Source organism: Culex pipiens, chromosome 3 (genome assembly GCF_016801865.2).
Source record: "Culex pipiens pallens isolate TS chromosome 3, TS_CPP_V2, whole genome shotgun sequence".
NCBI lineage: Eukaryota > Metazoa > Arthropoda > Insecta > Diptera > Culicidae > Culex > Culex pipiens.
The window spans coordinates 7,270,962-7,414,333 of record NC_068939.1 but is presented as its reverse complement, the minus strand read 5'-3'; the positions used below and the strand labels follow the sequence as shown (position 1 = coordinate 7,414,333).

The 143,372-nt window shown below is 35.6% G+C and overlaps 8 protein-coding genes across 20 annotated transcripts; 5 read left to right on the top strand and 3 right to left on the bottom strand.

Moving 5' to 3' along the window:
* The first annotated feature begins 28,351 nt into the window (after positions 1–28,351).
* LOC120419770 (uncharacterized) lies at positions 28,352–40,503 on the top strand. Of its 6 annotated transcripts, none has more exons than XM_039582598.2 (6): positions 28,352–30,903; positions 35,032–35,657; positions 38,855–39,029; positions 39,100–39,248; positions 39,389–39,542; positions 39,706–40,503. In XM_039582598.2, the coding sequence occupies exons 1-6, from the start codon at positions 28,708–28,710 to the stop codon at positions 39,889–39,891; spliced, it is 3,486 nt and encodes a 1,161-aa protein (XP_039438532.1). In that variant the 5' UTR covers positions 28,352–28,707; the 3' UTR covers positions 39,892–40,503. The 6 variants fall into 6 exon arrangements, with proteins under 6 accessions (XP_039438532.1, XP_052566489.1, XP_039438531.1 ...); XM_052710529.1 differs by having other exon boundaries at positions 39,386–39,542; XM_039582597.2 differs by having other exon boundaries at positions 38,855–39,035.
* A 3,292-nt stretch (positions 40,504–43,795) lies between these two features.
* Positions 43,796–50,974, top strand: LOC120419737 (cytosolic non-specific dipeptidase-like). The gene is made up of 4 exons (XM_039582538.2): positions 43,796–43,957; positions 44,021–44,255; positions 49,687–50,805; positions 50,862–50,974. The coding sequence occupies exons 1-4, from the start codon at positions 43,917–43,919 to the stop codon at positions 50,907–50,909; spliced, it is 1,443 nt and encodes a 480-aa protein (XP_039438472.1). The 5' UTR covers positions 43,796–43,916; the 3' UTR covers positions 50,910–50,974.
* A 42-nt stretch (positions 50,975–51,016) lies between these two features.
* On the bottom strand, positions 51,017–61,435 carry LOC120419738 (OCIA domain-containing protein 1-like). The gene is made up of 5 exons (XM_039582540.2): positions 61,289–61,435; positions 61,090–61,224; positions 51,694–51,872; positions 51,475–51,638; positions 51,017–51,354 (listed from the first exon to the last, which is right to left on the bottom strand). The coding sequence occupies exons 1-5, from the start codon at positions 61,346–61,348 to the stop codon at positions 51,113–51,115; spliced, it is 780 nt and encodes a 259-aa protein (XP_039438474.1). The 5' UTR covers positions 61,349–61,435; the 3' UTR covers positions 51,017–51,112.
* LOC120419736 (protein vav-like) lies at positions 52,105–55,119 on the bottom strand. Its single transcript, XM_039582537.2, has one exon. The coding sequence runs from the start codon at positions 54,502–54,504 to the stop codon at positions 52,192–52,194; it is 2,313 nt and encodes a 770-aa protein (XP_039438471.1). The 5' UTR covers positions 54,505–55,119; the 3' UTR covers positions 52,105–52,191.
* Positions 61,436–61,551: 116 nt separating the features above from the next.
* Positions 61,552–73,306, top strand: LOC120419763 (bromodomain-containing protein homolog). 2 transcript variants are annotated; one of them, XM_039582590.2, is made up of 5 exons: positions 61,552–62,609; positions 65,668–67,352; positions 72,005–72,153; positions 72,214–72,636; positions 72,699–73,306. In XM_039582590.2, the coding sequence occupies exons 1-5, from the start codon at positions 61,682–61,684 to the stop codon at positions 73,156–73,158; spliced, it is 3,645 nt and encodes a 1,214-aa protein (XP_039438524.1). In that variant the 5' UTR covers positions 61,552–61,681; the 3' UTR covers positions 73,159–73,306. The 2 variants fall into 2 exon arrangements, with proteins under 2 accessions (XP_039438524.1, XP_039438525.1); XM_039582591.2 differs by having other exon boundaries at positions 72,702–73,304.
* Positions 73,307–78,138: 4,832 nt separating this feature from the next.
* Positions 78,139–99,038, top strand: LOC120419759 (dnaJ homolog subfamily C member 5 homolog). 4 transcript variants are annotated; one of them, XM_039582583.2, is made up of 8 exons: positions 78,139–78,493; positions 89,730–89,868; positions 89,927–90,079; positions 90,143–90,274; positions 96,056–96,127; positions 97,305–97,512; positions 97,687–97,740; positions 97,957–99,038. In XM_039582583.2, exons 1-7 carry the CDS (start codon positions 78,474–78,476, stop codon positions 97,692–97,694), a joined length of 732 nt encoding a protein of 243 aa, XP_039438517.1. In that variant the 5' UTR covers positions 78,139–78,473; the 3' UTR covers positions 97,695–97,740; positions 97,957–99,038. The 4 variants fall into 4 exon arrangements, with proteins under 4 accessions (XP_039438517.1, XP_039438516.1, XP_039438519.1 ...); XM_039582582.2 differs by lacking the exon at positions 97,687–97,740; XM_039582585.2 differs by lacking the exons at positions 96,056–96,127; positions 97,687–97,740 and having other exon boundaries at positions 78,143–78,493.
* A 2,900-nt stretch (positions 99,039–101,938) lies between these two features.
* On the top strand, positions 101,939–112,055 carry LOC120419752 (protein FAM91A1). The gene is made up of 9 exons (XM_039582570.2): positions 101,939–102,293; positions 102,362–102,446; positions 102,552–102,692; positions 107,715–109,388; positions 109,483–109,577; positions 111,168–111,392; positions 111,455–111,558; positions 111,613–111,682; positions 111,740–112,055. Exons 1-9 carry the CDS (start codon positions 102,204–102,206, stop codon positions 111,848–111,850), a joined length of 2,595 nt encoding a protein of 864 aa, XP_039438504.1. The 5' UTR covers positions 101,939–102,203; the 3' UTR covers positions 111,851–112,055.
* A 742-nt stretch (positions 112,056–112,797) lies between these two features.
* LOC120419753 (glycine receptor subunit alpha-4-like) lies at positions 112,798–142,711 on the bottom strand. 4 transcript variants are annotated; one of them, XM_039582572.2, is made up of 10 exons: positions 142,167–142,711; positions 133,629–133,732; positions 120,381–120,448; positions 120,081–120,319; positions 119,932–120,014; positions 114,115–114,282; positions 113,810–114,048; positions 113,511–113,747; positions 113,216–113,445; positions 112,798–113,153 (listed from the first exon to the last, which is right to left on the bottom strand). In XM_039582572.2, exons 1-10 carry the CDS (start codon positions 142,187–142,189, stop codon positions 112,988–112,990), a joined length of 1,557 nt encoding a protein of 518 aa, XP_039438506.1. In that variant the 5' UTR covers positions 142,190–142,711; the 3' UTR covers positions 112,798–112,987. The 4 variants fall into 4 exon arrangements, with proteins under 4 accessions (XP_039438506.1, XP_039438507.1, XP_039438508.1 ...); XM_039582573.2 differs by having other exon boundaries at positions 112,798–113,144; XM_039582574.2 differs by having other exon boundaries at positions 114,130–114,282.
* Between the last annotated feature and the right edge of the window lie 661 nt (positions 142,712–143,372).

The window sequence follows — 143,372 nt, the reverse complement described above, 5'->3', positions numbered from 1 at the left end:
TGTCAGGTTGAAGTGAAAACATCATCTTAATAAAGAGAAGCAAAGCGAAAAAATCAAGTGTGGAAAATCCGGGAAGAAATCAAATCGAGGAAAAATCTTCTGAGTGAAAACGAGAGAAAAGAGTGAACGATCGCGATCGCGATCAAGAGTGAGAGTGAGAATTCTTCTTTTCCTCAAATGATGCTGCCGCCGCGGTGAATGTTTTGTGGTTGTATTTATGCAAATTAGGGAGTTTTATTCCCCATCCCACCCCGACATCGGCTAGTTTCCCAACATTGTGGTGACCGAAAGTGAAAGAAACATAACACAAACGACAGCTGAGAAGAAAGAAGAGAAAAAAAAGAAGCAGAAGGGATGCTGAGAAGAGAACGCGAGAGATCAACGACGACGACGATCTTGAAGTAAAAGTGAAACTCGAGTGAAGGAATTTTCGAGTTGAGACGAAGTCGTAACAGCAGCCGCAACAACAACAAAAAGCTCAAAGAGGAGAGCGCAAAAAGGAGCTTTTTTTTGAGTTTTGGGAAGAGAACAGGTACGGCGCGCGCAGCTTGCTCAAATGAAAACGAGGCAAATTTATGATTATTTATAGGTCAGAAAACGTGCCGCAGCCAAGTGCCAGTGCGCATTTATCATTATTTGTGAAAACGAGCTTTTTATCGCCATGATTGTGGCGAGGTGGTTTTCAAGTTGTTCATTTGAGGGAATGCTCTCGCGCTGAAGGAGTTGCGCAGCGTGAAAAACCTACGGAACGACTTCAAAAGCTCGAGTCCGAAGTGTGAAGAAAACTTGTGGCACATTTGTTGTGTTTACAGTGGTGTTGGTATTGTGAGACATGTAATAGGGAAAAACTATCAATCTTTGGGAGGTTAAAAGGAATAAGTAAAAAAAATTATGGGTAGGAATTGAAAATCTGTCAGTTGTACAAAATTTTCCTTTTTATTAAGAATCAAGAAACATAAAAAATGGGAATTAAAATTTAAATTTCTTTTTGTATTTATAAACAAATTTTAATAATGTTTGAAATATAATTTAAAATATACAATCTCAAAAGCATTAAATATAAAAAAAACATGGTACATCGTTTATAATTCATTATTTAAAATAACTCCAAATTGTATTTTTCCAATCCTCTAATCAAATTTTTATTTTGAAATCTAAAACATTTAACTATGTTTGGCTGATGGGTTTTGATCAAAAGTGTCCTTTCCATGGAAAATATCATTTAAAAAAAAAAAACATTACAAACTAGCATTTTAAAATACTAGGGGTAACATAATTCTTCTTCAACATTTTCAAGAAATCTTTAGCAATATTATTATTATTCATTCAATTTAATGAATTTCTGTAAGTTACCGCAATTTATCATAAAACCTGTACGGTTGAGTTCAAGATATAACAAGTTCAATTTGAAAAAAAATGTTCCAGCAGTAAGTCATCTTCAACTTAGCTGAAGGATTTTTTTCGAAACACTAAACTGATAAATTAAACTTTGGACATGTTTCATTTAAAAAAATCAGGGATAAAGTACGATTTATTCATTTTTTTTTTGTATTTGATACCAAAAATACTAGAAAGATAAATAGACATGAAGTCCGTAAACGTTTTGTAGTTGATAAGATTGTCGAACAATTCATGCATAAAAATAATAATATTCGATAAATTTTAATTGTTTTCCTTGTTGTATGGAAAAGATTTCTTGGAGATTTTTTGCATTACTTTCTAGTAAAATGTGTGAAACTAAATTCGATTTTTGTTATTTATCTTTGTATTCTACAGTTTCCATTATCTTCCCAATTGAAAAAAGAATAAAAACAGTTCTATGATAGTGAGAATGCAAAAAAAAACAATATTACAAAAATAAAAAAATAAAACTATTTTTTAACCTAATTTTAAGACAAAAAATAAGTAAAATTATATCAAATTGAAGCCCCGATTATCCAAACTTCGATTTCAGTCATTTCAGTCAAATGGTGGAATGGTTGATTGCAAGTTGATTGTCTTAAAAAAACGACTAAATGCATTTTTGCAATATTTCATCACCGCCATTCTGGTCGCCATCTTGGATTCAAAATTCTAAATCACTTAAGAGTAGTTAAGTGTGTGTGTGGTTTATGGGAATGTTCATGAATCACGTAATGAACGAAATTGATGATTTTTTGACTTTCAAAAAAATAAATTGATTTATGACAAAAAAAAATATTTGCATTAAAAATAATTTATCATGAGTAATAACTTATAAATTTTAGTTTTGGAAGAATAACAAGACCAAAAATATTAAATAAATTTTGGTGTTGACAAAATCGAGAATATTTGAAGAAATTGTTGCCAAAAACAAGACAGCACTTTAATAATGAATTAATAAAAAATATTGGTGTTCCTTGAATTTCGCGCCTTTTTTCCGAACTGTGGTCTCGAAATTAAAAATTTTGTAAAAAGTTCAAAACACCTTGAAAATCGTCATTAAACGTTATGCATTGTGTTTTAAATAGTTAACAATAACTTTTACAATTTTTTTTCAATAACTAAAATGTTTAAGCTTTTTTTTTTTTTGCTCTCATTGAACAAAAACTTAAAATAAAATTGGCATTGGCCTTATCTGAATAATAAAAATATTTTATCTGAAAAAATTGAAAATGTATTTTTTTTGGCTTAAATTTTTTTTTTGAGTTATACAGCTAATATTGGTCCAATCATCAATATTTTGAAGCAAATTAATGGATATTTTCGGAACTCTACGAAATATATTTATATATATTTTTAAAAAATCAATTTAAATAAAAAAATTTAAGTCAATTTGTTTCGCCTTTGTAATGAGATTTTGAAAAAATCACATGAGGCCAGTGTGGGAGTTCCGGAAGACAGCTCTTGATCCGGGGGTTATCAGAGCAGTAAAAGTAAATTTAGTAGTTACAAAAAGTTTATTTCTATTTTTCAAAAACATCGAAATATCAAAATAAAAAAATAGTTTCAAAATCAAATTATTCGCTCTACAGCATTGCCTTGGCGTTCTCGATTGCGAGATTCATACTCGAAACTAGGTGTCCGAAGGCTTGATTGTTGAGGCAATTGCAAACCTCTTTTCACACCTTAGCTTCCATCCACCCTGGGATTCGAACTGACGACTTTTGGATTGTTAGTCCAACTGCCTATCAGCGACTCCACCGAGACAGGACCCAGGGAGACGACTCCTACACCTGGACTGAGCTAACGACCTAACCTTTTGGTTAGTCCGGGGCCAACATTTACTTTCCGTCCGACGGAAGGCGTGATCAGACAAATCTCGTCTCGAAAAATGCCACCGGGACCGTCTGGGATCGAACCCAGGCCGACTGGGTGAGATGCAATCACGCTTACCCCTACACCACGGTCCCGATTTACATTGCTCAATTTGATTCTTTTGTGTGTAAAAACTGAAATGAAAAAACAGGTATTTTTTCTGACTGCCCCTCACCACTAGTGTTCCAAGATCCTCTACGAAGGTGGGGCAACAATATGAGCGTTTTTAATAAAAATCGTCGCTTATGGACACCGCCAGACCAATTTTAGAACAAATTTCAGATGATGGTGGGGCAATTGCAGCATGTTGCCCTATTCTGTGCACATACATACATCACATACATACCAACATCTTTGGCGGAGACATCAAATCGATCTGAAAATTGGTTTTATTTAACTACAAAAGGTTTAAATAATTTTTATATAACGTTTAAAATTGTGTACACTAGGATATAACAAAAACGACTTATTGGTGGTCATTCAGTAGCATAAAAAATAAGAGTATACAAATTTAAATAACAAGCGAAAAAAAAAAATAACAAGCCTTGATTTCAATATTTCAATAAAAAATAGTGTTTTATAATGCATTATACACCTGTCCTATTGTTTGTGATGCTGTGATGCCGAAAATTCAAAATATTGTGTAATGAGCTCAAAAATGCTAAATAATTTATAAATGCAAACAAAATAATCTTAGATTGTTTTCAGTTCATTAGACTTCTATTTCATGAAAAAAAAAGAAGTTTTAAAAAAAATCCCCCTGATTATCAGACCAAATTTGAAGCGAGGAGGAGAATTTGAGGGGAAAACATAAAATTTGAAAATATTTGCAACTGCCTTATTGTTTAAGGGGTTACATACATGTAAAAAATCTCAAAAAATCATATTTCCGATTATTTATTAGATCCTTTCAAAAGATTATTTCCAATCACTCCTGAAAGTTTCATTAAGATATTACTTGATTTAAGTGAGTCGAAGACGATTTAAGTTTAAAGTTTTGCCATGCGCAAATCGAACCGTCAAACTTTGTGAGCGTTTTTCTCAAAACACCGAGTTGATTTGCGGGTGCCACGATATCTCTAGATGGGATGGACCAAATTAGCTGAAAGTGAGGACTCTCAAGACATATCCCGTGTGCATGACGAAGCCTGATTTTGAAATTTAGGTTTTTTAAAAATTACAAAAATCAAAAACTGTTATTTTTATCTTTTTTTAAAATAAACTTTTTGAGAATCGGCCTTCGTCATGCACACGGGACCCATTTAGTGAGTCTTCACCAAAATTTTGAGCCGATTTGGTAAACGCAGTATTGAGATATCGTGGCACCCGTTTTTTGAAACTGCTAACTTAAAATAGCTATATCTAGGCAATGGTACATCCAAATGTCTTCATATTTATTTTGTTAATAGATAAAATAGTAGTTTATGCAACAAGTTGCAAAAAGAGGATTTTTTCAGCACGAGTCGTACATTTATCCAACGAGGTTCACCGAGTTGGATAAATACGACGAGTGCTGAAAAAATCATGTTTTGCAACGAGTTCCATACAACATTTTTTGCAATTTCGAAAAACACCCATTGAGTGAAATTTTAAGTCGAATTTTCATGTATTTTGTCAATAAATCGTTTAAATCAAAAAAATGTTGAAAAGTGTTACTTTTCGAAACAAGTGCTGAAAAGTTCAACTTTTAAGCACCCATTTCAGTGCTGAAAAGTGTTACTTTTCAGCATTTATTTTGAAAAGTGTTGCTATTCGATTCTGTTATTTTTGGTACAGAAAAGTATGCTATTTCGTCGTTCAAGAATGACAGGAAAAGTAAGTAGTTTCACGACGGAATTGCAAAAATGTATATTTTAATGCCCTGAAAACAAATTAAAAAAAAATTGTGTGTGCTCATACCAACCCTTGACATTTTTGCCAATTTACATGTATGTAACCCCTTAATCAAAAAAATAATATAAATAATTGGAAATAGTTAAGACAACACTTATGGATTCGATGTTATTTTTTATGATATATTTCAGAATACTCATGATTTTCTAATTCAATTTGTTTTTAATTTTTCTTAAAAAAAATGAATTATGAAGCTTTTCCATTTGGGTAATTCTCCGCCAACTCACACAGCAGTTGCCCCGACCCCTCTTCGATTTGTGTGAAACTTTGTCGTAAGGGGTAACTTTTGTCCCTGATCACGAATCCGAGGTCCGTTTTTTGATATCTCGTGACGGAGGGGCAGTACGACCCCTTCCATTTTTGAACATGCGAAAAAAGAGGTGTTTTTCAATAATTTGCAGCCTGAAACGGTGATGAGATAGAAATTTGGTGTCAAAGGGACTTTTATGCAAAATTAGACGCCCGATTTGATGGCGTACTCAGAATTCCGAAAAAACGTATTTTTCATCGAAAAAAACACTAAAAAAGTTTTAAAAATTCTCCCATTTTCCGTTACTCGACTGTAAAAAATTTTGGAACATGTCATTTTATGGGAAATTTAATGTACTTTTCGAATCTACATTGTCCCAGAAGGGTCATTTTTTCATTTAGAACAAAATTTTTCATTTTAAAATTTCGTGTTTTTTCTAACTTTGAAGGGTTATTTTTTAGAGTGTAACAATGTTCTACAAAGTTGTAGAGCAGACAATTACAAAAATTTTGATATGTAGACATAAGGGGTTTGCTTATAAACATCACGAGTTATCGCGATTTTACGAAAAAAAGTTTTGAAGAAGTTGGTCGTCATCGATCATGGCCGTTCATGGTCACCCGCGACAGACACGGACGACGAAACAAAGAGAAACGCAAAAAGTAACTTCTTCAAAACTTTTTTTCGTAAAATCGCGATAACTCGTGATGTTTATAAGCAAACCCCTTATGTCTACATATCAAAATTTTTGTAATTGTCTGCTCTACAACTTTGTAGAACATTGTTACACTCTAAAAAATAACCCTTCAAAGTTAGAAAAAACACGAAATTTTAAAATGAAAAATTTTGTTCTAAATGAAAAAATGACCCTTCTGGGACAATGTAGATTCGAAAAGTACATTAAATTTCCCATAAAATGACATGTTCCAAAATTTTTTACAGTCGAGTAACGGAAAATGGGAGAATTTTTAAAACTTTTTTAGTGTTTTTTTCGATGAAAAATACGTTTTTTCGGAATTCTGAGTACGCCATCAAATCGGGCGTCTAATTTTACATAAAAGTCCCTTTGACACCAAATTTCTATCTCATCACCGTTTCAGGCTGCAAATTATTGAAAAACACCTCTTTTTTCGCATGTTCAAAAATGGAAGGGGTCGTACCGCCCCTCCGTCACAAGATATCAAAAAACGGACCTCGGATTCGTGATCAGGGACAAAAGTTACCCCTTAGGACAAAGTTTCACGCAAATCGAAGCGGGGTCGGGGCAACTTTTCCCGATTTCGTGTGAGTTGGTAGAGAATTACCCATTTAAATTAGACAAGATTTGTGGATATTAATTTGGGTTAAGGTAATGATTTGGTAAATCTTCTAAAAGTAAATCAAATTAAAACTGTGCAAATGCTAATTACTTTTTTAGTTGAATGACACAATCAAGGTAACAATTTTTGTGGTAATTATTTTGATTAATTAAATAACAACATTTTATTAACACACGATTTAAATCCCCCTCCAAAGTCACAAAACATAACACTGACTGTACCTCATCCACAACTGCATGCAAACCCATACCCGGTCCGGTACCGTAATCTCGCGAGCCAGCGAAAGCAAAAACAGTAAGGCACATTTTCCACCAGCCTAGGCCCGCCTGACCGTGGCCATGGCCTGTGTCCAAGTCCAGCTCAGTGGCCAGTTATCACTTTATCGTTTTGACCACGAATCACTCTTCTTCTTCGTCGTCGTTTTTCGTCATCACCAACCGTCATCTTCTATCCAGCGAGGCGAGCCGTTTTCTATGCCAGTCAAAAAACCCAACCGCGAAAAATCGCAAACCAGCATCACCGGGCTTAGAGACTCTTGCTGTAACCAGCTGGAGATTGCGCCACCTCGCTGGGGGTGATGACGATTACCACCGTGCCACGCCAAGACCGTCAGGTTATCCGAAAATGTCGAAAAGTGAAAGGCCTCTTCTTCTGGTGGAGCAGCACTTTTTTTTTTTTGCTCAGCTGCGTTTTTTTTTCACCATGTGCTGTGTTGATGGTGTGGTGGGTCAACAACGCTCGATTGACTCGATGTTTAACAAAAGAAAAACAAAAAACGGGGAAAATTATGAAGAATGGTCGAGGCACAAGAACCACGTGGGGGCCATTTTCCATCATTCGAAAAAAAAAGAGTAACAAATGGACCGTTGATTGATATGCAAATTTTTGGGACCGTTTTCGACTGGGTGAGAATCGATCGATGATAAATCTAACGGATTTGAGCGAATCATTGCCGGAGTTGTTGATTTATTGGCAAGTTTCAGAGTTTGGTCACGTTTTGCAAATGATGAGTAATGGTGATTTGTTTTGATTGCCATTTATAGCGATTTGCATAATTTGGAAACAATTTATTTAACTGGTTATGCTAACGATTTCAATTTCAATTGCATTTGATAACAGAACAGAACGAATTCAGGCATATACCGGTTTTAATTTAGTTTAAGCGATATTTTGATTTCTGAATAAAAATATTAGGCTGGATCACTTGTTCAGATATTTATTAATTAAAAATAATAAAACACAAAACCAAAACAATGATTACTCAATCCTGTAGGCAACTTCCACAACCAAAAATCATTCAATTGTGCGTGACAAACCATTACCCGCATCATCGTCACCGTAAAATTGTTCGTCACACACACACGTCATTCAGGTATTAACTTATCGATGTGTGCAAGTGGCAAACATTTTGGCAGCCCCCAACCCATTGTCACATCCATTCGCGTAGGAGCAATTAAACCGTCACAATGAAAGAGCAACTCACACCAACAACGAAAAAACAGAATAGGTGTACGAAACGTGAGCCACGTGACATTGTGGCGCGCAATGGGTTATGGTTGTGTAACGAAATTCGGCTGAAAATAACCATTTGACAGCGACAGGCAGGAAGGGCAACAACAATAGTCATCGCAGCAAGCTGGGATGTTCCCAATTAGGATTGGTTTTTTTTTCGTGTGCGGATGTGCAAAATGTGGGCCAATTGTGATGAAAATAAGCTTTTTGCAATTCCGTCGTGAAACTACTTACTTTTCCTGCCATTCTTGAACGACGAAATAGCCTACTTTTCTGTACCAAAAATAACAGAATCGAATAGCAACACTTTTCAAAATAAATGCTGAAAAGTTCTACTTTTCAGCACTGAAATGGGTGCTGAAAAGTTGAACTTTTCAGCACTTGTTTTGAAAAGTAACACTTTTCAACATTTTTTTGATTTAAACGATTTATTGACAAAATACATGAAAATTCGACTTAAAATTTCACTCAATGGGTGTTTTTCGAAATTGCAAAAAATGTTGTATGGAACTCGTTGCAAAACTTGATTTTTTCAGCACTCGTCGTATTTATCCAACTCGGTGAACCTCGTTGGATAAATGTATGACTCGTGCTGAAAAAATCCTCTTTTTGCAACTTGTTGCATAAACTGCTATTTTGCAATTCCATTGTGAAACTGTCAACTTTTCCAGTCCTTCTGGAGAAACGAAACGGCCTACTTTTCCCTACCAAAAATAACAGAATGGAAAATTAATACCTTTCAATAACAGTGCTGAAAACTAGAACTGAAATGGGTGCTGAAAAGATGCACTTTTCAACACTAGTATTGAAAAGTAAAATTTTTCAATATTTTTTTCTGTTTTGAACTGTGAATTCACTAAACACATGAAAGTTTGAAATAAAATTCTATTCAAGAAGCGTTTTTCGGAATTGCAAATAATGTTATAAGCAACTCGTTGCAAAACTTGATTTCGGTAAACCTCGTTGAATAAATGTACAACTCGTGATGAAAAAATAAACTTGTTGCATAAACTACTAGTGTGATTTCTGATTTCCAAAATTTCAATGGTGTGTTGAGCTGCAACATTATTAGTTCTAAAAATGTTCAATCTGTGACAAAGATTATTTGAAATTTAAAAAAAATCACGCTTTTGCGTTAATTGATAACACAGTTCAACAAAAAATCAAATGTTTCTTGTCTCTGAGACGAGAATATGTGTTCCTAGTAGATTTTTGCCTGCTGAATCCGAATCCGGGTCCAGAATTGCTCCAAATGGTCCCAATTTTGAGATACGCCCGTTTGAAATGTTAGTTTAGGCCAAAATTAGCTACTTTGTCGACTATTTTACAAAAGAACTATTGAATAAACAACTAAACCAATACATGTATCTTAAAGTTCACGTTTACCCCTTTCTGAAACACCCCTGGTTTTTTTTTTAAATTTGATTGTTCTACGCATATTTAAAGCCATTTTAATATTAGAGCAATTCTCTACAAAACCGGCCGATTTCGACCATTTTTATTTTTTGTATTTTTTGATTTGGCTCAAACTTTGTGGGGGCCTTCCCTATGACCAAAGAAGCCATTTTGCATCATTAGTTTGTCCATATAAATTTCCATACAAATTTGGCAGCTGTTCATACAAAAATGGTACGTAAATATTCGAAAATCTGTAACTTTTGAAGGAATTTTTTGATCAATTTGGTGTCTTCGGCAAAGTTGTAGGTATTGTTAAGGACTATTTAGAAAAAATTAGGTACACGGAAAAAAAAATTTCCCGATTTTTTTATTAACTTTTTTTTCACAAAAACTCAAATTCCCAAAATACGTATTTTTTGATTTTCGAGATTTTTTGATATGTTTTAGGGGACAAAAATCCGCAACTTTTGAGCTATAGAGAAACATGGTCAAAAAATCTGCCGCCGAGTTATGATTTTTTGAAAAACTGGTGATTTTTGGGAAAAATCGAAATTTTATACATAAAATTTTTTTGACCTCATTTTTTTATGCAAAATTGAATTTGCAATCGAAAATTACTTTACAGATTTTTCGATAAAGGGCTCCGTTTTCAAGATATAGCCACCGAAAGTTTGATTTCAGCGAAATATTTGCAGTTTTTCGATTTTTAAAAATAGTGACCATGAGTGACCATTTCTAAAAATATTTTTTTTGAAAAGTTCAGAAAATTTACTATAAAATTGTCTAAGAGACATTGAAGATTGGACCTCTGGTTGTTGAGATACAGCGGCTTAAAGAAAAAGAAACACGAAAATTGAAGTTTTCTAAGTCTCACCCAAACAGCCCACCATTTTCTAATGACGATATCTCAGCAATTAATGGTCCGATTTTCAATGTTAATACATGAAACATTCGTGAAATTTTCCGATCTTTTCGAAAAAAATATTTTGAAAAAAATTAAATCAAGACTAACATTTTAAAAGGGCCAAACATTGAATATTATCCCCATTAAAAATGCTAGTATTGATTTAATTTTTTTCAAAATATTTTTTTCGAAAAGATCGGATAATTTCACGAATGTTTCATGTATTAACATTGGAAATCGGACCATTAATTGCTGAGATATCGTCATTAGAAAATTGTGGGCTGTTTGGGTGAGGCTTAGAAAACTTCAATTTTCGTGTTTCTCTTTCTTTAAGCCGCTGTATCTCAGCAACCAGAGGTCCAATCTTCAATGTCTCTTAGACAATTTTATAGCAAATTTTCTGAACTTTTCAAAAAAAATATTTTTAGAAATGGTCACTCATGGTCACTATTTTTAAAAATTGAAAAACTGCAAATATTTCGCTGAAATCAAACTTTCGGTGGCTATATCTTGAAAACGGGGCCCTTTATCGAAAAATCTGTAAAGTAATTTTCGATTGCAAATTCAATTTTGCATTAAAAAATAATGTCAAAAAAATTTTATGTATGAAATTTCGATTTTTTCCAAAAATCACCAGTTTTTCAAAAAATCATAACTCGGCGGCAGATTTTTTGACCATGTTTCTCTATAGCTCAAAAGTTGCGGATTTTTGTCCCCTAAAACATATCAAAAAATCTCGAAAATCAAAAAATACGTATTTTGGGAATTTGAGTTTTTGTGAAAAAAAAGTTAATAAAAAAATCGGGAAATTTTTTTTTCCGTGTACCTATTTTTTTTCTAAATAGTCCTTAACAATACCTACAACTTTGCCGAAGACACCAAATTGATCAAAAAATTCCTTCAAAAGTTACAGATTTTCGAATATATACGTACCATTTTTGTATGAACAGCTGCCAAATTTGTATGGAAATTTATATGGACAAACTAATGATGCAAAATGGCTTCTTTGGTCATAGGGAAGGCCCCCACAAAGTTTGAGCCAAATCAAAAAATACAAATAAAATCCATTTCCGGTTTTGGTAGAGAATTGCTCATTAGAATTTGACTAGCATGCAAGTTGGAAAAACTTGAATGAGAACCAACTGAAAATATAATTTTCAGATGGCTATAAATATGCGTAGAAACGATCAAATTTAAAAAATCAGGGGTGTTTCAGAATGGGAAAAACGTGAACTTTAAGATACATGTATTGGTTTAGTTGTTTATTCAATAGTTCTTTTGTAAAATAGTCAACAAAGTAGCTAGTTTTGGCCTAAACTAACATTTCAAACGGGTGTATCTCAAAATTGGGACCATTTGGAGCAATTCTGGACCCGGATTTGGATTCAGCAGGCAAAATTCTACTAAGAACACATATACTCGTCTCAGAGACAAAATCTTGTTGGACTGTGTAATTAAACAAGTTTTAATATATTTGCATTTTTGAAAAATTAAGATAATTTTACGATTTTTTTTAATTAAAAGTCAAATCATAAGTTTTTCCAAATTAAAATAAAGTAAAAGAGTACCGTAATCTGAAGTGAATCGGGACTACAGTCTGAATAGGGACAGCAGTTTCTAGAGCACTTAAAGCTTTTAAATTTGGAAATGGATGTACACATTTTGTTGGCCTGAGTCTGCTCTAACCGAAACCAACCAGAAAAATCAATATATTGTGCTCCAACATGGTTAAAACTGCTGTCCCAATTCGCCCCATGCGTACCAATTGACCCCAGTTTGCGGAAGTTCGATTGGTGTGTTGTGCAATGGTGTAGGATATGATTAGGAACTTTTTATAAAACAGGGTACACGGAAAAGGTATTATCTTACTTAACTTTTTATAGCTAAAGGTTCAATTCTCAAAATACTTATTTGATATGTTTTACATTTGTTTAAAAATAAAATTATTTACCGTTTCCAAGTTATAGCTTCTTTTTAGTATAAATTTTCGATTTCCTTTCGTTTTTTTTTTTGCATTTTTAAATACTTGTGGAAAGCAATGCTGAGAAATTTGGCTACAATTTACTCTCCTGGATCTTTATAAATCGGGCACTTAGTTTCTAAGATACAAACATTTCGAATCGATGAAAATTATTTTTGCTCAGTGTCACCTTATAAGCCTGGTATTTTTAACTGTCGATGATATCTCGGAAACTATTGGCCGGATTTTTTATATTAAAATAAAACCTATGAAAATTTTAATATTTCAAAAAATATATAATTTGGCAATCAAAACATAATACGATTCTTCCATTGCCCAAATCTAAAACAAAACATTCCGTTTGACGTATTTTCGTCGCAAATTCATTGCGCCATTTCTCTTCAACCCTCACCAGCCTCAATAACTTTACTCTGACTCAACTTTCCGTCATCGGCCACGGTCAGCGTTATATAAGATCCGTCTCTTGGGCAAGCACGGCCTTCCCCGGGCCAGCAGCAGCAGGATGTGGGACAGTCAGTCCATTCTTCTGTACTCTGCCGAGTCCAATCGCCGCCCCCAAACACTCTGGCCCACAGTACTGCTGGCCCATCAGCATCGATTTGTTCGTGGCCACCGCGTGGATGAGTCATGGTTTGGACAAAAAAAAAACGTCTGAAAGTAAACCTTCCCATAGCGAATTCATTCTCTCTTTTTTTTTTTGGTTGCGTTTCCTAAAATTGCAAGGTACTACTCCCTCCTCTCAGGTGGGCAGCAAAAAGCGCTAACACAATTACCCTCCCTTCTCCCCTTTTAAAACACCTCTTTGCTGGTTTTATTCTAAAGTGAGTTATATAAGCTCCACTTTCTTTTACTCCCGAGGGTATTGGAATCATTCTCCCCCAGTCCAAAACCTGGAAGTCTTTCCGTTCCGTTCCTCCAAGATTCCCGGTAGTGTAAACTCGGGAGCTGCCCTCCCCCTTCTACCCCTCCCCCTCCTCAAATCTCCAATCGATCGATTCTGTGCTTTTGTTTTGCTTTCTCCTTAAGTTACGGTATCTCAAGTTTTGTGTTTTCTGCGCTACTTTAAGCGTTCAAGGAACGCCGATTGGATTGGATTCTTGGTTTCTAGATGGCTCGCTGCTCTCCTGCTTGTTCAACACGTTGCCACTTTGGTTGTTAACTCGAGTAGGGCTCTTTTTGCTACGCGATGCGATGCGATGTGAGGAGTTTTGGCAAAAGGGGAAAGGAATTAGAAACGAAATGTCTGGGGAATTATGAAGGTGTAAATTGGTTTATGATGGTTTACGGAAGTCGCACATCATCTATTAGTGGAAGATTGGATCATTAATGATTTATTAGGATTAATTTGAGGAAAATTTGCATATTTGCCTTTAAAAAGACGGAAAATTATTCTTTAAGCAGATTTAAAAAAATACCAATTTAAGAAGAAGAAGAAAAGATAAAATTTTAAATCTTACCAGAATTTTATTGCAAAATTTCTAAGATTTTACCAATCTGTAATCCAAAGTTTAACTGGTTCAGTCAAGTTTGACCAAAATAGTGATTTCAGGTAATTTTGTTCTCAGAAAAATGTGAGCTTTTCGCTAGCTTTAGCGAACTTTATTGCGTTTTGGCGATGTATCCCATTTCCACATTTCTTTTCATGATTTTTGTGATAATCATTCATTTTTTTTTAATTCTAGCTTCGATAAAACTATAGGCAGGTCATAGACAAAATTTAAACTCGAAATATTTTAACGAATAGGGGAAGGTGGGGCAAGACGATCATATGGGGCAAGACGATCATATGGGGCAAGAGGAACAATCGCTCGTACGGCCGTAATTTTTACAATTTTGATTATTTCCAGTATGAGGAATTGTTGCTAGCAATGCAATTAGCTGATTCTACTACCACATAACCGCCAAAACGCCACGCGGAAACGCCACGGGGCATGAGATTTAATGATTTTTTTTTCAAAACCTTTGTTTTCTTATAATATTTGGAAATAAAAAATAAGGCTTAAGGTTCGTTTTCAGGCTCATTTTATCAAAATGCTATTTTTCCTAGATTAGTAGTGTCCCTACCAATGACTTGCACCTATCATAAAGTATGATTTAACTTTTGGTTATTTTTGCTGAGAGCTTTTAAAAAACCTTGTTCAGGTGGGGCAAGTGTACCATATGGATTTTTAGTATGGGAAAAAAATCGAATTGCTGCAACAACATATTTTATTGGGAAATAAATACATAAAAGTACTTGAAACTGATAAACAATTGTTAAAAAAATTGTCCATGCAAAATATTGTGATATTTTGAAAATTTCCTTTTTTTCATCTAAGTAATGATTTGTTTTTGTATAAACGATAAAATTTTTAGTAAAATATTATTATTGAATCTAAAAATGAAAGAAACTTTTCAAATACATTCTAATCTGATGTATCTAAGTGATAACAGTTCAATTGTTAGCAAATTAACATGTTGTTTCATGCATTGTCCCTCTTGCCCCAACGGGTTGTTCGTCTTGCCCCACTAGTTGAGAAGAACGTACGGAAAATCAAAATTTTTAAAATCAATTTCTTACATTAAAAACAGGATTTTGAAAAACTTGTTTTATCAAAGTCTTAGTCAAGACCTGGAATAAGATGATTATAAAAAAATCCGACAGATTTTTTAACGTTTTTAATGGGTTATAACGAGCATTTCCTTAGCTTGTTACACTTGCCCCACTTTCCCCTATTATTTCAAAAAAAATATATATATATATCCTGTTAGTTTTTTATATGCACAAAAACTCAAATGGGACAGTTATGCTTTGCTGGGAAGTAAAATAATACTGGAACCAATTTGTTGCTGATAAAAGCGTTTAATGACTAAACGGGAGTCACTAGATGAGTATTTTTTTTAAATAAAGCTTGTAGGATTAAAAATATATGTGAAAAGTGCATTTGTACAAACTTTTTTTTATTTATAAAACAAATATCATGCGTTTTTAAGTACCTGAATCATTACAAATAACGTTTACTGTACGGGAACCGTGGTGTAAGGGTAAGCGTGATTGCCTCTCACCCAGTCGGTCTGGGTTCGATCCCAGACGGTCCCGGTGGCATTTTTCGAGACGAGATTTGTCTGATCACGCCTTCCGTCGGACGGGAAGTAAATGTTGGCCCCGGTCTAACCTAGAGGTTAGGTCGTTAGCTCAATCCAGGTGTTGGAGTCGTCTCCCTGGGTCCTGTCTCGGTAGAGTCGCCTGTAGGCAGTTGGACTAACAATCCAAAGGTCATCAGTTCGAATCCCGGGGTAGATGGAAGCTAAGGTGTAAAAAGAGGTTTGCAATTGCCTCAACAATCAAGCCTTAGAACACCTAGTTTCGAGTATGAATCTCGTAATCGAGAACGCCAAGGCAATGCTGTAGAGCGAATAATTTGATTTAGATTTTTTTTTGTACTATTTTAAAGCAAATAAAAAAATATTTAAAAAAATAAGTACCTTAAACCGGGTGACATTCATAGGATTTCAATTTATTTTAGGAATATTTTTCAACTGATAAGGTTTTTCTCAAGATTATTATTTTTAAACATGTACTGGGGTAAGCCACATAAAGTCTATGCATTATTTAAAAAAAAAATCAATTGTGTTTAAAAAAATTGTTGCGATGAAAATTCTTATTTTGAATTCTGGGGTGACTTTGATAGTCATTGTTTTTCTTCTGAAAATTAGATTTAAGGTATTCTAACTTTATTTTTACGTCAAATTAACCATTACTAAGGTTGCTGATAGTTTTTAAGAAAAAACTCAATGTTTATATAACTGAATTCGAAACACGAATCAAAAGTTTTCACATTTAGATGAAATTTGTTCATGCCTAGAAATTTGGAGATTTTTTTGAAATTATGTTCCAAATACACATATTATTAATTATTTACAAACTTATTTTACCTTCTCCTGGTGTCACAAGATAGCACACAAGCGACGAAATGAAGCCAATGTGCATAAATGATTTGCCTTCATACAAATTTAGCAACAATTTGTAAGGTTAATCTAAAAAAAAAGATTATTATTTTTTAACACAGTGTTAATAAAGTCCAATTATGAAAAAAAATCAAATAGCTGAGCTTTTTAGCAGTTTTTAACAGCAATCTGCAACATTTTTTTTTTCAAAATAAATAACATGAACATTATCAAAAACTAGAAACACATTAAATGGATGTTTCGAGAAAAATAAAATTGTAGGGCTTAGTTTTTTTTTTTTTTTGAAAAGCATAACAAATTTTTAATTATTTAATTTCCATTGCATTTCCTTCTAAGAATGGCCAAATTCTCTCCCAGAGGGAAATCCCTTGAGCAATAGAATTTTAAACTCCATTCTGGAGCTTAGGATGTTAACTAATTTTTAATCATATTTAATGAAACTGTTATTGAAAAAAAATACTGTAATCTTTCTTAATTTATAGCCGTTTAATTAAGTTTTCATCAACAAAACATTAAAACCGCTCATAGATAGGCAATACCCATAAACTGTTAAACCCAGCATAAATTAAAAAGAACTTTGAACTCGTTCGTCCAATCAATAAAATTCAACAGCTTCCGGTTGAACCACCATTCACAACCCGCGCCAATATAGTAATACTTAACTCTCACCATTTCGCACACTACTGCGCCACAGCATCAGCAGGAGTTATCAAGCGACTGTAATCACACCGCCCGTTGCCTCACGGTGCAACAGTGAGTGATTAATAGAAAAAAAAAACTTATTTTTTACTTTTCTTTTTTTTTTCAAAACTCACCACCACAGCAGCACTTTTTTTCTCGTGCGCGGGCGACTTTGAAAAACAAAAATTATCTCACATTTATAAGAGTTGGAGTGTGTTTGTGTAGATTGAAAAAGACAGACAGACAGACAAACGAATGGTAGAAAGTTTTTTTGCCTCTCTCCTTTTTCGCTTCTTTCTTCGTCCAGTCCATTGAACGCGCGAGTTGTACGGAGAAGGTGGTCATCATTCATCACCTTGAAGTTGGAATCGTTGCAGAGATTGACAGTCGTAACTCACTCTGAAGATGAAAATTATTTTTAAAAATATTGGAAATTTTTTTGAATTTTTGTTTTAATGTAACGAATTATTTTAAAACCAAAATTTTTTTGTTTAACTTAGAAAAACCCTTCAAAACATTTTAAATTGAAAAAAAAACTTCAGATCTGTGCACCAAATTTGATTTGATGTCTTGCCTGGCGAGACGCTCGAATACACCATCACTCACTCACTCGTTCGCCGATGCAATTTGCTGCGCTTTGGAATGGAACAACGTGGAACGTTCGATCGCGTACACACACACACACGCACACACCAAAATGTGAAAGTGATGCAATTTTGGAGGGCGAAACCGCGTGTGCAGCCGAGACGTTAGATTTTTCAAGCAAGATTAACGGGGCCACGTGTGAAACAATGGGTTTTGTACCAAGTGCATTTGTGAGTTTTTCCCGGAAGTGTTGTGAGGAGAAAAATTGAGCCATTTCAGGTAATTTTGCGGGGAAATTGTGTGAAATTGAAAATCGACGACAAACATTGCAGAACTACACATTTTTCAGACAATTATTTAAACATCTAGAGTTTTTTTTTTATAGGTCCTATGAACATATAAAAGACAATAGCTTATAGGACCCTTCAAAAAAGAAACTCTGGAACTATACAAAAAAAGTTAAAATAAATTTAAAACTTTCACACTTTTTACAGATTTCAATTCTATTTCATAATAATCCATCTAATTTTTTTATATATTTTATCACTTTTTCAAATATTGTTTCTCATGTGAAAAAGATTTTCGCTCCTGGTTCAAAATACTATATAGATTGAAAATTATTTTCAGAGTGTGTTACGCAAATGACGACTTCTTGCCTAGTTTTCACTGGGAGCGCATAATTAAACATATGTGTTGACCTCACCATCGTGTTCCTAAGAAAACTTTATACAAGAACCACTTTTAATCACAATGTTTTCCATTTGATTTAATTTATATTTAACAAGCCTTACCCGACAAACTTCGTTCTGCCTTTTTTCGTTTGTTGACGTTTTTAACTTTTTTGCTAATGCAGTCTCCTGTGATCAAAATTTAATTTTACGTTACTTTTCCCATACAATCTGCAGATTTTCCGGAATCGGCTCCAGAGTGTCCAAAGTTGTCACTTTTTGGTGTAAGAACCTTCCCTGGACTTATACGAAGCCAACGCAAAAAAGAACACCTCGATCCGACGTTCCGTGTTGAATTGATTCGCGTTCGAACAAAACCGTCGAAATTTTTTATATATATACAAGCCTTACCCGAAAAACTTCGTCTTTTCCTTTTTTCGTTTGTTGACGTTTTTAGCTTTTTCCTTGTTCAGCCTCCTATGATCAAAATTTGATTTTACGCAACTTGTTCCATACAATCTGCAGATTTTCCGGAATCGGTTCCAGAGTGGCCAAAGTTGCCATTTTTTGGCGTAAGAACCTTCCTTGGGCTTATACGAACCCAACGCAACAAAGAGCACCTCGATCCGACGCTCTGTATTGAACTGATTCGCGTTCGAACAAAACCATCGAAATTTTTTATATATATAGATAAGAAGATTTAGGAAGCGCAGGGTTTACGTATAATTTACATATTTTTAGGTTATTACAAACTCCCAACCTTCAAAATTCAATAGCTCATTAACTTAAAAGAAAACCATTAGATAAACAGTGATTCTTGTATAGACTTTTCTCAGGAACACGACTGTAAGATAAAAATTATTTTCAAACATGCGCTCCCAGTGAAAATTAAACAATGTCTTTGTTTCTTTAAAATGAGTCCTGGATCAACCTACTGCGATTCGTGTGTCCCGAGATATAGCAAATTTTGGTTTTCACAATTTTCACGATGAAGGAGAAATTTTAGGGTGGTTCCAAAAAGATTTTGATGAAAATCGAGGTTCTTGGTATTTGTACCAAAATACTGAAAAAAATAATATTTTCATTAAAAAAACTCTTAAATCGTTTGTTTGCAATTTACTTTGCGAAACGTTTGGTTTAGGAAACAGCTGGTGAAAATTTTATTTAAGGTTTTTGCGCAAAAAACTGAAAAACAAAAATTTTAAATGTAAGCCTTGAAAAAACCATTTATTTATTTTGGAACAAAAACCCACAATACACTTTGTAGATCATTTTCATTATATTTATGACACTATCAAAAAATTGTCGAACAAATTAATTGTATGTAAATTGACTGAAAAATCAATATTTTATTTAAAATGCACACAAAATTTCCTAAATAAATTATTTTAATCGATTTAATAATTTTTATCAATAAAACATTCTCATCTCACCCTGTTTTTTTCAACGTAGCGATTGAGCAAAAGTTGAAGAGAAAAGTGATGATTGTAATTTGTTTGTAATGTTGGCCGCTGTATCTGAACCCCAAATTGAAAAAAAAACTGATTTTGTACTGAGATAACATTTTGTGTCTTCAACAAAGTTGCTTGAATTGGCAAGCTCAACAACTTTCTTGAAGACAAAAAATCCAATAATATTATAACCGTGAACCACCTTAATTTTCAACAAAACCAAAAGTTGTCCCTTTCCATTTGTAACAACTCTTCTGTAGACACCAAAACTCGACAATTTGTCGGAAAATCTATTTTTCACTTAATTTTGCGAACAAAATAATTGTGCAATGTTAGTCAATAATTTTTATTATTACACCCTATTTTATTGGAAAACATATTGAAGGGGGGGGGGGGGGGCAAATTTTTTTTGGACCTAAAAATCGTGAGGAAAAAATTGTATTTTCATATTTAATTGATATTTGCAAATTTGTAACAGTAAAAATTAAAGCAATTTGTTAAATTTTTAATTAAAAAAAATATTTTACAGGTTTAATGATAACAATGTTGACACAAAATACAAAAAAATGCAAAAAATTGCTTTATCAAGTGAAATAGAAAATAATTAAAATAAATTATCAAAATCAACAAAATCAAACCATCCACATTAACGACCCCCGGGTCTTTTGTGGTCTCTATTGCAAGTTTCTGCTCGAACCTAGGAGTCCGAAGGCTTGAATGGGGAGGGCACCCAAACCTCTTTCTACTTCAAGGAACCTTCCACCCCAGTGTTTGAACTGACGACCTTTGGATTGAGAGTCCAACCGCCGCCAGCGATTCCACCGGAGTAGGCTTGGTTTGGTGTGTTGTTTGTACTTATGGCATGGAGACGACTCCTACACCTGGAATGACTTAACGGCCTAACAACCAAGGCCGGGACCGACATTTTACTTCCTCATCCGATGGAAGGTTGCAGCAGATGGGAATCGAACCCAGAATCATCCGCTTACAAAGCGGACAGCGTAACCATTCGGCCACGCACTGCCAAAATAAATTATCATTGAAAATAAATAAACAGCTCATCTGAAAGTACATATACTTGGTTTGTGAATAAATTGAGTGAATGAAGTTTAAGGCCGTTGCAAATATTTGTTGAAGTTTATGTCCCTCGACTCTGACCAAAGTGGGATCTAAAGATAAAAACTCCATATTGTTATCCAATAAGACTTCCAGCCATATAGGTATGTTTTTGTCTGAATTCTGGGTTTTAGTTTAATTTTTCAATCTAGTTTAAGTTTAATTAATATTTCGTTAAATTTGAAATATTTTCACAAACTCAAATATGAAACAAATAAAGAAAATGCATTTTAGATAGTTTTCAGTCAATTATTATTTTCATAAAAAAATAAAGTTTTTTGAAAAAAAATCTGGGCTACGTAACATTGAAAAGTGTTTGCACCGCCCTAAACAACTAAAAAAATCAAACGTTAAAAAAATCAAAGTAATTTTCAAGATAAAATAACATGTTTTGAGCTGTAGCTCGATTTTGAAAAAGCAGATTTTTAACTAAATCTTTTCTATAACTACAGATCTAAAGATAAAAACTCCATATTGTTATCCAATAAGACTTGCAGTCAGTCTGAATTAGATGAAACCCTTATTCAGGGGTTTAGTTTAATTTTTCAATCTTGTTTTATATTTCGTTAAATTTGAAATATTTTCACTCTCAAAAATGAAACAAATACTAAAATTCAACCTTTAAGTGTTTTCTCGAGGGTAAAATTTATGGAGTGAAATTTAATGTATTTTCTGGAAAATTTAATAGAAATTATCAAAAGTCCTTCATCAACCGAGGAAACTCTTTGAAACAAAGATCAGAATCAGTAAATCTGGTACTGGCTAAATCTTCATACTGAAACGGAAAAATCGACACAGTTTGAATTTTTTTATGCCTTTCACGAAAATGCTGAATTTCCATTCAAGAAACCACTTATTTCCCTTTGCATCTCATCAAACAATTTAAAATGCCCCAAATATGTTATCCAACAATCTAAATGTTTGAAAATTGCTCTAAACAACACTAACTCTATTGCCAATCAACACATCGAAATCAAACTCAAACTCAAAACTAATAAACCAAAATCACCTGTCGATCGATTGGCAGTGATTGTGCTTCATCATCATCACCCAACTAAGTACCAGCTCGTCCAAAACCTCGATTTGTACCATCAACAGATTATTACGGCACCAACCCACCAACCAAACTAGCTATTGTTGATTAGGGGAAGCCCCCCATCCCTCCCCGCTCCCCCCCCCCCTCTGATCCAATCCCGATCCCGACCGCGTCTAAATTTGCCCTATTTTTCCACCTGGCGCTGAAACCGACTTACCCACTTATTTCGCTGCTGGCAGGCGCAAGTTGCTGCTGCTGATCTGATAAGAAAAGCCTCAAACCGACACGAAACTAAAAAACAGCAAAACCGGGAGCCAGAGCAAAAATGTGGAAATTCTAACGGTGGAATCCTCCCGGGGTCTAGGCCAAGTCTCTCTCTCTCTTGCTGGTTGAAGATCTGGTTATTGGATCTTGTTTTTATTTTTGCGCTAACCTCCAGGTTTTGCGCACAAAATAAGTAGCACTTTAGCGGTGCACTGTCAGCGGCAGAAGAGAGATGCGTTCGAACGCGTGTGCTTAACCCTTGGGTGCCGGTTTGAACAAATTTTGCAGAATTTTAACTAATCTTAAATTCTTTTGTTGCATCAAAAAGTCATTGAAATTTGGTCAAAATTATCCATGGTAGTTTAAGGGTTAACCCCTCCAAGTTTGGTGTCATGTTACTGGTCGCCGCGTCGTTTTGCCTAGCCGTAAACTTGCACATGTTTGGCCCCTTTTTCTCTCCTCAGTCAAGCTCCGTATGTGCAAGCAACTGCAATTGCAATTCGAGAAGATGTTTAACTGCAAGCAAAAGGAAAGAAGCAGAAGAAGAACAGGATGCACAGTTGTGCAAAAAGTAGGACCAACTAGACAAACAGACCTAGTTTTCTCAAGGTGGTCAACGGGAGGTGTTGATATCTTCAAGAGCCGGTTTGACGCTCGGAGAGAAAGGAAATGTGGTTATTTGATTACAGGGTGGAATTTTCACACAGGCTGTCTATGAGTGACAGGTTTTATGCATGCACGCACTCGTTTGTTTATTAGTTATCGATGAATTAATAGGGTCGGTCTCAGATCGGTTGGGAAGTGCAGTAATTGAGATAGGAAGCGTTCGTCGCTTGGACGTTGAAGTCTCCGGGAGGAAATTGTTTATCAACGGTTGTTTATGATTTATGTATGGAAAAATATGTCAAGATGAGCAGATGAACAGATGAACGCTGTTTTGAGTTGAGATGACAAGATTTAGTTTTAATGTTTTAGATTTAAATAAAAATAAAATAAAAACGAAATCTTTCAGTTAGAAAATCACATTGAAAATTGAAAAAAGTGTAAATTTGGTGTAGTTTTGCTAAGAATCGGTCAAATAAAATGGCTAAAATCGAAAGAAGCCAAAAAATCCCGCTGTATTTAGGTATTTTTTAACTTCTGTGTACCATAACCAAACATAAATCATCGTCCTTTTTTTTAAATAATTTCTTGAAAGTTTTAAATTCAAAATAATGATTCTAACGAAAAACTGTTGTTTTATATTTAGACATTTTCTGACATTTATTTTTCAAATTTCAATTTAATTCGGGTACCATTTTGAGAAGGACTAGTAATTTTGGCAATATGACAGAAACCGTGAAATCCATGAAACCTGGTCTGAAGGAAATTGGGTTAATCCATCAACAAACTATATTCAATTTGTGTGTTCTCTGCCCTGGTCAAGGAAGCCTTATTAATAAAATTCATGAAGCAAAAAAAATCACAAAATGCATTATTTACTTGTCACTGTCTAATAATTTTCAAAGCATATTTTTTGAAATATTTAATATTTCAGATATAATAGTATATTTATAGTTTTAAGAGATTCTCTCTCTATTAAAATATATTTATTGTGAAGTGTCTGCTAAAAAAGCGATGATATCGAGATTGAAATTGGAAATTGGAGAATTTGAAATTTTAATCCATACTATTGAAAAGAGAAGATTTTTTTTTATTTGGCATTGCAAATCAAACCAATAGTTTCCGAGATACCGCTAGGTGAAAAATAAGGCCTGTTCCACTGACTCTGAAAAAAACTATTCAAATTTTAGAAAATGTTCTTAGGTTTTCATAAATATTTTTCCACATAAAAAAAATCCGGTAACGGATTTGGCACCATCCCTAACTCTATAAAAAAAAACCCTTTTTTGTGTCCTAAAACCTTTGAAAAAAATTAAAAAATACTTATTTTCAGAATTCAACTGTAAATATTGATACGTCAAATAAAAGAAATCGAGATTTTTTCCTTGTGCTTTTTTCTGCTACTTTTTCTATTTATTTCTACAACTTTGCCGAAGACACCAAATCGATCTGAAATTTATGAAGTTGAATTTTCATGCCCATTTTGTATGACCAGCCGCAAAATTGTATGGAGCTTTGTATTTCAACTTAAAATTAATATGCAATCAGGCCGTTGAAAATATTTTCCAAGGTTTATGTCACCCCCCCCCCCTCCCGGCTTAAAAAAACATATTTTTTCGAAAAACTTCAAAATTTTAATAAAATTTAAAGTTTAATCAACTGAAAACCAGTTTAAATTCATATTTCCTACGTTTATAATCATATTTAGCCTGTTTGAACTCGTTTGAAAACATTTTAAATTTTCATTAACACTCAAACGCTCGGGTAGTCATTTGACCCCTATTTTTTTTCTTAAAAATCTCATAACTTTTGATAGAATTGACCAATTTGGATGCTTCCGGGTGCAAAAGATCCAGATTTGTCTATATTTTCAACTGTCAGACGGAGGACAAATGTGGTCCATTTTTACCGGAGATATTCCGGATTCTGTTGGGGTACCTCGGCCCTCCTAAATGGATATTTGGCCAATATAATAAAAACTTTTCAACAGAATAAAATCGGAAATGATGCAAAACTTCAAGGAATCATCCTAAAACATCATCCTGCATAGATACATGACATGCTGAAGACCTTCGGGCACCGGAACAGGTTCTATCCGGAAACGGTTCACTGAGCTGATGTCAATTGTTGCCCAACTGGAACCGGCTCCGCTGCCCCGTAGGACTTAACCATGCCAATTATTTTTGCAGGATGATGTATTAGGATGATGCCTTGTAGTTTTGCATCATTTCCGAAATTTTTCTGTTGAAAAGTTTTTATTATATTGGCCAAATACCCATATAGGAGGGCCGAGGTACCCCAACAGAATCCGGAATATCTCCGGTAAAAATGGACCACATTTGTCCCCCATCTGGCAGTTCAAAATATAGACAAATCTGGATCTTTTGCAACCGAAAGCATCCAAATTGGTCAATTCTATCAAAAGTTATGGGATTTCTAAGCAAAAAAATAGGGGTCAAATGACTACCCGAGCGTTTGAGTGTTAAACATCTACGTACAGTCCCACAAAAAGTTTTTTTTTTCGCGAAAAAAAAATTTCATCATTACATCGATATTTTTAAAACTAATTATTGGAAACCAACTGGACGCGTGTAAAATGCATTTTATAGTACTTTTTTCATCCAAATGTTGAAACCCAGGCTTGTAATTGAAATTTTTATATATTTTGTTTTTGTCCCCTTTGGTCAGAACCGTTTTTCCTTGAGTCTAAAAAAAAAAGTTTTAAAACATTAAAGAACTCAAATAAAATTTTTAAAAAAATCAATCAACGAACCTTTTTTAGATTGTAATGTTTGATAGAAAAACTGAAATGCGACAAAATGTATGACTTTTTTTGAGAATATGGTTAACTTTCTCGAAAAAGAATATTCTCCTTAAAAATAAACTTTTTAATAAATCGTCGTAGAGCTACCTTTATATATACCTTGCATTCAAGTCTCATGTTATGATTAGAAATTTATAAAATTGTTCAAAATTTATATTTAAAGAGTTTTTAAGTTAAAAAAAATGGATCTGTGGGGAAGGCACCAACTACATAGTTAAGCTAATTTTTTAAACATTCTATAATCAAACTGAACAATCAATATTATTGTCAAGGCGTATGAAAAATAAAAAAAAATATATTAGGAAAAAACATGATTTGTTTGAATAACAAAATGCAAAGCATAAGGGCACCTCAAATCTAAAAGTTATTAAAAAGAAAATTAAAATCAACCGATGACGAAACAATGCACTCACAAATTAAGTGAAAGACACATCCGCAAACGAGCCATTAAAAAACATGTATACATAAAATAGAGGAGGAAAGCCAACGCAGCCCTATCTCTTTTGCTTTGCCGTTTGATCATTCGTTATGGATGCATTTCTAAATTTATGGTCTGCAGCGCTATCAATTTTAATGTCGTGAAAAGAGTTTAGTACAGAAAGCTGAGTTGAAAACGTACTTGACAAAACAATTTGTTCAACGAAAGATTTTTTAAAGAATATTAATTCAAAATTATCACTTTACTTAGAGGTTATTCAAAAATTTGACAACTCGTAACCAATTTTAAGAAAAAATTCCATCACCTGATAAACCTTAAAATGTAACATAACTTTCAATTGCTGCCATTGCCTACAAGATGTCAGATAACATTATATTACCTCACAACTAGCTGCAGCAGCAACAGCTCGATTATCTCCTCCCGAGGCCCCAATCTAGCCCGAATCATCCGATTGTGGCAACACGATTCGCCACAATTTTAAACCGCTCGAGACTTGCATCCGCCAAGACTCACAATTTGGAGGAAAAACCGCGTGACTAAACGCATTGATGCACGGTGTCGTCGCGACTAAGGTTGTTGTTGCAGTGTTTCGTAACGAGCCCAGGCATGCATTCATCATCAAGACTTTCTGCGCAAAATTGCGAAAAAATAAGTTTGACGAAGGAGGTTGCTGATGCATGAAGTAGGCTTTGGATTGGTGTGAACTGGGAGGTGGTGACTCAGACGCGGTTTGAAGGTCTAATCCGGATCTGAATCAACTAAACAGAAGTCCGGGTTTTGTGGCATTTGGTGTGATGAGCTTGATAAGTTGGTGAAGAAAAAAGTCATGAACAAAACAGCTTCAAATTGGGCCAGTTTCCAACCTTTTTTCCGGAGGGCGTAAGCCAAGTCACGTGCAGCTAATGAGGAAACCTTCACAAATTTCGAATTTTAAATTCTATCACGCAAAAGCTCAATGTCACCCCGACAAAACAATGGCAGTCGCATAAATTTATGTATGAGCAAAACGAGACAACCCCTGGAACAGACTCTTTTCAGGAAGTGGAGTAAAACGCAACAAAGAGAAACCCCCTGGGCAGAAACCTCGGCACGAGGAGAGTGAAATCCGTAATCTGGTTTGAAGAAACTAAATAAAGAGACGAAATAACCCACACCACAAACCTGTGTGCGAGGAGATGTGAGGGTTTGCGTACATGTATTGTAATGTTGTTGTTACAGTTGTTGATACCACCTCTTTGAAAGTTGCACATTCCACACGTCAGCGTCGCGTCGAAATGACTTGGGCAATTTAATGTGTGAACTAATTCCGGTGTCACGCGGTCAAGCGCGGTCGGTTTCCTTTTTTCTTCGGGAACTTTCGGTTTTCATTTTTTTGAAGGGGAAGGTAATCGATCTTTTTTTTAAGATTCACTGCATGGAAGAATGGACAGCTGTGAAATCGGAGGAATTCATGTTTTTTAAAGGGTTGAAGAAAAAAAAAGGTTCGTCGTCTAATGCTGTTTAAGTCTTCTACCAAAGAAACCTAATGTGAGCATTATTGACAGCATAAGATGATGCATAATAAATTTTATTACATATTTTTAAACAGAAATAAACATTTTAAATTTGTATGACAACAGTATCGCAAGATTATCCAAAACAAACACGGAGAAAAATTAGTTCCCGAAATCGTGAACAATCGTTCATGAAATTCTGAAACACGAACAAAGCGTTCAAATGCATGGAACGTATTCCAAAAATTTGAAACTTTGTTCGTGATTCAAAATTTCATAAACACTTGTTCACGATTTTGGGAACCGATTTTTCTCCGTGTTGCAATGATTTGATCACATGAAATCGTTACAGATTGTGTTTAGTTAATCATAATTGCACAATTATAGCTGGGATTTCTTTCAATTCGATGTTCCCATGCTAGAAAAAGAACCATTTGAAGCCATGTTGGTCCAACGATCGAGATAATTGAACCCAAATTATTCGAGAACAATCGAATTAAGCCAGAACTCCTCTTTCATCCCAAGACGAATCCCACCATCGATGGCATTTAGAACAAGTCCTAAACCAGAAATTCAACCACATCAGGACATAATCAGGCATAAAACTGGTCTTCTCGGCCTCTTCTTCCAGCTTCACATCAACGTCCCAGCACCGTCCCAAGTCAAAACCCATTAAACATTCCTGTTTTTTTTTTCTCTGCTTCTCTCCATTCTCCTCTTTCCAGGGAATCACCTGCCTTCGAAATTCATCAGTGTGTGTGCGTTCTGTCGTCGTCCAACTCCACACTCAATGAAGTCCTCGGAAGATGATCATCCGGCATCCTGGACCGCCGGTGCCGCCCAAAAGCAGTTGTCGAACGCGTCGTCATCGTCGACCTCCGCCGCCAGTGATCGGTGAACGTCGCCGCTGAGGACAAAGAGACAAGTCGTGTTTGCGCGAACGTGAGCTCAAAGAGTAAAGATTGCCATCAAGCCAAAAAGATTTATAAGATTGTTTAGTTATTAACTGCGCGCGGTTGAGCGCCAAACGAAAACGAAACTTCGTTGAAAAGTGAAGCAAGCCAGAATGTCATCGAAGCGACGACTTGGCAGTGTGGCGATGAAGATCGCGCGGCAGGCGTACGTGTACGGCCTGATCGGGCTGTTGGCCGCGTCTCAGGTGGCGCAGGCCTGCTGCAGCAACAGCAACTCACAAGACTGTCAGAACAAGTCGAAACGGTCGGCGTCGCCGATTCTGAACGACCCCGGGAAAGGTAAGGACTTTCTGACCTTCGACAGTACGAACGCCGTCGATGTGGACCCGGCGAAGCCGGCGAGTCGGCAACGGAGCGGGAAGGACCTGCTCGACGAGTCGTTCCAGTTCAGCAAGAACCAGGCGATGAACTTGACGGGTCAGTCCCCGAACAACCTGAGTGGTTCCGGGGGTAGGCAGAGCGCCAACCCGGACATTCAGGACATCATCACCGGGATCGTGAAGCTGCTGAATGGTAACGTGAATGTCCACGCGAATACGCAGCCCACGAGAAGACATTCCGCGACGCGGATTAACAATCGGGGTCCACCGAGGATCTCAGAGGCACAACCCGTGCCGAACGAGTTCGAAGGAGAGCTCACACCACCGACTTCGGTGAAACCTCCGTACAATTTTGAACGGCCAGACACCCCGGTACGACCATTCCTAACTGGAGTCCCGATCCCGGAGCAGATCGTGCCCTCGATGCAGCAGAACTACCGGCCAGGGTTCGTGTCCCAAAATCGGCCACCCTGGCAGCGGCCCAAACCACGACCTCCAATATCGCCAAATCGTCGTCCAATGCCACCGTACAAACCATTCCCTACCAACGTAGACTTTGGTCGACCCGACGTCGATCGTCCCGCGACCACGACGACCTCTAGCGAGAGCAACTCGATCAGCGAAACCACCGAAAAGTCATCCCCGATGACGACGACCACCGAAAACGAACCCCACGAAACCACCACGGACACCTCGTACGAAGTCAAGGAGGAGAAACCGATCGTCGATCTCCCGAACCACAAGATGACCGAGGTCCAGTACACGATCGAATCGGCACCAACCGAAACCACGGTTGACCCAACCCCAACCACTTCGGAACCCTTCCACACCGAAGTCCCGAGCGTCTTCGAGATCAACTCGATCGAGTACCTCCCTTCGTCAACTTCGGAACCCCCAACCGCAAGTTACCCACTGGAACCATCCACCAGCGAACAGACGACCTCCCAGGAGACCATCACACCAACCCCTACCAGCACGATCTCAACCACTTCTTCGACCTCGGCCGTAGCCACCAATCACCGACTGGAAGAACCCGTGGTAACGTCAACCCTCTCAACGACCACTTCATCAACACCAACGCCAGCCCTCCCAACCTCAACCACCACCAGCACCGACTACCGGTTCCACCCCCGCCCCGGCCTCGTCCTGGACGACCCCGACTTCAAACCCGGCGGTGGCGGCCCCAAACGCACCCAGAACCTGTACATCTCCAAGCCGGAGATCCACTCCTCAACGGGCGTCAACCTGCCCAACTACGGCGAGATCTTCGACGTGACGCTGTCCGCTATCCAAGGCCCGGCTGGTTCCGGCTCGCAGCAAACCGTCAAACTAAACCCCTACGGACGGCGACCCGCCCCAATTCAAGACCCAGACGACGCCAGCATCATCCTCACTGCCAGCGGCAGCGAAGGCTTCGTCTCGATCGACGGCAAACGCTCGTACATCGACCTGTTTGGTGACTCCAAAACCCAGCCCCCGCAACCCGTGCCAACCACCACCGAACCAATCCAACCGACCAAGGTCCACTCCGCACCCCCGGGCATCATCGGAACCGGCTACGCCGTTGCCGAAACGGAGTCACCACCTCCAAAGCCCCCACAAGCACCCCCCTCCACCGCCCAATCCCCATCCCAACAACAACAACCCCAGCAGCACCGCCCCCCTCAACTCCACCGGCCCAAATACCCCCCACCCCCAGTCCGGATCGACACCTGCATCGTTGGGGACGACTCCACCTGTGATCAGGCCCAGAACGAACGCTGCAAAACCGAGAGCGGAGTGTCGAGTTGTCACTGCAGGCCGGGTTACGCCCGGCGGAAGCACCGCGAACCTTGTCGGAGGATCGTCTCGTTGATGCTGTCGATGCGGGTGGACAAGATCTACGAGCGGAGGATCCAGTGGGACCAGGTGCTCGCCAACCGGGACAGTGAAAAGTACCAGCAGCTGAGCTACGAGGCGGTTAGGGCGGTGAGTAACAATCTCTAAAACCCTCAAAACCTGGATTACTTTTTAAGCAAACCCCATTAATCTAGCCATCGTTAACCCGCGTAATTACTAACCAAAAAAATAGCAAGTGCACCGGGCAAAAAAATAATTGAAATCTACGGGTGGTACGCGGAGAGATATCGCCAAATTGGCATTGGCCGTGGAAAATTTCGAAGTGGCGCAGATAATTGCAAGCGCGCGCGCCGTAGGTGATCTATATATTTTCCATTTGGCGATTTTCACGCAGTTTCAATCTACAGTGCCGGTTGAATGATTTTGCAAATCATGATTGAGAAGCTCAAAATCACTAACATTTGATTTCATCAAATGTTCACTGCCCCTGATCGCATAAATGTCCCATATGCATTTTCATCGATTTCGAGTTATCAATGCAGTTTGGTTCAAAATTGTGTACTCTTTCAAAAGAGCCTATAACATTCAGTACTTTGTTCTAGAAATCAGGAGGAATCCAGTTTTTTCGTGAAAACTTAACACGTAGTCTTATGTATGGGACAAACTTCAAATGCGTTTTTCTCAGCATGCTGTTTTTGCATATGGAACTTTTATACGAACATGGGCAGTTCAGGTTGATTTGAAAATTTTAAAAAACATTAAAACTTCAAAAAATTGACCAGATGGGTCAAATATGACCCAAAAATGAAAATTTCCAAAGCTAGCCTTTAAATTGAATTTGGTCATTAGAATTATTTTCCAATCATTAACTAAAAAAAGGGTTTTTAAAAATTTAAAGATTTTCAAAATCTAGTATATTTTTTTAAAGGTCCTAAAGGCGTCTTTCATATGTTCAAAAAAATAAAATTTCTAAATCATAAATTCTAAAACACAAAAATAATAAAATTTTAAAAACAAGAAAAAATATAAATTAAAAAATACGAAAATTAAAAATCTACACTCGGTGCAAGCTAGTAAAATTTAAATACAGATTTAAATCGATTGTTCGGACTCTCGTCAACATTTCACTTACGAATTATTTTACTTTTTTTTATTTAACAGTCTGGATCCGAAGCCTGATCATCCTGTTACATTCTTATTGGTATTCCATATAAACTATAACGGGGATTGCAGGCACCGGGTCCTGACTTTTAATAAGGCGGCAAAAAATTGCAACATTGTAGAATTACTGAAGTTCATATTTCCGAATTTCTGAATTTCTGAATTTCTGAATTTCTAAATTTCTGAATTTCTGAATTTCTGAAGTTCTGAATTTCTGAATTTCTGAATTTCTGAATTACTGAATTTCTGAATTTCTGAATTTCTGAATTTCTGAATTTCTGAATTTCTGAAGTTCTGAATTTCTGAATTTCTGAATTTCTGAATTTCTGAATTTCTGAATTTCTGAATTTCTGAATTCACCGGGTCCTGACTTTTAATAAGGCGGCAAAAAATTGCAACATTGTAGAATTACTGAAGTTCATATTTCCGAATTTCTGAATTTCTGAATTTCTAAATTTCTGAATTTCTGAAGTTCTGAATTTCTGAATTTCTGAATTTCTGAATTACTGAATTTCTGAATTTCTGAATTTCTGAATTTCTGAATTTCTGAATTTCTGAATTTCTAAATTTCTGAATTTCTGAATTTCTGAATTTCTGAATTTCTGAATTTCTGAATTTCTGAATTTCTGAATTTCTGAATTTCTGAATTTCTGAATTTCTGAATTTCTGAATTTCTGAATTTCTGAATTTCTGAATTTCTGAATTTCTGAATTTCTGAATTTCTGAATTTCTGAATTTCTGAATTTCTGAATTTCTGAATTTCTGAATTTCTGAATTTCTGAATTTCTGAATTTCTGAATTTCTGAATTTCTGAATTTCTGAATTTCTGAATTTCTGAATTTCTGAATTTCTGAATTTCTGAATTTCTGAATTTCTGAATTTCTGAATTTCTGAATTTCTGAATTTCTGAATTTCTGAATTTCTGAATTTCTGAATTTCTGAATTTCTGAATTTCTGAATTTCTGAATTTCTGAATTTCTGAATTTCTGAATTTCTGAATTTCTGAATTTCTGAATTTCTGAATTTCTGAATTTCTGAATTTCTGAATTTCTGAATTTCTGAATTTCTGAATTTCTGAATTTCTGAATTTCTGAATTTCTGAATTTCTGAATTTCTGAATTTCTGAATTTCTGAATTTCTGAATTTCTGAATTTCTGAATTTCTGAATTTCTGAATTTCTGAATTTCTGAATTTCTGAATTTCTGAATTTCTGAATTTCTGAATTTCTGAATTTCTGAATTTCTGAATTTCTGAATTTCTGAATTTCTGAATTTCTGAATTTCTGAATTTCTGAATTTCTGAATTTCTGAATTTCTGAATGTCTGAATTTCTGAAATAAAGAAATTCTGAATTTTTGGAAATTCAGAATTTTAGGAGTTCAGAATTTCCCTATTTTGAATTTCAGAATATCAGAACTTAAGAACTTCAGAATTTCGGAATTCCTGAATTTTAGAATTTCAAAAAATCAAAATTTTGGAATTCCAGAATTGCAGAATTTCAAAATTTAAGAATTTAATAACTTAAGACTTGAGCAATTTCAGAAGCTAAGAAAATAAGATTTGCGACCACATCATAATATGTTAGAGTTAATTTGAAAAATGAAAAAATATTTGAAATAGTGCATATTCAGAGCTTCAAAAATTTAAATATTCAATAATTCAAAGATTTTAAAATTTTAAAAAAGTTTAAAAAAATCATTTAAAAAAAACAAAAATCTCAATTTTAAGAATAAAAAAAAATTAATCAAAAATAGCAGAAAATTTTTATTTCAAAAAAAGAAATCTGAAATACAAAAAAAAGAAACGGGTTTCCAAAAATGCTCATTTTTTTATTTTCTGTCATACAAGATGGCGGCATCAGCGATTTTAGAATTTAAGATTTTTAGTATTTCAAAATTTCAGAATGTCAAAACTTAAGAATTGATTAATTTGAGAATTTCAGTATAAAAGAACATAAAAATTGAGAAATTTAAGAAGGTAAGAAATCCAAGAATTTTTTTAAATCTGTTTAAAATTTTATTTTTTGAATATTCAAAATCTTGATTTATTGTTTTAGAAAAATCAGGAACTTTACTTTTTGGATCTAAGTATTAACAAAAAAAAATCGCTAGAAAAATACTTTTAGCGTCAGTAAAATCGGGATTTCACAAAAATATATTTTTAACAGGTCCAAACATATTAGCAACGCAGGAAAATGCAATTCAATTTGATTTTTCTGGCCGATTTTGTAGGGGGGACATAAATTTTGCAACGGCCTAACTAGAAAAATTTAAAATATTTTTTGTATGTCTTTAATACTGTCAAAAACAAACAATAATAATTTTGAAAGTTGGGGCTGATTATGCATTGAAATTCTTTTTGATCAATTACAAACTATAGTAATCAACTGGTCCACTATTTTCACAACTGAATCTGAATTTCCAAACTAAAATATGTGTTTTTTTTTTATTTCGGTAAATCGGGACAAAATGAAAAAAAAATTAATTTTTGGTTTTGGAATATTTTTGAAAAATTCCGTAATGGCCTCACTGATTCGATAGATCTGAATATTTATCGATAGTTTCATTTTTTGTCGAATAAAAAAATGGATATATTTGTTTAACTTTGGAGTAACTATTATTTCTGAGAAATTCAAAGTAATACCTTATATTTTGCTCAATATTTCGCTATGTGGACTTAATTGTATGAAGAACGTCGTTTTGGTTATAGAAAAATTATATACAAAGTTTCACTCAAATCAAATGATGATTGTTGTCCGAAACATTAAAAAGTTTCATCTAAACCTTTTTCTTGAAATTTGCTTCAACGGTAATTGCATCAAAGAAATAACATACATTGAAACTTGTTAGTTACTTATGCTTGTTGTGACTCGAAACAAGTAATAACCATCTTTCAACCATCAATGTACCCGATCGATACCATATCATTCGAAATCTACCAGCACCAGGCAAGGCAACATCAAAGAGTACCCCCATTTCACGCACTAACTCTCACTCCAACCATGCTGCGCCAGTCCATATCGAGCGAAACCGGAGAAAAAAAAACTATATAAATAATTGTACTTTACTCACTTTTTCCCCCTCTCCCCCTCCCGCAGATGGACTCGGCTATGTCGATGACACCATTTTCGGACGAGTTCATGGAAGCCCGGGTCAACGGAATCTACACCACGAATCCGGCCTCGCAAGGTCTGAAGGGTGTGTTTGTGAACTACACCGTCAGCTTGGACGAAAACGCCGAAACGCTGCGGCCCCAGCTCAAGGGGGACATTCAGCGGCACCTGCTGGGGGTCATCCATCGGCGGAACAACAACATCGGCAACTCGGCCCTGTACGTGGACAGTCCAACGGGAGCGGTTTCCAGTGTGCAGGACGTGGACGAGTGCACCTCGGACGAGCTTAACGACTGCGACAATGAGGCCAACTGTACGAACATGTTCGGGACGTTCCGGTGCGAGTGCGGGTTCGGGTTCCGGGACCCGTGGGCGGACCAGCCGATGCGATCCGGGCGCGAGTGCCTGTCGTGTCCGGATTCGTACTGCAACAACCGGGGAACGTGCCTGTACGACAATGCCAACGGGGGCAAACAGGTGTGCAACTGCATGGGCAGTTATTACGGGACGCAGTGCGAGATCGACGGGGAGGTGCTGGGAGTGGCTGTGGGAGCGTCCGTGGCCGCCGTCGTCATCATCGTGCTGACGTTGATCTGTTTGATTATGTGGAGGTGAGTTTGGTAGATAATAGGAAGGATTTAGTGGTAATTTGACCCAAAAATCACAGTTCTCTAAATAATTTTGGTCTATAATTTTGGAAATTTTCCAAAAAATTCAAAAAATACTTTTTCAAAATTTAGGCCTGAGCAAAAACAAAAATTCAAAAAAAAAACTAACTTAATCCACCTATGTGGTTCATGCCTTCCTCACTTTTTACCAACAATGGGTAATATGAGTGGTTTGGACACATATTTCAGTATCAAACGATCGGGATTTTTTCATACATTTCGATTGTAATAACAACATTTTTTGAAAATACTGAAAATTTTCACAAAACTACGTATTTTTGAAAAACTTCTCAAAATTTGGGTTTTTCAATATGGGTATCAAATAATCGGGATACCTCTTATAAAAAACGGAAATTTGGAATATTTTTCAAAAATACGTAGTTTTGTGAAAATTTTCAGTATTTTCATCTTCTTCTATATATATAAAAAATTTCGACGGTTTTGTTCGCACGCGAATCAGTTCAATACGGAGCGTCGGATCGAGGTGGTCTTTGTTGCGTTGGGTTCGTATAAGCCCAATGAAGGTTCTTACGCCAAAAAGTAACAACTTTGGCCACTCTGGAACCGATTCCGGAAGGTCTGCAGATTGTATGGGAAAAGTTACGTAAAATCAAATTTTGATCACAGGAGGCTGAATTAGCAAACAAGCATTAAACGTCAGGAAAATTAAAAAGGGCAAGACGAAGTTTGCCGGGAAGAGCTTGTTTTTTAATAATTTTCGAAATGTATGAAAAAATCCCGATCGTTTGATACTTACATTGTAAAAACGGAAATTTTGAGTTTTTTTTTTTTTTTGAAAATACGTAGTTTTATGAAAATGTTGAGTATTTTCAAAAAAATATTGTTATAACATTCGAAATGTATGAAAAAATCCCGATCGTTTGATACCCACATTGTAAAAACGGAAATTTTGATATTTTTTTTTCGAAAATACGTAGTTTTGTGAAAATTTGGAGTATTTCCAAAAAATGTTGTAATTACATTCGAAATGTATGAAAAAAAAACCCCGATTACATGATACCCATTAGAGGTGGGCAAAACCGCTCTTTTTTAGGAGCCGCTCATTTTTGTTCGCACATTAAAAAGAGCCGCTCTTTTAAACGGCTCTTCCGCTCTTTATCAATTTTTTTATAAAAAGGTTATTTTTAAGAATGGTGTGATTTTTAAAGTTATTTCACATTGGACTTTTATAAATCAATTGCGTTTATTCTTGCTAAAATTGATCTTATGCTAACATTTTATTTGGAGAAATTATCCTGATTTTTTTTTCTTAATTCTGATTTAATCGAAAAAAAAAAATGATGAAGCCTATAAACGCTGAAGTTTAATCAGGCAAGAGAATTATTTTTTCCATAATCTCTCAGCTATTTAGTAGATTTTTGCTAATATTTTACAAGCTATGCAATTTTAAAGGATCAAATTTGTATTCGGATAATACTTTAATGTACGATCAGTTATGTAAAGAAAAGTTTTTTTCATTTTGTTTAAAAATGATTTACATTTGGAATTTCAAAGAAAAGTAGGAATCTGAAAATGAGTTTTAAACTTTTAAGTGGTGTTTGGCAGCAATGCTATTTTGGGATTAATGTTTATAAGCAATTATTTTTCAATTTAGAATTGCATTTCAAATGCCAAAAACAAATTTTATGATGCAATTTGTTCAAAAATCAATAACTATTTTTAACAAGTTTATAAATCATTCCATCTTGGAACGGTTCTTGCAGAAGACCGGAGTTTAAAAAAGAACCGCGCTTCTTTTGTTGTGAGCCATGGTTCAATCGCTCTTTTTAATGAACCGGCTCTTTGAGCGGCTCGCTCTTTTTTTGCCCACCTCTAGTTTAGAGCAAACCCAATTCAACTGAATTCCAAAAATCTATTTTATTTTTATTTTTTGATTTTGCTAAAACTTTGTGTCATTGGTATGCCCATACAACACTCCATATAATTTTGGCAGTTGTCCATACAAAAATGAAACGTAAATATTTGAGCAAAGTTGTAGGCATTGATGTGGACTATTCTAAGGAAATAGGAAAAAAAATGACGATTCTTATTTAAAAAAAATATATTTTCCAAAATAAGTTCTTTTTAATGTTATTTCTTTATGGGACAAAAATTCGCAACTTTTGAGCCATAGACAAACACAAATTTGTCCTTCGAGTTATGTTTTTTTTTTAAATGATAATTTTTGGTAAAATAGAATTCCTACTAATTTTTTTTTACACCAGTAAACGTACCTTTCAATAACAATGCGCCGTTTTGAGGATTAGCCATTCAAAGTTTGTTTGTAAGTGTCCATTTCTGAAAATATTTCAGTTCAGATAATTTCCTATACATTTTTATAACAAAAATTGAAGAATTGACATCTGTTTGCTGAGATACAATGGATATAAGAAAAAAGGAACAGGAAAATTTAGTTCTCTAAGTCGCACCCAAACTGTCCCCTATTTTATAATTCTAATATCTCAGCAACTAATAGTCCGTCCAATTTTCAATGTTAACAAATGAAACATTTGTAAAAATTTCTTATCTCTTCGAATTTTATTTCAAAATTTCGGAATCAAGACTAACATTTCAAAAGGGCAAAATATTCAATGATTTACAATTTATGTATCGATTAACGATATTATGGAGATATTCTGGAATATCTGATCGTTTTTCCTAAATATGTTTCAAGATGTAAAATCAAATTTTCAATCATAAAGTACTGTACATTTTTATAAAGGCTTTGTTTATAGTTATATCCACTTAGAATCTAGCAAATGATAGAATGTTTGTTTACAGATTCACATTGGCCCATTTACAATGTTTTGCTTGAAATCTTAAATTTTCGTATTTAAAAAAACACTAAGCTAAAAAAAAGCTTTTTAACTTTGTAGATCCGACAACTGTTGGGCTCGCTTAACGTCTTCGAAAATTTCCTAAACTGAATATTTTTTAATCATTTCATTATTAACATTTTTAACTAATTTTGATTTAAATGGGACACTCTGAAACTTTAAAAGATAACTTTTGGATCGCAAATCAGAAAAAAAAATGCACAAAATGTTAGATTATATTTAAAATTAAGTTTGTAATATGCTTTTTTTGCCAAATCAATTAAAAATACCACATTTTAACTATTCTTTAATATTTATTTTCAGCCGCAAGTGGCAACGCGAGCACAAGAACGCCATGGGCAGCCCCGTGTTCGGCTACATGGGCGGCGGCCAGGTCAAAACCCCGGTCATGGGCCAGGCCCCGTACCAGGTGACGCTGGAGGATCGCATGCGGTGGGCCCAGATTGCAGATGTGATGGCTCAGGCAAATCACTATGCGGTAAATGTATCATAATTTCTTAAATTTTCTAAGTGAACTTAAGCATAACTAAACCTTTTCACCCTTTTAGGCTGAACCAATCGCTCCCCCGCGGCCGGCTTCGGCCATGTACGGCTACCCGAATCTCCAGCAACTGGGCAACATGACCACGCTGAGCATGCACGGAACATTGCCACCGATGCATCACACAGGAACGCTGCCGCCGGTTCCACTGCCCAGGTAGGTCGCATGAAAAAATCAACTCAAAAAAAATGCAATATTTCATCTCATTTATTCACCAAATCACACGTCACACGTCATTTATGCATGCGCCACCCACCCCCATCGAACATGTTAACGTGTTGTGATCACGCCAGCAGCGCTTTCTTCAACAGGGGTCTGGGCCTGAACAGGAACGGCATGCGGACGCTGGAGAACAGCAGCTCGAGCGAGGAGGAGGACCGGGCGGACCTGCTCGGACGGAACTTTAACAACGTGCCGCGGCCGAAGAGCCGGAGCAACGCCAGTGTCACGGTGGGTTTTGGTTTATTTATTTTTGAATTTATTTGAAATTCATTTGAAATTCATTTGAAATTCATTTGAAATTCATTTGAAATTCATTTGAAATTCATTTGCAATTCATTTGAAATTCATTTGGATTCATTTAAAATTCGCTATTATTTTAAAATCCCTCCAGTCCGGAATCTACTACGACGTGGACTACGCCCCAACCGGCGCCGAGCAGCAGCTGTACGGCATCACGAGCAGCCTGGCCGGGGGCGCAACGCCGATCCCGACCTCGAAGGCCCAGCAGAGCAACATACCAATGAGCACGTATACGTCCAGTGGCCGGCCCCCGGTCCAGACGACGTACTACAAGTGAGGGGAAGTGAGACAGCAAAAAAAATAACAAGTCGCAAGTGTTCATCAGAAGAAGAAGAAGAAAAGTGAAAAAATGGACTGAATAATTTATTGCAAAAAAAAAATAAAGAAAATTACTAACAAGAATCTCACAAACGGAAAGAGATCGATTTCTTTACTGTCGAGAAAAAAAGGAAAAATAAAACTATTGTAAAAAGAAAGATAAAACAACAAAACATTCCTCTAATGCGTTTTAGTTTTATACGTTGTTGTTGTATAATCACTAAAAATCAACTGAACAAATTTCGGCAAGAAACAAAATTATGAGATTTTTTAAAATGAAAATCAAATGTGAATTGAAAACTAATGCAAAAGAAGTTAAAAAAACTATTGCATCAAACAGAGTGTCAGTGTGAACAATTAGAAGATATAATTAAAAGTGAAGAAGAGAAGCAGGAAAACGTCTTAAAAATGACAAATGTGAAAAAGGAAGAATAAAAATAAAGAATTTTCCCTGAAATTGTATACTAGTAGTGAACGTGCTTTTTTTCCTTAGCGAATAGTGATCGAACAAGATATTGAAGCAAGTATTAATAAATAAAAGTTTAAAACTCGTGTTGAAAATGTAAAAAGATTCGCGGTTTAAAAATTGTTTCATTCTAGAAGAAAGATATCACATCCATTTCGCCAATGATTTCGATGTTTAACCTTATAAAATAGATTTTTGGATTGCCTTAGAATGTAACCTTCGAACACCGAGTTTGGAGTAGGAATCTTGCATAGAGGCCGCCAAAGCCATGCTGAATATTATTTTTTTTAACGAAAAATATACCCCAATTTTGTCAATGTTATCAATTTTGTCAATTTTGTCAATTTTGTCAATTTTGTCAATTTTGTCAATTTTGTCAATTTTGTCAATTTTGTCAATTTTGTCAATTTTGTCAATTTTGTCAATTTTGTCAATTTTGTCAATTTTGTCAATTTTGTCAATTTTGTCAATTTTGTCAATTTTGTCAATTTTGTCAATTTTGTCAATTTTGTCAATTTTGTCAATTTTGTCAATTTTGTCAATTTTGTCAATTTTGTCAATTTTGTCAATTTTATCAATTTTGTCAATTTTGTCAATTTTGTCAATTTTGTCAATTTTGTCAATTTTGTCAATTTTGTCAATTTTGTCAATTTTGTCAATTTTGTCAATTTTGTCAATTTGTCAATTTTGTCAATTTTGTCAATTTTGTCAATTTTGTCAATTTTGTCAATTTTGTCAATTTTGTCAATTTTGTCAATTTTGTCAATTTTGTCAATTTTGTCAATTTTGTCAATTTTGTCAATTTTGTCAATTTTGTCAATTTTGTCAATTTTGTCAATTTTGTCAATTTTGTCAATTTTGTCAATTTTGTCAATTTTGTCAATTTTGTCAATTTTGTCAATTTTGTCAATTTTGTCAATTTTGTCAATTTTGTCAATTTTGTCAATTTTGTCAATTTTGTCAATTTTGTCAATTTTGTCAATTTTGTCAATTTTGTCAATTTTGTCAATTTTGACAATTTTGTCAATTTTGTCAATTTTGTCAATTTTGTCAATTTTGTCAATTTTGTCAATTTTGTCAATTTTGTCAATTTTGTCAATTTTGTCAATTTTGTCAATTTTGTCAATTTTGTCAATTTTGTCAATTTTGTCAATTTTGTCAATTTTGTCAATTTTGTCAATTTTGTCAATTTTGTCAATTTTGTCAATTTTGTCAATTTTGTCAATTTTGTCAATTTTGTCAATTTTGTCAATTTTGTCAATTTTGTCAATTTTGTCAATTTTGTCAATTTTGTCAATTTTGTCAATTTTGTCAATTTTGTCAATTTTGTCAATTTTGTCAATTTTGTCAATTTTGTCAATTTTGTCAATTTTGTCAATTTTGTCAATTTTGTCAATTTTGTCAATTTTGTCAATTTTGTCAATTTTGTCAATTTTGTCAATTTTGTCAATTTTGTCAATTTTGTCAATTTTGTCAATTTTGTCAATTTTGTCAATTTTGTCAATTTTGTCAATTTTGTCAATTTTGTCAATTTTGTCAATTTTGTCAATTTTGTCAATTTTGTCAATTTTGTCAATTTTGTCAATTTTGTCAATTTTGTCAATTTTGTCAATTTTGTCAATTTTGTCAATTTTGTCAATTTTGTCAATTTTGTCAATTTTGTCAATTTTGTCAATTTTGTCAATTTTGTCAATTTTGTCAATTTTGTCAATTTTGTCAATTTTGTCAATTTTGTCAATTTTGTCAATTTTGTCAATTTTGTCAATTTTGTCAATTTTGTCAATTTTGTCAATTTTGTCAATTTTGTCAATTTTGTCAATTTTGTCAATTTTGTCAATTTTGTCAATTTTGTCAATTTTGTCAATTTTGTCAATTTTGTCAATTTTGTCAATTTTGTCAATTTTGTCAATTTTGTCAATTTTGTCAATTTTGTCAATTTTGTCAATTTTGTCAATTTTGTCAATTTTGTCAATTTTGTCAATTTTGTCAATTTTGTCAATTTTGTCAATTTTGTTAATTTTGTCAATTTTGTCAATTTTGTCAATTTTTTCAATTTTTTCAATTTTGTAATTTTTTTTGTTTTGTTATTTTATTATTTTGTTTCATTGCATTTTTCAAATTTTTAGTTTTTTATGTTTTTTTTAAAGATTTTATGATATTAAGTTATTCAGTTATTAAGTTATCAAAGTTTTGACGTTTATTTTTAGGTATTTAGTTTTTTAGTTTTGTAGTTTTTTGTTGTTTTGTTTTTCATTTTTAGTTTCTATTTTTTTTGTTTTTTTATTGTTTAATTTTTTTTTAGTTTATAGTCTTTAGATTTTTTTGTTTTTTTTTTTTTTTTGTTTTTAGTGTATAAAAACTATATGGTTTTCAGAACATCTGAAGTTTTATTCCCAGACAGCAAAAAAAAAGAAAATGTCGGCAGCAACTTATTCCATATCACTATTTGTGGTAGCCGACTCTATTACTGAAGCAACGCACACAAGAAAGGTTTACTTTTCCCACCGCACATACAGATATGGTCTGTTATCGGCGAAGTTGCTCGCCTGCTGCTAGTGTATTGGTTGCGTTTGAACCGCGTTGAACCCATTTCTGTCTTATGTTGATTTATTCGTAATTTACTATATATTTTTTTAATTTGGAGCCTTTACCTTCGGGAAGTCGCGTGTTTTCGCCTTACTTACAAGTGCCCTTACAAAATGTGTACAAAGTACACGTACGCGACCTCCGGTGGGTTAAATGAGTTCCTATAAACATTTTTTTTTCAAAATTAACTTTCATTTAAAAATAGAAATTAAATTTCAATAAATATAAATGTTCAACAATGCAATCTTTTGATAAAAATACACAAGTACAATAAAAACAAGTTATAAAAGTTCATATTTGAAAATTAAAAAAATGGAGAAAACCCAGTAACAAATTGACGATAATTTAAGTAAATAAATTGTGAGAAATAAATAAAAATAAAAGAAAGAAAAACTTCATAAATAATTATGAATAAATACATGTTCAACGATGCATTCTTCAAAAATAATTCACAAGTACAATAAAAACAAGTAATAAAAATATTTAACAAAATAAAAAAATATAAAGAAACAAGTAGATGGATATAAGAGTAAATAAATAGAGAGTAACAAATAAAAAATAAAAAGAAAGATAATAAAAAGTTAAAGCTAATAAATAGAAAAATACGAAAAAGTAGAATCAGAAAATGGATAAAAATTGAAAAAAGAAGTAATAAAAAAAAGGTTAAATTCACAAAAATCTTACAAATGTACAGATAAGACACTCTTCCAACCACAACCGGGTTTGTTTTCTCTATCCCCAAAATCCGGCCCACTCCTTGCGGTCGTCTTTGTATGTCACTGTCATAGCCAGTCGTCCCGAACCGGTCAGTCATCGACGGACCGTGCCCATAGGTGGACCTGCCTTTATCTCGTGTTGCATTTACTAACTTCCAGTAACCGCTTAGACTTATCAAGTGTTTGTGTGATAAACGGCCCGCAAAAGTGTTCAAAATGGCCAGCGAACTTCCAACAGTTCTGAAGACCCTCTTCAGGTAATTTAACATCTCTCTTTGAAAATTGTTCCCCAAATTAACCTAGTTCTTTCCCCGGGGCAGCCACATCGACGCCAACAAGGCCAAATACATCGCGGCCCTGGCGGAGACGGTGGCCATCAAGTCGGTGTCCGCCTGGCCCGAGTCCCGGCCGGAGATCTTCCGCATGGTCAACTGGGTCGCGGACCGGCTACGCACCTTGGGCGCAACCATCGAGCTGGCGGACGTCGGCAAGCAAACGCTGCCGGACGGCCGTGTCATCGATCTGCCCAACGTCATCCTGGGAACGCTCGGCAATGTAAGTTTGTTATCAATTTTTTCGAGGGGGGATTATTCCGATATGGCATACTTTGATTGATTGGGCTATTGAAATGCGATTCGAGTGGATTACGGACTCATCAGATACAAAGGGAGCAAGGGAATCGTAGCAACCCTTGGAGAACTTGTAAAGTTTCAGATGGTCACTATCGCAAATTCAAGGCCTACTTATCTGTATCTGTGGCAAATGGTTAATGGACCATGAAAACCGCATATTTTTACGTTATCACAACCGCACTTCTTGGTACAAAATTAAGTCTGCGGTCACGTTGGTATAGAAATATGAGAAAGTCAGACATTGTTCATTCATTGAGTCATTCAGTCTGTTTACGACCGGGGCTTGCAATTTGATGCGCACTTACTACCGACTTATGGTGTGTTGTTTGTGTGTAACAAAGTGTACGACCAGCATAACTTCGTTCAAGTGCAAGGTTTCTGTGTCGAATTGATCAAATTTCAATTGGACACAACGAGCAACTTTTGGAAATGCGACACTTTGTCCCTTCTTTTGTTTGCACTTTTAATCAGCTGATAGCTTATGCAAAGCGGACAACAAATCCATTTCATTAAACAATGATTCAACACAATTTACAGCTGCGCTTGGACGCAGTTTTGTTTGGACTGCGATATGCCAGCCACCATTCGTCCGAGTCTCGATCGTGTCTCTTTGGGGCGTCATTTTAAGTTGCGGGTTCAGTGAACTCACGTTCGCGCGAAATTTTGGCTTGCACTTTTGTCGCATGTGTTTGTTTGGCTTGCTTGCTTGAGTGGGTGCATTTAAGAGGCGCAAAGAAAGTGGGCAGAAAAATGCGTTTTATTCATTTTTGATAAAATGAGTGTGTGAGCGTGACTCTTCTTGTACATTTTTTGGTTTGTATAATTTTTTATAATTAAATAATTAATAAACATGAACAAGTTTTCATTCACGATGCTCAATATTATCATCATAGATACACGATTACTCAATCGACGGTAATCCACTGAGAATTACTGATTGAAACTAATTGAAAAAATCTCTATAACTATAACAAAAAAAAACTTTTGCTGAAGTCATTTTTTTTTTTTGCTAATGTAGGGCCGTTGCAAATATTTTTTTAAAGTTAATGGCGCCCCCCCCCCCTCCCCCCCCCCTTCAAAATTGGTCTGAAAAATCAGGGGGCAAAAAATTTTTTTCCAAAAAACTTCAAAATTTCCATGAAAATAGAAGTCTAATCAACTGAGCATTTTTCTGCATTGATAATCATATTTAGCATGTTTGGGCTTGTTTAAAAATGTTTTGAATTTAAATGAAATTCCAATGTACAGCACTGCATTTTTTTTATTTTTCGCAAAAAAAAATAAAAAAAAAACACTGTTATTTTATACAGGTCTATTCATCTAGTAATCCGATCATAATATTAACATTTTTTGACCGTAGTAGCGGTGTAGCAATCCATTTGCCAAGATTTTGATTATTTTGTATTTTTTTTTCTCAATTTGGGTGAAAAATTTTGCACCATTAGTTTTTCCGTAAAATTTAAGGTTCCATACAATTTTGCGGGCTTGTAACACAAAATGGGCATTACAGGTCTCTTGGATCAGGAAATCGGGAAAAGTCGTGATTTTGTGATTTTTGTCTGGAATCCGAAGCGTTTGAAAATTATTTTCTTTCTTTTGAATAATTTGAATATTTAAAAAAAAATGTTCAATTTTCAATTTGTTTAGAGCTCTTAACAATAGAGTTAAGGTATCTTTTGGTAAAAGATTAAAATAACGTAACATATTGTTTTTGAATAATTCAGTTTTGAAGATTTGGCCCGCAAGCTTACCTTAGCTTCACAAATGGCCCGCCATTTAAAAACTTTGGATACCCCTGCTCTTAAACTTTTTTATGAGCTTGGAATAAAAAAAATTGAGAATGGTTGATTTTAATTTATCGGTAAAAAACATGAATATCAAATCAAAACCAAACGTTTCTCGTGTTTGGTTCAAAAAACATTTTAAAAAATATTTTTAAAGATGTAAAAAAATATTGAAATTTTAAAATTATAAAATAGATTCAAATAGGCCATTACAAATATGGAGCCTTATATTCTAAAATGACAGTTTACATCAGGTGTGAGAGGGATACACTCTTGTTTACAAAAGTTATGTACCCTAATGAAATGGAAGTCACGATATATTATAGTTTTGTCTCTTGAAAAACTTCGCATAAAATAATATTTAACTGGATTAATGGATTGATAACTGGATTTTTCATTAAAACATAAATGTCGAAATTCAAAAAACTTCAATGGAACTTTTTTTGCATGAACTTATCGATATTTTAATTTTTTAAGGCTTTTCCAGAAAAATATAGTTATAAAATTTTAAACTAAGTTATTTTTAACTTTTTGGTATTCCCTTTTCTTTTCCTATTTAACAAAATATGTTTTTTTGGCAATGCTTGAAATAAACCATAAAATTTCATGTTTTTTAAAGTTTATTTTTTTATTTTTTTATTGTTTTATTTTACTCTAATTGTTAGAAATTTATTCCATGCCTCAAGTACTCCCAAAATTCGGAGTCGAGAGAATCGTTCCCGCAAAATGAATTGAAGGCTCAGTGCCACTGCGCAATGGGTTTTCTGTAGATAGGACCTTTTGAAAAATTGATCGAGATTTCCCGATTTTTATTAATTGGACTTTTATCACTAAAAATTAATTCCAAAAATACGATTTTTTGTTTTTTCTATTTGTTGCCCCATAAATCTTTTTCGCTACATTTCTGGATGCAGGCTGGTACCGCAGCAAAAAAATATTATTGGGAAGATTACAAATTCATATTACTCCAAAACTTCTTTTCCGTTTTCAATGTAAAAATTTAACTTGTGAAATTTTCTGCTCTTTTCAACAAATTATTTTTTTTAATCAAGAGTAACCTTTTAAAAATTTTCAAATACCGGGCTGTAGGGTATTTTAACCATTAGTGGACCCCCTAGTAGAGCCGAAGCACATTTTTCACAAATTTTCAATATTTTAAGCACTTTTTCATAACCTTTTGTACAAAACAATTAAATCTGAAGTCTTTTGAACAATTTTGACTATTTGTTTCATCAGTTACTTGTTTTTGAGCAGAAAAATAGTCATTTGAAAAAAAAATTTTTTTGCCTGTTATGGACCCCCTTTTCCTATAGTGGACCCGGGTCCATAATCCGATTGTGGACCAGGGTCCACTATAGGCAAACTGTTATTTTGATACCAAATTTAACCGATATTTGATGTTTTGATGCATGGTATAGGTCTAATGATAGATATAATGAATAAAAGATGGATTTTGCTCACTTTTCATCATAAACAAATATGTTTTGTTAACAAATTTGGCTTTAAACAACAAAAAAACCTTACAGATATTTAAACACATTTATTTCCGAAAAAGATCAGAGATAACGATTCAAAAACCACTGCAAACATAAAAATAATAAAAAAAGTAATCTTGATGCAAATTTTTCCATATTAATTACATAAATGGTTGACCGAAACTAAACATTAGATTTGTTTACAGTTGCTGATAAAACCACGCATGTTTATTTAAAAAAATGTTTTTTTTTATTGATTTATTATTATAAAATATCATTTCAAACTGCAATTATGATGCTTCAGTTAAGTACAATTAACTATAGTTTTGATTAATTATAAATTCTTACGGCTTCAGCTTTTTTGGTACTATTAACATGAAAACAGCTAGATTTATACTCATAATTGAAAAAATATGCGTTTAGGTTGATAAAAACAAGCATTTATTGTATGTTTCAGAGAAACTTTTGCTTGGATACACAGTTTTCTTCATTTTTGAAAGTTAAATTAACAGGGGTCCACTTTTGGAAAAGTTTGGATTTTAGTTGTCCTATATTGGACCCCCCTAATTTTTGCTCGAAAATGGCAGTTCTTCGCTATATTTTAGTAAAGATCCTTTAACTTACATTATTTCGACTTGCTGAAGTTAAATAATCAGTCAAAAAATGATTGGATGGTTAATTCAATCATAAAATATAAATGCAGTTTTGTTGTGAAAATGCTAGTGGCCATGGCTGATTTCAGATGTCGAACTCAAAACACTTATTTTGGTAAAAAGGACAATTCAATGTCAGTCAACATTGTTTTAAATGATGCTGAACATGCCAAATAAAAGATTTGTAGACAACAACACGCTTAAAATTGTGATTTTATTGAATTTTTCATCAAAAACCCTTCAGAGGGTCCACTATAGGAAAGGGGTCCACTAATGGATAACGTACCCTACTTTAAAATTTTGAAATTATTTTGGTTGGAAATCAGAAAAAAAATGTTTTTAAATCAAATTTCCGAGATATCAAAAGTTTCCGAGATATCGTAATTTGAAAAATGAGACTAATTTGATAAAATTTAAACAAACTAATTGTTTTCTTAGCAACAAAGTTAAAATGAAATGGTTGGAAATTTTTCCAGCTTTCCGAAAAAAAATAGGCGCTTTTCCTTTTCTTCTTTTGTTTCAGTCGAAGCAAAGTTATCAATATAATAGTTTTTTTTCTATGTAAAAAACAGTAAAAAAACACACACAAATTATAAGTTTTAAAAAGAAATGCTCAAATTGTTGTTAATTTGCCATTTGGTTTCTAAGCAAACACACATTCTGATTTTTTTTAATAGTTTTTGATGTTTTTGGTAAAGATATACATTTTTTAACAAAACCTGTTTCAAAATTAAACCCAAAGACTGTTAAAATTTGACAGGCTGATTAAAATTTTAGTTTTTTTTTGTCTGATTTGAGCTCAGTAACCCAAAAGTATCGAGGTTTTTAAGCGAAGATGGCGTTCGAATGGTGAACGTCCGAAATGTCAAAATCGCGCAGTAGCACCAACATTACAAAAAAAAAATAGGGCTGTCATGCCATGGCACACTTTTTCCGTAATGTTGGTACCACTGCGTGATTTTGACATTTCGGGCGTTCACCTTTCGAATGCCATTTTCGCATAAAAACCTGGATAGTTAACAAAAGGTTCAGGGTGTTATGTTACATACATGACCAGTATAACAAAGAGCAACGTTGGATAAAAATTAATTTAAAAAAAAACTGTTGGGTCTGTACAAAGACCCGATCTTTTTAAAAGTTTTATCTATACTTTCATTTGTGATAAGATAGTAAACAGCATGAAAATAATCAACATTTGAATTGTATGAATTCTATATTAGTTTTTGGAATGCTGTCGTCCCCATAAAACCAGTTGAGTGCATTTCAAAACAATGGATTATCTCAACGGCATGCATTCTTATCTTATCAGGCTTCTGCTATGTGAATGTACTTTTGCTTTCAGTTGAACTTGAAACTAAAGCTTGCTCTCTCGAGCTAGCAATTCTTATCGATTGTTTAAATAATGCCATACAAAAATTCTCTATTATGAAACAAAATTGCAGGACCCCGCCAAGAAAACCGTCGTCCTGTACGGCCATCTGGACGTCCAACCGGCCCTGCTCGAGGACGGCTGGGACTCGGAACCGTTTGTGCTGACTGAGCGCGACGGCAAGCTGTACGGGCGCGGTGCCAGCGACGACAAGGGCCCGGTGCTCGGGTGGATCCACGCCATCGAGGCGTTCCAGGCGATCGGGGAGCCGGTGCCGGTGAATCTGAAGTTTGTGTTCGAGGGCATGGAGGAGAGCGGGAGTGAGGGATTGGACGAGTTGCTGTTCAAGCGGAAGGATGACTTCTTGTCGGGGGTTGATTACGTGTGCATTTCGGACAACTACTGGCTGGGGACGGACAAGCCTTGTATTACGTATGGACTGCGGGGAATCTGCTATTTTGACGTGCAGGTTGGATGCGCTGGGAAGGATCTGCACAGTGGCGTGTTTGGAGGAACTGTTTATGAGGCCATGAACGACTTGGTTTATCTGCTGGGGACGCTGGCGGACAAGGAGGGTAAGATCTTGATTCCGAACGTGTACAAGGAGGTCGCTCCGTTGTTGCCGAATGAGCAGGAGATGTACGACGCGATCGACTTTGACGTGGATAGCTATCGGGACCAGTTGGGGGCGACCCAGCTGCAGCACAAGGAGGACAAAACGAAGATCCTGATGCACCGCTGGCGTCAACCGAGTCTGTCCATTCACGGTATTGAGGGTGCGTTCTATGAACCGGGACAGAAGACGGTCATTCCGAAGAAGGTCATCGGCAAGTTCTCGATTCGAATTGTGCCCGATCAAACGCCGGAACTGATTGAGAAGTACGTGAGCGATTACCTTACGGCCAAGTGGGCGGAACGTGGCTCGCCGAATAGTTTCGCCGTGAGAATGGCCCACGGAGGCAAGCCCTGGACGGAGGACCCGAATCATCCGCATTACCAGGCGGCCCGTGATGCTACCAAGCACGTGTACAAAGTCGATCCGGACATGACGCGCGAGGGCGGTTCCATTCCGGTGACGTTGACGCTGCAGCAGACCACGGGCAAGAACGTGCTGCTGTTGCCGATGGGCGCCTCGGACGACGGAGCTCACTCGCAGAACGAGAAGATTGACGTCCGCAATTACATCGAGGGGGTGAGTTTATAAAATTTCGAATAGTTTCTTAATTTTTATATTTGTTTTTTTTACAGACCAAGCTGCTGGGAGCCTACCTGTACGAAGTGGCCAAGATCAACTGAGAGAATAACCTGCTGTGCGGTATAACCATCACGAAATACACATCACCTATTGTTCTAAACAACCACCCCCGGAAGTCATCACTCAATATTAAAAACACTCCGAAAGCATCCCTTCCAAGCACAATCTTTATTTAGGTTAGGAAATTGACCAACAACAACGACTACCGGAGAGAACAGAACAGAAATGGAAAGAGGCCGTCCGTCTATGACCACGAATCGCCGTACTTGTTCTTCATCTGGGGCTGGCTCGGCTGTTGCGGCTGCTCGACCCTTGCTGCTTCGCGCCTGATCTGCGGCGGCGTCTCCTCCTGAACCGGGGGCGCCCGGTACGGCGCCTGCTGCCGGCGGATGTAATCTTCCCGATTCTGGCGGCGCAACTCCTCGTACGACTTGGTCACCGGGGGACTCGGCGGAAGCTGGAGGTCTTCGTCCAGCTGGCGGCTTGCTGGAAGGGGAAATGCGACGGTCAGCATAAGGAGATCGTTTCAGTGGATTGCGGACTGGATTTCGTCATGTTGATGCTCCACTTTTTTAAGGGGATAAGGGAAAATCTCCAAAAACTTACAATCAATCGTTGGCCGCTCGTTGTCGTCCAGTCCGGCGTTCTGCGGCACGTGGACGTCCAGGTTAAAGTCCCGCCGGTAGTGATCCCCGGTGACGGTATCGCTCGGCGTGGTCGGCCCAAACGGAGACAGCATGCTGCCGGCGCCGAGGCTCTGATCGGGAAGCCTAGAAAAAAAAGATCGGTCAAAGACTCTTCACAACTTTCCACCAAAGAACTTACAATCGCTCGACGCCCGCCGCGCCGCCCTGGCGCCGCTGCCGGATGATGTCGGCGAGGCGCGAGTTGGGCAGCCGCATGATCTTGTCGGCGCATTTGCTCTGGTAGCTCAGCTTGCCCAGGAAGTACCCGAACGTGACCCCGATGAAGACCTTCGGACCCGCGCCGAAGCGAGCACCGCCCTGGAATAAAGCGAGGAGGATCTTCTGTTAACGACTTGTTCGGTCCAAGCTGTATGAATGGTTGACAAATTTGTACCTTAAAATCTACCAACATGCTAGATGATCTGCGCTCGTAACCACCAGTATCGACCCGACTAGCTAATGTATGGCTCCAACACTTCCCACGACCGTTACGTTTGAGCGTTATTCTAGGATATTTACGTTTAATAGTTTGCTTGTTCTTCCGCGAGGCTAACCAATAACAACGACAATGCACGGGAAATAGAGATTCATCACAGTTTGTAGTAGTAAATTTGGCAAAGTGACGGTCGTCGTGACGTTATTGCTCGTCCGGGGTCGGCTGGTGCTCGCGGACGTACTCCTTCGGGAAGAATCCCACCTTTTCGAGCGTTTTGCCGCGCCACCAGCCCTTGCTGTCGCCCTCCTTGCCGATGATTACGACGTGACAGCCCTGCTTCAGCGGCAGCTGGTTCGACTCGGTAGGGGAAAAGTCGTACAGCGCCGTGGCGATGACCTCCTTGTACGGCCACTGCAGCGTCTGGTTAAGTCCGGCAAAGTTCTCGCCCAAATCGTTCCGCTCGTAGAACGACACCAACTCCACGATCGTCTTAAAGTGTCTCCGCGTTGATAAATAGTACAGAACCATTAAATTGTCCTGCTTTTTATATATCTTCATGTGCTTTATAACCTTACTATCTGTTTTCAAACTTAACGCATAAATCGTCTCGTACGAGTTCGATGCACCTTGTGGACGGACCCGTAGCAGATACGTGCCACTTTTCTTCTTCTCCAGCTTGTGCGTTGCAGCGTCCCGATCCATCGAGCCCACAAACCAATTGAACTCCGACAGCAACCGATCGCAGACCGGCGGAGGAGACTGGTTCTGCTTGCACCTTCCGGTCGATGAAATGCACCCCTTGTGGACAATTATCTCGCAACACTTGCACCGATATCCCTGGTGGATCTTGCCCTTCAGAAACTTGGAACAGTGCCGGCAAACCACCGGAGTCTCAAAGGTACACACGTAGAACATGTGGTCCGTGTTCCGGCACCCGATCGGATCCAACATCTCCATCGCAATGTCGAATGCCCGCTTCCACTTGTCACGCTCCTCCTCCGTTTTCATGTACAGTGTAAATGCCGTAGATTGCGTCTTCCGTGCCAGCAGTAGCGAGTACTTTAGCCTTCCGTCCCGGCCCAACGTCCGCCTGGAATGACATATCTCGACCCGGTAGTCCTGCAGGTTGTGCGCCTCCCGGAACACGTACTGCCCTTCGCCAATTTTGGTATTCGAGTTCTTCACCAAGATCATAACCTTCTCAAACACGAACGCGTACCGATGCTTCGTTTTCTGATCTTCGTGCGCTTTGATGTTCAGCTCTCCGTCCAGCAGTAGCCGCCCGTACTGCTCCAGATTGTTTCCACTGGGTAAATTCAGATCTAAAATACTTTCCTTAACCTTCTGTATAACGACTAGATGCTCGGAATCTCGTTTGACTTCGTTGGAATATTGTGCAACATCCACCATGGCCTCTTTGGCCCGCTCAAGGCCACGGAAATCTTCATGCGACGGATTCGTTTCCTGGACTAGCTTGTCCAGCAGCAAATGATACTTCAGAATTCGTTGCATTGGCACAGAGAGAATGTCACGTAGCTGCAGTCGCCCGCCGCTGTGCTCTTTTTGGCATTGGTTAACGACCTGTTCAATGTTGCTGGTCTTTTTGCACACATCCCGCAGCGCATCCGTTGCGTTGGTCATGCTGGAACAATAATCACCATATATTAGGAACGGTTCCCGGAACTCCAGAAACACGCTGCTCAGCTTTATCTTGGCGTCCGTCGCCGTTGCCTCGCGCAGCTTGCTCAGGAACGTCTCGTGAATGTCACACAACTCTCGTATGCACGGAAATATAACACGTATCACATCTTTCTGCAACACCCTCTCCAGCGGTTGCATAAACTTATACTTTAGCGCCATTAAAGCCTCTAAATAGTTTGTCTCGGTATCCACCAGCTCTTTTATAACAAAGTCTCGCTGCTCGTAGCTAATGATCGACGAGTGCTGATTCCGGGTAATTTGTATCGAACACAAATCCTGATACACCTCCTCCACCTTGGAATCGTGCTCGTCGTGGCCAGCACACGTCATGTGATTCACCGTCACCACGTGCAAATCCTTGTAAATATCCTCATCTGAGCTACTCTTGTCGGTTTGCGAAACTTCAAAGTTGAAACCAGGAATGTTGGTGAGAGTTTGAGCCTTCCGACACTGGGACAGCTTCGAGAGCGTTACCAGAACGCGGTGAAAGTTGGACAGGTCGTACAGCATCGTCGGCTCGAACAAGTCCGAATCCTTTAGGCCGAAGCTTGACTTACATATCTCCAAAAATAATTTTATATTCTGTACGCACAAAAAGTGTGCCATCTGGGGTTTGCGGTTAAAGTCCCGCATATCGAACGACTGCGGGTCCAGAAAGTTGAGCAGATTGCAGAGCAGCACTCCGTCGCGCAGAATGGCAGCCAGCGTTTTGATCTCCGACTCCGGCTGGTTTGCGATGTGATCCGCCGGAATAATCCCACACCGGGTCAGCCAGGCCGCGCACTCGCGCCACAGTTCGTCCATTAGCGCCATTGTTTGCTGGATTTGAATAGTTTGTGAAGAAATTTGTGCGAAACTCGCCACGTAAGCCAATGCGAAGAAAACGGTCCACCGGAATTCGCTCCCAGGTCACGTACGATGCACCACCTTTGGAGCGCCTGTTGCGTTTTACGTCTTTTTTTTATTCTCGCCAGAATCAGCTGGCCCTAATCGCGCGCACCAGGTGACAGCTCCTCACCACCACAAACAAACGCCTACTCTGCCTACTCCGCGTGTGGGTGTGGGAGCGAGCGAGACAGCAGCTCGAATGTTTATCTCACTGCTGCTCAGCTGTTCTCTCGCACGGGCTCGAGCGGAGGAGGTGGGCCGCCATCTTTGTTCTGCGCTCCAACACTGCGAAAAAAAAGAGTGCCCCCTGCGGATGTTGGCAATTTGGCCTTGGCCGCCAACACTTTGGGACCGTTGTTTTTTGCTTTGCAGAGCGGACGCGGCACGAAAACGGCGCGAAAGTGACGGGTGTGCGTTCCGCTGGGACTTGCGACACTTTTGGGCACCGTTGGCGAGCGATAACGACGGGTAAAAAGCTTTTTTCTTCACAGGAAACTTGAAAGGGCGATTGATTGAGAGTGAAAATGAGCTGACAGTGACGGGTGTGTGCAGGAAAATGTCGGCCGTCCTCCAGCCAGACCAGGGTGTGCAACGGAATGTCAAACCAGTGTGGAACTGACAGGTTGGGTGCAACGACGAGGGGTACGATTGGATTTAAATAAATATCGGAGATATCATTCTTGCTTTTTTCAGATTTTTTTTCCTTTTCAAAAGCCGTGAAAATTTCCCATAATTTTTCATTTATTTCATTTGGTTGCTCAGACTCAGCTGCTGAGATAGTAAACTTTTTTCAAGGTTTTATCAACTATTCAAAAAAAGACTCTAATTATCGAGATAATTATTGTTCCGAATTTCAATGAAAAAAGTTACCAGATGGAGAATTATGATTTGTCTAAAAAAATATTTCAAGAATTGCAAAGATCACGACTTAAATAATCTAAAAAAATTATAGTGATGTTATTTTTTAAGTTGGTTAAAAGATTGTGAATAAACTGTATCCTTGTGTTGATTACGCTACCCAACTTAATTTCCTCAAAAGTTTGACCAGAACTTTTTTTTTAACTACGTTAGAAAATCAACCGTAATCGCGCCCCAGCAGCTGGACAACGAATTTCGGCAGGGGATCACAATAAAGGCTTTCAAAGCCATAACAAAATTTAAAATGCAGAAACTTTAAAGTACTTAAATTTGAAATCGTCATTGGAGTACTTGTAACAAATTCCAGATGTACTACTAATTCAAAAACTAAAAAAAAAAATCATACATTCATAAAACTAAAATTTAGGTCATCAAAAACTACAACTAAAATTTGAATTCAAAAAACGTGGAGTATCATAAAACAAAACAAATCAACCATTACTCTAAGTACGGAGATCGGGTACGTGAACATCCTAAGAAAAATTGACAGTCGGTTTGAGCGCGCGGGACGGTGCGCTTGAGATTCTTGGATGAAAAAAATAAAAGATTAAAATATTCACAAATTCAAAATGCTAAAATAAAAAACAAAAAAAAAGGATTTAAAAATTTTTGGACTCAAAAAATATATTTATTTTAAAAAACAGCGAATGACTACAATTTTCAAATTTTGGAATACATAATTACAAAACCTGAATTCTTAAATTCCCTAATTCCTAAATATTTAAATTTCTAAATTAAAAAATCCTTAAATGCCATAATTTGAATAATCTTGAATTTTTATATTCTTAAATTTTAAAATTGGTAAATTTATAAGTTCTGTAATTCTTAATTTCTTCAACTTATTGTATTCTTCAATGCCGCCATCACATTTACAAATAAAAAAATCAGACAAATTTTGAGAAAGATAAAATTTTCATGATTTGATTTTGACGAGAACTACGGACAATAAAGTTCGAACTGATTAAAATTGATATTAAAATTTTTGAGCTTTTTATATTCATTTTTGATTCGGAGTGATTTTTAAAAAAAAAAGTTAAAATTTTATATTTTATTAGATATTTGAATTTTGAATATTGTAAACTTTGAATTTTTTTTATTTACAATTTTGGAATTTTAAAATGTTTGAATTTTAGATTGTTTAATATTTGAATATTTAGTTTTGAATTTTTTTTAAGGACTTTCAAATTAAAAAAAGGAATTTTTGTTTTGTATTTATGATAAGATTTTCAGATCTTGTTTTGATTTCGTTTTTTAATTAAAAAAAATATTATAAATATGGATATATTTTTTTATTTCTTCATATTTCTGAATTTCTAAATTTTTCAAACTCTTAATTTCAAGATTCTGCTATTCGAGATTCTGCATCATAAGGTAATTCGTAATTTTCAATATTATTAAATCGAATACAAAATTATTGAATCGTTTGTAATTTTCAGTCGCATTCAAATTAGCATATGCAAATTATTGAAACTTTTTATCAAAACATATTGTAAACAAGCAACAAAAAATAAACTTAATTTGAAACATTAAAAAAATCAATTCTAAAAATTCGACAGCACAAAAAAATCAATAGAAAAAATAAAATAAAATGATTTTAGAACATAAAAAATAAATTTAATTAAAATTTTTGGAAAGGTTTTCAAAATATTTGTTTAAAAATTGCAAAATGTTAAAAATATGTTTTTAATTTAAATTCAACAATTTCAAAAGTGAAAATTTGGAAATAAGGAGATTATTTCTAGGCCCAGTGAAAAAAATATAATTTAACCCAAAAATTACGAGCTTCTCATCACAGTGTCCTGATGCAAGCAATGATCAAGTTCGAGTTGTAGCAGCCCTGTGAAATATGTTGGCTGACATATCAAGCGGTCAGTAAAAAAATAGCTAGAAATTGCCTGACAAAAACTTTTGCTAGAAAAAGATAGCAAATCTGATGCAAACTTTGAATGTGTTGGTAAATTTCTGACTAGAAAGCCTTATTTAGATAATTAAAATTTAGGTAAAAAAATGAATTCAAGAACTTGGAGCACAAAAAAATAAAAAAATAAAACTTTTCAGAATTTGAGGAATTCTTAAAATTTTACCTTCGCAATATTTAAAAGATCATCAAAAATTAAAAAAAAATGTACCGTAAACCGGGGTGACTTTGATAGGATTTCAATTTGTTTTTGCAATATTTTCCAACTGGTAAGGTTTTTCTCAAGATTATTATTTTTAAAACATGTACTGGGGTAGGCCACACAAAGTCTATGCACTATTTTGTAAAAAAAGTTTTTTCAATAGTGTTAAGAAAAATAGTTACGTTAAAAATTCTTAGTTTAAATTCCGGGGTGACTTTGATAGTCATAGTTTTTCTTGTTAAAATCACATTTAAGATGTTAAAACTTTATTTGGACGTTAATGTACCATCATAAATGTAGCTGATATAGTTTTTAAGAAAAAAAATATGTTTATATTTAGTTAACTAAGTTTATAAACTTTTTAACAAAATACATATAAATTTTAGGTAAAATTGTTAAAAAGACGGAATTTGGCGTGAAATTTGTTAAAACTGGTTTTGTTTATAAAATTATTGATTTATATTGTATTTTATACTGAATTCGAAGCACGAATCACAAGTTTTCACATTTTACATGAAATTTGTTCAACTGAAATTGCCTATAAATTCGGAGATTTTTTTTAATTGTCTTTCAAAAACACATATTATTTATTATTTACAAACTTATTTACCGTTTTCCTAGTGGAAAATTGTCCAAAGAATCCGAAAATGAATTCCGTTTCCCGATTCGAAATCATGTTCATTGAGAAAATCATGACACTTTGAGAAGTTTAAAATAATGACTTTCATCAACATTTTCTTAACTATGGTTAATGATTCTAAGCCATTTCATACGTATTTTGATTGTACTCTTCATTTTGCGGAAAAATAGCAAACCTATCAAAGTCACCCCGGCTATCAAAGTCACCCCGTTTTACGGTATCTTTCAAAAATATTTCAAAACAGAACTCTTCAGAAATTTTTTTTTTTTTTTTTTTTTTTTTTTTGGGAGGGTAGTCCAGCCGCACATCGTTGATGTTGAAACCTCTAAACTGGGCCCTCGTCCTGTCACGTCCGTCAGTAGTCTTGTCGTACATTACAACTAGAATCAGATCTGCCAATGAATTAGTACACTTCGACCAAATAAACACTGACGCTGTATGGATCTGACTCTAGAATAAATGCACAGTGGTGTGTTATTCATAAGTCCAACTTATTCAATTATTCATTTAAGTCCAAATATTCATTTGCTAACTACTTTGGATTGAAAATCTAAACTTTAATCTAAAATCCTCTAAACTTAATGTTCAAAAGCAAACGTTCCTTTAACTGTTGTAGTACTACTTCTATCAAAAACAATAAAAATTTATGAACTGATATACAAATAGGATAGAAATCAAGATTTGAAAAAGAAATGACCATTTACGTCAAAAGATCCGTAGTTCCTCGATTCGCAACAATGGTCGATACAACCATAATCCGAAAACCGTTAGTTCAACAGATCAACGAATTTTGTCCGATATCATTACATTATTGATTGATCGAGACTCTATGGGCAATTTGACATAAAAGAATGCCTAGTATTCTACATCAATCAAAGTTTATTGACAGCATTACTCTAACTTAACAATTGCAGCTAACTTTAACATCAAATAGATTTGGAAAGGATATAGATTTATATTAAATGCTAATGCTAAGCAACAAATCAATTGTACTATCCTGAAGTCCCAACCTAAATCCCACATTGTGATAGTGAAAAAGTCACAGAAGCAGCGGTGTCTTGTGCAATTGTGATATTTTCACTATCGGAGAACTACCTAGTTCACGAAGACAGCTTATCGGTCAACGCTTAAGCCCTGGGGCTGCGGCAAAGCGAGTTCTCGTAGCATGAAGTGGTGTCCATAGTGCTTATAAAAAAGAATGTATACCCAAATTTTAACTAATGCACTAGGATCAAATCATGCCCCTTGACTTTACAAGGCCCAGGGCAAAACAGAACTCTTCAGAAATTAAAAAAATAAAATCCCACAATTGGAAATAAAAAAAGATTATCAAAAAAAAGCAAAAAAAACATAAAAGAAAAAAAAATACATGATTCTAAAAAAAACTCAAGTTTTTCAATTCCAAAACTTCAGCAATTTAAAAAGTCAAGTAAGATCAACACAAATAAAACACAAATGTACAAAATTAATAAATTTCCAAATTTTTGAACAACAAATTATGAAGTAAATAATAAATTTAAATTAAAAATTTAGAAAAAGCTTTCCTTTTTTTAGAATCCTAAAATTTAAACTGCATAGAATAAAAAAAATAAAAATCCAATTATTTATTTTTTTCTTAGCAATTTTGAAAGAGAAAGTTTGAAAAATCAAATATTTCTTCTGGAGTGTTTTTGAAAATATCGACGCCAACATTTCAAAAAGCATCATGTACAAACCATCCTTTTTGAGAAAAACGCATTTGAATGATGTGCATCCATTTTCAATTCCCATTTTAATATAAAAGCAAAACAAGATGTTCTAATGATAACAAACGATGAAAAACGTTGCTTTTATTGATACTTGATCATCCAAATTCAATAAAACATTATTTCCGTAATTTTATTTGAGAAAAACAAACATAACTTCTTTTGAAATCACCAACGTCTATATCACCCTGCTGTCATTGAGGGGGACGCTTTGTTATGATTCGTTTTTTTTCGCCGAATGTACATGGCGCTTTGTTCATGTTGCTTTTTTTTTCGTCACGAGGTTTATGTAGTCTTTTGTTTGACAGGTTGACAGGGCTATATAAACAGGGACTGCTGATGGCAGAGATTTTGTTTATGTTACTTTATTTAAAATCATGATTAAACAGACTTTACTGAAGTAACTTTTGCTCATTTTTGGTGGAGAGGTAGCTTATTAGGAGTACTTTCAGAATATGCAATAACTCAGAAAGTGTCAAAATGTACATGATGCCATTTGAAATGTTACCGTCGATATATAAAAAAATCATGTTTTGCTAATTGGGTCTTTTTGAAACCGCCTTGAGATAGGGGTATTCAAAAAAAACCAAAAAAACAGCTTATTGGAACTTAAAAAAAACTCTAGGCTTATTTCAAAAAGAAAAAAAAACAGAATTTAAAAAATATAATTATTAAAAAAACTTTATATCATTAAAAGAAATCAGAAAAGAAAATTAAAAAAAATTGATCATCAATTATTTTATAGAATGCTCAAAAAATAAAGGACTCATTAATTTTGAAATTAAAGAATAAGTAATTTAAATTTTTTGAATATCACAAATTTTGTAAATATTAAATTCAAATATTTCCTCCTTTAGAAAGGGACATTGAAAAAACCCAAAAAGCAAAAAAGTAATATTTGGTTTATTAATCCATTTCAAAATATAACTCTAGAGTTGCCAAAAAAATATATAGATAAAATAATATAAAATAAAAGATAAATAATATAAAATAATATAATATTAAAACATTGACGGACACCTCTGCCGTAGCCCCACGTCAAAGAGAACAAATCAAAAACATAAACTTCTCCCGTTGGAATTCCTACCTTCAAAAGACCCCGCTGGACCGCGTAGTACGTTCCCAACCCGAACACGGTTCCCAGTGGGAGCGACCGTTGGAAGAACGCCTCCCGGTTGCATTCCTGCAGCACCTTCAGCTCTTCCGGCGAAAATTGGTAGTTCTACAAGAGAAAAAAAAGGAAAATGTTACGATTTGTTGAAGCCGCGCGAAAATCAACTCTTTACCAAAGCATTTCGCTGCTGCTCTTGAAAGTTCGGCTGCGGGAACGGTTCCGTTCTGTCCATGGTTCAAAATTTAGATAATTTCACTTTTTATCACTGAAAATTTACGCAAAGTTGCTCATGCTGGCGTAATAATGCTTGTAGTTGTCCCGAAAATGCCGCAAATCTCAGCTGACTTTGACGTTTTCATGTGTTTTCGACGAATCACCCCTCGCTTCACACTTCAAAATTTTTGGCAACCCTGCCAATCTGTCAGCTGTCAACGGCGCGCGGAGACGCATTTTTCGGAGCGAAAAGTGTAAACACAAACAAGCGTTCTTTTCTCGGTCGGTCGGTAGGTTCCGTGTTCCGTGTTTTCGTTCCGCCGGTAGTTCCGCGGGTTGACCAGCCGCCGAAATGGGGCTCGACTTTGAGGTGCAGGACTACATCAAGACGCTGAACAAGAACTGTCCGCCGTTCAAGTGTCCCAAGTGCGAGAAAAAGTACAAATCCGTGGTCGGGCTGCAGTACCACTTGAAGAGCTTCGACCATGACAATCCGCCGCCGGGGACACCACCGGCTGTGGTGGTGGCTGCGACGGTAGCACCGGTGCCAGCTGTTGCCGAGGTAGCTTCTCCTGCGGAGAAGGATGGGGAGGGTGGTGAAGGGGGAGTGGAAGAGGACAATATCCCGGAAGTGGCACCGGAACCGGTTAAAAGTGAAAAGCCGGCCGTTGCGAAGCCGGAGATTGGCGACACACCGGTGAGGAGGCCACCGGCAAGTACGAATAAAAAGAGCCATAAGAAGAAGGTCGGAACGCCGAAGAATAACAAGGCCCAGCAGGTCGTGGCCAGGGAATCGCTGACCTATGTCGAGTCGGACGGATTGATCAAGATTGAGTTTGGCGGGAAGAACATCAACATTCCGGTGGACGAAGAATTCGGGCTCGTGTCCATCGAGGAGACCCGCGCCAAGCTGCTCGATCCGGACACGGAGATGTTTGCCGTTCCGCCACCAACGGAACCGGAAGTGAAGCTTCCCGAAGGGATCTTCAAAGAGATGGACGATTACACGATCTGCGATGCGCCGGCTCGGCCAACGGCGTACATCCGGTTCATCGAGAAGAGCACGGAGGAGTTGGACGGGGAGGTGGAGTACGACGTTGACGAGGAGGACACGACCTGGTTGGGGATTATTAACGAGAAGAGGGCGGGACAGAATTTGGCTCCGGTGCCGGTTGATTCGCTGGAGTTGCTCATGGATCGGTTGGAGAAGGAGTCGTACTTTCAGGCTGCGGTCACCGGAGGTCAGAATGGAGGTGCCATCGTGGACGACGATGCTGTTTGTAAGTTTTGCTGTTTTTACTTTTCTTTGGAGAATTATCGCTCCTCAACTTGGCGACATTGCGACTAACTGCGACAACCCTATACTGGGGACCTGATATGTATATTCGGGTTTCCTTTCTGAAAAAAATAGCAAATGCTTTAAATTTTAAGAGAAAGCGCTTAAAAAAGTTATGGCAGGTAATGCAAAAAAAAACATATGTTGGGAGATCATATTAATAAATTAAATTTTTATACTTTATTTAAAATCAAAATTACTTAATTCGAAAAATTTCAGAAATTGAAAATTCAAAGCTGAACAACTTATCGGATTTTTCAAGTTAAAATGAAATAAAAAAAATCAAAAAAAAAATTCAACAGATTGAAAATTTAGGCATTGCAAATTAAAAAATTAAAAAAATAGAATAAAAAAAAATGAAACTGCTAAAACTTCAAACTCTACTAATTTTTAATTTATAAATCTAAATAATTAAAAAATCTTAAAATTCTTAAAAAATTCTTTAAATTCATAAAATTCTTACAATTTTTAAAATTCTTAAACTTCATAAAATTCTTAAAATTCTTAAAATTCTTAAAATTCTTAAAATTCTTAAAATTCTTAAAATTCTTAAAATTCTTGAAATCTTAAAATTCTTAAAATTCTTAAGATTTTTAAACTTCTTAAAATTCATGAAATTTTTAAAATTCTTAAAATTCTCAAAATTATTAAAATTACTAATATTTGTAAAATTCTTAGAATTCTTAAAATTTTTAAAATTCTTAGAATTCTTAAAATTTTTAAAATTCTTAGAATTCTTAAAATTTTTAAAATTCTTAGAATTCTTAAAATTCTTAAAATTCTTAAAATTCCTAAAATTATTAAAATTCTTAAAATTCTTAAAATTCTTAAAATTCTTAAAATTCTTAAAATTCTTAAAATTCTTAAAATTCTTAAAATTCTTAAAATTCTTAAAATTTTTAAAATTCTTAAAATTCTTAAAATTCTTAAAATTCTTAAAATTCTTAAAATTCTTAAAATTCTTAAAATTCTTAAAATTCTTAAAATTCTTAAAATTCTTAAAATTCTTAAAATTCTTAAAATTCTTAAAATTCCTAAAATTCTTAAAATTCTCAAAATTCTTAAAATTCTTAAAATTCTTAAAATTCTTAAAATTCTTAAAATTCTTAAAATTCTTAAAATTCTTAAAATTCTTAAAATTCTTAAAATTCTTAAAATTCTTAAAATTCTTAAAATTCTTAAAATTCATAAAATTCATAAAATTCTTTAAATTCTTTAAATTCTTAAAATTCTTAAAATTCCTAAAATTCTTAAAATTCTTAAAATTCTTAAAATTCTTAAAATTCTTAAAATTCTTAAAATTCTTAAAATTTTTAAAATTCTTCAAATTCTTAAAATTCTTAAAATTCTTAAAATTCTTAAAATTCTTAAAATTCTTAAAATTCTTAAAATTCTTAAAATTCTTAAAATTCTTAAAATTCTTAAAATTCTTAAAATTCTTAAAATTCTTAAAATTCTTAAAAATTTTAAAATTCTTAAAATTCTTAAAATTCTTAAAATTCTTAAAATTTTTAAAATTCTTAAAATTCTTAAAATTCTTAAAATTCTTAAAATTCTTAAAATTCTTAAAATTCTTAAAATTCTTAAAATTCTTAAAACTCTTAAAATTCTTAAAATTTCTAAAATTCTTAAAATTCTTAAAATTCTTGATATTCTTCAAATTCTTAGTATTCTTCAAATTCTTCGAATTCTTCAAATTCTTCAAATTCTTCGAATTCTTCAAATTCTAAAAAAAATTAAAATTCTTAAAATAATCAACCCTCTACTGCCCAAATTTTTTTTTCCAATTTTTTTATTTTTTTCGTGCTCAGGTAGTCATTTTAAGCAACTTTTGTTCTACAAGAAACTTCACTGTTCTTGTTTATGTTTTTCTTGTTTTATTTTTAGTATTTTAATTTGCATTTATCTTGTTTAGTTTATCTTTGTTTTTGGTAGTTATTAGCCTATTCTACCATCTCCTATCATTACATTTTGCCTATCTAATTTTTTCATGTTTTTACAGTCACTTTTTCAATTTTCACTGGTTTCTAACATTTTCTGCTATAGAATGGCACCATTATCATTTAAATTGTAAAAAAAATGCGTAGAGGCATAGTCTGGGACACTACAAAAATTACTGCATACTTAGTTTTATTTAAAATATAAGAAATTTTAGTAAAAAACACAGCCAAAGTTGACTCCTTAAAATGAGCTTTTTTAAAAACATTGGTAAAGTCACATGAAACAACATTCAATCATTCAATTCTAAAATTTTCGAAGATTTAAAGAGTTCTTCTTTCCAATGCTTTTTAAAGATCAAAATTGGTTGAAAAATTGATTTTTGGTGATTTTTCAGATCGATGCCCGTCTAAAGGCGGCTTTAGGTTGTAGAAGGTTAAAATTCTTAAAATTCTGAAAAAAAATTCCGTCAATACATCGATATTTTGAAAACTAATGATTGGAAAGCAATTGGACACTTTTTTTCACCCAAATGTTGAAACCTGGGCTTTTAATTTCAATTTTTATATTTGTTTGCCCCCCTCTCTCAAAATTCTTAAAATTCTTAATATTCAAAGTACTGGATTTATGGGTTCTTAAAGTATATATCTTAAAAATTTCAAAAAGTCAAAATCGTCCAAAATGAGACAATTATGCAGTAAATCTTACTTAAAATTCAAATGCAAAGCGCCAGCTCCTGTTACGTCTATTCAAGCTCATATTTGGGATTTGGGCTCAGTATGCCCACCGGAACAAACCCCTGAATGCCCGCCAAAAAGTCATTTTTGTTACACTCTAGTGCACAGCAAATAAAGGAGCCATTACACTACGGCTTACAAACAAACAAACTCACATTTTTTTTTCGTGTTTGACTGTTTGCCAAACTCGCAAACAGTTCAAGTAGTTTTCAGAAGTTCTTCTTTTTATAAAACGTTTTAAAGTAGATTAGAAATATGTAATATTTTTTTACGAAAACATTTTTTTCAATTTCGAACTAAACAAATGTTTCCCCGCAATCTTTCCAGGCTGCATCTGCATGGACGGCGAGTGCCAGAACACGAACGTGATCCTGTTCTGCGACATGTGCAACCTGGCCGTGCACCAGGACTGCTACGGCGTGCCGTACATCCCGGAGGGCCAGTGGCTGTGTCGGCGGTGTTTGCAGAGTCCGAGCCGTTCGGTGGACTGCGTGCTCTGTCCGAATACGGGCGGGGCGTTCAAGCAGACCGATCAGAACCAGTGGGCTCATGTGGTTTGTGCGCTGTGGATTCCGGAGGTTCGGTTTGCGAATACGGTGTTTTTGGAACCTATTGATTCGATCGAGACGATTCCGGCGGCCAGGTGGAGGTTGGTTTGCTACATCTGCAAGCAGAAGGGGATTGGGGCTTGCATTCAGTGTAATCGGAGTTCGTGTTATGCGGCGTTTCACGTGACTTGTGCCCAGCAGGCTGGCCTGTGCATGCGAATGGACCAGGTTCGTGGGAATGACACACATCCGGTGGTGGTCCAGAAGACGGCTTATTGTGACACGCATACGCCGATTAATGCGTTGGGGTCGCCGGGGGATTCGGGAGGGGAGACGGATCCGAGGGAGATTTGCCGGGAGAAGATGAAGAAGGCGCGGAAGATGCTGGCCATGAAGAGGACTTCGGCACCGGTGATTTTGATTCCGACGATTCCGACGAACCGGGTTGATGAAATCTCCTCGTTGGTCAACATCACAAAGAAGCCACAGTTTATCCAACGGTTGATCGCGTATTGGACGTTGAAACGGCAACACCGGAATGGAGTTCCGCTGCTGCGACGTCTTCAGAGTCAAGGTCCATCGCAGAGTGCCCCTCCGTTGCCACGGGACAAGTCGGACGGATCGCCCGATGCTCGCGAGCTGTACCAACAGCTCAAGTACTGGCAGTGTCTCCGCCAGGATCTGGAACGGGCCCGCCTCCTCTGTGAACTCGTTCGCAAGCGTGAAAAACTCAAACTGATCCTGATCAAAACCAACGAACAGTGCGTCATGACCCAACTCAACCCGATCGAGTCCACCCTGCATCGAATCCTGGACCAGCTCGAAGCCAAGGACGCGCAGGAAATCTTCCGCGAGCCCGTCGACACCGAAGAGGTCCACGACTACCTGGACATTGTGAAGCACCCGATGGATCTCGGCACGATGCGGCAAAAGCTCAAAAGCGGCCACTACTGCAGCATCGAAGACCTCGAGGCGGACTTCCTGCTGATGTGCAACAACTGTCTAACCTACAACAACAAAGACACCATGTTCTACCGGGCGGGCGTCAAAATGAAGGACGCCGGAACCATCATCTTCCGCACCATCCGGAAGGAGCTCGAACGGGCCGGAATCCTCGAAAAACCCCATCCCCAACAACAACAACAACAAGCCATAGCTGCAGCGCCAGTGCCAGCGCCAGCAGTCGCACCAACACCCGCACCAGCCCCAACCCCCGACTCGGAAGATTCCCTCGCGGTGGACATTGAGTCGGAGGTGGCGCTGCTTGCACAGGAACCGCCCAGCCTCGAACTGATTGAGAAGATGCAGCAGCAGATGACCAAAGCGGGCGGAATCAAGCACGGGCTGTCGCGCTCGAAGAGGGTCAAGCTGATTCGGGCGGAGATTGCCAAGGTGAAGCGGGCGCTCGCGCGCGAACCGGACAAGATTGTGGCGGCGGTGAAGGAGGTGGCGGCGCCGGTTATGGTGAGTGGTGTTTGCTTATTTTTGTTGAGACCACGTGGTTTAATCCATTCAGGCCTGATGGGTCATATATGACCCAAAAATCAAAATTTCTAAAACCAGGCTAAAATTTTGGCAAAAAAATATTTATTTCAAAATAAAGGTCTGAAAGGGTTAAACAAGAACCCCTTGTATGTGATTCCAATTCAATTCTCGCTGGCCGGCAGCGACATTATGGGAAAGTATAGTTTATTTCAGACTTGGAATGTGCAGAGATAGCTTATCTCGGTAGGGTGGAATCGATATCAGCAACACATTTTTTTTTATTTTTTATGTGGTCAAAAACAACCTCCCAAATTTGGGAGCGAGTTTAGTATTTAGTAGTATACTATTTAGTATGGGAGTTTGTATTTAAAAAAAAAATATGTTTGAATTTTATAATTTTATATCTTTTTTATCAAATTCGAAAACCAACACAATCGGATTGAAATTGAGAATAAGCTTCAAAATTTCCCCTAGAAAGTATGGTTCTATCTATCTGTCAAAAGATACGAACGTTCTCAAATCTAGTCATAAATGCAAAAAAATACATAAATCAACCAATCGCTCCCAAATTTTGAAAGATTGTTTTGGATCCCAGAATGAACCAAACAAAATTTGTTGCTGATTGGATTTGAACATTTTATTATTATTATTTTTCAAAAATAACCCGATTCCACCCTATTATCCCAGTCCCGTAAACATAAACTTTAAAAAATAATTGCATTTCAAATAAAAAAATTCAATAATCATTTTAAAAATTCAATAGTACATAATTTTGAAAATCTGAAATTTTTAACAATAGATATGAAAAAAAATAAGTTCTACAATATCAAAATACTCTAAGGTTAAAATGAAAACAAAAATTATGTTTTTAGATGTTCTTAATTTTTTTTATGTTTGAATTTTAAGATTTGGGACCGTCCATAAACCAAGTGAACACTTTTTTGGGAATCTGTTACCCCCCCCCCCCCCCTTCGTGGACAATTGTCCATACAAAAAAAATCTTTTTTGTATGGATCGTGGACAATCAAAATTAAAAATTATAATTTTAAAATTTTTGATCTTTTTAATTTATTCAATTGAAATTTTTAATTTTGGTTTTTTTAATTTGAATTTTTTTATTTTTTTAACAATTATTTTTTTTTTATTACATTAAAAATAAAAGTTTCAATTAAAAAAATTCAAATGTTCAAATAATGTAAAAATGTAAAATAGAAAAAAAAAAACATTTACTAAATTCAAAAATAAGGATTATTTAACGCAATTCCAAAACTTACGATTCTTAAATTTTGAAATAAGTTTTTTTTTTCTTTTTTTAAGTTAAATACAACATTTTAAATTTTATGCTTTTTCAATTTTAAAATCTTTGAATTTTTTGATACAGTTGATTTTTTGAATTCATGTAATTGAAATTTTTAATTTTGGTTTTTTTTAATTTGAAAATTTAAATGATTTTAACGAAAAAAATTTCATAAAATTAAAAATAAAAGTATGAATTATAAAAATTCTAAAGTTCAAAAAATTTAAAATAGAAAAAATACCTTTTCTTAATTCAAATATATGTATCAATTAACAAAATTTTAAAATCCACGGGTTTTTAAATTTTGAAATAAGTTTTTTTTCAATTTTCTTTTTTTTAATTAAATACATCATTTTAAGATTTATTCTTTTAAATTTTCAAATCTTTGAATTTTTTGATATAGTTTTTTTAATCTTTAAATATTTTTTTTTTCAATTTATGTTTGTCCCTGGGCTTTGTCATAATGAGTGTCATAGGTTTGATGCTTGTTTGGCAAAGAGTATGATTTGATTCGATGTGGAATTAAAATCGAAGTGTTCAGTATATTGCTGAAACTTCCATTTTTACACATGGACACCACTTCATGCTGCGAGAACCCACTTTGGCGCAGTTTCAGGGCTTAATCGATGGCCGGTAAGCTGTCATCGAGACAAGGAGGTTCTCCGATAGTGGAAATATCACATTTGTACAATGAACCGCTACATATGTGATTTTTCCCTATCTTAATGTGGGTGTCAGGTTAGGATGCGGGTTTTTAAAAATTTTAGTTATTTAGGGACAAAATTAGCAACAGTGAATTTAGTAATTCTCTCAGAATCAGTGATTTTCATTCAAGTAGCATAAAAACCATTCTGATTTGTCAAAATTTCCATAGAGTCTCGATCAATCAATAGTGAAATGATATCGGACTAAATTCGTTGATCTGTTGAACTAACGGTTGTCGGATTATGATTGTATCGACCATTGTTGCGAATCGAGGATCTACTGGAATTCTGACGATCAAATGGTCGTCTCTTTTTCAATTCACGACTTGTAAAATATGAACTGTTATTCATTTTTTTTTGTTTTTTAAAAGAAGCCAGACAGGTTTTAAAAGAAACGTTTTTTTGGCTATTAATTAAAATGTCGGGGATTTGAGATAAGAGTAGCTTTCGGATAGGTTACTTTAAATCTTGTATTAAATTCAAGTAAGGTAGTTTTCCGCAAATGAATATTTGGACTTATATGAATAATTGAACATTTTGGACTTATGAATAACACACAACTGTGCATTTATTCTAGAGTCAGATCCATACAGCGTCAGTGTTTATTTGGTCGAAGTGTACTAATTCATTGGCAGATCTGGTTCTAGTTGTAATGTACGACAAGACTACTGACGGACGTGACAGGACGAGGGCCCAGTTTAGAGGTTTCGACATCAACGATGTGCGGCTGGATCACCCTCCCAAAAAAAAAAAAAAAATATTTTTTTTTCAATTTATGTTTGTTTGTGTTTTTAAAATAAAATCCAGAGTTTTTTTTAAAGTTCGTATTATTTAAAATTTATTATTCAAAATTTTAGATTTTTGCTTTTTGGGTGTTTTTAGATCCGCTTTGAGTCAGGAGTATGGAAAAAAATGGAAATTTTGTTTTAGGACCTTTTTTAAAATAAACTCCAGAAATTCATCATTTTTAGTTAAAAAAATGTTAAAACCTATAAATGTAAAATTTTGAAATCTTTTTTTTTTGTTTTAGAATTTTTGATTTTATGAATGTTTGATTTTTCAATGTACCTAATTATTGAATTTTTAAATTTATGATTAATTTTTGAATTTTCGATTTAAAAAAAAAAAATATATGTCTGGGTTTATAAATCTTGAAACTTTTAATTGTTGAGTTTTCCATTTTATTTTTTAATATTGCTATTTTAAAATCCTTATTTTTTAATACTTTAGTTTTGTTTTTTTTTATTTTTTTATTTTAAAATAAAAAGATAAAAAATAACAAAACTAAAATATTAAAAAATAAGGATTTTAAAATAGCAATATTAAAAAATAAAATGGAAAACTCAACAATTAAAAGTTTCAAGATTTATAAACCCCGACATATATTTTTTTTTTAATCTAATCTAATCTAATCTAACACAAACGCAGCCAGTCCGATGAAAGCATGCTGGAAAGTCTTGTGATTAGATTACGCCCCAAGCACTTTTCTTGTCTATATTAATAATTGCATTACATCCGAGATCACCCGAAAATGTAATACAAAAATTAAAGCGGCCAGCCCTACTGCGTTGTGTTTACCGCAGAGAGGATTCTGTGAACGGATCACATTCCACAGAATCTACAGGGGAGGAAGGATGCGTGGACATACCGTACCAAACGCTCCGGATCAGTTAGGTGTGGTTTGTTAGTGTAAATTTGGCAGATAATTATATTTTTAGGGGGAAGTGTATTTGGGCAAAATGGGATTAAGGAATGGGAAAGTGAGGAAGGGATAGGGGGCTATTGAATTTATAGTATAATAATATAAGGGAATATAATCATTTTGCAAATAATGATGGAAAGCTCTCACCAAGAATCAGCAAATCTTAAAATCTTCGAAAGACACAGCCAGATTGTGTCCCAACCTGCAGCTCCTAAGTTCTTAGGAGCCGCCAATCCGGCCGCATCAAATCAGCCAAGATTTCCTCGTCATCTGCGCGATTGAGGCTCTATCCCAGGTCAGCGACATCTTCCCGGACATGCAGCAACGCAACGCGAATCCCGGATATCTCCACTATCTCCACCTTGTCCACTGCCACTCACAAGTTCGTCTAGAACTAGCCGATAAGAATTTGACGGAAATACTCAGAAGACGAAAAAAACGCGGAGCGAAAAATCAAACAAACCGGACGCGACCCCCCGACATATATTTTTTTTTTAATCGAAAATTCAAAAATTAATCATAAATTTAAAAATTCAATAATTAGGTAGGTACATTAGGTAGGTACATTTGGTATATTGAAAAATCAAACATTCATAAAATCAAAAAAATAAAATGCTTGAAATGCGTTCTGTACTCAGCGTTGAAAAACGTTCAACTGAAAAAAAACTTGAAAACAAAAACTTATTAAAAAGTGTTTTTTGGAATTGCAAAAAATGTTGCATGCATCTCTCTGCAAAACTCGATTTATTTAGCACTCGTCGTGTTTATCCAACTCCGCAGAGCCTTATGCTTAGACTCGTGCTGGTAAATGATTCATTTTGCAACTTGTTGCATAAACTACTATTTTTGTATTATTTAATTGATAAAAAGATAAAACAATACAACAAACACTCAAATACCACAATTTTCATATTTTTTACCTCTTCAGCCCGAAGTACCTGTTATGGAGACGCCCAAAAAGCAGCCGTCGGAGCCGACGACCTCAACCGCAAAGTCACCCAAATCCCTGCAGACTCCACCCGCCAGCCCGTTGAAGATTCTCAACAACAGCCCGTCGCCATCCGGCGTCAATCGACGGTATTTATTTTGTCTTTTGTTTGCTCTAAAAAAAATTACTGACTTAAATTCTTCCCTCAGAACGGCCGTCCTGTTCACGCGCAAGGCCCAGGCGGCCCTCAAGAAGCCGGAAACGCCCTCGAAGGAGGAGACCGTCATCGCGGAGACGACCGAACTGCTGCTGCAGGCAAAATCCACCAAAAAGACGACCCGCGGCAAACGGTCGTCGGGCAAGTCGTCCTCGTCCTCGCAGAGCAAGCAACTCGGCGAGCCGGGCTTTCTCGGCCTGCCGGGACCATCCGGCAGCAGCAGTGGACGAAGATCCGGCGGCGGCGATTCGGGGGAGAAGAAGAGCTTCGAGGCCATTCCGGACAGCTTCCGGGTGTACCGCGGGGGGCAGGACCGCGAGATTTCCGACTCGGACGACAGCAATCTCAGCTTCACCGGAAGCACGTGCAGCAGCTGCAGCGGGTTCAGCGGAAGCGGGACCGAGTCGGAGTTTGGGTGAGTTTTTTGAAGGAGGAGGCTCTCAAGTACACATGGTTTAACACACGGTTTCTCTCCAGCAGCTCCAGCGACGACGGTTCGTTCTGCGACACGGAAATGTCCACCAGCGAGACGGAACCGTTTCCGGAGAAGCCGCTGCTCGAGCCGCTCAAGCTGGTGTGGGCCAAGTGCCGCGGCTATCCGTGGTACCCGGCGCTCATAATCGATCCGGACATCCCGACCGGCTTTGTCCACAACGGCGTGCCCCTGCCGGCCCCTCCCGCCGACGTCCTCGCCCTCAAGGCCAACTATCCGGACGAGCAGGTCTTTCTGGTGCTGTTCTTCGACGCCAAACGCACCTGGCAGTGGCTTCCGGCGGCCAAACTCGAGCTGCTCGGCGTCAACAAAGAGCTGGACCAGAGCAAACTGGTCGAGTCGCGGAAGCCCACCGAACGGAAAGCGGTCAACAAGGCGTACCAGGAAGCGCTGCACTACCACAGCCAGGTCTCGAGTGCGGACGGGCCGGCGGGGAAGTTGTGAGGCCGGCGGTATCAGTTTGCAACGACGACGACGGCGGATTCCGATTAGGTGTCATCATTGTTGAGGTGTGGTGTTGTTTGTTGCACAAAATTCAAATTGAAAGAAAGATGAAAAAATTTCACACAGGAAGGCGATTATTATTATATTAACGTTTAACTATTAATATTATTATTATTGAATGTTCTTGTAGAGCTAGGACACGCGCTTTTAGATGCTTAAGACTAACAAGTGTACTATTTATGATGTAGATTTCGTGTTTTATCACCCGATTATGAATAAAATACTGATTGGCATCAAATATTGGTGACTTTGGAGACGTATTCTGAAGCTATCCGAATTTTGTCCGAATCCAATACGCTAGCATAGCAAGTTCAGAAAAATGCTGAACAAACCATTTGTATCAACCGTAAGTGTATTTTAGAATTTCATTTAATTAAGAAGCTTTGAATTTTAAATGTTTCGATTTCCAAATTCTATAACTATGAAAATCTAAATTTATTTCAATTATTTAATGAATCTATTGTTTTTTTATTTTAAATTTAGAAATATTCAATTAAAAATAAATATACATACTTGAAACTTTAAAATTCAAGACGTGTAAATTTTTTTTAGTTTTTGGTCTGTCGGTCTGTTTTTTTCACATCTTTCGTCAAATTTTTAATTTGGGAAATTTTTCAACAATAAATTATATTTTAGAATTCCTGAAATTTAAAAAAATCCAATTCTTGGAATTCAGACATTATCCTTTAAATTTACAAAGCTAATAAATTTTATATTTTTTAGTCCCAAAGAATTTTTGAATTTGAAATTTACAGTTCTTGGAATTTTAGCATTAAAGATTTCCAGAGTTTTTTTTGAAAAGGTCCTATAAGCTATTGTCTTTCATATGTTTATAGGACCTTATCAAAAAAAAGTCGAGATTTGAGTGTTAGGATTTATTCGAAATTTTAGAAATTTTGAATTTAGGTCAGTCTGAATTTTTAATTCTTTTATTATCAAATCTTTATTTTGGGAAATTTTTAAACAGTAGATTATTAGATTTAAAAAAATCCATTCATTAAATTTTCAAAATTGTTAAATTTAAGATTTTCTAATTATATTTTAGAATTTTGAAATTTTGAATTTTAATTATCAAGAATTTTTGATTTTAAAATTTAGTATTCTTGGACATTTAAAATTTAAGATTTAGGTATTAGGTTTTTTATTCATATTTTGGAATTGTTTAATTTAGCTCGGTCTATATTTTTTTCTTCTTACATTATCAAATTTTGAATTCAGGAAATTTTTAAACGATGAATTTTAAAATTTTGAAAAAATCCATCCATTATTTTTTTTAAATTGTTAAATTTTTAAGATATGTTTTAGAATTTTGGAATTTTAAACTTTTTAACTCTAAGAATTTCTGAATTTGAAATTGACAATTCTTGGAATTTTCAAACGAAGGATTTGGGTATAAGGATTTACCAGAAATTTTTGAAATTTTGAATTTAGGTCGGCCAGAATTTTTTAATTCTTTCATTATCAAATCTTGAATTTGGGAAATTTTAAACAATAAATTATTAAAGAAAAAAACCCATCCATACATTTTTCAAAATTGTTCATGTTTAAATAATTGAATTATATTTTCGAATTTTGGCACTTCAAATGTTGTTAGCCCTAACAATGTTTGAACTTGAAATGAAGAATTGTTGGAATTTAACTATAAATTTAAAGAATTAAAAAATTCCATACATTTAATTTAAAAAAATATCAAAGTTTTTTGGAAAAGAATTTTGGAATCTTAAATTTTATTTTTTTTAACCCTAACATTTTTTAATATGAAATCTAGTCTTTGAATTTAAAAAAAATTAAGATTAAAATATTATGTTTTTATCAATTTTGAATTTCGGTCGGTCTGAATTTGTTACTTGTTACATCAAATCATGAATTTGGGAAATTTATAAACAATACATTTTTAGGTTTAAAAAAATTAATCCACTAAATTATAAAAATGTAAAATTTTTGATTTTTTAAAGTAATATTTAAGAATTATGGAATTTTACATTTTTTAACCATAAGATTTTTTGAATTTGAAATTAATTCTTAGTCTTTAAAAATTAAAGATTTAGGCATTAAGTTTTTTTATTTAATTTATGGAATTTAAAAAAAATTAAATTTAGGAAGGTCGGTATTTTTTACTTCGATTATCAAATTTGGAAATTTTTCAAACAATGAATTTTCAGATTTACGTATTGGGTTTATTATTTAACTTCTTCCATTATCAAATTTTGAAATTGGGAAATTTTTAAACAATGATTTTTTAGATTAAAAAAAAACCTTCCATTAATTTTTGAAAATGAGTAAATTTAAAAGATATCTTTAAGAATTTTGGAATTTTAAATTTTTCAACTCTAAAAATTTTTGAATTTGAAATTTACAATTGATGGAATTTTTAAATGAAAGATTTGGGTATAAGGATTTATCAGAATTTTTTGAAATGTTGATTTCAAGTCGGTCTGAATTTTTGAATTCTTTCATTATTAAATCTTGAATTTGGGAAATTTTTAAACAATAAATTATGAGATTTTACAAAATCCATTCATTAAATTTTCAAAAATTTTAAAGTTTTAATTTTTGAATTATTGTTTTAGAAATTTGGAAATTTTTTTTTAGCTCTAACAATTTTTGAATTTGGGATATTTTTAAACTATGAATTTTAAGATTAAAAAACATCCATTCATTTAATTTTAAAATTGTTAAATTTGTTTTTTTATTATGTTTTTAGAATTTTGGAATTTTAAATTTAAATTTTTGAATTTGAAATCTAGAATTCTTGGAATTTTAAAATTGAAGATATTTTTTTTTATTTTGAATTTCAGGTCGGTCTGAATATTTTACTTCATTCATCAAATCTTGAATGTGGGATATTTATATACAATACATTTTGAGATTAAAAAAAAAATCCATGCCCTGAATTATAAAAAATTGTTAAATTTTTGATTTTTTTAAGCTGTATTTAAGAATTTTTTAATTTTAAATTTGTTTTACTACTCCTTGAAATGTTTTGAATTTTACAATTTCTAGAATTTCATTTAAAATTTTATTAAAAAATTTAAAATTTCATGCAAAATTCTAGAGTTTTGTGAAGTTTTATTTGACATTTTAGAATTACAGAGTTCTTGAACTTCGCGACTATTGCGACATAACAAACTGGCTTGGAAAATAATAAAAAAAAGTTAGCAATGATCAACAAAATTTTAAAATTTTGAATTAAATAATTAAATTTTTTAGATTTTACATTTTTAATTTCAGAGCCTAAGTTTCAAAAATTTAAAATTATAAGTTTTTAGAATTCTTAAATGTTAAAGTTTCACAATTTAAGAATTGTTAAATCAAAGAATTTAAAAATGGTGTAGTTTTCTTTCAAGGTACAATATTTTTTTTTTGCATTTTGGGTTTTTTAAATACCCCTGACGGTGTTTTTGAAACCACCTTGAGTCAGCGACAAAAACTTTAAACATATTTGCAACGGCCTTTGTATAATGAATTAAGAATTATTTAACCCTATCAGGCCTGATGGGTAAAAAATCAAAATTTTCTAGGCTAAAATTTTCGTATGAGCACTTAAATCATTTTCCCATCATCACCTGAAAAAATACTTTCAAAATTCAGACCTGAAAGGGTTAAACAAATTAAGAATATTAATAGATATAAGAACATTAAACATTTTAAAATGTTTAAGAGTTTTAAGAATCATAAAATATATTTTTTAAAGAATTACAGTCCAGATTATCCGAAGATCGATTATCCGAAGGTTTGTATGGGACTTTGGATAATCGAAACACGAACAAAACATTTTTTTTCTTAACTAACTAACTTTAAAAAATATTAAATTGGGTCCTAAAACGAGGCTTAGATTGCGGATATTATTGTTCACTGCGATAAAGCTTATTTTTCTGAGTACAATGACCCTTTGTACGACCACAAAGAGTTAAAAATGGATTTTAAAATCAATTTTGAAAAATTAACCTCGCGGGTCCTTCTTAACAGAAAAGCTCCTACTTGACAGTTCGTTCCAAGGGGACCATAGTTGATCCATCGAAAAAATGTTGTCTTCTCATTATTATTTTTTACATTAAAATGAAAAAAAGTGATCAGAAATGGTTTTTAATCGTGTTTTTTAACGTTGTACATACAAATTGAAATAGGGCTTTAGTACCCAATTGTGTACTACCTGCACCCTTACCAAAAATCATGATTTTTTGAGTTCCAAATCCCACTTTTCATACGAATTTTTCAGTTCAACCCATATAACCATTTTTATGGTTGTAGTACCTGAACTCAAAAAATCGTATGAAAAGTGGGATTTGGAACTCAAAAAATCATGATTTTTGGTAAGGGTGTGACTAAAAAAATCAGAATAAACAAACCCCAACCCCACTTCAATTGCTTTCTGCACTGCACTGTCGATTCTCTCTGCGCGCTCTTTTCAAATTTTCACCAACTCTCTCACGCACACATACGCACATTTATTTTTGACATTCTCTTCCATTCCACACATTTCGTGGAACATTTACGAATAATTTTTGAAAATGACCTATGTCAAATTGCTGTAAAAACCGTAAAAACTGTTAACATTCAATTAATATCTATTTATTTAAGTTGTATAAGTTTTCCATACAAAATTTTTAATTGATGCAAACACAAAGTTCATAATCTGTTTTCTCAAAGAGCAAAAACAGACATCGTTCGCACATTTCGCCCATTTCAAACATTACCCATACGCAGCGGACATTTTTTATCTTCTCTCTTTTCTCTCGTTTTCCCTCCCTTGCGTTCGTTTGACACATCTGTCATAGAGGTTTCTACGTGCACATGTATTGCGTGTACGTACACGAAAAAGATTGAGGTTAAATTTTGTCCGGCCAGCAAAATCAGATGGTGCGCTAGTGTGCGTACGCGAAACGTCATAAAGCTCTATTAGCGCCCCACAGCTGCCATTATCGCGCAGCAGAAAAGAGAAGAGGAAAATTTTCGTTCCTCGGCCCGAGAGTTTAGCGATTTTTTCAGCGTGCGCGTTCCGTTGGCAAATAAAAGTGGCCATTCCGCCGTGTGTTTGTTCCGTGGTGTCCCGTGGTTCAAAACGAACCATTCCCGTGTACTTTCGGCTAGCTCGCGTTGTGATCGATTCCAGTGCAGTGCGTTGAAAGTGAATGAGCATTTTTGGGGCTGCTTGAAAAGAAATTTCCGAGGAGGAGAAGGAAAAGAGTGATTTTGCACCTGGCTTCGGAGCAGATTCGTCAAAAGGCAGCGTCGAAAAGGGGAAAAGCCTCGTCATGGATAAGAGAAAATTATCGTAAGTACCCTGCGGGGCCCTGAGAAATACTCAATCAGGTGGTCAAGCGCGGAAGGCGCAGTCCTAAAAGTGCTGCAAGTTCCCACGAAGAACTCGCTGGCCAGCAAAAGGAGGGTGGGTGAGGGAAGGGAAGGGAACCACGGGGACGGAGAAAAATCGATTTCCAAAGAGCGGAAAGCATGAGCCCTGTTTGCTCACGGAGGAGGAATGATTCACGCAGAGTTTAGAAAAATTTCAGCCACGTTTGAAGGCAAATTGTACACTTTTTTTATCAGCTGAACAAATTGCTGATTTAAAAAATGCAAATTAATGCAACGGCGCAGCGGGTTAATTGCTGCTGACCGTGGGGGAAGGAAGACGGAAGCGATGGAAAGATTGGACGATTCCAGATGGAACTGGACTCGGGAGTTTTCTGGTTGAGAGAGGAAGAGATTTCGTCCGAGAGATGTCCTTAAAAGTACTAGAAGGGGATGAGGGGAAAGTTACACATAGCAGGAGAGTGTGTCCTTTGTGGCCACTCGAGCACAAGAGTACAAGGTCCTTTGCAGGCAGCAGGGCTAATGTTTACTATCGTATCGCGGCAGGATGTTTTGTAGTAGGGTAGGATTGTTGATTTTCAGGCATGAACTTGTGTGAAATTTGTGAAAAATCGATTGAAATCAGCATTTCTGGTCAAGTATAAAAATGGGCTTGGCATTTTTCAAGATTTTCAAAGTCATGTAAAGTGTGAACTCAAATAACAATGTTTATTGACTAACCGTAAAAAAACTAGAGATTGGAAATACTTAAAGCTATGTGTTCAAACAATTCTACATGGTGTGAATCATTGAGTTTCATTACTCATTTACTAGTAAAAGTGCCTTGGTACAGAGTTCAAATATTCAAGTAATCATTGTGTTTGTTTGTTCTTAATTCTTCATATTACTAACATGTACTTTGTTACAAACGTCATTTGTCATTTTTCTTTATGAAAAAATCAAACATGTAATTTGAAGAATTCTTGCAAATTTGTTAATTAAATCCCCTTCTGCAATTTTTACTCATGAAAAATAAAAATGGCTTGCAAATCCTATTCTTCTTTCAATTTAAGTCATTTTATTCTAAAATTAATCAATTTATTTAATAAGAAAGTTAGGATTGCACTGTTTTTCCATTCTACTCATTGTTCATAACAAATCTGTGACAATTTATAATCAAATTTGTTTATACATACCGATATTGAGCAATTTCAGACCAAAACAGGAATTTTTCAGGTACTTTTTTCTCGACTAATTTTTAAGGCTTAACATGTTAAAAAAAGACTCACGAAAAATTTAGGAGCAACTTTTCTAAAAAATATAAAAATCGTTTACTAAAACTGTTTTTTTGAAAAGTGCTCTCTATACGTCAACATTGTCAAACTTATGGGAAATTGGACGAGCTTTCCGATAAAAATATTTTCGTGTCTGAAAAATCAAGTCTGTCATAAAGAAAAAAAAAAATATGCCAAAACCTCTGTTTTTTCCACAATTATTTTTAAATTGAATTGAATTGAATTGGGTTTTTTTAAAGGGTCCTATAAGCTATTGTGTTTTATATGTTTATAGGACCTACTCGAAAAAAAAACTGTTGATATGGAGACCTTTATTTAAAATTGTCTGGAGAATCGATTCCCAGGTTTTAAAAATTTTGACGTTTAGAGCATTAAAAAAAAGGTTTAGTAAATGATTTTTTTTAAATAGAGTTCTAGAGTTTTTTTAAAGCTCCTATGATCCATTTTTTTTGCTTTTTGAGTGTTTTTAGAACCGCCTTGGGTTAGGGGTACTCAAAAACACCCAAAAAGCAAAAAAATGAAAAAAATTTGAACTCTAGAGTTGCTCCATCCCACATTTTTCGACTTATAAACATACTTTTTTTTGTAAAAGTGGCTTGTTTTTTTTTCTTTCAGTGTATTTTTTACAGAAAGCCCGTATATTTTCCCACAAGTTTGTCTTTGACCACTTTTCGATACGAAGCAACAAAATTTCGAAATATAGAAATTCCAAAATACAAAAAATCAATTGAGAAATAAAAAAAACATTATTAATTGATCTTAATCTAAAAATAAAACAAATTTCAAAATTCTAAAGCCTAAAAACTCGACATAAAAACTCTCAACTACATTAATTCCCAAACCTCGCTTACTTTTTCAAAAGTTCCTATGTACAAAATTAAACCCATGGCGCATTGATTGTTTTGAAAATTACTCTTGAAATCCTAAATTCTCAATATATAAATTTCTTAAATTATTGAATTCGTAAATTTTTAAACTCTTAAGATCCAAAATTCTTAAATTCCTTAAAATTCTTTAATTTTTAAATTCTAAAATTCCTAAAAGCTGGAATTTTTTATGTTTTAGATTCTTTAACTCTTAAATTCTTAAATTTTTATATTCCTAATTTTTTAGTTGAGCTGAGATATCAAAAAAAAAAAATAGAATTTTAGAGCTTAGGGACCATCCATAAACCACGTGGACACTTAAGGGGGGGGGGGGTTAAGGTGATTGTCCACGCTCCATACAAAAAAGATTTTTTTTGTATGGACAATTGTCCACGAAGGAGGGGGGGGGGGGTTCGAGATTCTCAAAAAAGTGTCCACGTGGTTTATGGATGGTCCCTTAACAAAATTCTGATTTTTTTTTTAAAGTTTTAAATCTCAGATTAACTAAATTTTATTTTTTTGATCTTGGATTTTTGAAATTTAAAATTTATGAATGTATTCTGATTTCTTTTTATTTTTTTTGAGATTTAGAATTTTTTAATTTTAGTATTTTTGAAGTTTTTTAATGTTAGGCTTAATTTCAAAATTAATAATATTTTTATTAGAAAGATTGTAAAATTTCACAAAAAAACACTTTTTTTATGAACCATGAACAAATCGCCATACCCCCCGCCCCACCCCAAAGTGTCCACGTGGTTACACAATTTTAATTTTTAAGGTTTAAGTGAACAAAATATGTTCAGCAATTGACTTAATTGAAAGTGTTTCAAAATATCTTAAATTGACTTATTTTTAACCTAAAATAAACCCAATCATCAAAGGGTAACATAAAAACGATTGAAAAATGATTTTAGAATTTTTTTTTTAAAAAAGTTACTTTATCTAGGGTATATGGCCCTATTTTGGACCTACTATGCAAAGCGTCAACATATTTCGCATAGTTCTCAGGAACGGTCTAACTAATTTGGCTCGTTTCAGGATTGTTTTGTGCCTTAATTTATGCTTAACAAAGTGTACTATTGAAAATTTAAAATAATTTAACCATTCCATTGTAATAAGCATTTCAAGTAAAACATTTTTTGGATGCTTTTTGGACTTATTGAATGTATTTTGGAGACATCGCTGAACCTATTTTGGACCCACACTCTGATTGGTTGAAATTTGGACAACTCGAATTGCGGCGTGCGGCGGCAACACGCACACTTACAAAAACTCGGTTTGATAAACCAAAGGGCCTATCCACGATTATAATTTGGAAAATATTTATTTCAGAAATTAAATAATTATGATGAAACAATGGATTTGAATTTGAAAACGTGTTTTAATCATATTGAATGGAAACTCACGCATCTTTAGCAGGTCTCTGTCCTATTTACAATTTGCATATTCTTACGACCTAATTGTTCAAGCATTAGAACATAAAAGACAACCCGTTATTACTCGCAATAAAAACACCTTATCTTAAAATTAAATGAATGACACAGATACATAACAAGTTACAATGAAAAAAGGTTCTAAATTTTACGCAGAGCTTATGTTCAAATATTATTAAACAATCAAGAAATTTTAAAGGGAGATTATAGCTTGTAACTTGGTGTGAAACTTTCTCATCTGTCATGTTAAACTTTACAGTTGCTTGACAAAAAGTTTAACTACATGTTGCACTTTAAAAACAATGTAATATTTGAAAAAAATCTTTGTTTGAATACCAGGGTGCCTTTGATAGTCATAGTTTGTCTTGTTAAAAGCAGATTTGAGGTTTTCAAACATTATTTTTACTTCGAACTTACCATCACTTAGGTTGCTGATATAATTTTTAAGAAAATCATTTATGTCAATACTTAGTTAACTATGTTTATAAGCTTTTTAACATAATACATATAAATTTTAGGTAATATTGTTAAAAATTCAGAACTTTGCCTGAAATTCGTTGAAACTAGTTTTGTTTATTAAATTATGGATTTATATTACATGTATAACTGAATTTAAAGAACGAATCAAAAGTTTTCACATTTTATATGAAATTTGTTTTACTGGAAATGCCTTTAAATTATGAGATTTTTTTAAATTATGTTTCAAAAACAAATAATATTTAATAATATTTATATAACTTATTTTACCTTTTCCTAGTAGAAGATTGTCCGAAGAATCCGAAAATGCATTCCGTTTTACGATTCAAAATCATGTTCATTGAAAAAATCATGACACGTTGAGAAGATGAAAATAATGCTATTTATCAACATTTTCTTAGTTATAGTTAACTAACTTTTTAAACTTTTCAAAATTTCATGAAAAGTTCTTCATGAGGTACTTTGAGCACTTCTCTACCACGGTCAGTATGATTCCATACCATTCCGTACGTATTCAATTTGTACTCTTCATTTTGCGGAAAAATATCAAACCTATCAAAGTCACCCCGGCTATATGTCTCAAATCATAAAATTCATAATGTTAACATCGCATTAACCTCTTATGCTAATTTTTTTTCGAAGATTTTTATTTTTCTAGCTGGTTTAATTGTGTTTCTAACATGATTGACACGGTAAAATTTAAAAGTGTAATTTATTATAAACCAACGCTGCCAATTGTGAAAAAATACGTTATACCTGTATTTTTAAAAATTATATATAGATAAATATGCAAAAATCAGTTAAAACTTACAAAAAATATATTTTCCATATGTATATTTCTCTGATTAGTTTGCAATACGTCGTAAAAGCCATCACGATCTCCGACACTTATTTGATTTTTTTCTGAACCAAACCAAATTTTGTTTGTTTTCCAGTAAAGAGCATTTAAAAGACGTGCAGATGATAATTCAAAGCATTTTTTATTTATAATTCATAAATTTATCGAGAACTAATCGAAAAATTGATTTGTTTACAACTAGCGCTTAGGATCTTTTTAAAACTAACTCAAGATTTTTTTAAATTTAATTCATACGACTTTTTCAAAAACCACTCGTAAGCGATGTTGACAGCTCCTGTCACGGTGACAGCTGACGATTTAATGAACTAGACCCTTTAGGTTGTTCAATCGTTTCCCCTTCATATCCAACAGGGTAGCTAGTTTGCATTTTTTGAAGCAAAAATTAAAAATATATGCGGCTAAATTGGTGATAATGATGTTAAGACAAAAATAAATCAACATCAGTTTAAATTTTGGGATACTTTGCAATCGGTCCTAACAATCGTCTAAATCTCTAGCATAAATTTGCATTTTTATCGTTTAAAAAACATATTTTCATTGTTTCTGTTAATCATTTGCTTTTTAAAGCTTAGATTTCATTCAAATAATTACAGTAGAGAAATTCAATTCAAAATATTAAATTAAAAAATTTCAATCAATTTCAATGAAATATCGAAATAAATTGATAAACAAAACTGGCAACACCTTGTTATGCATGTGTTGGTGATAGCCTTGAACCGACGGCAAAGTAGCTCCAAAAACTGATCCAACGCGGCTGATTTGAAAAAATATTTTGAAATGAGTTTTTTTCGATAATAGAATAGTTATTTCAATGGTTTAGTGACGGAAACCAAGAAAGAATTAAATAAACAACAGTTACATTGCTCGGAAACCGGACGAAATTGCTTGGTGTCAGTGCAAAACAGAAAAAATCATCAAGGTGTCGCGAGCCAAATCTGATAAGCAATGAGGCCGGAATTTTTGGACCTAATTGATGTGCTAGGAAAATGAAAGGAAGTTCGTCATTCCCTTGTGGAACACCAATCAGTGAGGTACTCCTGGATATTAGCTCCTGAAAAGTGCTTAAAAAGTGCAAAAATGCCTCACGGCAAGAAAAAGAGGCGGTCCTCACCAGCAGGATCGGCAGATTTGAAGAAGCTAAAGAATGCCGAAGCGCTACCTGCAAAGCCAGGCAGTTTGAGCAAGGACGCTCAAAAATTGTCTGGAAACCAGTTCGCTACCCTCCCTGTGGACGTGAGCGAGAAGGAAGAATTTGAACGACGGGAAAAGTTGCCACCCATTTTTGTGAAAACATCGTCATCGGATTCGGTGCGAAAGTGGCTGACCGGATTTATCAAATCTGGCGCTTTACGAGCTTCCATTTGCTTGTGTGCTGATGGACTCAAAATTCTGCTACCTACCAGAAAGGATTACAACTACGTTCGGGATTTCCTGAACAACACAAAGATTGAATACTACAGCCATGACGATCCAGGTAAACGCCCCATGAAACAGGTCCTCCGTGGCCTGTACGACATGGATGTGAGTGTGCTGAAAGAAGAGCTAAAAACTCTTAAGTTGAACGTGATCGAAGTCTTCAAGATGACGAGACACAACAAGGACATCAAGTATCGTGATCAACTGTACCTGGTTCATCTCGAGAAAGGATCGACAACGCCGTCTGAGCTGAAAGCAGTTCGGGCAATTTTCAACATCATCGTGACTTGGGAACGTTATCGTCCAGTGCACCGTGACGTGACACAATGTTCGAACTGTTTGCAGTTTGGGCATGGTGGAAGGAACTGTTTCATCAAGAGTCGTTGTGCAACCTGCGGAGGTGAGCACAAAACTCAAGCTTGCGAAACAATCAACGAGAACATTGAAGCGAAATGCTTCAATTGCGGAGGCGACCATTCTACCAAGAATCGAAGCTGCCCAAAACGTGCTGAGTTTATAAAAATTCGGCAGCAAGCGACGACGAGGCACCAACCAAATCGTCGCAAAACACCACCAGCATACACGGACGTGGATTTTCCTGCTTTGGCGTCACCTGGAGCGGGATCTGTTCGAGTGGATCCAAATCTGCAGCCATTGCCGTTGAATCAGCGGCAAAAAGTTGCAGAGAACACAACACCTCCTGGCTTCAGTCAGCAGCCGAGAGAAAACCAACCAGCATCAACGGATGAAGGCAGCAGTGACCTGTTTTCACCACAAGAACTTTTGAACATTTTCATCGAGATGACAACAACACTGCGTGGTTGCAAAACTCGTGCGGAACAAGTAAGAACGCTTGGAGGATTCATCTTAAAATACAGTTCGTAGTTTACTCGTTCTAGTGATTTTGAATATTTCAATGGATTTATTTTTTTAGTTTTAGGTTAGGATTAGCTGTTAAAGTGATTTTTTTTCTTTTTTACCCAAATGTATTCGATTCAATGCAAAAATGTAAAACAATTTGAAGTAAATAAATGAATGTGAACAGTTAATAAGAAAACGAAAAATATAACAAAGATGAAGAGCATGTAGCCATACCACTTAGAATGTAAATGAAATGTAATTATTATAAGAAAGTTCAATAAAGACATATTTAATTTCAAAAAAATTTCAAGGAAGTTCGAATGGCGTTGGAAAAAGTGGCTGAAAAAGCGGAAATAATCAAAAATGTTAACATTTTTTGAAGAGGTAAGATACAAAACGATCCTGCTTACACTTTCTGTTGGTTGGATTCAGTGAATTCGTACTTTAAAAGCCTGAACTACCTCGATTAATAAAAATAGTTCCAAAATAGGTACTAGGTCCAAAATAGGGTCATATACCCTAGGTTGATCCCTTCTCCCGGACTACCAAACCTTCTTAGCATGGTGCTCCCAACGAATACAACCAAATTTCGGAGCGTATGGTGGTGTCCCCACGCTTCTACCTCCCCTGTCGATTCAGAATTGTGTTGTTGTTTGAACACTCCGTGCTCAAACTCAACCCACTTCAAACGAATCATGTCTCTGCGATACGGCTTTACGCAGTAGGCCTGGCCACTTTAACGCTTGTGATGTTTCAATGCATTCTAATGCAATGGTGCACTACAAATGTTAATAAATGACAAGAAGAGTGCTAGGCGTCATCTAACCTAAGGCACTCTCCAGGATCCCTTCGAAAGATTGGCTGCGCTAGGGTCTGATTAGATTAGATTAGATTAGACATACCGATATTGAGCAATTCCAGCTCAAAACAGGAATTTTTCAGGTACTTTTTTATCGACCCTCTCTGATTTCAATGAAACTTTGTTAAAATGTTATCCTACGCTAATATAAGCCATTGTTGTGTATATGGAACCAGTTTCACTCGATAATGACATTTGAAAAGGGCGTAAGTGTTGGTGGTCAAAGATAAACTTCTAGGAAATTAGACGGGCTCACTAAAAAAAATTGCACTGAAACAAAAAAAAACCCCGAACTTTTATGAGATTTTTCGTGAGTCTTATTGTATCATCTTCAGCTATTTCCACAAAAATTTCAAAAGAAAAAAAAATTGTGGACTCAACTACAAATTTGACTTTAAAACATAAAAATCAAAAAAATTCATGAAAGCGGCGTGTTTTTTTCTTTCAGTGTATTTTTTAAGAAAGCCCGTCTATTTTCCCGTCTCGTCTTTGACCACTTTTCGATACGATGCAACGAAATTTCAAAATTTCAAACTATAGAAATTCTAAATAAAAAAATTAAAAAAAAAACTGTTAATAAATAAAAATAATAAGATCTGAACATGAAAATAAAATAGATTTCATACTTCTAAAGCTCTAAAAACCTAAAAATAACAAAAATTCTTAAATACAGTCCAGACTTGATTATCCGAAGCCTCGATTATCCGAAGGTTTGTATGGAACTTCGGATAATAAAATCATGAAAAAAACATTTTTGTATTTTTTTATTTTCTTACACTGATGTTAAAATCAAATTCGATTTATGTGTCAAATGTGACTGGTTGATTGCCTATTAAATTAAAAAAGCATTTTTTTCAATATTTCATCACCACCATTTTGGCCGCCATTTTGGATTTAAACATTCTAAATCACTTAAGAGTAGTTTAGGGATTATACTAAAGCTCAACAATAAAATATTTTTTTAAATTATTAAATTCCTCAAATTTCTTTAATTCTTAACTTCTAAAATTACTAAAAGCTGGAATTCTTTAAGTTTTAGATTCTTAAACTCTTAAATTCTTATATTCTTAAGTTGTGGGGTGATCTGATTTTCAAAGAAATTCTCAAATGATTAAGAATTTTAGAGCATAACAAAAATTTTAATTTTTTGATAAATTCAGTTGTTTAATTTTGGGTTTTTTTAGTCTTGGATTTATTGAAATTTAGTATTCATCAATTTATTCTGATTTTTTTAATTTTAATTTTTTTGAGTTTTTTTTTTAAGTTTTTTAGTGATAAGACTTGATTTTAAAATCATTCATAATATTTTTATTAGAGAGATTGTAATATTTCACAATAAAAATCATTTTTAGCATTGAATATTGGACCAGCTAAAATGAAGGCTAATTTGAATACACTTACACAATGTATATTTTCAAAGTTTAAAAATTAAAAATTGTAGACAATTTAATCAGTTAAGTGAACAAAATATGTTCAGAAATTGACTTAATTGACAGTATTTCAGAATATCTTAAATTGACTTATTTTTAACCTAAAATCAACCCAGTCATCAAAGGGTAACATGAAAACGATTAAAAAATAATTTTAGAAAAAATACTAAAATAACGTTACTAAGGGGAAATATACCCTTTCTAATCGAACACCTATCTTTGTCATATGGAGAGTTTGATGCTCGATTAAAGCTCCAAACATACTATTTAGGCTGTAAATTTACCAGCAACAGCACCGCCTCGAGTAAGCACGCAAATGTATGCCACTTACTGGCCAAAAAGATCAAATTTAATGCACTTTTGATCATTATTTCTATTTTGCGAGACCATTTCTCATCATTTTGTTGGCACACACATCCACACGCAAGATGAGAGCTTAACTGCTTAACGAAAGTCGCCATCAATATCTTTTCACTTGCGCTAACGTTTTCAAAGCGCTTAAGATATGAAATTGCTTCCAACTACCGGCAACATGTTCTTTTGAACATTAGTTAGTCACTCACTTTAAAAATAATGCCGAAAAATGTTAATAATTAGCAAGCGCCATCAAAAAAACAAATGCGCCAAATCTTTTGACGTTTGAATTTTGACGACCCATTCCAATCGAAGGCTGAAGCAAACCGAGCGAGAAGCAAAGGCAAATAAAGAACAAAGGGTGGCCACCAACACCACCAGCAGCGCCTGTTGGAGTGAGCCAGTGATGCCAGGAAACTTTCGCTATAAATGCTACTTTTCGTGAGTGTTCGCTTAAAATTTCATCAATTTTGGCAGCACTAAGCAGACCCAAAAGAGCGCTGGAAGAAAAAAGAACTAAGCTGAAAATAGAAAAATGGGCGTGGCCCAATGCATTCTCGTCAGATTAGAATACATTTGGGAAATATTTTTTTAAATGCTTGTAAAAGGAATAGAATAACTTTTAATAAAAGAGAAAATAAACAGAAATGTTCACAAAAAAAATTGCTCTACTCGTTGGTGCTTTTAGTAAATTTCAAGGAACACTCCAGATTATCCAGCATCATTAAAACACGACCGCTTGTTAGGCTTAAAATGGGCATATTTCCCCTAGTCTACAGCTTTATGCTCTTTTTATAAACCGACAGTTGCCAAAATTGTAAGAAGACCAAAATTGAAATTTTGTACGAGGGATCCATGTTGCACTTTTGATTTCTCGATACCCGGGAATCGCACTCATATTTCCAGATTTGCTTTCTCAGAATTGTCCTGCCCATTTTTCCGTATACTACTCGACAGCGCCGCCACAAGGTTAATCCTTTTCCGCTAATCCTCTGCCATTGCTGCTGCTGCGGTATTACATAGATGTAAGAAGTATTTTCAAATGACCTACATTGTGTCGTGCACGGAATTCTTTCTCGTTTTCGTTTTCCGAGCATTTTCCTCGGTTGAAAAGCCTTCCACTTTTGACTGTGAAGTAAGGGCGCCACGCAAGAATGCTAATTGGCAAGTTGACAGTTCCTGCTGAATCTGAATCTGGGTTTATTGATTTCCAGCAAATTTCGTAAGAAACGCTGATAAGACTATTACTGGAACGAAGAGGTTACAACATTCTCCTTATCTCGAAAAATAAAGTCGCTTATGTTTTATGACATCACCGCGGATTAGGTCAAGGTCCCTTTTAACTGTACGAATTTTTTTTTCGCTGCAGCACATCCGGCGATACGCTGTACGAGACGCTCGGTCTGCCCAAGACGGCCACGGCCGACGACATCAAGAAGACATACCGGAAGCTGGCCCTCAAATACCACCCAGACAAGAACCCGAACAACCCAGAGGCCTCCGATAAGGTAACTTCTTCGTAGATTAAAGATGTTCTTGAGGACTAATTCTTGTTTCTCTCCCCAGTTCAAAGAAGTGAACCGCGCCCACTCGATACTCAGTGACCTGACCAAGCGGAACATCTACGACAACTACGGCTCGCTGGGGCTCTACATCGCGGAACAGTTTGGCGAGGAGAATGTCAACGCGTACTTTATGGTCACGTCGCCAACTTGCAAGGTAGGCTCCATAGAAGCATCTCTCCTCCTAGAACGAAGCCAACCCGTTAATTCTTCCACACAGGCAATCTTCCTCGTGTGCGGCATCGTGACCGGCTGCTATTGCTGTTGCTGCTGCTGCTGCTGTTGCAACTTCTGCTGCGGCAAGTACCGGCCCCCGACGGCGGAACACAGCGGCGACTACCATCACTTGAACGTGAGTAACGCGGCATTTTGGGGCGCCAACACGGTTTACGATTGTTGGCTATACGTGGAGAGTGTGCGAGAGTTGATACCTCCTGCTATCAATCGCGGAGCTTAGTTGGGCTTTGCTGATACGCAAGCTGATTTGAGTGTGTTGTTGCTGTTTATTGTTTGGTGCTCTTTCCTCTACCCACAACACACTTTGTCCTCGTTTTAGGTTGCTTGAGTTTGGATTGCTAATCTACGCGGTTTTCATTTCCATCTTGGTCTTTTTTTCTTACACAAATTTGGTACAACTTACAGGGAAGGTAGCGTTAGTCAAAATTTGCGAAATGAGTAGATGGCAGGATTATTTTCTAGGGACAAATGGACGAGTTGGACGGATCAATGTGTACAATTTTCTGTTTGTTCGAACTTTAATTTTAATTGAAAAGTGTGATCTTTTGCAGTGAAAATGAAAAAAATAGTTGTAGCTGATTTTGTGAACTGGGCATTTTTGGACTCTCCCTGCAAAGGTCAAACAATACAAAATTGCTGCCGGATCTTTTCCGGAAAATATGGGATAAGTTAAAGCGGTTTTTTAGCTGTCAAAAATGGTTCGCACGAAACTTGTGTTTTTTTCAAAAAAGGACAAATTTGACCATTTTCCGGACAAATATCACCGGATTTTTTTCTTCAGTAAGGTTGTTTAACATGTAAAACTGAATCGATTTTTGCCTTCCTCACCTCACTGAGGCAAGGCTATAAAATCACTCGAAAAATGAACTTCTTAAATACGACTCCTAGATATACCTTCACGTATACCTATCGACTCAGAATCAAATTCTGAACAAATGTCTGTGGGGATGTGTGTAGACATGATTTTATTCCACACGATTATCTCAGAGCTGGCTGAACCGACTTTGGCCGGATCCGCCTTGTTCTGTTCGTTTTGGGGGCCCCTAAGACCCTATTAAATTTTATTCTGTTCAGTGAAGTACTTTTAAAGTTATGCCAAGAATATTTTTTTTGTAGCTACAAAAAAGGGTGATTTTTGCATAACTTCAAAGGCCGGGTCTTTTTTCTTACGCGCGAGAGTCGCGCAGTATTAGGTTTTACAGCGTGACGTCACGAGCGCACACGCACACACATTTTTACTGAGACACACGGGCAAAAAATGTAAACAGTGCAGCCAAGCTGTCAAATTTCTAACCTAAAAACCGAGTCGGCGTAAAACCTAATGCTTATCGCCCGGTTGCCACATTGCTTAAGCAGCGTCTGCGTCTCTTCTAGAAAAAGTCTGTATTAATTATTTTGCTGAATACATATTTTTGTCTCGACAAAGATTTACACGAACTTTTTACTGAAATATACAACTCATGAAACATTGTTTACTAAGCCTAGGGGGACAGCATGCAATTACATCGTGCACCTAATGTTGGCATATCAGCACTTTTAAATTCAATTACAGCCCCCCCCCCCCCTCCCTTCTTTCTCCTTTATTTTGGAGAGTTGGTAAAAAAAGAATTGAAAATTGCTGTTCTGGTAAAATCAATAATTACAAAAAAATTAAATGAATAAAAAAAATAAAAATAAAACTCCCAAATTAATTTGTAAATACAACCTAAAATACAACAAGAATGCGAGGAAGGCACCATAAGGTGGATTGAGTAACGTTTTTTGTAAAATATTTGGTGAAAATGTTAGTATTTTACAAAAAAATGCTAAAATTATTTATGCTTTTTACATACAAAATTACGCTTTGTTTGATACCCACTGTGCAAACTGTAAAAAATTTAGTATTTTAGAAAAAAATACTTTAATTTGTGATTTTTTTTGTATTTAAATAAAAAACTCTATTAATGAGAAAAAGAAAGTCAAATCTCGCTTCGATTGATATTCATATTAAAAATTCAAAAAAAATAGTATTTAAAAAAAATACGGTAATTTGTAAAAAAGAAGGTATTTTAATAAAAAAAACCTTAACAAAGTAAAAATATCACACACAATTTCGCTTCGTTTGGTATCGTAAACCAGGGTGATTTTGAAAGGATTTCAATTTATTTTTAAAATATTTTCTAACTTCTAACTTGCGAATTTTCTAACTGGTAAGATTTTTCTCGAGATTAGTTTTTTTTAACATTTACTGGGGCAGGCTCCAGAAAGTCCATGCACTCTTTTTGAAAATAAGTTTTTTCAATAGTGTTTAGAAAAATAGTTGAAAAAAAACGTTAAAAAATCTTAGTAAATTCTTGGGTGACTTTGACCGTTACAATTTTTTCTGTAAAAATCAGATTTAAGGTGTTCAAATTTCATTTTTACGTCAAATATGCTGATATAGTTTTAAAGAAAAAAAATTGTTTATATTTAGCTTTTTAACAAAAACATATACATTTTAGGTAAAATTGTAAAATAGTCGAAATTTTTCCTGAAATTCGATAAAACTAGTGTTGTTTATAAAATTATTGATTTATATTGTATTTTAAACTGATTTCGAAGCACGTTTTCACAAGTTTTCACATTTAACATAAAATTTGCCTATAAATTTGGAGTTTTTTTTTCAATTGTGTTTCAAAAACATATATTATTTATTATTTACAAACTTATTTTGCCTTCTCTTAGCGGAAAATTGTCCATAGAATTCGAAAATGCATTCCGTTTACCGATTCAAAATCATGTTCATTGAGAAAATCATGACACTTTCTGATGTATGAAATAATGTCTTTCATCAACTTTTTCTTTATTATAGTTAACTAACTGAAGTTTTTTGTTCAAAAATTACTACTTTTACTGGTGAAACTGCAATAGAATGTCCAAATGAAGGTCCTAAAAATAGCAGGGACGACGGAAAAGTTGCATTTTGCATCATTTTGACAAATTACCACAAAAGTGTTCCGATTATGTGGGTTGTGGGATGACTGTAATCCACGTGCATATGTATTAGGTTTTACGTCGACTCAACAGAGTCGAATCTACGAAAATAAAGTGAGGTTAAATTTTGTCAAGCAGCAAATTCAATTAGGTTTTACAGCGTGACGTCACGAGCGCACACGCACACACATTTTTACTGAGACACACGTGCACAAAATGTAAACAGTGCAGCCAAGCTGTCAAATTTCTAACCTCCAAATCGAGTCGGCGTAAAACCTAATGGTGCGCTAGTGTGTGTACGCAAAACGTCATAAAGCTCTATTTAGAGGTTAGAAAGGAGTGCACTGTTTACATGGACCATGTAAACAGTGCACACGACCTGTCAAATGACGTCACTGGGTTAAACCTAGTTGCGTGTACGTACACGAAAATAAAGTGAGGTTAAATTTTATCAGCCAGCAAAATCAAATGGTACACTAGTGCACTACAGCTTGCAAAAAAAAAAAAAAAATGACAGTCGAGGCTTCGACACCGGCAGAGTTCGAGTCCAGCGGCGTACGGACGGTGGGGAACCATTATATGTTTATTTTTTGGAGTTTTTTTCAAAAGGTCCAATAAACTAAATTTTTAGTTTTCGCTTTTTGGGTGTTTTTTAATACCCCTGACTCAAGGCGGTTTCAAAAACACCCAAAAAGCAAAAACTAGAAATTTGGTTTATTGGACCTTTTTTTTTTTTTAAAAAAAAAACTCCAGATTTTAGCATGAATGCATTATAGGGGCAGGGGGAGCAGAATGGTCCGCCTAAGTAAAATGTACCGAAAACCTTACAAAAACATACAAATTTATGAATTTAGTGAAGTAGGCTTATGCTTTGGAATGTTTCCATCAATGTTGTATACTTGGTTGATGAAATTTTTTAGCCTCAAACTAATTTTTTTTTTTTATTATTATTATAGAGACTTTACACCATTGTGCATTCATCTCTTCAAGGTGGATAGTGAAAGAGGAAATATTACAGAGTTTAAAATCACTTCAATAATTATTACCATGCCTTTTTTCTAACGATTTCTCTCTATGTTTCAAATATTTAGCAGAATATTTAAAGAATGAATTATCAAGTTCTTCAAGTTTATCTTCGTCCTCTTCTTCCAGGGATTTAGAAGTTATCTCACAACACTTTTTCTTATAATATTTTGCTTTTATGACATCTTCATCTTCTTCATCTGTTTCTTCTGCAGCCATCTCTCTTCGTTTTTTTGTTAGTTCTTCTTCCGCGTCCAAATATGCCTGTAAGCGATTTCGGCGGCGGGTGTGCTTAGAAAGCACGGTCTCGAATCCATCGTTGTCTTCTTCGTCGATTTCACTTGTTTCCATTGCATTTTGTTCTGGTTTACTATTGTTGCTTTTACTGCTGCTGCTGCTTGGCTCGGGTTCAATCGGTTGTGTACTGCTTTTTTGGTTAACCTTTTTGCTCGAATCCGCACATTTTTTGTTCTTTGCTTTGAGTTTGCAAAGCGATTTTTTGCCTACAATCGTCACTGCTGCAGCAGCATTGTTTACAGTGATTAATTTCGGCGTTGGCTGTTTCAGCAACATCCGCAGGGTCCGAACTCCATTTGGGATCCCTGGGAAGAAGTTAATCCAGCGGTCGTTGGTGATGGTCAAAACTTCGCCGTATTTACTCATCACTTTGACTACGTCATCATTGCTTATGCCTAGAGGTAGGTCAAGCACACGAACTTCCGTAGCGTTGTTGTCCAGGTAAATCGGGATTTTGCAACCCTGATATACCAGAGGTTTGTCGATGATGGACGAGGCCATTGCTGAGTCGGCGAACTGCAACACGGCTATTTTTCTTCTATTGCATAATTGCAATGCTCGCAAGTTTTCTTGGTTTACTTGAAGGTCTGCGAGAAATTTTTTTACAAGCTTTGGGCTTGGTTGGTTTTGGAGTTGACAAAAGTCCAGAACCACACTGTTTTTGTCTACGGTGCACATTTAAAAAAAAGCGGCGACGCGCACACAAACTGCGGACTGGCGTTGAGAATGCGACTTGTAAGGTCGGCGGTTACTTTGCAACTGTCAAACTAATTTTGATGCAATTTAAAAAAAAGTACTTTTGAGGGGCATTTGGATTTTTTTTTCTATTATCTGAAGAATTTTTTTTCCTAGGCCTTCGGATAATCGATGCTGGACTGTATAAACTAAAGCAAGGGTCCTGATTGGTCCCGCGCTCCAGTCGTTAAAGAGTCGTTCAGTGATGAATGCGTGATTTTCGATCATCAATCTGAAAACCCTTAAACTAAAGTGATAAACTAAAACAAAGACCGGTGGTTCATTAATTTTTCAGAGGGGTTTCTTATCATTTTTTAAGAAATACAAGCAATCTTTATATAAAAAATATGTCGTCCTTAAAATAAACAAATTGAATTCTATGAAATATTCCATAGTTTTCTCTCGAAAAAATACATATTAAATCTGAATGAGTGTACACAACATTTTTTCCACACGGTGCAATATATCATAATCATGAAAATCACTGCAAAAGAACACGTTTTTTTACCAGCTGTCACTTCATCGCTCATCCTTTTAAGTTTCAAGTGATACGTCCAGTGCTCTATGTTTAACACGCTAAAAAGCAATAATAACCCAAAAGTGTGCGTGTTCTGCGCGTCCTCACCATCACCACATGCACGTTTTCGGTTTTCCTCTGTTCCCCCCCCTCACCCTCCCACAAATCCTCTCTCGCCTCTCACAGCACCACCACCACCGAACCGCCATTGTTCTCTCCCCGCCTCCCCTTCAGCTCACTATTGTTTTTCTGTCACGTGTTATTTTTTTCTGCGTTTTTTTTTCTTCTTTTCTCTTACATATACGTATCAAAAAACACAAACACCAATCTCTCTGCTCCCCACCACCACCAACCACAACCACCAATATTCAGAGAGAGGGCGGTGGCGCCAGTAGTAGCAATGCCGGGGAAGGACCAGCGATTACGTCACAGCCCACGCGAAGTGTATGTATTGGTTTTTGATTTTATTTCCGTTCCCTTTCCCTTCTACCTCCCAAAGGTTGTGGTCGCGCCAGGAGTTTTGGCGTGCTAGGCCACGCCCCCACCCCCGTCCGAAACGCCTGCTGCGATGGTCTCGGAAGCCACGCCCATCGTTTCTTTCTTTCTTCATCTTTCATTCCATACTGCATCATCACTGCATCCATATCGATCGTTAGAAACAATTATTTGAATGAGTTTTTACTTGATGAACGTCGTAATTCAGTGAATGTTTATAGTTTTTTTTTTCTTCAAATAATTTGTTTCCACATGTCATGCATCCCATTATTTCCCCCTTTCTCTCATTAGTTCCTTTCTTTTAACCGATTAACATTTTACCGCATACTTACATTGTTTATTTCTTTATTTCTTATTTCCTTTAGTCCGAAACGGTTTGAGTGCGTTACTTTTGACCAGAATCAGTAAAAAATGCAAAACTTGAACAATGTACTTAATTAAACAAAACCGATTGGAAACGAAGCCAAAAGTAGACGAAAATAGTGTTAGTGAGAAAAGGGACAGTGCATGTGATAGTAAAACTAACACTCACACACAGAAAGGCAGAGAACTAAAATCAAAAAAAATAAATGTTTGCTGTTATCACTTACACAATTACACTCACACACACACTTGTTTAAATTTGATTGTAACAATATTCCGTTATATTTACCAAAGATGGATTTGGAAGCCTCGAAACTTTTTTGACAGATTAATAAAGTTGTTATTGGGAGTAGCAATTAAAAGTAGTTTTTTTTTATTGTTTCAAAAATGAATTTAAAAAAAGTGTAAAATTAATGTGTGCTTCTGCAAGCTTTACAGGAAGGTATTTTTTGATTTTTTAAACCTTTAGTTGGCTAGATGATTTGTGTTTTTTGTTTGTGAGGATCGCTTTTAACGAATTGTGAACCACTACGTGCTTCGTACCCTAGACTTATGTGTGTGTTTGTTTGTGGTAAAATAGGCTTTCTAATAAAGAAAACTCAAACAATGGGTTTCGGTAGGGTGACGGAAAGCTTGTAAAGAGTTATAGAACTCACAATTTAGAATTAACATAAATGTAGTAGCTAGTTAAATTGACGTTGTATGCCAATTACTAATGAAATTTTTATTTTTCTTTCAATATTTTGCCACTTTCCACCTGCAGGAGGATCTGGCCGACCTGGAGGATCACAGCGGTGCTGCGGGAACCGCCCCGGTGACGTCACAGCCCGTCGCCGGCCAGGCCCAGGGCGCTGGAATGCCGGTGTTTGCGATGCCACCACCGGCGGCGAATCCGACCAATCCGTTCACGGGTACGGCGGCGACGGAGAGCACGGGCCTGAACTCGGGCGGCCAGCCCGTTTACACGCCAGGTAGTTAAAGCATTTGACTAGTCTATTTGTCTGTGGGAACTAAACAGGGTGGCGACTCATTTCTAAGTCAACACCCTGTTTTGTTCCGAAATAAATTGATGTATTACGCTTAAGAATAACCCAATTCCAATTTCCCAACAAATAAAAAATTAAATTCGACGCGCAAACTTATAGGTCGCTAAATTCAACCCGGATAATATCAGCTTAAGATGCAAAACAAAAATGATGGTAAATTCTCATGCTTCTTTCCGCACTCTGGTTCATAATAATATTTTTGTTGTTTCGTTTGGATTTATCTTGATTTTGAGTGAGCCAACTTCATGTGTTTCTTTTCTCCATTTGAGAGCTTTTTCTCATTCTTTTTTCGTCGTTCTTCACCTTCATCGCAAATCAACTTCGAGTTTCTCAAAACATGCCCTCTTCCTCCTTTTGCTCTACTTGCAGGTATGATGTAAATGTAAACGCCATTGCAAAAAGTATATCTTAAAAAAAAAATACAAAAATTGAAAACAATAAAACTACCACAACCAAGCTACACTGGAGCTTGTGCGTGAGACCGACGACAGCGACACAATAAAGCAAAGCATAACGTTTTAAGCTGGTTTAGTACTTTTATCAACCGATTTGAACAGAGACAAAACACACAAAACAAAAACATGAAAACAATAGAAAGCAAATACCAACTGAACGCGAATCAGTGAGAAACGAAGACAGTAATCAAAAAGAATGCATAAGAGAAACTGTGTTTAAATTAGTTACACTAAAGATTTAGGTAAATAATATGTGGTGAGCAGACTCCGCCTAGGGAGACAGATTAAGTATATAACAAGAAATCCAATCCAATAGTTATAACTAATCCATTATCACCAAAAACAACACACAAACAACACAGTATAAGGTTCTCTCTCATTCAAAGGTACACACCAAAATTACACACACTTACACCTACACACTATATCTCGTAAACGTCGAATCAAAAAGAGGAACTATTCCAGAGAAGAAAAAATCACGTTGAAAAGCCGGAAGTTTGAGCATTATTGAGGAAGTAAAGTTCCCCTCCTCATTATACATATAATATATACTACGTGTTACTATTTCGATTTGCAAAACAAAAAAAATATTTAAATTTCAACACAAAACGGAGATACATCTGTTATTTTTTGTGTAGTATTTTCTCCTCATTGTGTAAAGAAGACAAACAAACAATTATCACTATGAGCAACGCAAGAAACTCTTCTAAATAGCATGAAATAAATGAAAACCTCTATTTAACGCAAAAAAAAAAACAATTGTGTGGAATTAAAAATAAGCCGAAATCGACACACAACATAAGAAGAGAGTCTATAAATAACAAACTACAACAAAAACAAACATACAAAAAACTCCATAGTAAAGAGAAGCTACATTATTCAATTGTAATCATATTCGTCACTAAGACATAACAATTGAACAACAAAAAGGCGGTTGCAGAAGGAGAGAAAAATAACTACGATAATAAACTTTTTCATTGCGCCAGTTATACTCAAGCCAGAGAATCCAGCCCGTGGATGTGTTGTCGTTTATGCTCGTGCGGTATCCGAAAGTTCCCCTAACACCGGCGTTTTATTTCCATATTTTTTAATTAAATCATTTTTTTTTTAATTAAAGAGGATGAGAAATTTGGATTTTTTTAAATCGCTATTTTAAGTTTTATTAATTTTAAGAGTGTTAAGACTTCTAAAAATCTTTAAACTTTTGAATTATTTTTTTTTTAGTTTTAAATTTTATTTTTTTGAGAATTTGAAGAGTTTTTTTTTCTAATTCCAATATGAATTTAAAAAAATAAAAAAATAAAAATTTTAAGAACTAAGAATTTTAAGAATTTTAAAAATTTTAAGAATTTTAAGAATTTTAAGAATTTTAAGAATTTTAAAAATTTTAAGAATTTTAAGAATTTTAAGAATTTTAAGAATTTTAAGAATTTTAAGAATTTTAAGAATTTTAAGAATTTTAAGAATATTAAGAATTTTAAGAATTTTAAGAACTTTAAGAATTTTAAGAATTGTAAGAATATTAAGAATTTTAAGAATTTTAAGAATTTTAAGAATTTTAAGAACTTTAAGAATTTTAAGAATTTTAAGAATTTTAAGAATCTTAAGAATTTTAAGAATTTCAAGAATTTTAAGAATTTTAAGAATTTTAAGAATTTTAAGAATTTTAAGAATTTTAAGAATTTAAAGAATTTTAAGAATTTTAAGAATTTTAAAAAAATTAAGAATTTAATTTTTTTAAGAATTTTAAGAATTTTTAGAGTTCTAGCAAAACAATGCCAAAGGGCCGTTGTGGGTTTGTAAACAAAGAGTGTATCCCTTTCATGCCAGATGTAAACACTTTCTAGCGTGAGGAGGACACACTCTTTGTTTATAAACCCACAACGGCCCTTTGGCATTGTTTTGCTTGAGTTTTTAGAATTTTTAAAATTTTTAGAATTCTTAGAATTTTTAGAATTTTTAGAATTTTTATTATTTTTAGAATTTTTAGAATTTTCAGAATTTTAAGAATTTAAAAAATTGAAAGAATTTAATGTATTAAAATAATTTAAAGAATGAAATAAATTAAAGAATTTAAAGAATTTAAAGAATTTAAAGAATTTAAAGAATTTAAAGAATTTAAAGAATTTAAAGAATTTAAAGAATTTAAAGAATTTATAGAATTTATAGAATTTATAGAATTTATAGAATTTAAAGAATTTAAAGAATTTAAAAAAACTTAAAGAATTTAAAGAATTCAAAGAATTTGAAGAATTTTAAGAATTGGGTCCTAAAATGAAGCTTGGATTGCTGATATTATTGTTTACAGCGATAAAGCTTATTTTTCTGAGTACAATGACCCTTTGTACGAGCACAAGGAGTTTAAAATGGATTTTTAAATCAATTTTGAAAAATTAACCTCGCGGTCCTTCTTGACAGAAAAGCTCCTACTTGACAGCTCGTTCCAAGGGGACCATAGTTGATCCATCGGAAAAATGTTGTCTTGTCAAAAAAAAATTTTGCATTAAAATGAAAAAAAGTTATCAGAAACGTGTTTTTTTACCGTTGTACATAAAAATTGACATAGGGCTTTAGTACCCAATTTTAAGAATTTTAAGAATTTTAAGAATTTTAAGAATTTTAAGAATTTTAAGAATTTTAAGAATTTAAGAATTTTAAGAATTTTAAGAATTTTAAGAATTTTAAGAATTTTAAGAATTTTAAGAATTTTAAGAATTTTAAGAATTTTAAGAATTTTAAGAATTTTAAGAATTTTAAGAATTTTAAGAATTTTAAGAATTTTAAGAATTTTAAGAATTTTAAGAATTTTAAGAATTTTAAGAACTTTAAGAATTTTAAGAATTTTAAGAATCTTAAGAATTTTAAGAATTTTAAGAATTTTAAGAATTTAAAGAATTTAAAGGATTTGAGAATTTAAAGAATTTAAAGAATTTTAAAAATTTAAAGAATTTTAAGAATGTTAAGAAATTTAGGAATTTTAAAAAATTGAAAAATTTGAATTTTTTAAGACTTTAAAGTACAAAAAAAATTTTTTTTTTAAGAATTTGAAGAATTTTTACGAATTTTTAAAAATTTAAGAATCTTATAAATCATAAGCATTTCATAAATTTTAAGATTTTGAAAAAAGATTTTTTTTCAGCAATTTTAAGAACTTCAAGAACTTTTAGAATATTTAGATTTTTAAGAGTGTTGAAACCTTTTTAATTTGTTTTAAGAATTTCAAGAATTTTAAAAATGTATGTAAATTTAAAAAAAAGTAGGTAAAATTTAAAAAAAACAGGCATTTTGAGAATTTTAGTAGTTATAAGAATTTTATGACTTAAAATTAAATAAAGTATAATTTATTTTTATTTTTTTAAGCAGCCGGGACTCGTGGTGTAGGGGTAAGCGTGTTTGCCTCTCACCCAGTCGGCTTGGGTTCGAAGGTCTCGGTGGCATTTTTCGAGACAAGATTTGTCAGATCACGCCTTCCGTCGGACAGGGAAGTTAATGTGTAAAGGTGTAGGAATCGTCTCCCTGGGTCCTGTCTCGGTGGAGTCGTTGGTCGTTGGAGTTCGAATCCCGGAGTGGTTGGAAGCTAAAAGGTTTAAAAAGGGGTTTGCAAATGCCTCAACAATCAAGCCTTCGGACACCTAGTTTCGAGTAGGAATCTCTCAATCGAGAACGCAAAGGCAATGCTGCAGAGCGAATAATTTAGATTTAGATTTTTTTTAATTCTTATATTTTTTTTAAAATTTGCTTCATTTTTGTACCGACACACATATCTGGAGTATGTTTAATTAATTTATTTCTTGATTGATTGCCCCCAATTTCACTCGCGCCACTGCTCATTTCACAGTAGAGGCCGCCTCGCCTGGAACCGGATCGAAAAACAAACCCAAAACAAAACGTCAGAAGAGAGAAGCAAAAACTCTCGCTTTTCGCAATCAGTCAAAATTATTCATTCCGTCACTCTCTTTAGTTTTTCCCCTAAAATCTAATCAAAGCAGGAACCAAAGTTTTTAAAACAAACAAAAGTGTTTTTTTCCTCGGAATTCCCTCACTCACTGCTCGCTCCGAAATGGCCACCCAGAATGGCGGTGCCAGTTGGTGAGGTAGGTTCGCGGTGCAGCCGGGAGTGATTGCGTGGCGTAAAAAACGATCCCTCCAGGAACGACCACGATGAGTCCCCAGCATAACATTATGCTCGACGTGGAGCAAAACATCCGTGCCAAGGTCGGCTGGAAGGTTCTGCCCCTGGAGTTGAAGAAGGTACCGGATTTTTGTTTGTGGCAGATTTTCCCAGAAATTGATTTTGTTTTGATTTCTTTCTCTCGCAGGCACTCAATGAAAATGAAAAACGATATGAGAAGATGATTCTGGAGTACAGCTTAAAGAATCAGCTGCGCTACCGAGGCAATCTGGGTAAGTGACCACTTTCGATGATTGAGCCCATGATCAATTATTTCCTTGTTTATGCATACGTTTAAATCGCGTGATTTTGTTTTGTTTTCGTTTTTTTTGCTGCAGTGCACACAATTTTTGGCCACGAAAAGCAGTACTACGAGCGGCTGATTGAAGAGAATATCCGCGCCCTGCACCTGTTTCCGTACCATCTGGCCGACATCGTGACCAAGGGCTTGCGGTTGACGCCGTTCAACTACTACGCTGGTAAGTGAGGTTGCCCTTACTAGGGCACTATTTTCTTTAAGGTGAAACGTGAAGGCAATATTAATGCCGATGTATTAGTGCGCTTTAGTAGTGTTAGTTTGCTGATGATCATCGATGACGTCATCGGTGAACGAGTATTTGTGCCGTCGCTTATTGGTAGTTGTGTGAGCAAAAGATCTTTGCTAACAAATGAAAATGTCTATCGAACGAGAAGTCCACTGAGCAAACATTTAATAAGAGTTTATATTATAATCAATTATTAACTGAAACCTTTTTTAGGCAAAAGTATATTTTGGATTATTTTCTCCAGAAACTTGAGCTTATTTATTACATGTTTGTTGTTAAAAATGATTTTAAGAAGGTAGAGTCAGCCCTATTGTAAGCAAATTTTGATTTACTTTCTGTTCGAATTAAAAGTTACAAGGAAAAATGTAAACAGGAAAAATGTAAATGGAAACATGTTTTACTTGTTTTAAACATTTATTCACAAATAAAAATTTAAAAAATGCTTCTGAACGGAAACGAGACGCGCCGGCGGTCGAGAGTGGGGTGATTATATCGCTAGTTTGGACTTTTTGCCGTAGTCGACGGACATTCGCTTCCGGATTCGATGTCAACACCAAGGCGAATGCCAGAAACTTGTTAGACCGTTATACGACCAACCACCTTACGGATGCGGCTCAGGACCAGGTCGGAGATTGCCTTGCTGATAGTGTAGTGGCCATGGGCGTATTTATTTTCGGCATTCTCCAAGCTGATGATCAGCTGCTCTAGATGGAACAGATGGCGATACGATCTGTTGTGGAAGTCATATACCACAGTCGGTTCCGGAACGACAAATAAGGAGGCGTACCGTGCTTGCCGGTTGAGGACAATTCCCGAAAATCGTTCTAGTCACCACAAATAACCAAATCAACAAGACCACCACCGTTGCATGGCCCAGTTATTCGGCTGCTTCCTTTGCCTTCAGCAATCTGTTGCGTTCTATCAACCTTCCGGCGTTGGGCAGGTTAGGCGACTCGTTCATCACCTCTTTTTGCGAGATCGGAGCCGGCAAACACGTTCCGCTGATCTAGAACCGTCCGTGGTAATTTACATCCGCTTCTTATTAGGTATATTGCCGTTCGCCGGAAAGGAAAATGCCTGCAACAAATACGCTCGTGTCCGCCATCCCCTGGCAATCCTCTGCGTGGTGCAGAACGGCATCCGTAAGCTGGCGGTTCATCGGTCTGCTGCTCTCCAGCTCCAACCAACATGCTAAAATTTAATTTAGAAAAACTCTTATTAACGAATAATTATCTAGAAACCTAACTTTCTTACCTTTTGTTTACCGATCAATTTTGATTTTTCTTTGCCTTCTCATTTCAATTTGGTACACAAACTGCAGACTTTGACAGTTTGCTTTGCAGCTTGACCAAGGGGAGGAAAGAATCACAGAAAGCGTAACTGCCATCTCCTTAGTATTTTGTGGGCCCACCTGTGAAAATTAGGCGAATAATACGTTCATGTTGGCTACGCACATTCAAGCTACAAATTGACATGCATTACATTCCCTTGGAAAGTTCCAGGAAAGTGTTGCCGGACACGGTATAATATAATAAATGAGTTTATTTTGATAAATTTTGAATAAATATTTTTTAGCATAGAAATGACTGGAAACTGTCTTAGAAAGTTAAGGAAACATTTAATTTTTGTATTCTCTCCGTTTTGTTGACAAGAAACTGTGCAGGTAGTGCAAATCATATATTTTTACTAATAACAGTTTGATTTCATTTCTGGCAACATTGCGTGATTTCGGTGGCGATGACTGCTAATACTTATGTAGCTGCTGCTGCAACATCGTAGTGTTGGAATGTATCGGAACAAAAGAAAATTATCACGCAAAAATGTTCAATTCGTGAGTTTAGAGTGACGATTTCGTGAAAATAGTGAGTTTTGTGTCTTTCTGTGGAAGTCGGCAAGTTCTCCTGGATGCAGCACGCTTTGTGATTATATATTCATTCAGGTTAGTTGAATTAAACGGCTGATTTGAGGCGATTTCTGTGGCACAATTTTTTGTATGGAGAAAGTTGATCTCTCTAAAAAAGGCAAGAGTATGACAAAATCAGCCTGTTTGTAACTTTTTTATTATTTATTCAGATTACCGAGAATATTTTGTGAATATTGATTAAATTCGTTTTGGTTATACCAGTTTACAGAACGGCGAATTTTCGTTTGTTTTGTAAATTGCCTACGATTTTCATCGGATTAAGTGGAACGGGACGGCGTCATCGTTAAGGTGGCAGGGGATAAAATTCCTCCATGTTTTTTCGCCATGTTTGATGATGGCACGTTACACCTTAAAAAAGCCCCAATTTAATATCACCAAGAGGTGATGATTAAGTAAATCCTTGCAATGTCTAGGAAGGCACCTGTGCTATGCGGACCCGATTTGGCCACTTTGGTTCCTGGGAATCGATTCCAAAGGAACAAATTTTCCGGCAAACCGGTTCTCCTGAGTTTTATTAGATTTAGCTATGGATTAATGCATAATAAACTATATACAATCTCTAAAAAGACGAGTCATACGCTCCAGAACAGGTTGCATTTGTATCATATCTGGCCACTCTGGAACCGGTTCCGGATACCCTGAAAGTGGCCAGATTGTTATTTTGGTAAAAGCCTATCGTGCGACATATCAAACTTCATGGAATTATAAGCCATGCACACTGAAACCAGCAAAAAGCCAATTGGACCTTATCTGGCCACTTCGGAACCGGCTCCAGATACCCTGAAAGTGGTCAAATGGCTGTTTTGGTAAAAGCCTATTGTGCGACATATTAAACTTCATGGAATTACAAGCCATGCCCACTAGAACCAGCAAAAAGCCAATTGGATTATATCTGGCACTTCAGAACAGATTCCGGATACTGGTTTATCGCATGACAGGCTTTTACCAATATAGCAATCTGGTCATATCCAGCGTATCCGGAACCGATTCCGGAGTGGCCAGCTATGGTCCAATTGGCTTTTTACTAGTTCCAGCGTGCATGGCTTGTAATTCCATGAAGCTTGATATGTCGCACGATAGGCTATTACCAAAATGGCTATTTGGCCACTTCCAGGGTATCCGGAACCGGTTCCGGAGTGGCCAGATAAGGTCCAATTGGATTTTTGCTGGTTTCAGTGTGCATGGCTTGTAATTCCATGAAGTTTGATATGTCGCACGATAGGCTTTTACCAAAATAACAATCTGGCCACTTCCAGGGTATCCGGAACCGGTTCCAGAGTGAAAATGCAGTGCCCCAATGCATTAGAATGCATTAAAACATCACAAACGTTAAAGCGGCCATTTTAATCACTCTAAGCCGTTCGACCAATTCTCATCGCTTTCTCAGTTTTCCGCTATTAAATGAACATTTTCAGATGTATCCACAATGGAGAGTTGCTTGCTCACTTTTATTTGAGCTTTTTATTTCTATTATAACTGTCAAAAATACTTTTAAAAGCTGTAATTCATGGTCAAAGTGGTGATAGGCTGATAATAGAAAAAAAGCCGGGAAAGGGTATAGTTCCCATAGGTGGTTATGTTGCAGACATGACCCGTGTGACAATTTTCAACAATCTTGAGTTATTTGACCCAGACGGGGATAACCGGATAACTAGGCTTAGTGATTTTTCACGCTCGAAAATAGCAAATTTCACGGGGACCTCAATTTCAAAACACAAAATTTCACGCAAATTTCACGGAACGTGAAAAATGTTAAAATAACTCTGAAAATCTTTTGTTTAAATCACAGAAACTACTTTTTATGCTTCATTATATATTATTCTTCAATAAACTAAAAAAATCTTCACTAAATTTGAACGTGAAACAAAAAAAATCTCATAATTTTCAAAAAAGTTTCCACCTAGTTTATGGATGAGCTCTTTTTATATTTTAAAACAAAATGTAGGGCATGCGTATAATCATTTATTGATCTACATTTTTGATATTCATCTAATAAAGCAAAAACTGATTTTCTTCTGTTTTAGCAGTTTACATTTCATTGAATTTCATATCAAAGCAAGATTCAACAATCTTGTCCACCCAAAATGAGTGAAATAGTTTGAATTTTTTGCAACATTTATACCATTCAAAATATTTTTATAAGGATTTCATCTCTCTTTTCAAAAACTAAATTTTAAATCAATAAGCAAAAATAATATAATTTGTAACAAAATCAAATTTTTATTTAAAATGAGAACAGAAAACAAAAAAAGGGGAATCATCCACCCACATAATCAAATATCTTTAAAATTAAACAGAACTTAGAGAAAAATCTGACATGTTTTTAAAATGAGATTTCGAAGATAATAAATACTCTCTACTTTAATTTGGATAAAACAAAGCTTATTTCTTTTTGAAATTTTAATTTTCAAACTAAATAGTAGTAAATTTTTTACTAAAGTGAAAAAATATTACTAAATTTTGTTAGTTCCTAAAAACTGATAAATTTAAACAATTCTTCAAATGATTCATATCAAGCTTTTTAATTGAAAACTTATAAAATTTACTTAAAAAGTCTTTATAGTTGAAATATTGAAGTTTTTGAAGAAAAAAATGATCTGAGAAAATTTATAAATATCAAGAATTTCACACTGTTCGCGGACGGTCATCAAATTTCACTAACCCTATATTAGTAATTGAACAAGGGTATTTTCACTCGCTTAATTCTACAGTAGATCTTTGAATTATTTTTATTCCTGTTTGAGTTTGATAAAATATTTAAAAAATCGTTACAGTTTCACACAAACATAAAATTTCACGGGATTTCGCGGAAAAAGACAAATTTCGCGGATTTCACGCTGTCCGCGAAATCGTGAAATTTCACTAACCCTACGGATAACCAAAGGTTAGAACCGAATAGGAATCTTCCAAAGAGATCGCCAAGGCAAAGTTATAGAGTAAACCATTCGGTTTCGGTTGAAAATGTGAATGATTAAATGTTTATTAAATTTATCCAAATAAGATCTCAATTCAACTGTTTCAAACGCTTCCAGACATGCTCGCATTCCTGCTGAACCACGACAAAAACTACGACTCGCTGCCCAACTTTACCGCCGCGGACTGCCTCCGGGTGGTCGGCATCGGTCGCAACGAGTACCTGTCCATTTCGAGCGACCTAAAGACGAGCTCACCGAAGCTGTTCTTCAAACCGAACCCGTACTACCTGCTGCCCAAGTTCCCGCGCCGGATCATCATCGAGCACTGGTGGAAGGTTGAGGTGGGGTACGTGCTGGAATCGGACGTGCAGACGTTGTCCTCGGAGGAGTTGGCCGTTTTGGATCGGTTGATTGACTATGGTGCTCAAACGGCTGGATCTTTGGACTATGAAGTGGTGCATCGGTTGTATAGGAGAGGGTTGATCTACTTGGACGTTCCAATCAGCGGTGAGGACAAGATTAGCATTCCGCCGTTGCAGAACTTTGTGATGAACCGGGTTAGCGGGGATCACTTTGAGAGTTTGCTGTACAACGTGTTCGTTACGGCGGACGAGCAGTCGACGATCGCGGATTTGGCGCAGATCTTGCAGGTTCCGCTGGATACGGTGAAGCAGGCAACGTCGCTGTTTTGTCGGTTGAACTTTGCCCGGCGTAAGCAGAGCTGCGTGGTTAATGCTGGGGAACCGCACGAGAGTTGGCGTAACGCGAGACGGGAGCAGCAGAACCAGCCGGGTCGTACCATCTTCAACTATCACTCGCTGCTGCTTAGTCAGGATTCCGTTGAGAGCGATTTGAGTGAGTTTGGTCGAGGGGGGGAGGATAGTCCAAGTCCGGCGGAGGATAGTCCGGGGGATTTCAGTACAATGTCGGACGCTGTGAGGGAGGAGAGCGTTCCGCGATCACCGGACGCGAAGCGGGTTGGATTCGTGTTCGATTCTACGCTGACGGCGTTCCTGATGATGGGGAATTTGTCGCCTGGTTTGAAGACCCACGCCGTTACGCTGTTCGAGGTTGGCAAGCTTTGTGACGAAGGCATGAACGACTTTTTGCGGGAGCTGGAGAAGGTTTCGATTCTGGACGCTGATGGAGAGGGGGAAGTTAGTCGGTACTTTCATCATGCCATAATCCTGCGATCGACAATCGTCGCGTTGAAGAACGTGTTGAACACAGAGCTGGACCTGCTCCGGCTGGAGAGTTTGGAAGCACTGGACTTTAAGACCCGCAACCGACTCCTGGAGAAGAAGTACAAATTCCTGATTGCGGCGGCGCCCCTCTCCGGTGTCCTGTCGGTGCCATTCACCATTCCGTTCTTCGGTCAGTTCTACCGTACGTCCACCAACTCGCACATCTGGTCCAAGCTGTTCTACTACCACATGGGCGCTTACGGTCCGCCCAGCTTGCTCCTCACCAAGGGAACCGTCCTGACGCATCTGCCGCGGCTGTTCCTCGGCTACGGCAAGCTGCTCATCACCATCGTCCACACGGAATCGTTCGTGCTAAACTCGGAGAAGTTTGCGTCGCTCAACGAGCACTTGAAGAACGGGTGCGTCCTGATCCAGGGCTACGGCATCAAACAGCCGGCCGAAACGCACTACGAGGTGTTTCCCTTTTCCGAGGGAGCCTCAAACAGCTGGAGTCGACACGCGGCCGTCCGGAAGCTGGCCAAGGTGCTGGATCTGGAGCGGAGCTTTGGCTATCTCACGTTCATCCGGACGGGCGTTCCGGACTACGGTAAGTTGAGGGCAGATCAGTCGTTGGGCGGAATGTCAATAGAACAAACAAAAATGTGAAAAGCTGCAAGACTGAGACAATGCTTTGTTTGCAGGATGCGAATCCTACAACGAAAATGTCCAGCTGACGCGAGACAAGGGCAAACCTGCCAAGGAGAAGGTCGCCGCGCAAAAGGAACATCCGAAGCCGGTAAGTCTGATTTTCTTCAAAACGAGGTCGTAGAATATTGTTTTTTTTTGTTTTGCAAGCAGTAACATAACCAAACTTTTCGGAACTCCCAGCAAATGCAACCTCAGTAAAAATTGCTGTCGGATCTTTTCCCGGGTCTCTTCCGAAAAAGATCCGGCCGCAATCTTGTTTGGGTTTGACGTTTGCGAGGAGAGTCGAAAATGGACTACATTGATCAAAAGTCAACTTTAGACTAACTAAAAATGTCAAAATCTTTCTAAACTGTCATTTTGCCTCTACTGTACAGAGTGCCCAGTGGGGTGAAAATGTGCGAATTGTCATAGATAATAATATAAGTAGAGGGTGACGATTCTCGAGATTTTCAATTTCCCGGGAATCGAGAGTTGAACTTGGCAATTTCCCGGGATTTCCCGGGACCCGGGAGTTTTTTTTTACTACGCCAACAGTGTCAAAAATTTAAAATGAAAAGTAATAAATTTGTTTCTTTTAAATGAATTCAGTTACTGGTAATTCATACTAATTCTATGAAACGTTAATTTAAACAGCCTCATTGTTTTGAGGAACTATATAAAACTTTTGATTATTTTTTTTATGAATCTGCAAAAACAAAATCGTTTCTTGAGTTTTTTAAGACTCAAAATTGTAGTTTAAAATATTTACAAATCTTAATTCGCACTGAGTGATTGTGAAACTTGTTATTAGATTTTTGTTTAAAAAAATAACTAATATAGCTTATATATAATTTCCCACTATCGGGAATTTTGCAATATGATAAACAACGACTCAAAACAACAATTTATTTTTTTTTTAAATTTTTTAGTTCAACATTAAATATTCATTGAAAAAAATATTTACAGTTATCAGGAGAACCCAAATGTTCACAAAAAAACTAGATTGGATTGCTATGCTCAAGAGAAGATATGGAAATTTAATTTAACTTGAAAAAGCTTTTCCCTTTTACAAATAATTCGAAAAAATAATATTTGAAAATAAAACATTTGATTTCTGGTAAATTTTTGGGTACACCTCTTTTGGTTTATCTCAATTATAGTAATTGGAATTTTCGACAAGTTAAAATTTACACTTTCTGAATAAGAATATTAGAGAAACATTGGTTTATTCGAACTTGAACATCAAACATTTGACACACTAGCGTGCACAGGGTGGGGCAACATGGGGCAACTGCCCCACCATCCTCAGAAATTTGTTCTAATTTTAGTCAGGGGGCGTCCATAAACGACGAAATTTTCAAAACGTCCATAGATTTCCCCCACCTTCCTCGAGGAGCTGGGCACGCTACTGATTGGACATTCAATGTTCTAAACAATTTTGAATTTTTTAAATGTTTTTTTTTATTAGTTTACATAATTTTGCTTCGATATTTATAAGTTTAAATTTCCCGGAAGTCTCGAACGAATTTCCCGGGAATCGAGAGGTCCAAAAATGGTCAATTTCCCGGGAATTCCCGCTCGTCACCCTCTAAATATAAGCTTGCAGTGTTGCCAAATGACTTTCATTGAAATTCCTTTTTACAAATAATGTAAAATTTCAAACATTTTGTTTCACAAAATTAAATCATCGTAACGACAGACCCGTTCGGACACGATCAGCTCGATCGCGTCCATCGAGAGCGATGACGCGAGTCTGATCGAGGACATCCGGCGGATACGGGTTGAGGATGAGGCGGACAATGCGCCAGATGTTCCGGACGTTTCGGCCATCAACGAAGAACTGGTGCAGCAGCTGGCCGACGCTAGCCGGAATGCGGACTCCGATTCGGATTCGCGGGAACGGGCCGCCGGAAATCGGAAGGAGGTTTGTGTTGAGGGAACCAGCTTAAGGTTGTGGTTTAATTTTGGGATTTTTTGTGGTTTTAGGAATGGACACTGCTGGATGTCCACTTTGGAATTCCGCTGTTTGACGTCGATTGCAATACCAGCATTTGCCAAAATATCATCCGGAAGCTGTGTTCGGAGGAGAAGTAAGTATTTTCAGACTTTTTTCGGAACTAAATTGATAAATTTTGATATTCTAGCATTGCCACCATTCAAGAGGTCAACTCCCAGATGGAGGCGCGTTACTTGAAGTTCATATCTCAATGTTTGGTAAGATTTTTTAATTCTCTCTTTAAACTTGTGAAAATAAAACATCAAAATTTTCAGTACTTTGAGGACGAAAGTATGGAGCTGGTGAAGCCGGGCAAGCTGGTGCCCAAGCCGCGCATCTGTCTGGCGTTCGAGAGTGGCAAAATCAGCAGTTGGAATGGAAAGTAAAGCTCCACGACAAGCCAAATCGTAAAGTCTAGTGAACCCAAATTTTCCACGCACTTGTTACCAACCTTTATAATTTAACATTCCTGCTTTGCCGCCTTCGTTTTTGCGCGCAGAAGCAGAAGAGTCTCCATTTATTTATTTTTAAACATTTCTTTTTGTATTCCAACGCATTTTACGAATACATTCCAGCGATCGTGAAGATTCTTATTTAGAAAAAACTTAAAGTATAGCAAACAATCGATAGCGTAGCGTTTAGTCCAAGTGTTGGCAAACAAACACAAAAAGTCAGCTGTCAAAAAATGGCATTGGTGATGGGATATCCGGTCCGTACTAAGACGAGTAGTGACGAAGTGAAGTGAGCTTTTTTTCTAACTTTGTAGCGACTGCATCATTCATACAAAACAAAAACACAAGTCAGTTTTATCCTACTAGTGGAACGAACACAAAATATATAACTATTTTAAAATAAAATTTTAAGTTTGTGAATTATTTCAGAGAAATTTTCCCTACTGGCAACACTGCCGGGTGACACTGCCACGTGATCTGTCAAATCCACCCCCTCAATTTTGGGTTAAAATTACTCAAATGTCAGCAGTCTTACCCAAAATCAACCTGTGTCAACGAATCATCTTTGCGGTGAACTCAACGCAGTAGGGCTGGCTTCTTTCATAATTCAAACACAAAACGTTTAATGTTTTACGCTACAGTTTATTAAAATGTTTGATTAAAATTTATCAATGAGGCAAAGTAACGAGTTGTTTTCCTTTCTCTAACTAAAACAATAATAAAATTTGATATGATTTCTTGTGTTGCTGTACAAACGCGTAAAGGCATTTTGTGGTGATTTGATTTGTTTTTTTTCGTTGCTCGTTTGACTAGAGAAAAATACTTTGAAGGCAATAATTTCTGATGTTTTGTTTTCTTTGTATATAATAGCTAAGTCACTAGTGTCTAATGCGATTCTTTGTTTGATGTTTGATTTACACTTTGTATAATAATAACTATCTTTTGATTTGTTTTTCTTTCGGGCTTATCTGGCTACCATGATTATCTCCTTTCTATAAGATAACAAACTACTTCAATAAAGCTGACCAAAAACGGGGGGAAGAATGGACAGGAAAGGGGAAGCTCGCCGGATCAAAGCTTCTTCCGGTTCGACTCGCTGATGTACATGGTCCAGTAGGCGATCGTGAAGATGAGAAAGCTCAGCGGGAAGATTATCAGTGAGATTTGGTCCAGCCGGCCGCGCTGGGAGCCGGCGTACATCAGGGCCACGTCCGCCACGTTCCGGAAGCTGTAAACACTAGGTCCGAATTAGGTTAAAACTGATATTTTCCCTTTTCCAACAATTATCATTTTACTTACCGTCTTCGGGTCATTACGGAAGTCACGTGTTGCGTCGTTTGGAAGCTCCCGGACAGGTTGCTGATCGAACCACCGCTGACGCCGACGCCGCCAAGCTTGGTGGGGTCCGATTCCTGGGGTTGGACCTTGTTGGTGGCACCGCCGGGCACCTTGAGACCACCGCCACCGGAAAGTCCTGCCGCAGCGTTGCTCTCCAGGCCGTTTTCACGCTGCGCGTGGCTGGAGTTCATCTGCGAAAAAGGACGAGAAATGTCTTAGTTCCACTTTTTTAAGAGGACAAGGGAAATTCTCCAACCGGCGTCTCGACGGTGCTCTGGCTGAGGCTGAGCGTCGACTGCTGCAGCTGGACGGGCGGTGCCGACACGTGTACACTGCTGTGTCCTCCTGCTCCTCCTCCCCCACCACCAAGGTGGTGATGATGATGCGCTTTGGCCGCCACTCGCCAGTGCTTGTCGTAGCGAATGCCAAACAGCACGATGAAATACTCCATCAGGGCGAAAAACACAAACAGCGTGCACGATATCAGCCACACCTTAAAGTCAAACAAATTGTTAGTAATTTATTGACTAAAAATCTAAAGTCCTGGAAGGTCACCTCGAGACACTTGAGCTCGAGCGCGTCCGGCGAGTTGTTCCGGACCGTGTCGAACATGGTGATCAGCGAGAGGAGCGTCGTCACCAGCAGCACCATCCGGCCCGGGACGATTTCCGGCACGACGACGAACGAACCCCAGGACATGGACACGAACAGCGTCGAGGGCAGGTAGTTCTCCAGCAGGTAGCTCTTGACCTCCCGCGAAAGGGTGATCTCCAGCCGGGCCGAACTGTGGTTGTCTAAAAAAAAACGGTGCAAAATTGTAATCCAGCAAATATCCCGATTGTTGGTCAAGTGTCCCATACGGGGGCCTGGCTCACCGTCGCCGTAGTGGATCGTCTGCGGTTCCTGCTCGGTGTAGAACGAGACGACGTACTTTGGCAGCCGGAAGAACCCGTCCCCGAAGTCGTGCGGAAACGTGAGGGCGTTCTCGGTGCGCCAGCGGAAGCGCATTTCCTTAACGGTATACTTATCTGGAATGATAATGAGCGGTGCGATTAATTTTCATGGAGAAGCATGGTACCTCTTTAATTTTTTTTATTTGGACTATTTTGATCGGTCCTTTTGGTAAGGCCTTGCAAAGGATGACAATAATGAATGTTTGCGTTTTCTATGTGTCTTCGACGGAATCTTGGAAACTATTGACCATTACCAAAAATTTTATATTTTTGAACTTTTCAGCTAGTGTCTACCAGAAGTTTAAAAAAAAATTTGGATCGCAGCCTTGCTTTGACATAGTGTATCTTGCTTGACAGCTGGTTCCAAGGGAACTGTTGTTCAGACTATAGATCTGCCCATACTTGAAGATTCGACTAATATGCAAAATCAAGTACCGTCATCAGGGGTGACATTGGGTTTGGAGGTGAGATTGGGCCATACAAAAATGCTGAAATTTTTCAAGACCCAATTTCACCCCTCAGACCCAATCTCACGTCATCGTCACATTAACTTTGAACAATATTTGCAACGGTTTATTAACAAATGTCGTTTTTGTGCGAGCAAAATAAAAATATCAAAAATATATGCTTTCCCGTTTGTAATCATAGTAGCCAATGTTTTATGCTAAAAACGCTTATATATTAAGAATTTTGAAAATTCTCCATGCCCAAACACAAGACATTAAACTATAACTTGAAGACCAAGGCGACCAAATTTGAATGACTTTAGTATGATTGTTACGCGCATTTCTGAAAAAAAAAACTCGAAAAATGCACTATTTCCATTCAAGCTCCGCGCGCGAGTTGTAAATCATTTTTGGGATTTTTGTTGTTGTATGAAAACATTGTTCCTGACATCCCAATCTATCATTCTAGGGGTGAGCACCAAAGTTTTGACAACTTTTCATTTTTTTGGGACGCCCTACTATAGCAAAAATCTTGCTGAATCTCGCGCTTCAAAATAAGACTGATGCAAATATTTTTCAAAATTTATGTCGGTCTGAAAAAATAGTTTTTTTAAAACATCAACATGCATTTTCCTGCGTTTAAAATCATATTTAGCATGTCCGTTTTTTTTGGGAGCGTTCTTTTATAGTGTAACAAAATTTCCATACAAATAAAAAAAAGCGTTACGTAATAAAAGAACGCTCTCTTTCTAAAATTCAATGCAAAAAGCTTTTTTTCGGCGAAACAAAAAAAAATATTTTGAAAACTTATGATTGCAAAACACCTGGACAGGTGTAAAATACATTTAAAAAAATATTTCATTCAGAAAAAAATACTTTTTTTTTAATTTTTGGTGTGCCATTTCATTGCCTAAAAAAAAACAAACTGTTTCCTTAGTTAGGCCGCTAATAGGGGAAATATACCCATTTTAATCACACTAAGCCGTTCGACCAATTCTCATCACTTTTGCCGTTTTCCGCTATTAAATCAACATTTTCAGATGTATGAACAATGAAGAGTTGCTTGCTCACTTTTATTTGAGCTATTTATTGCTTTGAAACAGTCAAAAACACTTTATTTAAGCTGTAATTCATGATCAAAGTGCTGATAGGCCGATAATAGAAATAGGCTGAGAAAGGGTATAGTTCCCCTACTTTTTACAAAGCACAGTCTAATTGTCTAAGAATATTGAATTTGTGACATCCTTACAGAACTTTTTTACATTTTTTTTTCATTTTTCCCCTTTTAATTTTAATTATCAAAATTTGAGAAAATAAATCGTATTTATGTATTATTTAATCGCTTATGTACCCATTTTCAGTCAAGTCGCATTTTTTCCTTTGAAATTTAGATCACAGATCGGCTTTTGAATTTTGAATATTTAGATCAAAGACAAACAAATTACAAAAAAGGGAATATATAGGTCGAGTCTAGAGCGTCCAATTTGGCCGAGTTTTGAACATTCCAGGAACTTTTAAAAAGGTAGTACAGTCATCCCACATATTCGGAACACCCACAAATTCGGAACACTTTTATGATAATTTGTCAATAGCATACCAAAAGTAGCTTTTCAGTCGAACTTACTATTTTTAGAACCTTCATTTGGACATTATCTTGCTATTTCACTAGTAAAAGTAGTACTTTTTGAACAAAAACTTCATTCCAAGACTATTTTATCCTGAGCAGCAAAACACTGCCTCCAAATGGCTTGTTTCATAATTGGGTACTAATTTAGTAAAAGTTCTATGTCAATTTTTATGTACAACGGTAAAAAACACGATTAAAAACCATTTCTGATCACTTTTTTTTATTTTAATGCAAAATTTTTTTTTGACAAGACAACATTTTTTCGATGGATCAACTATGGTCCCCTTGGAACGAGCTGTCAAGTAGGAGCTTTTTTGTCAAGAAGGACCGCGAGGTTAATTTTTCAAAATTGATTTAAAAATCCATTTTAAACTCTTTGTGCTCGTACAAAGGGTCATTGTACTCAGAAAAATAAGCTTTATCGCTGTAAACAATAATATCAGCAATCTAAGCTTCATTTTAGGACCCAATTGTGGGATGTTATTGTGCCTCGCACAATTGTGGAACACCAGAATTTAACTGATATTTTCACAAAAAAGTTATCAAACAATGTATAAAACATCACTAAGCTTGAGTTTCATTGGTTTCAGTGTGTGAAGTCATTAGTTGGTAATAATGGAGAGGTCCAAAGTTTGTTTACATTCGTGAGAAAAAAGTGTTCCGAATTTGTGTTACAAAGTTACAATTTGCAGATGTTCGATACAGCATTCGAAAGATCGTAAGAAAAACTTTCAAATGAAGGTAAAAGCGAATCATTAAGTTCAATTATCGATTTGCTATGATTTTGTGAACATTGGCCGAACTGGAAACCGTTCCGAATATGTGGGAATACTGTAATAACGACATAAATTATTGCTATCGATCGCTTTATTGCGACTTGTCAAACTGATTTGGAAAATTTAAAATCTCCTGCAAATTATCAAAGCTAGCTGAGGTTAATCGCTTGTTTTTCAGCTGTCAATCGCAATTTTTAAGTGCGACTATTTCTTAATTTTGTTTGATTTTGTTGCTTCACAGTTCAATATATTTACTTTTTATTTCAAACGGCTGAAAATGTGTTTTGAAATTTTTGTGATTGAAATATCTATTTTTGAAAAATAAATAATTAACTCGCTTGACTTTTGGGAACATTTTCAAAAGGTGGGATATAATTTAAAACAATGGAAGATATTAAAATGTTTTTAAAAAACATTGTTCACTTTTTAATGCTTGTTTTTTTTCAAATTCATCTTAGAAAAAAAAGATGATTATTGATTTCCGTGACATTTTAAAACTCAAGTCTCAAGATGTTTCAGATTCGTTTTCCAAAAACAAACAAAGTCTCAATGTTCTGAACAGTAATATTGAAATACTGTTATGTGAATTTTTATTTACTTGTTCTCACTTACACTACCATTTTTTTTATAAAATTATTATTAACTTGATATAATATATTTGGATTCTTGGAATCCGGAAAACCTGGAAAAATATGAGATAATCCGAGATTCGAGCAAATTAAAAAAAACACTGTTCAAGTTTTATGCCCTACTCTTCTTTGATGCACCAAAAAAAAAATCATTCCTTTGTGGACCACCATTCAGTGAGGTACTCCTCGATATTAGCTCCTGAAAAGTGCTAAAAAGTGCAAAAAATGCCTCACGGCAAGTAAAAAAAGAGGCGGTTTTCACCAGCAGGATCGGCAGATTTGAAGAAGTTAAAGAATGCCGAAGCGCTACGCTAAATTCGTCTGGAAACCAGAAGGAAGAAATTGAACGACGGGAAAAGTTGCCACCCATTTTTGTGAAAACATCGTCATCGGATTCGGTGCGAAAGTGGCTGACCGGATTTATCAAATCTGGTGCTTTACGAGCTTCCATTCCATGGACTCAAAATTCTGCTACCTACCAGAAAGGATTACAACTACGTTCGGGATTTCCTGAACAACACAAAGATTGAATACTACAGCCATGACGATCCAGGTAAACGACCCATGAAACAGGTCCTTCGAGGCCTGTACGACATGGATGTGAGTGTGCAGAAAGAAGAGCTCAAAACTCTGAAGTTGAACGTAATCGAAGTCTTGATGACGAGACACAACAAGGACATCAAATATCATGATCAACTGTACCTGGTTCATTTCGAGAAAGGATCGACAACGCCGTCTGAGCTGAAAGCAGTTCGGGCAATTTTCAACATCATCGTGACTTGGGAACGTTATCGTCCAGTGCACCGTGACGTGACACAGTGTTCGAACTGTTTGCAGTTTGGACATGGTGGAAGGAACTGTTTCATCAAGAGTCGTTGTGCAACCTGCGGAGGTGAGCACAAAACTCAAGCTTGCAACACAATCAACGAGAACATCGAAGCGAAATGCTTCAATTGCGGCGGCGACCATTCGACCAAGAATCGAAGCTGCCCAAAACGTGCTGAGTTTGTGAAAATTCGGCAGCAAGCGACGACGAGGCACCAACCAAATCTTCGCAAAACACCACTAACTTTCACGGACGTGGATTTTCCTGCTTTGGCGTCACCTGGAGCGGGATCTGTTCGAGTGGTTCCAAATCTGCAGCCATTGCCGTTGAACCAGCGGCAAAAGGTTGCAGAGAATACAACACCTCCAGGCTTCAGTCACCAACCGAGGGAAAACCAACCAGCATCAACGGATGAAGGCAGTAGTGACCTGTTTTCACCACAAGAACTTTTGAACATTTTCATCGAGATGACAACAACACTGCGTGGTTGCAAAACTCGTGCGGAACAAGTAAGAACGCTTAGAGGATTTATCTTGAAATACAGTTCGTAGTTTACTCGTTCTAATGATTTTGAATATTTCAATGAATTTACTTTTTTTATTTTAAGTTAGGATAGTTGTTAAAGTGATTTTTTTTCTTTTTTTTTACCCAAATGTATTCGATTCAATGCAAAAATGTAAAACAATTTGAAGTAAATAAATGTATGTGAACAGTAAATAAGAAAACGAAAAATATAACAAAGATGAAGAGCATTTAGCCATACCACTTAGAATGTAAATGAAATGTAATTATTATAAGAAAGAATAATTTCAAAATGCCCCAAAAAACCGGAGGGCAAGAAAAAAAATATCTTGCTAAAAATTTAAATGTTCATTTAAAAAATCAAGTGCAATTGATAGTAAACTGTTCAAAATACATACATTATGTTTTCTTTTAAATATTTTTTATCAAGTTGGGCACTTTTTGCAAATTTTGAATTTTGGGCCTACAAAATATAAAAAATATATTTTCCTAAATTCATCGAAATCTTAAAAGTTGTTTGTTCTTAAGATTTGAATCTTACTTTTTTAAAATTTCCGAAACTTATTTTTTGCAATTTCGGTGTGAAGCTACTTACTTTTCCTGTAGGCATAACGAAACGGATGACGAAACGACCTAGTTTTTAGTACATTTCAGCATCCATTTGGAAAATGCAAAATCAACTTGGAATTTTGACAACATTGGATTAGCAGAATGGTGTTTTTTCACAGTTTGTATAGAAAAACTATGGAGAAGAATAATTTTTCATCAAAACCAAAAATAAAAAAAATCTAAACTTCACGTGATTCCTGGGAATCCCCATGCATTGAGAATGTTAGAGCTTTTATATCCGTTTTTGTTGGAATATGTAAATATTTGAGGCTACAATTGCAATACTCACAGCTGCTAAAATCTACGGGGCATCTTTGTACGTCTAAGGGATACAATACGAAATCCATATCGCATTTGAAGATTATTGTAGCTCTAAAAAGGGTGAACAAATATTATTAGAATGGCCAAGAAGCAGACGAACCCACTTTCCCAACTCACCCTATACTAAGCACCAGGGTGCTGTTTTTGTAGAGCCGCAAACTGCTCAGCTCCTCGAGCAGGGCCATCACTTTGAGTTCGCGCAGCTGCCGGATGTACAGATCCGGCACCCAGACGGTTTCCCGCTCGGCCAGCGTCAGCTCGACGTACTGCTTCGTCAGGGGCGCCACCGGATCGTCCACCGGTACCAGCCGGGGGTCCTCCCACGACACCTGCAGGAACACGTCGATGGAGATTTCCTGGTGGGGGTGAAGATTTTGGGTAATTTTTTTTTTGTTGTATTTTATTTATAAATCTCACCTCTTTGTTTTCATCCACTCCCGATATTCGATTGATGTAGAGTGATACTGATATGTCGGTAAGTGAACCTGAAAACAAAGAAAAATTAAAAGTTTAATTATAAAAGTCTAAAAGCTTCCGTCAACTCAAACAACCTGCACTGCAGATTACTTCCCGTAATTGCTCTTCAAAGCATAATTAGCAATTTTTTAATCAGCGTTTGACTACAATTACAGACACAATTGTCAATCGTAAAGATGTGGGCTCTCTGAATGTTTCATCTTTTTTTTTGTTCAAGCTCATCGATTTCGCCCCCAAGTTCAGCTCGACTTTAGATGGCCATCGTCATTAGCTAGACCCAGACCAAGTCTGTTGTCCCCCACAGTGACGGATAGAATTTCTGAGTAAATTCAGCGTCAATGTCAAGGAGACGATTAAAACCGAAAGCGACCCCCTCCCCCTTCTTTTAACAACTGTGCAGAGAGGTGTGACTATAATTACCGTCGTCGTCCCCTCGGGGGCATGCCAACTGGCATTAAATTATAACTTTAATCTAGTTTAGGTCGGTCGCATTTGAATTTTTCGGAGTGGGTGTGGTGGAGCTTTAACTCTGGATCAGATTGGAGACTAAGTTTAGCGACCTGAGCTTTAAATCGAGCCAATAAGGCAAATGGATTGCAGTTCAATTATCTTATTGCAGTGTGAGCAACTGCTCGCTCTTCTGTTGGTATTCTGTTACATAGAGTAATCACAGACAAGCAGATGTAAAACATTGATTTTTTTTCAAACACATGGTGTGGTGAATACAGAATTGCCGTGGTGAGTTTCCAAAAAAACAAATTTCTTGAAATGCAAGAAATAAATAAATTAAATGATACATTTCAAAGCAGATTTGCGTCCATTTGTCTGTCGTATGACGAACTACAGCGAACAGTTCAATGTGATAAGGGAGTGGAGCTTCAAAGGGGGTGGTGCACTTTTGTTTGTTTCTTTGCCCCGTCAGAATCGCACTGCGAAGCCATGCCAAGCCTATCTGTCTGTCCTAAAAGGTGTAATTATTTATTGCATTTCAGCACATGCCGTGCATAACTTCAGGGGGAGAACGCGCGAATGCCACCGGAAGGAAAATTGATGATACCCGTGGCGATGATGGGCATTGTAAGCTCCGTTTATTATTTTTTTCAATGTAAAGGAAGTTGAAGGAAGTAACGGCGGAAAATTTGAACCTTGCGATGTTTTACTTTTGATGGATTGCATGTGACTCTTCACCTTCAACAGTCAGCATTTTTCCTTTGTTTGATTTTCTTGGTTCTATTTGAATGAATGAAGCACGGTTGAGGATTCACATTGTTGCATTCGTCGAAAACTTAACAGTGTTATTAAATTGATTTTTTGAACAAAATGAAAAATTATGTGTTGTTAGTGGAACATTTGTAACAATCCCCGTACTAGGATTAAAACTTATTTGTGAAATACCGATGGGTTGAAGCAGAACGTCTTTTGCTGCCTGTCTCAATCTTTTCTGCAGTAGCTTCAAATGCTGCCAGAAGAGAGTGAAGAAAAAGTTGAAGTTATCAGCGGTGATGATTAGGGTTAGTGAAATTTCACGATTTTGCGGACAGCGTGAAATCCATGAAATTTGGCTTTTTTCCGTGAAATCCCGTGAAATTTTATGTTTCTGTGAAACTGTAACGATTTTTCTCAAAATGATTTATCAAACTCAAATAAGAGTAAAATTAATCTTATGAAATGCTGTCGAATTAAGCGAGTGAATACCCTTGTTTAATTACAAACATACACCCAGAACTGGACATCGGCATACGAGAGGATAAAGAGCACGATTCGGTAGTAAAATGGTACTGTGTGCGGACTGAGAGGATAAATCCCGAAAATACCGAGAGTACTTTACTCATGGGTTCATCTTCAAAAAAAGTTCATCTATCAAAAAAAAGTACCGTTACCGAGACTCGAGCCCAAGACCTTCTGCATATTGAACCGTGCCTTTGCCGTATAGGCCACCATGGTTCGGTGACTAAGTGGCGGTCATTTGTCCATATAAGCCACTCAATAGGATGAACTGTTCCAATGAACGAATGAACACGCGAGAGGACTATACTCACGCAAAATAGCGCTTTCCTCACGTTTTTTTTTGTGAGGACTATCCACTCGTTCTTTAACTTTGGGTGTAGGATTTTTGACGATTTCGTGGACGGCGTGAATTCGTGAAATTCATCAATTTTCGCAAATATTTTTTTTTCAAAATAGCGACATAATAAATATTTCATCCATACAGACTACTTAAGTATTTTTTTTAGTTTACAATTGAAAAGCTTGATATGAACCATTTGAAGAATAGCTCAAATTTTTCAGTTTTTTTAGAAACTAACTAAGTTTAGTAATATTTTCATTTGCTGTAATAAAAATTTAACTGCTGTTTTATTTTAAAGGCATAGTTTCATAAGAAAATAAAAGAATCAGGCTGTTTTATTCAAATTAAAATGAAGGGTATTTTTTTTATTTTTGAAATCAACTTAAAAAAATAAGATTTTTCTGAGACCTGTTTTATTTTAACGATATTTGATTATTTGGGCGGATGATTCCCGTGAAAGTTAAACAATACTACTTTTTTTTTGTTTTCATTTTGAATAAAAATTTCGATTTCGTTACAAACATATTAATTTTGCTTAATTTTTTAAAATTTAAATTTGGAATAGGGTGATGAAAACCTTTTATTTTTTTTAATTTGTTTTTTTTAAATACAAATTATTCAACCCATTTTGGCTGGACAAGATTGTTAAATCTTGCTTTGATATAAAATTCAATAAAATGAAGCAATTCAGCGAAAACTTTTTATGTATATTAGTCGAATGTTAAAAAAACAGTTCAATAAATGAGAATACGCATGCCCTACACTTTGTTTCAAAATATATATTATATAGAGCCCACCCATAAACCAGGTGGAATCTTTTTGGAAAATTAGGAGATGTTTTTTTTTGTGTTGGGTTCAAAATTATTGTAATTGTTTTTAATTAATTTAAATAATATATAATGAAGTATAAAAAGCAGTTTCTGTGATTTAAACATAAGATTTTCAGAGTTATTTGAACATTTTTCACGTTCCGCAAAATTTGCGTGAAATTTGGTGTTTTGAAATTGAGGTCCCCGTGAAATTTGCAATTTTCGAGCGTGAAAAATCACTAAGCCTAGTGATGATATAAATTCCATAACATTCTTAATAGTGGGTGAATCTTTTCGCACTCTCCGGCAACGTTGTTTGCCTGAAAAATGCAAACCAAAACGCACCGATTTTACAGGCGAAATCCTGTTTAAAGTCAAAGCGCCAGGTCCTGTCGCAATCAATCAAGCTCATATTTGGAATTAAGGCTCAGAACACCTAATTTATTTTTTTGTGTTTTTCAATGCGGATGAAACTTTGCACATGAACGGATTTTCTGATCAGTTTGGTGTTTAGGGCAAAGTTGTAGAAACTGCAAATCAGCCATTTTTGAAAAATCTTTTTTTTGATAGGTTTTAGATGACAAAAATTAGCATCTTTTGAGCTATGGAACAAGTTAGTAAAAATTTATTATGCAGTGTTGCCAAATTTCCAAAAATATCATAGTTTTTGAAAACGTGAAAAAAGTTAAGCAACCTTTTTGTTTTTTTTTATTTCTGATAAAACTCCTTCACATAAAATATGATATCGTGCACCGTACCCAAGTTACAGCCACTAAAAAGTGTTTTTTTTTTTGTGTAAAAATGTGACCTGTAGAAGTCATGACCAAGCTTGAACATCTCTGAAATACTTTTTATCGAAAAGATCAGAAAACTAGCGTCAATTTGTCAAGTGACGATACCTCAGAAAATTAACCTACTGTAATGTGTTCCGTCCATTTAATGAAAATCAAAGTCGTAATATTCGAAAAGGTTTTAATAGTAGTTTATGCAACAAGTTGCACACAGAGGATTTTTCAGCACGAGTCGTACATTTATCCAACGAGGTTCACCGAAAAATATAAAAATAATGTCTCAATGGGGCATGAAATAAGAGAGCAAAAATATTTTTTTTCATAGCTTTGAATTTGAAATTACGAATTAAAAATGATTTTTTACATATTTTTTACACTTTTCAAATTTAGCTTGCCTTTAAAATTATTTTAAAATATTTTTTTTTTTAATATTTGAATAGAGGTGCATAAAAACGCAAAAAAGTTTGTTTTTTAAAAGGGATATACGAATCCAAATTTCGTTTGAATAAATTTTATCATGTCTCATTGATTTTTTATATCGTAGTGTTGAGGAAATTAAACTTAAAGAATTGCAACGACCATTGAAATTTGAATGTTTTTTTTAAATAAAAATTGCAATCGTTAAAAGCAATAGCTATACAATTTTTAACAAACAAAAATTAAAATAACTCAAATAAAATCATTTTTGAATGTTATCCTTGTTTTTCATTCTTAAAATCAAGTTTTAGGAATCTTATTTGCAACACTAGTTTTTTTTATTTATTTTCTTTAAAAGAACCCAATAATAAAAATTGAACAAAAATGTGTTAACTTCTTCAACTTTTATCAAATATTAGTTCCGGCCCGCCACTGCTTCAGAAGCATCAGATCTGGCCCGCAGGGCCAAAAGGTTGGGCACCCCTGCTTTTAAAACGTGTTTTTTAATGGACGGAAATTTTTGCTAAGTTATCGTCACTTAATAAATCGACACTGTTTTGATGATGCACACGCTTAATTTTCTGTTCCCGGGCAGATGGTAATAACAAAATTTATGCCATTTCAGCAATAACAAATTTGTACTGTTTTCCACGATTTTTTTAAATCATGATTTTTTTTTTAAAATTGGCAACACTGCCAAAATATTTATTTTTTCAAAACATTCATTTTAGGCATTTTCAAAAAAAAACAAAAAAAACTTAAAAATTTAATTTATGAGCCATGGTTTCACCATTTGAATGAAAAAAGTGTTTTAAAATGCATTATTAGTTTTCAAAATATTTAAGTATTGACGAAAATTTTATTTTTTGCAAAACAAAAGTTTTTGCGGTGCTGTGCATTGAAATTTCATAAGGTAATTCTCCGCCAACTCACACAGCAGTTGCCCCGACCCCTCTTCGATTTGCGTGAAACTTTGTCCTAAGGGGTAACTTTTGTCCCTGATCACGAATCCGAGGTCCGTTTTTTGATATCTCGTGACGGAGGGGCGGTACGACCCCTTCCATTTTTGAACAAACGAAAAAAGAGGTGTTTTTCAATAATTTGCAGTCTGAAACGGTGATGAGATAGAAATTTGGTGTCAAAGGGACTTTTATGTAAAATTAGACGCCCGATTTGATGGCGTACATACTCAGAATTCTGAAAAAAACGTATTTTTCATCGAAAAAAAACACTAAAAAAGTTTTAAAAATTCTCCCATTTTCCGTTACTCGACTGTAAAATTTTTTGGAACATGTCATTTTAAGGGAAATTTAATGTGCTTTTCGAATCTACATTGACCCAGAAGGGTCATTTTTTCATTTAGAACAAAAATTTTCATTTTAAAATTTCGTGTTTTTTCTAACTTTTCAGGGTTATTTTTTTAGAGTGTAACAATGTTTTACAAAGTTGTAGAGCAGACAATTACAAAAAGGGGTTTGCATCACGAGTTATTGCGATTTTACGAAAAAAGTTTTGAATAAGTTGGTCTTCGTTGATCATGGCCGTTCATGGTTTCCCGCGACAAACACGGACGACGAAACAAAGAGAATCGCAAAAAGTTACTTTTTCAAAACTTTTTTTCGTAAAATCGTGATAACTCGTGAGGTTTATTAGCAAACCCCTTATGTCTATATACAGCAATTCCCCACGAAAACAGCATGGAAAAAAACAAAAGTGCTCGGATCGGGCTCAAAATTTTTCTGGGGGTTCCCTGGCCGAAATAATTAGACCCGTATTTTTTTGTTTGGCCATTAGGGTGACCTACGCTGTCTTAGGGTGGTCTGAAAAATTGCCATTTTCGTCGATTTTCGCAAAAACCACTTTTTTCAAAAAATCATAACTCCTCGCCATTTTAACCGATTTCAATTGTCTTATACGCAAATGAAAGGTGATAAGTTGGCCTATCAAAGAAAAATAATAAAAAGTTTCGAAAATCTAGCCGAACATATAAAAAGGTCGAATGAAAATTTATAATGCCGTTTTAATGGTGTCTGGACCAAAGAGCCCATGTCTGAAAATATTTTTATCGGATTCCCCGGACATTTTTACATAACATACTAAAAAATGGGAGGAGTTCATTAACAGGATTCTGAGATATGATTTTTTGAAAATAAAATCCGTGTTTTTCGACGCGCCGCGCGCAAAAACACGAAAATGACAAAATCGGCAAAAAATCAACTTTTTCCACTAAAACTGCGATAACTTAAAAATTTCAGCGATGACCTATACATGTCTATGTACCAAAATTTTTGTAATTGAAAGACGCAACTTTTGGTACCCAGACATGTATAGGTCATCGCTGAAATTTTTAAGTTATCGCAGTTTTAGTGGAAAAAGTTGATTTTTTGCCGATTTCGTCATTTTCCTGTTTTTGCGCGCGGCGCGTCGAAAAACGCGGATTTTATTTTCAAAAAATCATATCTCGGAATCCTGTTAATGAACTCCTCCCATTTTTTAGTATGTTATGTAAAAATGTTCGGGGATTTCGATAAAAATATTTCCAGACATAGGCTCTTTGGTCCAGACACCGTCAAAACGGCATTTTAATGTTTCATTCGACCTTTTCATATGTTAGGCTAGATTTTCGAAACTTCTTATTATTTTTCTTTGAAAGGCCAACTTATCACCTTTCATTTGCGTATAAGACAATTGAAATCGGTTGAAATAGCGAGGAGTTATGATTTTTTTTAAAAAGTTGTTTTTGCAAAAATCGACGAAAATGGCCATTTTTCAGACCACCCTAAGACGGCGTAGGTCACCCTAATGGCCAAACAAAAAAATACGGGTCTAATTATTTCGGCCAGGGAACCCCCAGAAAAATTTTGAGCCCGATCCGAGCACTTTTGTATTTTTCCATGCTGTTTTCGTGGGGAATTGCTTAGAGCGTCCAATTTCCCGTCCCGGGAAAAAAATTCCCGGGAATTCCCGGGATTTCCCGAAAAAAAATATTTCCCGTTTCCCGGGAAATTTGTAAATTTCCCGGGAATTCCCGAAATTCAAGCAAAAGTATACATTTTATTAAATTTATGGAACTATTTTTTGAAATTGCTCTAAAAAAATAATAAATGAACAAACTCAAAATGATTTTGTTCAATTAAATGTATTGTTTGGTTTATATATAATTAATTAGATTATCAGAAATTATGATATCAGAATTATTTCTGGTAATATTATTTTTTGAAGCAACTGGGAATAGATCTTGCTTAAAGAGTATTACATTATTACAATTTAACAGATTGATGTTATTTCATCAAAACAATATTAATTTCTTACCTCGAAATTAATTGAGATTTTTTTACGTTTTTGTATGAAAATCGAATTTGTGCAAAAAGAATTCATTCAATTGGTTGAATACCTAGTACTAAAGAAATTACAATTTGAAGTAAAAGAATTATGGAGCACTGGTGCAACTACAGGTGTTAGAGGGTTAAATGTGAAAAAATAGAAGACTTTTTGTGGAATGATGTTAATTTATCGTATAATTTAAATCATGTTGCATAATAATACAAAAAAATCATTGAAAAATTACTTTCTATTGCAAAAATATATTCAAAGCTTAATATTTTATATTTGAAAACATCGGGTTGTTTATCTAGAGTAAAACCAACACTGAAATGATTTACCATTTGTTCAAGAGCTGAAACCAGTATTTGTCATGAAAAACATAATTTCTGCATGTTTTTTTTTCTCATTTCAATAAACTTGTCATAGAGGCAAGTTTAAAATTTCTCATCAAAAAATACCAAAATACATTTTCTTGTAGTTGCAGTCAAGCTGTTAATTGATCTTCACACTTATTTAAACCATTGATGTTGATGTCCTATACAATTTTGTTGCAAAATATTAATTAAAACCAAACCATAACAACTTTCAATGAATTTAAAATTTCCCGGGAATTCCCGGGATTTCCCGGGAAATTGGCTGAAAATTTCCCGTTTCCCGGGAAATTTGTAACCCCGGGAAATTGGACGCTCTAGAATTGCTGTATATTAAAATTTGTGTAATTGTCTGCTCTACAACTTTGTAGAACATTGTTACACTCTAAAAAATAACCCTGCAAAATTAGAAAAAAAACACGAAATTTGGAAATGAAAAATTTTGCTCTAAATGAAAAAATGACCCTTCTGAGTCAATGTAGATTCGAAAAGAACATTAAATTTAAAACGTTTTTTTCGGAATTCTGAGTACGCCATCAAATCGGGCGTCTAATTTTACATAAAAGTCCCTTTGACACCAAATTTCTATCTCATCACCGTTTCAGGCTGCAAATTATTGAAAAACACCTCTTTTTTCGCATGTTCAAAAATGAAAGGGGTCGTACCGCCCCTCCGTCACGAGATATCAAAAAACGGACCTCGGATTCGTGATCAGGGACAAAAGTTACTCCTTAGGACAAAGTTTCACGCAAATTGAAGAGGGGTCGGGGCAACTTTTCCAAATTTCGTGTGAGTTGGTAGAGAATTACCCATAAATGTTCAAAATATTTTTAATCCAGCCCAAACATGCTAAATTTGATGCATTTTAGATTGTTTTCAGTTGATTTAACTTCCGTTTTCAAAATTTTTTGAAGTTTTTTGAATATTTTTTTTGCCCCCTGATTTTTCGAACATATTTTGAAGGGGGCGACATGAACTTTGACAAATATTTGCAACGGCCAAATTATTCTCTAGGTAAGAAATGCCTATCATTTCGGGTTCTGGAAAAGTCGAGAATTTGAAAATTGGATTTTTTTTTCATAAAATTATTTTTATTAGGTCCTTTTCGGTGCTGGGACCTGGTTAGGACCGAGTCGACTTTTGTAATTACATTTTACTTAAAGCTAAGAGTAATTACAGAGATTTGAAAATGGGATCTAAGTGGTCACCCTGTAAATGGGATTTAGTGGCATCCAAAATTTGTATTCTAATTTTGAGGCAATAGCAAAAAATCAAATTTATCGAATCTTCTTGAACAATTCATTTTTGCATAAGAGTTGAATAACAGTTAATGTTATCGTAACAAAATTTGTTATTAGTCTGATATTTATTGAAAGCCAAAACAACTTTGGAATAACATTTTTTGTTATGGAAGAATTCCTCCTACTGTTGTTGGGATGATCGGATTAGTTGTTTAAATAACAAAGATTTGTTCGAAGAATTACTAAAAATGTTAATTACAATAATTGTTATTGGATTAATAACAAAAAAAATCATAACGACGAATAACAAATCTTGTTATAAATAACATGAAATGTTATTGGCCTAGTATTTTCAAATATAAAAAAAAGTTATTTCCGTCTGCTCGGGCAAATATAAATTGAAATCCTATCTACGCTCATTTTTGTAGGGAGCAGCCGTGACTGACTGGATACGTTTTTTTTGCTTTGTAAGCGAATATTTCTGGGTTCAAATCCTATCTGTTCCTAACGAGAAAGGTAAGGACATAGAAGTTCTTGAAATTCTTTACATAAACGAAAAATCAAAGTAGTTCGAGGCAAAAGCTTATAACTAGGCCATGGCGATTTGGTGAGCTTAGATTGAAATTAGAAATATTGTTACAACTGAAAACCTCAAAATTCAATTGTATTAATTTTTTTACACAAGCATTTTTTTAGTTTTTGATATTTTTAAGAATCTGAGATGGTATTCATTTTGAAATGCTTTTCAATAAATTTGTCATTTGCTTCACAACCAGGCAAGATTTCTTTTCAACCTTCTCGTCAAAGTTGTTGATAAACACGATACAGGTCGCGAACATGACGTTTTTCCGCGCCTTTTTCCTCATTTTGCGCACATTTCCACACGCCATCGATTTATTTAAATTTGTCAAGGCGGCCGCGTCGTCATCGTTGTCGTCGTCGGTTGTAATCGTAAACCGCACAAATAAACTTGTCTGATGTGACTAAAAGACGCCAAACCTACTCTTGGGAAGGCATTGACAAATGGTATGCTCATTAACAAGTGTCCCTTCTAAAGGAAGAGATTTTGGTGTATCGATTCTCGCCAGATTTGCGGAGCATTATTATGCATGCACAGGCCAACAAATCCGAAAATGGAACGGAACCGAACATAATCTACACGCAAACCTTATCCGGTGAACATCGGATGCGCATTCGGCTTTGACCATTCGATGTTCATACCTTTGAACATCGAACGTTCAAATTTCGTAAACATCACCAACACATATCAAACCCATTTAAATGTATGTGTGAGCCTCCCTATCGAACTGCTGTCTTCCTCTTCTACTTTGTTTTAATAGCGGAGATTCTTCCTTCTTCACGTTTGACAGTTGGAATTTTTTCTCGCGCAGCTTTTTGTTTTGCCCGGATTAAATCCGCAGTTTTCCGGATCTTCCTCCAAAAGTTCAGGTTCCCAGTGTGTTATAGTCAGTAAGTTTTTTGTTTTGTTTTTGGTTTCTGTGAGAGAAATATTATTCATTTTTTTTGCTTTTGTTGACGTTCTTCAACTTTGTGCGCGAAACGCTCGAGGTGCTGTAAGAGTAATTCAACGAGCGCAAAGGGCTACAATTTGCGACGTGATACGAAGGGCCGGCAGGAGGAGGAGCAGGAGCCTGTCACCTCGCGGGTTCGGGATCTTCGCTGCTGATAGTTCCGGCAACCTCCAGTCAGAAGAGATCCAAGCCAGCACGTTCCGACCGAAAGAGGACCCGATTATCAGGAAGGGCGAGGACGGAGGATCGAGGCGATTCGAAGAGTTCAAACGAACGTTCCTTCTTCTTCTTGGTCACCTTGACCGTGTACATCAACTCGTCGGTCTTTCTCCAACTTGCCTGATTCAATTTCGTACAAACCTGGATTTTTTTTCTTCGACCTTTTGTCATGGAGTTTCTTATACGATCCAAATCGGCGGAATGGTGGAGACTGTCGACGGAACGGCGAATCCAAGGAAAATCGTCTCGGCAGTGATACTCGCGTTCCGTCTGTTGGCCACCACTTGCGGCAAACGAAACCCTTTTGTGTCGAAAAGCTCGACTGATCAACCGACGTCGTAGTCCTTTGCCGTTCCGTCGACAGTCTCCACCATTCCGCCGATTTGGATCGTAGAAGGAACTCCATGACAAAAGGTCGAAGAAAAAAAATCCAGGTTAGTACGAAGTTGACTCAGGCAAGTTGGAGAAAGACCGACGAGTTGATGTACACGGTCAAGGTGACCAAGAAGAAGAAGGAACGTTCGTTCGAACTCTTCGAATCGCCTCGATCCTCCGTCCTGTAGAAACCTTTTCGAATCGCTCGCACGATCACAAAGTCCACCCCGCAAGTAGGACGATCGCAGCTCATCCGTCGGGTTCACCGCTGCTCGTGCGAGTCGAATTCATCGACGCGGAAATACTGCTGTTGGGGTGCTTCTCTAACTTCACCAGCGCTTCGAGGAACTGAGCAACGTGTCCGTCGCCATGGCAGAAGCTGCCAGATAAGAGGAAGTCGGTCACCACCGGTAGCTTACGACGTAACTGGTCAATCGAAGTCCCTGCATCATCAGCCGGCAAAGCCATCGCCGCGTTGAGAAATCGAACGCCTTTTCGAAGCGGCACCTGATATCGCACTCAATGAAGCTCGCAGAAATGGGTCCCGTTCAGGTGGTATAATTCCAGTACTAGCCGCTCAAACGCTTTCAGGCGGACCTACCCCAAACAACCCATCCAGATCAATTTACCCGTCTCAGGAGGTGGGTAAGACGACGTATTACACAGCAACATTCTGTTAAACTGCTTCGATACTGCTCAGCGGGGGTGGCCACTTGAGCTCGGCACCAGCTTAAACGATTAATGGTGTCGCTTTTGTTGGCCGCAATACGCCAGAAACGTGATCGACTACCGGCGCAAAAAGTCCTGCGTGATCCTGCAAAATCAGATTCTAGACTCGTGATATAAGTGTGTCAAAAAGATGACCAAAAACTAAGATATACTTGGAACTTTGGTAATAATTTGTTAATCAACAGGAAAATTGATTTCTTATGTTACACAACTAATAAAAAAAAAGTTATTTTTTGTTCGTTTCGATGTATTCTCTTTTGGAGGAATATTTATCAAAACAGAGAGTTTATGTTGTTGTTAAACCTTAAATTAAACTAATTCTTTTGTAATTTCAGTTGATTTAGTTTAATTTTTGTTAAACAACAACAACAACTGTTTTGATGAATATTTCCTCCATCATTTTGGTTTGCGTCTTAAATATCGATTAAATCCATCTGGTGGTGAAAAAAAGTACTATCGCTACTGCAGAGACGTACGGTGGCGCCGCCAGTGTTGGATAGATGAAACCACCAAATTCTGCGTTCGACGACACGCACACATATAAACGAGCTGTCAAATTTTCCAGAAAGCACTTTGAACATCGAATGGTCAATTCGTGTTGCGCATCGAATGCTCATGATCGTTTATGAGCATTCGATGGTCAAAATTTCGGTACCAATGGTCATATAATTCACATTGGCTGTTTTGCGTGTATAATAAAATTTCGGGAATTCTCAAGGCTCCTTTTAGTGTTACTTTTGGGGGGGTGTTTGTTCTTTCCCCCTGGGCCACTTGTTTCCCTTGAGCGTGGTGTGGAGCTTTTCCTGGGAAAGAGTTTCAAACACGCAATATTGTTACACGCAGAAAATGTGCCTATACGAAAAAAATAGTTCTTAAAATCATGAACAAACGATTCAGATTTCTTAGTACTTTTCTCAAAAAACGTTCCATGGAATTTGAGCACTTTGTGATTTCCAATTTCATAAACGCTTGTTCCCGATTTTTGGAACTTATTTTTCTGCGTGCAGGACAGTTTTATTTTGGAGGATTTGTCTTCTTCTACACCCTCCCATTTCAAATTAAAATCAGTTACTTACTGTATTTTTTAAAAATAAATTCTTACAACTATGATTTATCTTAAAATTTACAGTTAAACTTTTTTTTTCTCTGAGTGCATTTGCAAATGTCGCGTGCTTGGTGGCCCCCCAGCAAAAGCAACAACCCGAAAAAGTGAGCGAGCTCCCCACGGATTGTAACACCCCCTGCCAATCACACGACCTGGCCACTTGGCCCCAATTTCCCCTCCCGAACCTCCCCTCGTACCCAAACTCACCTGGTTTGACATTCTTATCGTACTTCTTAACGTCGGCTGGAAGTCGATAGTCGAAAGCTCCGGCAACGGCGTGAATCCATAGCGCTGATGACAGATAGAAGACACTGCGAAGACAGACACAATATTAGCTCACAGGTGGATTTTGAACACCATTTTCACTTTTTATCCAACTCATCACAGTCACGGTAGTTGATTCCACAAAATCATGACCCTTACTAAAGCGTTTTGAGGTTAGAGGTGTGCTCCGGGCGCGACTGATTTGCGAAAACAATTGGATCCTGGCACGAAGGAATTAACCCTGAACTTTTCGATTGATTTTAACCTATTTTGGTGGAGATTTACAACCCATTTTATTCAATTTTTAACGTTGGTTCGTGTTTCCGTTGATTGAAGTGTTTCCTCATTATTTTTATAATAATTTAAAAATATCCCCGCTGTAAAAGTAATAAACTTCAAGCGGTGTGTGACTGTTCCTTGAAATCAGAGCGCACGAAATCGTCGCCGAGGTGTGCTCTTTTGTGTAGTTCGCGGACCCGGGTTCGTGTCTTGAGCCGTTCGTTCGTTATAGTTCATTCAACATTGGACGTGTAACTTTGCTCAAGACCGGGACTTGCAGGAGCAGCAGTGAAAAAAAAGAAAAACATGAAAATGCATGTATACATAAATTACCGTCAAACGGGGATAATTGTTGTAATTTGGAGGAGGATCGTTTGCATAACAATTAATTTTGAGTAATAAAAAAAAACTAGTGAGACGGTGATTTGACTGAGCTTTGACCAAGTTATGAAAACTTCTCAAGTTAATAGCAAATACTACAACATTTGGCTTTTTTTAAAACTTATACCTACTTAGTCATACTGGAATATTAACATTTTGGCCAGGGTGTAAACTCAAGTCCCATTTTTGATTTTTCGATTTTTCCCAAAAACAAAAACAAATGAATTTTGATTACACAAATATTCCTACAAACTCTCAAAAAACTGTTTTAAGAGATATTTATTGGTTTTGAATTATGTTCAAATAGTTGATATTATATTGATATTATTTTACTTTCTTTTTTTTCCAAGCAAATAGACATTGAGATTGAACTGGATTTTTTAAATTCATATTAATACAATTGGGCCTAACTTTGCGAAAATTCTTGCATACATCTTTTATTTAACAGCAAGGATTTTTGTGATTTTTTTTGGTTAAATAATTTAAAATGTTTTGAAATATGGTTTCCTAAATAACACCGACCACCAAAATTTCTGCGTAGGCTCAACTCGAGGGGAAGCATGAAGTTTGGAGTCCGTGCACTTTGAATTTTTCAAAAATATTTAGACAGGGCCCAAATGTTTTTTTCAAATGGAGAATCTTCATATAAACATTGGAGAAAAACCATTAGGCCCAGTCTAAACATTTTTGAAAAATGTTTAAAATGTTCTGGGGACTCAGAACTTCATGCTTCCCCTCTCAATTTGAGCCTGCGCAGTCATTTTTGTGATTTTTTGTTGGTCAGTGTAATAATTGAATGACTCTCTGTATTTTCAGTTTAAATTGATCTTTCCTTGTATTGGATTGTAACAAAACTCGCAAATCCATTTTTTTAAGTTTCATTCAAACATTTTTGTTTCTGTTTCAAAAACACTCAAAAAGCGAAAAACAAAAATGTTCTTTCAATATAACTGAAGAAATTTTCTTAGTCAAAATAATTAAATAAGCGGTTCAATAAAAATACCTTTATTTTGAATAATAATAATGTTATGTACCACCTTGTTTTCTTTTTTTCTAAAGAACCGGGTTACCTCTTAAAAAACACAAAAGAGTAATTCTCTATATTTTAGAAAATTATTTCGCGATTTTTTAATTTTCTCATACATTTCCTATGTCAAAAGGAGCAAGCAAATTAGATTTTTTTTATATTAAATTTTGTCCATATATTCGCTTTGACAAAAGAAGCAAGCAATCAAGCGAAACGAAACTATTGGCACTACGCCCCCCGGGGAATGGCCTTCCTCTAACGTGGGATTTCTGCTCCAGCGCCTCTGACGAGACAGGAGAAACCGGGACCGACGTTTTACTTCACCATCCGATAGAAGCTCAGTGGATAAGGCGGGAATCGAACCCGCGTCTCATAGCATCATCGGGATCGGCAGCCGAAGCCGCTACCCCTGCGCCACGAGACCCGAAGCAATCAAGCATAACTATTGAAAAGGTCTACTATTTTAAACTTATTAAAAAAAATATATATTCAAGAGATTAGACGATTTCACTATTTTTTCATTATTTAATCGAATCAATAGTTTTCGAGATATTGTCAGTTTAAAATTACATGCAGATCGCTGACTGACTATTAGGGCAAAAATGGTAAATGAGTTTGCTGCAAAAACTGCTATAAAATGTAACATTTACATTTACAGTAAATCCACTGTTGCAGATTTTGATGCAGAGCAGTTCTCTACGAAATCGATCTTTTTTTTTGAATTTTAATTTTTGTATGTTTTAATTCGGCTGAAAATTTTTTGGTGCCTTCGGTATGCCCAAAGAAGCCATTTTGCATCATTAGTTTGTCCATATAATTTTCCATACAAATTTGGCAGCTGTCCATACAAAAATGATATATGAAAATTCAAAAATCTGTATCTTTTGTAGGAATTTTTTGGTCGATTTGGTGTCTTCGGGAAAGTTTTAGGTATGGATAAGGACTACACTGAAAAAAATGATACATGGTAAAAAGAATGGTGATTTTTAATTTAACTTTTTGTTACTAAAACTTGATTTGCAAAAAAACACTATTTTTATTTTTTGATATGTTTTAGAGGACATTAAATGCCAAAATTTCAGAAATTTCCAGGTTTTTAAAAAAAACTTTGAGCGAGTTATGAATTTTTAATCAATACTCTGAATTTTACTGAATTACTGAATTTTAAATCAATACTAGTACTTTAGTGAAATGTTGATAAAGTCCACTGTTTTCAAGTTAAATCCATTTTTAGGTGACTTTTTAGAAAATAGTCGCAGTTTTTAATTTTTTTTAAATTAGTGCACATGTTTGCCCACTTTTGAAAAAAATATTATTGAAAAGCTGAGAAAATTCTCTATATTTTGCTTTTTTGAACTTTGGTGATACGACCTATAGTTGCTGAGATATTGCCATGTAAAAGTTAAAAAACAGGAAAATTGATGTTTTATAAGTCTCACCCAAACAACCCACCATTTTCTTACGTCGATATCTCAGCAATTAATGGTCCGATTTTCAATGTTAAAATATGAAACATTCGGGAAATTTTCCGATCTTTCCGAAAACAATACTTTCAAATCAAGACTAACATTTCAAAAGGGCCAAACATTCAATAATACGCCTTTTTGAAATGCTAGTCTTGATTTAAAAAAAATGAAAAAAGAGAATTATCTCAGCTTTTCAAAAATATTTTTTTCAAAAGTGGGCAAACATGTTCACTAATTAAAAAAAAATATGGAAAACTGCGACTATTTTCCAAAAAAGTTTCCTAAGAATGGCTATAACTTGCACTTCTTGAAAATTTCACTAAAGTACTTTTTGATTGCAAATTTGATTTTACATCAAAAAATAAAGTTGAAAAATTTTTGAGACCGATATTTCGATTTTTTGAAAAAATAAGTGTTGATTCGAAAATTTATAACTCGGTCAAAGATTTTTTGCACAACCTGGAAATTTCTGAATAATTGGCATTTTATGTCTCCTAAAACATATAAAAAAGTGTTTTTTTTTGCAAATCAAGTTTTAGTGACAAAAAGTTGAATTAAAAATAACCAATTTTTTTACCATGTATCATTTTTTTTCAGTGTAGTCCTTATCCATACCTACAACTTTCCCGAAGACACCAAATCGATTAAAAAATTCCTTCAAAAGATACAGATTTTTGAATTTTCATATATCATTTTTGTGTGGACAGCTGCCAAATTTGTATAGAAAATTATATGAATAAGGCTGGTACAAATGTTTTTAAAAGTTTTTGTCACCCCCCCCCCCCTTCAAAATTGGCCCGAAAAATCAGGGGGCAAAAAAAATATTTTTACAATAAACTTTAAAATTTCAATGAAAATTCAAGGGCAGCTAGCTGAAATCAAATTAAAATACATTCTCCTGCGTTTAAAATCATTTTTAGCATGTTTGAGTTTATTAAAAAATCTTACGATTTTTTGAAAATTTTCGATGCAAAATCTTTTTTTTCGATACAATTTTTGTTTTTGTCAGATCTTAGATTTTTTGAAAACTAATGATTGCAAAACAACTGAACTAGTGTAAAATGCATTTTAAAACACTTTTTTCATTTAAATGTGAAGATTATGGCTTGTTATTTAAATTTTTATATTTTTTTATTTTTTTGCCCCCCCCCTTGACCTCGGCCAGGGCCGAGGGACAAAAACTTTTTTAAATATTTGCATCGGCCTAAACTAATGATGCAAAATGGCTTCTTTGGGCATATCGAAGGCACCAAAAAAGTTTCAGTCGGATTAAAAAATACAAAAACAAAAATCGAATGACCGAAATCTGAGAGAATTGCTCTGCATATTTTTCCTTCGGGTGTAGAAAAACTAATTTTCATCGATTCGATTCTCTGTGAAGCTGTACATCAGAAACTAATTGTCAATTTTTAAAGTCTCCGAAGATTGTAGGAAATGTTTTTGGCTCTGCAAAACAATATTTTGAGGTGGCTTTATTTCATAAAGTATTATAATGTTACGAAAATGTTTGAAATTTACGAAAACTCTTTATCTAAGATTCGGTTAAATATTGTTAAAGCAGACAAAAATCAAAATACGAGCGCAACCTATCAAAGCTGTTGCACCAAGTGCTGTAAATGTCAGGGGTCATGACGCGAAAATCGGCGACCCATGCACTGAACCGCAAAACCGTGACATAAACAAACCCGGCGCAGTCGTGAGTGCCCTAGCTCATTTAGCAGCTGCAATGCGAGGCAGTAGTCGACCAACGCTCATTCGACGTTGCACGCACACACATAATGAAACAAGTTTTTACACAAAAAGTTGCTATTTATGCGTGGAAATGTAATTTTGAATATAAGTTATGGTTGTTTTAAGGGTTTTGCACAGTCTAGAACCATTCAATTGTTTAAAAATAGTCAGAATAGTGTTTAAAGAGGATTTTACGAGTCAGTCATATGACACGAATTGAGTGAGTGTAGCTCATTTTTTCACGTCTCTCATTCTCCAGCAGCCGACAGTTTATAAGCAGTTTTTGTGTTCATTGTTTCGATTAATTTTTAGATTTGTTAGAAAGTTTTCGTGAAGCTATGCTCTAAGGGTTAATTTTGGTCCATTTTTATATCTCGTGACGGTACGACCCATTTCATTTTTCTGAATTTTTACCAAGACACGTGATTTGTAGCTCGAAACTGTGAGGAGATAGAAATTTGGTGTTAAATTGGACGCTCGATTTGATGGTGTTCTCAAAAAACATATTTTTCATATCAAAAAGTTAAAAATATTTTAAGAATCGCTGCCTTTTCGCGTTATTCAACTGTCACAAATCGTGAGACATGATGTACTTTTCGAGTCTGCAATACTGCCCATAATTGAAAATTCGGCTGTTATGCCAAATCAAGTATTCCGAGAAAAACGCGTTTTAGTGTTTGTTACAAAATCTCCGTCAAGGCAATTTCCCATAAGAGTGGCATTTAGCCGTTTGGTTTTTCGCATCGGCAGCCGAGTCTAAACACTATTTCAGTGAAATTCAAGTTCCAGGAGATGTGTTGGAACATCCTCTACCGCCTGGTGCTGATATCTCGTTTTTGCCAAAAGTGGATATTAGCCATTTTTTCAATGGTGGGCAGAATAACCCAGAGAGATATTTTTTTTTTCATTTAGACAAAACACATTTTAAAATTACGTATTTATTTAACTTTGCAGGGTAATTTTTAACCCTCTTCAAGGGCTTCGATTTAAAAATCGCCAACAATCTATTTTTCCACCAATTTTTGACATTTCAAAAGCATTGGAAAGAAGAACTAGAGAATATATGGGTTGGAAGTAGAGGGTGACGAGCGGAAATTCCCGGGAAATTGACCATTTTTGGACCTCTCGATTCCCGGGAAATTCGGTCGAGACTCCCGGGAAATTTAAACTTATAAATATCGAAGCAAAATTATGTGAACTAATCAGAAAAAAACATTTTAAAAATTCAAAATTGTTTAGAACATTGAATGTCCAATGTTCGATGTTCAAGTTCGAATAAATCAATGTTTCTCTAATCTTCTTATTCAGAAAGTGTACATTTTAACTTGTCAAAAAATCCAATAACTACAATTTAGAGAAGCCAAAAAAAGGTGGATCCAAAAATTTACTTTAAAAATTATTTAGCAGTTACACCCCAGGTATGAAATCAAATGTTTTATTTTTAAATATTATTTTTTCTAATTATTTGTAAAAGGGAAAAGCTTTTTCAAGTTAAGTTCAATTTCCATATCTTCTCTTGAGCATAGGAATCCAATCTAGTTTTTTGTGAACATTTGGGTTTTCCTGATAACTGTAAATATTTTTTCAATGAATATTTAATGTTGAACTAAAAAAATAATTTAATTTGTTGTTTTGAGTCGTTATTTATCATACTGCAAAATTCCCAAAAGTGGGAAATTATATATAAGCTATATTAGTTTTTTTTTTACAAAAATCTAATAACAAGTTTGTGAACCTTTTGAAAAATCACTCAGTGCGAATTAAGATTCGTAAATATTTTAAACTACAATTTTGAGTCTTAAAAAACTCGAGAAACGATTTAGTTTTTGCAGATTCAGAAAAAAAATAATCAAAGGTTTTATATAGTTCCTCGAGTTCCTCAAAACAATGAGGCTGTTCAAACTAACGTTTCATAGAATTAGTGTAAATTAACAGTAACTGAATACATTTAAAAGAAACACATTTACTACTTTTTATTTTAAATTTTTTACACTGTTGGCGTAGTAAAAAAAAACTCCCGGGTCCCGGGAATTCCCAGGAAATTGCCAAGTTCAACTCTCGATTCCCGGGAAATTGAAAATCTTGAGAATCGTCACCCTCTAGTTGGAAGTTTTACTTGTTTTTTTGTGACTTTGCCAATGTTTTTAAAAATGTAATTTTTTAGGGGTCAACTTTGGCTATGTTATTTACCAACATTTCCTTTATTTTCCTATATTTCCTATATTCCAGTAATTTGTCTAGTGTCCAAGACTATGCCTCTACGCATTTTTACAATTTAAATGAAAATGATGCCATTTTATAGGAGAAAAACAAGCAAACAATAGAAAAAGTGACTTAAAAACATGAAAAAATTACTAAATTTTTGTTCTTAATGAAAAAAATGAACCTTATGGGTCAATGTAGATTCGAAAAGTACATTAAATTTCCCATAAAATGACATGTTCCAAAAAAATTTACAGTAGAGTAATGAAAAATGGCAGAGTTTTTAATTTTTTTAGTATTTTTTTCGATAAAATATATGTTTTTTCGGAATTTTTAGTACACCATCTAATTGGGCGTACAATTTTATTTGAAAGTCCCTTTGACACCAAATTTCTATCTCATCACCGTTTCAGGGTGCAAATTATTGAAAAACAGGTCTTTTTTCACATGCTCGAAAATGGAAAGGGTCGTACCGCCCCCCCTCCGTCACGAGATATCAAAAACGGACCTCGGTTTCGTGACCAGGGACAAAAGTTACCTTTTAGGACAAAGTTTAACTCAAATCGAAGAGGGTTCGGGGAAACTGCTGTGTGAGTTGGCGGAGAATTACCCATGTATACTGTATTCTTAACGAGTTATCTGAATTTAACAAAAATTTTTTTTTGAAAAAGTGACGATTTTGACCACTTTTTAGAAGTTTGAGCCTTTTGAAAGTATTATTTTTCGAAAAGTTCAGAAATTTTGCATAAGAATAACCCTCCAACGTTTTGTGGCTTGTGCATTGCTAGAATTGGCAAGATTATGATTTCATGCTCATTAGTTCACATTGTTATTCAATTAAAATCATGACGTTTGAGTTAATGATACAAAAAACGCAATCAAAATAAAAAAAACCCATAGTACTTTGAATTTAGCAATAATAATGCGCCATTCCAAAATTGAAAAATAAAAAAAAAACTGAATTTCCCGAAAATGTTTGGGAAAACACAATTTATTTAGCAAAAAAAATTGAAGAGAAAAATACGTACAAACGGTTGAAAACTATTTATAATGATAAAAATTATTCAAATTTATCCCAAATTTGTTGTTTTTCCTCATTGAACGGTTAGTAATCCCTGAACTCAAAACACACGCATTGTAAAGGTCCCAGAATTCGTTCATTGTTTCAGCATCGTGTGGGCACAGGTCTTTTTTTTTCCTCGAAAGAAAACTACCGACCCCCAACATTGTATAGTTTCTCCACCAGAACAACGTTTTCTTCAATGTCATGCAACGTTAAAATTTGCTTTAGCCTATAATTATTCGACGTGTTTCGTCATCTCGTCGTCATCGGGGCTTATTAAAAGCTTTCCTTTTTCCAGTATTTTGTTGTTTTTTTTTTTTGTTAACACTGACCTAAATAAGGAAACTGCATTCATAATCCTTTGCGCGCTTGGGCAAGATTCATATTCAAACTTTTTTTTTTCTGCACTTGGGTTTCCACTGGGCTTGGGTTTTCGGGAAATTCACTTGTCACTTGCGGTCACACTTTTCTTTTGGTATTCCGAGGTAGATCCAGATTCCGGATGAAGCTTGTTGATGACCACCGCCACGTTTTTCTCAACAGCCCTCGACCACAACGGGATCGTAAGTAATGTGGTGTGTTTTGTTTTTAATGCTCCAGAATCGATAAAACTTTGCTTTTTTTCGTCCTCCGACTTCCTCCACCACCCCACGCCACGTGTCCTCGATTCTCTCACGTGGCACACTCCCAGGAATCCCACCGACGACAAACGTTTGCCAAACAGGTCCTTGGCTGATTAGTGTTGTCGTTTTCGGTTCAAAGGACGCGCGATTACTGTGTCAACGGTGTTCCGAACCCGGACTAAAAATAGGTCCCCAACGCGCGCGCGAAAAGTGAAGAGGAATCCGTTGTTGTGACCGACTCCGACGACCGACGAGGACGGACTCTCGAAGATCGTGGCCATTCATGGGCAAAGTTTCGGCCGCCACCGCGTGTTGAGCTTATTCCGCTGGCTTGGCGCGCTCAAACAGGTCGAGACTTGGGAGAGAGAGAAAAGAAGGAGGGAAATTCTACCGAGAGAGAACGAGCTTTTTCCCGCAGTTTTTCCGTGAGCGGAGGAAAAAGTTTTGACTGACGGGTGTCGGTTGGTGATGATGGTGTTGAAAGGAGATCTGAGGGAACAGCTAGACCGGGTTTGGACGAAGGAGTGCCTCTTTCCTTGCTTTGCGAGGTTGTGTTGTGTGTTCGGTTTTTGGGTGTTTATTTTTGGAGTGCCAGAGGTCTTCAAAACAAAATTATTTGGAAATTATGCTTCATTCAATTACGGATTTTATATATCAATGATGATGACTTATAAGGTTTCGTGATCCGTTTTGTAAAAAAATTCACTTAGTGGTTGATTCCACATGCAAATAAGGGCATTTGAGCCAAATCCAAGCAGGAGAACCTATAAATTTTTTAGTTTTAATCAAAGTAGGCGATTTTTTTGGCGAAATTCGGCACTGAAAAAAAAAACTGGAAAATTAGTGGAGATTTGGTGAAAATCACCAAAACCCAAATCTTTGTTCTATAAAATCCACAAATCTGATGAAAAAAGA

What these genes read in the sequence shown, in the direction of transcription:
- LOC120419737 (XM_039582538.2), top strand. Translation starts at nt 43,917, where the DNA reads ATGGCCAGCGAACTTCCAACAGTTCTGAAGACCCTCTTCAG. An exon ending in GTTCTGAAGACCCTCTTCAG is followed by an intron (nt 43,958 to 44,020) that starts GTAATTTAACAT and finishes TCCCCGGGGCAG; the next exon opens with CCACATCGACGCCAACAAGG. An exon ending in TCCGCAATTACATCGAGGGG is followed by an intron (nt 50,806 to 50,861) that starts GTGAGTTTATAA and finishes TTTTTTTTACAG; the next exon opens with ACCAAGCTGCTGGGAGCCTA.
- LOC120419752 (XM_039582570.2), top strand. Translation starts at nt 102,204, where the DNA reads ATGAGTCCCCAGCATAACATTATGCTCGACGTGGAGCAAAACATCCGT. An exon ending in TGCCCCTGGAGTTGAAGAAG is followed by an intron (nt 102,294 to 102,361) that starts GTACCGGATTTT and finishes TTTCTCTCGCAG; the next exon opens with GCACTCAATGAAAATGAAAA. An exon ending in AAAAGGAACATCCGAAGCCG is followed by an intron (nt 109,578 to 111,167) that starts GTAAGTCTGATT and finishes TCGTAACGACAG; the next exon opens with ACCCGTTCGGACACGATCAG.
- LOC120419763 (XM_039582590.2), top strand. Translation starts at nt 61,682, where the DNA reads ATGGGGCTCGACTTTGAGGTGCAGGACTACATCAAGACGCTGAACAAG. An exon ending in CGTGGACGACGATGCTGTTT is followed by an intron (nt 62,610 to 65,667) that starts GTAAGTTTTGCT and finishes CAATCTTTCCAG; the next exon opens with GCTGCATCTGCATGGACGGC. An exon ending in AGGTGGCGGCGCCGGTTATG is followed by an intron (nt 67,353 to 72,004) that starts GTGAGTGGTGTT and finishes TTACCTCTTCAG; the next exon opens with CCCGAAGTACCTGTTATGGA.
- LOC120419753 (XM_039582572.2), bottom strand. Translation starts at nt 142,189, where the DNA reads ATGAATGCAGTTTCCTTATTTAG. An exon ending in AATGCAGTTTCCTTATTTAG is followed by an intron (nt 133,733 to 142,166) that starts GTCAGTGTTAAC and finishes CTGTCTTCGCAG; the next exon opens with TGTCTTCTATCTGTCATCAG. An exon ending in TCCGTAATGACCCGAAGACG is followed by an intron (nt 113,154 to 113,215) that starts GTAAGTAAAATG and finishes ATTCGGACCTAG; the next exon opens with TGTTTACAGCTTCCGGAACG.
- LOC120419738 (XM_039582540.2), bottom strand. Translation starts at nt 61,348, where the DNA reads ATGGACAGAACGGAACCGTTCCCGCAGCCGAACTTTCAAGAGCAGCAG. An exon ending in TCCAGCGGGGTCTTTTGAAG is followed by an intron (nt 51,873 to 61,089) that starts GTAGGAATTCCA and finishes GCTTTATTCCAG; the next exon opens with GGCGGTGCTCGCTTCGGCGC. An exon ending in CGAGCGGCCAACGATTGATT is followed by an intron (nt 51,355 to 51,474) that starts GTAAGTTTTTGG and finishes TTCCCCTTCCAG; the next exon opens with CAAGCCGCCAGCTGGACGAA.
- LOC120419759 (XM_039582582.2), top strand. Translation starts at nt 78,474, where the DNA reads ATGGATAAGAGAAAATTATC. An exon ending in GCGACTACCATCACTTGAAC is followed by an intron (nt 90,275 to 96,055) that starts GTGAGTAACGCG and finishes ACCAATATTCAG; the next exon opens with AGAGAGGGCGGTGGCGCCAG. An exon ending in CGTCACAGCCCACGCGAAGT is followed by an intron (nt 96,128 to 97,304) that starts GTATGTATTGGT and finishes TTCCACCTGCAG; the next exon opens with GAGGATCTGGCCGACCTGGA.
- LOC120419736 (XM_039582537.2), bottom strand. Translation starts at nt 54,504, where the DNA reads ATGGCGCTAATGGACGAACTGTGGCGCGAGTGCGCGGCCTGGCTGACC.
- LOC120419770 (XM_052710528.1), top strand. Translation starts at nt 28,708, where the DNA reads ATGTCATCGAAGCGACGACTTGGCAGTGTGGCGATGAAGATCGCGCGG. An exon ending in GCTACGAGGCGGTTAGGGCG is followed by an intron (nt 30,904 to 35,031) that starts GTGAGTAACAAT and finishes CCCCTCCCGCAG; the next exon opens with ATGGACTCGGCTATGTCGAT. An exon ending in CCGCCGGTTCCACTGCCCAG is followed by an intron (nt 39,249 to 39,385) that starts GTAGGTCGCATG and finishes TGATCACGCCAG; the next exon opens with CAGCGCTTTCTTCAACAGGG.